This window comes from Sparus aurata, chromosome 11, assembly GCF_900880675.1.
Source record: "Sparus aurata chromosome 11, fSpaAur1.1, whole genome shotgun sequence".
In the NCBI taxonomy this organism is placed as follows: domain Eukaryota; kingdom Metazoa; phylum Chordata; class Actinopteri; order Spariformes; family Sparidae; genus Sparus; species Sparus aurata.
In genome coordinates this window covers 8,209,293-8,324,572 of record NC_044197.1, presented here as the reverse complement: position 1 = coordinate 8,324,572, position 115,280 = coordinate 8,209,293, and the positions used below count along the sequence as shown (strand labels likewise).

At 43.6% G+C, this 115,280-nt stretch overlaps 10 protein-coding genes across 18 annotated transcripts; 5 read left to right on the top strand and 5 right to left on the bottom strand.

Annotated features, from left to right (window-relative positions):
• The first annotated feature begins 15,659 nt into the window (after window positions 1–15,659).
• nrl (neural retina leucine zipper) lies at window positions 15,660–22,726 on the top strand. Its single transcript, XM_030432450.1, has 5 exons — window positions 15,660–15,869; window positions 17,924–18,754; window positions 18,876–19,163; window positions 20,490–20,705; window positions 20,970–22,726. Exons 2-5 carry the CDS (start codon window positions 18,137–18,139, stop codon window positions 21,129–21,131), a joined length of 1,284 nt encoding a protein of 427 aa, XP_030288310.1. The 5' UTR covers window positions 15,660–15,869; window positions 17,924–18,136; the 3' UTR covers window positions 21,132–22,726.
• A 1,199-nt stretch (window positions 22,727–23,925) lies between these two features.
• Window positions 23,926–32,363, top strand: LOC115590857 (GTP-binding protein REM 2-like). 2 transcript variants are annotated; one of them, XM_030432327.1, is made up of 6 exons: window positions 23,926–24,066; window positions 24,228–24,288; window positions 26,267–26,576; window positions 26,703–26,776; window positions 28,641–28,818; window positions 31,702–32,363. In XM_030432327.1, exons 2-6 carry the CDS (start codon window positions 24,235–24,237, stop codon window positions 31,992–31,994), a joined length of 909 nt encoding a protein of 302 aa, XP_030288187.1. In that variant the 5' UTR covers window positions 23,926–24,066; window positions 24,228–24,234; the 3' UTR covers window positions 31,995–32,363. The 2 variants fall into 2 exon arrangements, with proteins under 2 accessions (XP_030288187.1, XP_030288188.1); XM_030432328.1 differs by having other exon boundaries at window positions 23,932–24,106.
• Window positions 32,364–34,560: 2,197 nt separating this feature from the next.
• On the bottom strand, window positions 34,561–43,969 carry paics (phosphoribosylaminoimidazole carboxylase, phosphoribosylaminoimidazole succinocarboxamide synthetase). 5 transcript variants are annotated; one of them, XM_030433151.1, is made up of 16 exons: window positions 43,501–43,969; window positions 42,776–43,258; window positions 42,630–42,689; window positions 41,746–42,366; window positions 41,160–41,237; window positions 40,710–40,858; window positions 40,358–40,453; window positions 38,706–38,745; window positions 38,401–38,598; window positions 36,404–36,582; window positions 36,095–36,274; window positions 35,893–36,006; window positions 35,717–35,800; window positions 35,239–35,419; window positions 34,991–35,149; window positions 34,561–34,889 (listed from the first exon to the last, which is right to left on the bottom strand). In XM_030433151.1, the coding sequence occupies exons 1-16, from the start codon at window positions 43,880–43,882 to the stop codon at window positions 34,723–34,725; spliced, it is 3,171 nt and encodes a 1,056-aa protein (XP_030289011.1). In that variant the 5' UTR covers window positions 43,883–43,969; the 3' UTR covers window positions 34,561–34,722. The 5 variants fall into 5 exon arrangements, with proteins under 5 accessions (XP_030289011.1, XP_030289012.1, XP_030289013.1 ...); XM_030433152.1 differs by having other exon boundaries at window positions 43,552–43,966; XM_030433153.1 differs by lacking the exon at window positions 40,358–40,453 and having other exon boundaries at window positions 43,501–43,963.
• Window positions 39,434–49,008, top strand: ppat (phosphoribosyl pyrophosphate amidotransferase). 2 transcript variants are annotated; one of them, XM_030433157.1, is made up of 11 exons: window positions 39,434–39,602; window positions 44,366–44,432; window positions 44,722–44,928; window positions 45,129–45,241; window positions 45,597–45,742; window positions 45,919–45,991; window positions 46,088–46,239; window positions 46,371–46,498; window positions 46,600–46,821; window positions 47,981–48,101; window positions 48,216–49,008. In XM_030433157.1, the coding sequence occupies exons 1-11, from the start codon at window positions 39,475–39,477 to the stop codon at window positions 48,386–48,388; spliced, it is 1,530 nt and encodes a 509-aa protein (XP_030289017.1). In that variant the 5' UTR covers window positions 39,434–39,474; the 3' UTR covers window positions 48,389–49,008. The 2 variants fall into 2 exon arrangements, with proteins under 2 accessions (XP_030289017.1, XP_030289018.1); XM_030433158.1 differs by lacking the exon at window positions 44,366–44,432.
• Window positions 48,853–53,078, bottom strand: LOC115591291 (uncharacterized). Its single transcript, XM_030433156.1, has 9 exons — window positions 52,924–53,078; window positions 52,730–52,793; window positions 52,196–52,251; window positions 52,066–52,099; window positions 51,943–51,968; window positions 51,780–51,861; window positions 50,201–51,685; window positions 50,069–50,111; window positions 48,853–49,981 (listed from the first exon to the last, which is right to left on the bottom strand). The coding sequence occupies exons 1-9, from the start codon at window positions 52,999–53,001 to the stop codon at window positions 49,975–49,977; spliced, it is 1,875 nt and encodes a 624-aa protein (XP_030289016.1). The 5' UTR covers window positions 53,002–53,078; the 3' UTR covers window positions 48,853–49,974.
• Window positions 53,079–53,558: 480 nt separating this feature from the next.
• aasdh (aminoadipate-semialdehyde dehydrogenase) lies at window positions 53,559–61,003 on the top strand. The gene is made up of 14 exons (XM_030434215.1): window positions 53,559–53,901; window positions 54,033–54,153; window positions 55,208–55,485; window positions 55,573–55,765; window positions 55,841–56,082; window positions 56,163–56,269; window positions 56,352–56,524; window positions 56,761–57,085; window positions 57,167–57,285; window positions 57,373–58,069; window positions 58,154–58,317; window positions 59,658–59,783; window positions 59,880–60,011; window positions 60,494–61,003. Exons 1-14 carry the CDS (start codon window positions 53,660–53,662, stop codon window positions 60,893–60,895), a joined length of 3,321 nt encoding a protein of 1,106 aa, XP_030290075.1. The 5' UTR covers window positions 53,559–53,659; the 3' UTR covers window positions 60,896–61,003.
• Window positions 61,004–61,013: 10 nt separating this feature from the next.
• Window positions 61,014–83,862, bottom strand: cracd (capping protein inhibiting regulator of actin dynamics). Of its 3 annotated transcripts, none has more exons than XM_030434218.1 (9): window positions 83,641–83,862; window positions 69,207–69,375; window positions 68,647–68,779; window positions 68,401–68,556; window positions 66,887–67,102; window positions 64,503–66,807; window positions 63,877–64,067; window positions 63,626–63,788; window positions 61,014–62,688 (listed from the first exon to the last, which is right to left on the bottom strand). In XM_030434218.1, exons 3-9 carry the CDS (start codon window positions 68,686–68,688, stop codon window positions 62,531–62,533), a joined length of 3,231 nt encoding a protein of 1,076 aa, XP_030290078.1. In that variant the 5' UTR covers window positions 68,689–68,779; window positions 69,207–69,375; window positions 83,641–83,862; the 3' UTR covers window positions 61,014–62,530. The 3 variants fall into 3 exon arrangements, with proteins under 3 accessions (XP_030290078.1, XP_030290077.1, XP_030290079.1); XM_030434217.1 differs by having other exon boundaries at window positions 83,672–83,862; XM_030434219.1 differs by having other exon boundaries at window positions 66,887–67,099; window positions 83,672–83,862.
• Window positions 83,863–84,011: 149 nt separating this feature from the next.
• Window positions 84,012–89,563, top strand: chst14 (carbohydrate (N-acetylgalactosamine 4-0) sulfotransferase 14). The gene is made up of 2 exons (XM_030434221.1): window positions 84,012–87,066; window positions 88,226–89,563. The coding sequence occupies exons 1-2, from the start codon at window positions 86,773–86,775 to the stop codon at window positions 89,051–89,053; spliced, it is 1,122 nt and encodes a 373-aa protein (XP_030290081.1). The 5' UTR covers window positions 84,012–86,772; the 3' UTR covers window positions 89,054–89,563.
• cep135 (centrosomal protein 135) lies at window positions 89,547–97,291 on the bottom strand. The gene is made up of 26 exons (XM_030434214.1): window positions 97,030–97,291; window positions 96,587–96,714; window positions 96,299–96,489; window positions 96,047–96,214; window positions 95,790–95,931; window positions 95,564–95,648; window positions 95,352–95,480; window positions 95,046–95,261; window positions 94,881–94,946; window positions 94,645–94,795; window positions 94,328–94,557; window positions 94,086–94,241; window positions 93,865–94,002; window positions 93,665–93,742; window positions 93,430–93,581; window positions 93,084–93,199; window positions 92,855–93,009; window positions 92,482–92,537; window positions 92,200–92,368; window positions 91,976–92,086; window positions 91,707–91,892; window positions 91,359–91,568; window positions 91,069–91,271; window positions 90,860–90,964; window positions 90,185–90,340; window positions 89,547–90,042 (listed from the first exon to the last, which is right to left on the bottom strand). Exons 2-26 carry the CDS (start codon window positions 96,697–96,699, stop codon window positions 90,021–90,023), a joined length of 3,504 nt encoding a protein of 1,167 aa, XP_030290074.1. The 5' UTR covers window positions 96,700–96,714; window positions 97,030–97,291; the 3' UTR covers window positions 89,547–90,020.
• Window positions 97,292–97,683: 392 nt separating this feature from the next.
• exoc1 (exocyst complex component 1) lies at window positions 97,684–107,412 on the bottom strand. The gene is given in 20 exon segments (XM_030434220.1): window positions 97,684–97,752; window positions 97,754–97,837; window positions 97,926–98,120; window positions 98,221–98,420; window positions 98,527–98,710; window positions 98,817–99,045; window positions 99,193–99,272; window positions 99,447–99,560; window positions 99,943–100,106; window positions 100,444–100,488; window positions 101,156–101,264; window positions 101,397–101,546; window positions 103,284–103,393; window positions 103,509–103,641; window positions 103,853–104,080; window positions 104,184–104,371; window positions 105,239–105,398; window positions 105,517–105,647; window positions 105,738–105,869; window positions 107,265–107,412. Coding segments are annotated over 19 exon segments (2,697 nt in total). The 5' UTR covers window positions 105,862–105,869; window positions 107,265–107,412.
• Between the last annotated feature and the right edge of the window lie 7,868 nt (window positions 107,413–115,280).

Below are 115,280 nucleotides of genomic sequence, written 5' to 3'. Positions count from 1 at the left end.
CCACTGGAAATTGCTCGACACCCTATTCAAATTTACCAGGGTTTGGGGTTTTTGGAGGTTTGGGGGTTTTTTTGCCACAAACGTCGTGGAGATGGGCCGACTTCATCAAAAAGTGTCCAGAGGTTTCCTTAAAAATATCCAGTGGTGTCACACTTTAAACGCTTGGCAGTCTTGTCGCTTCAAACTCCACCACCCTCCCCTCCGCCTCCTGACATGAAAGTCCGGTTATTACCCTGTAATGTGAGCGTGACATGACGCGTTTTGTAGACATGTCAGTCTGGTTCATGGCCTGTGACACGTACCAGTGCAGGCAGACTGCTGACTTTTCATCCAAGACTGGGTTGATGTTAACAGGCAGATCAATATTAAAGGTGATTTTATGTCAGTTCCACTGTTTTGAGCTTGTTTGAGCCGCCCCTCAGTGGCTAAAAAGGTTATGGTTATAAAAGACATCACAATTAATGACACTGTATCCCTGAAAAGGAAAATAATTGCCAGCTAATGACTCACACAAACCACATAGTGTCACAGTGACAAGCTGACTGGTTTGATTTCTGTGATCACAGGTGGATGCTAAATTTACTTCCTGACTTCACAAATGCCCCTCGCCGGTTGGCATGGCAACCTCATATATTCATAGAAGTCAAAGAATGTGAGGAAACAGCAGGGGGCGACTGATCCCTACAAATGAAGCACACACACACACACACACACACACACACACAGAGGATCTGAGCGGAGCGGCAGTCTGGCATGTTGTCATTAGCAACCATGCCGTGACCTTTTTTCTAAACACGCTGTAATGAGTCAGAGTTAGAATACCACCATCCAATGTGGAAATCTTTGCAGTTTGCTGAAATGGAGATAAAAGAGTTTATTTTTTTCACCAAGTCAGTGATTTTTAATGAGTAAACAGCCTCTGGGGAGATGCTAAAGAGCTTTTTCTGGCTGACTGAGACTAATTGCTGCGTTCACTGACTGTTACAAAAGCATATTTTGTTATGAACGCGTCTGAAAAAACAGTTTTCTCTTTCCTCCAGGTGCATGTGTGAACTTTAAATGATCTATTTAATCACTCAGCCACGTTCTTCTTTATTTAATCGCTGCAGTTTTTTTTTTCTCAGACAGTGGATGATTTAACGACCCGTCCCCGCATCCAACGAGCAAGTCTCTCCTGAAGCGATTTAACATCACACATTTTGATTTATGGCGAGATTACAGGCAGCGTATTGGCAGTGTTGGCAACGATGACTTCATAACACAGTGAAATATAACCCATGTGTTGAACTTCTACTCCCGCTCCACCTCGGATTTAATGTGGAATCCACCGTGGTGACTCCTCTAGTGTAGTAATGGCCCCTAAATGAATGTGCCCACCGTTATTGATCAGGTGTCAAGGCAGCAGCTGCAGAAAGTGGAGCGAGAACACATTTAGCCGTGAGAGTTCACGTTTAACCACATTTTCTGTCACATAAGGATGCAAATATTAAAAAGAATGTGCTGGATTTTTGCTCAGATTTCTTTGCCAAAAATGTACGCTCTTGTTTTGCATGATTAAAGAAGCACTATGTCGGGGGGGGATTTTGATTTTTACAATATTAATGATGTCAATATACATTTTATAATTTTTTGCCGTAAGCGAATAAACGAGCTGCTCTCAGAGGAAAATGAAGAAAACATTGAAGCTGCAGAGGTGGCAGGGTCCGCCACATATAAATAAAGTGTTGTCCTTTAAGGTCAGTTTGTTTATTCAGATTATTCAGTCATAAAAACAAAAACAGTCTGTTGATTCAGTTTCTTTTGGCATTAAGATGAAGATCTTTCTCTTCGGATTTAAATTTCTTCCCCAAAACTACATATTGCACCTTTAATCTTCACAGATGGGGGCATGCCTGTGCAACAAGTGTCATTTCCTCAACAGATGTTTTTTAAAGGAGGAGGATTTTATTATTTTCATTCTTTATTTCTTTATCAGAAGCACACATTTCTTCTCTAATGACACAAAAGCAAAATGTGATGAGATTGTAAGTTTAAGAATCACCCACAGGAGAGTTTCTCCCGCGTCCTCCTCACACCTAAAATCTGAACTGAAATCCGTTACGGTGAATGTGTGTGTGTGTGTCATCCGGCTGCGTTACACACTGCGCCGTATTTCTTACAGCTGATGTGAAGACACATCACATCACGCGGGAGGCACCCGAAACACATCCTACACTTCTCATCATTCTTCTGCAGTTACCAAGCAACATGATCGCATAAAAGGCCGAGGGAAGAGAGGAGCCGGAGAGAGAACATGTGTGGGTAGAGGAGAAGGATGCGCGAAAATAAAAGGATGCAGGCAGTCCGAAGCAATGTGCCTGATTGTGCTCACACAATACCCCCCCCACCCCCCCGATATCTGAGTCCTCTCCTCTTCCTTCCGGGTCGACGGAGGATCCGACGTGTGCCGCTGAAACGACTTGTTGGGAAAAGTTCAGCTCATGTTGGAGAGACTCGGCTGTTCTGCTCACAGTAAATCTACAAAAATAAACAAAAAATGGCCCTCTATTATTATTTGATCCTGAGTGAGGTTGTTTTAACATCTCCCCTCATGCTGTCGGAGCGTGAACAAGCTGTGAAAGTCTGTTTGCATGTGGCTCCTCGCAGCGGGGGCCCTGCTGGATGATATTCGTGCCACAGCAGTTTCATGGGAAATGACTCATGAAAGCAGACAATGATAAGATGCAGTGTAATTTAACGTAATTACAGCCTTGTCTACAAAAGGTCATAAGTGAGCTGTTCGCCGAGGTCGTCATGGGAACCGTCTCCCTGACGGGTGACTGCTGCCGTAAGGAGTCACCTTATGGCCGGGCAGCCTGTTTGTGAGACAGAGCCAGTCACAGGTGATCAACATGTACCTGCACAGTGACGGGCCACACAAGTCACACACCCTTAGACTTGGTTGGACCCCATTCAGCATCGTTCTGATAAGCACAAGCAACGCCACAACATTTATCTCCATCTAGGGTTGTACTGATGATGATCAGAGAGTCGGGCCGCTGCGTAAAAGTCCTCTGATGGGTCTTTCTCATGTCCAAAGAAAATCTGATTCTCTCCGAGCTTTTCCGAGTCAGTCACACACTGACAGGGGCTCCGGCTTTTTTTCTTTACTGTTTTACAGCCAGGAGCGATAAAAGTCTTTGAGGCAACCCCTAATGTGTTCAGTGTCTCTGTTGTGCCGAGGACGACCAGCTTGAGGTCAGGATAAAACGTCAAAACAACCAATTTGAAGAAGTTGTCCTGCCGATATTTGGTCAACTTCGAACAGCGTGACACTTACCTCACACTGACGACACCTCTGGATAAATGTCGTGTGCATCATGTAACGTGTTCTCCCCGACGTCCCCAGATATCTCCTCACCCAGTTCGTCTCCCATGCTGGGTCAGTGTCAGCATCTGTATAAAGTAGCGGTCATCTCTGAGGCGAGGACTGTTGTTTGGACCCCCTGCTTCTTCTATAAGTTGAGTTCAGGTCGGAGGTTTAGTCTCCCCCTGCGGGCAGAACAGATACAGACTATCTTTGCTTTTTTAAACAAACTACAACCTCCATGATCTGATGGTGTCGGTGATGCGGATCTTGTCTTGTGATTGTCGTTGATGTATTATGCATTTGTGTTTGACTACTGTCTTTAAAGCAAATTGCCCCGTGGGGACATTAAAGTTTTACTCTTTTATGTCTGTAAAGGCAGAGTTCAGGCTTTGTAGTGAATATGAGAAATCCAGCGTCTCTTCAGAGCTGGAAATAGACTTTAGACATGATACAGTTCTGAAGTCGGCCAGGTGTTGTTTGATATCGGTTTGTAGCTCGGTTGTATTTTTGTTCAGTTTTTCCAGGAGCTGCTCGAAACTGCCAGAAGCATTAAAATCCCCTGCGGCAGCGCATGAACTGCATGGTAAAATGTGGTTCAAATCACAGACAGGCAGACAAAGGAAACAGTAATGACAGTGTTGTCAAATTAAGAGATCTCTTCACCTGTTTCCATGAGCAGATAGATGCTATGAATACTGGAGTTGTGCTTGTATATAGATTAAAACCTCTCTCTCCCCAGTCTTAACCAGTGAACCTCTTCAGTTTCATCCCACCAGCACTTAAAGGTCCTTGGGCTGGTTGTCTATACAGTAAAATAAACAATTAACAGAGCCAGAATACCTTCTGACTTGCACATAATTGGATGGCTTTATAATCATTAAATAACCTGACATCAGTTATAGATATTTTGGGTATGAACGGGAGCTTTTAGACATTCAGCATTTGATTTTTTTTAATACATGTGCATCTCATTTTGATGAGCATATTCACAGATAACAACTAGGACCTTTGATGCAATATACGTATATCATAATGACTAATAAACTAACAGCTGAGTGATATATATATGCTTAACTAGACTTTTATTTAGTCATTCCTAATCCAATAGCAAACCTGTTAGTCCCGTATCACTCTCAATTTTAAAATACAACTGTTTAAGCACAATTTATTTTATTTTTTTTCATCAAGATTCATGAAATATTCCCTGAGAAATGTGTAAAAACACCATATCTTACAGTGTTGAAGGGAGTTGTTCCCACCAAAAGTTAATGGGGTCTATATCAGGCTGAGACTCATCCTCCATCCAAGTTTTGTAGAAATCTGTTCTGAAGTTTTTGTGTAATCTTGCTGACAAACATACAAACAAACAAATGGACACAGATGCAAACAGACGCTGTGTGGTATCAAAATGGCTTAAAGACAAATACAACAGATATCCAGTGATGTGCGGGCCCAATTGTTGAAAAACGCGCACTAAAGTGCCCTCCTGAGAGCCAAAACGCGCGCTAAAGTGCCCTCCTGAGAGCCAAAACGCACGCTAAAGTGCCATCCTGAGAGCCAAAAAAGTGTGCCAAAGTGCCCTCTTGGTTGGCAAAACACACTAAACTGCCCCCTTGGCTGGTTAGAACATGATAAACTGCCCTCTTGGGAGCCAAAACACGCGCTAAAGTGCCCTCTTGGGAGCCAAAACGCGCGCTAAAGTGCCCTTCTTTTCGCCCCTGCCCTTCAAAAAGTCTGCGCACGCCACTGCAGATATCTATAGGGTTTTATTTAAATACTAATGATTCATAAAGTGTTCATTAAAAAAACACACACACACATCACCTCCTACAAAAAATCACATTTCTTGATATTTGCATTAACACTGTGGAAGGAAATCAACAGATCTAGTTTTTCCAAGAGCAGCTTAAACGTGCACATTTAATTATGAAAACAGCAGAAACGCCACTAATTATACAAATTAACTCATTAGAATTATACAACCTAATGACAACTACCCGCTGATGATAATTGCTCAAAGGGATGATGCATTTGAACTGTTTTATTATTCCCTTCATCAAATGTTTCGCTGCTATGAAATATTAGAAATACAAACAGTTTCTGACACCTGAGCACAAACAGAGACACAAAAAGTACACAAGCACAGATAAGAACTGATCTTAAACGCCTCCTCTAACTAATTTCTCTAAAGTTAATCTCAACTGTGAATATATGGATTCAAATGTTAGAAACGTTTTAAAAAGAGCGTTCTGCGTCTGTTTTATCGTTATCGGTATATGAGGCATTAAAGGTGCAATGTCTAGATTTTGGGAAGAAATTCTAAATCAGAAGAGAAAGATCTTAATTGAGTAATTGATTTATTTATTTTTTTTATATCCAAACAAACGAACTCTCTGTGTTTTCACGACTGAATAAACCAAATAAACAAACTGACCTTAAAGAACAACACAGTTTCATACTGTTTCACTTTGTTTATATGTGGCGGACCCTGCCACCTTCCTAGCTTCTAACAGTGTTCTGGGGACCTTATTTTCCTCTTGTGAACAGATTGTTTATTCACTTATGGAAAAAAAAATCTGAGTTTGAATTATGACCTCATTAATATCTAAGTTTGACTTTCTTCTCTCAGACGACATACTGGCCCTTTAATAACTTTGATCGGTTATTGTCTCAAACCACAACCTTTGCACCGGCCTTCCGGTGTTTGTTGCCGTAGAAGTTAAAGTAAACTATCATAATCTTCCAAAGAGGATGATGACGGAGGGGGGGAGAAGAATCAGAGCAGCTATGCGATGAGAGGAGGAAGGAGGGGTGGAGAGAAGGGGAGTGAATTAACAGCTTTAGTGTCATCTCTCAGTCTGGGAGAGGAGCCAAAGTATCGACCACCTTAATCCCTTCATCCTCCTCATCCTCCCTAACCTCCGCCTCTGTCTCCCTGTCTGCTGCCACCCCCTGATTTCCATCTAAGTTCATCTGTGTTGGTTTTTTTTAAGATTAAAGTTGTTTGTTTGTACGTGTCAGCGTTACTGTGAGCTCGGACTTCTTAAACTGCCTGGCTAGACTAAAGATTTGTGTTACTTATGATCATGAGCTCTTCAAAACGACCGCTGAAGAGGTTTTATCGGCAGGATTGTCTTGTTTATGACTGCAAATGAAGAGTTGTTGATCAATAGCGACGTAACACACATGTTATAGTTAGAATACCACACAATTCTCATGTGCATCAACATCAGTGAGAGCCAGCAGTAATGAAACGTGTGACTTCCCACGACATATTAAGGCCCATTATACCTCCGAATCAATGGAAGTGATATGATTGTGATTAAGTGTTTCCATTGATCTGGAGGTGGGGAGGGGACCGTTGAGGCCTGGGTGGCCAAGTTGACAGCTTATGTCTACATTACAGATGGTTTATTAAGGCACGGGTATCTGTTAATCGGACACTAGTTTCAGGGGGAGAATCAGCGCTAATCCTATGACTAGCCTGATAAGTCCACACACTGCGAGACCCCACGTGTGGACAGCATGAGTAAACACACCCAACACACACCCAGACGCAAACACAAACAACACCTCACGAGTAAGATGGTCTGGAATGAAAATCAATAAAAGACGGAACGTAGCTTAGGAGGTATGAATCGTGTAATCTTGTAGCTGCACAAGGCCAAAGTCAGACTTAAATGGGCAATTTAGAGCTTAACAGTTGAAGTGATGGATTAGAAGCCTATTACAAAAACACTGAGATTAGAGAGGAGAGGGGGAGCGGGGATGTTAAATGATAAACAATGCTCCTCGAGGCAGAGTGCTTATATGTAGAATATTAGCTTTGACTGGAGAGATGAAGATAATATAACAGTATGTGACTTCTTATGATAATGAACGCTTCACAGCGGGCCGTCTGTTTTCTGCTTGGATTATATTTGAATTCAATCAAAAAGGGAGAGAAATCACAGAGCCGCGAGGCATCCCGCTGATATTACAGTAATGTTTCAAGTCATACTGGGTCGACGAAATAATGGCCAACATGTCAGAAGAATTTCAAGGAGTAGTTTGATATGTCCGGAAATGTCCTCGCTGAGAGTTATACCACCGTCAGCATATAAAGACTGGAGACAGAGGAAACAGTTAGCCTGGCTCTGTCTGAAGGTAACAACAATACAGTTGAGGGATAACTTCGACCAAAATTAAAAATTCTGTTTTACTTCCTCACCCTCATGCTGATGGAAAATCAGGTGAAGTTTCATAGTCTACAACATTTTTGGAGCTTCACAGCAAAACTACGTTGCAGAAGTCTCTCAAACAACTTGTTTTAATACCTTTATAAGAACAGCTTTTGTTGTAGTCCAAGTCTCTGGAGATCCCTGAGATCCAAAATCGATTTGAAAAGATGTTGTTTACACTCTTTTTAAGTTAAAAATCTTCATGGTAGCTGCAAAGCTAAAAGTGTTAGCGTGCTACCCGTCTGAAGTGGAAGTAGAAACTAGACCATGACACAGGCCTGGGCTCGGGTCCAGCTATAGTCATACAGTCAGCTGAATCAAGGCCTGTGTTGTTGGCATCTGTGGTTCTGGCTACCAGATCTGGACAACGTGCGGCCCACAATCCACTGCTGTATGTGGGACAAGTGAGTAGATGATGACTGAATTAAAATTTTTGGGTGAATTTACCCTTTTCCTGGATGTAGCATCCGCTCCGTATTAACTGTAATGCCAGGCTACATTTGAGAGAGTATTATCAATCTTCTCAGCAACTGTGACTCATCAAAGGAGTGAGTAAATTAATTTGTTTCGAAAATGTTGAATCATGCCTTTAACTGATATCACGTTATCAGAATTATTAATGCTGCAACAAAATGAGACAAAATGGGTTGAATCAATCAGCAGCATTTGTTAGCGATCGAAAAAGGGCAGCGACATGTTTTAATGCTAAAGATCAGACAGAGAACAGTAATTCTGCTAAACATGTTTTCAACCTGTTTGTCCAAGATAATCTTTTTTAATATGATATGGTTTTGGACACTGCTGAGCACTCGGCCTCGAATGGATGAATGGATGGATGAATGGATGAATGGATGGATGGATGGACGTCACGCTGACCTACTGGGACACCTGAACAGAACAGAGCCGCGATTAACGTTATTAGTTTCGTGATCTTCTCATCTTTGTCGTGATGTATTTCTTTGTCCCTGTAAAGGACTTAAAACTGCTGCATGTGTCCGTGCAGTGCTGCAGCCTAAGAATAAACCTGCCTTGCTTTGCTTTGCTGTGTGCAACTCCAAACACAATCTCCATTGACTCCCACTGTTTTGGAGTAGAGGCAGAAATCCCAGAGCGACCTCAAAATCTGGACAAATAAAAGCCAAAAAAAATGTGTTTTGTGTGTGTGCAAGCTGATCTGTTAAGGTCGTTTTTTTTCTTCAATAGCTCGAGTTATTTCTCTCCAACCTTTTATACTCCAACCTCTCTGGCAGTTTGTACGAATGTTTTGACATTTGTGACTCTTCGTGTTGAGCCGGGATTAGACAGGTTGGATCAAACAATTAAAACATTGTACACTTTATACGTCTTTTCTCACTCTGTGTCATTTGTGTGTGTGTGTGTGTGTGTGTGTGTGTGTGTAGAGAGTGAAGGAGACAGATCCTCGGAGGGGGGAGGGATGGAGGGAGGGAGGGAGGGAGTGGGCTCCTCTCGAGGTGAGATGTGTAAGCCTGTTGCTTGTGGCAGAGTTAGACGGGATTAGGACATGTATCTGTGGGATAAGGCTGAGTTGGTGGGACCCTACAGGCCTCCACCTCACACCATCTGTCCCAACATCCACGGCCTTCCTCGTCCCCGTCACTCTCTCATTCCCTCTGTCTCTCAGGACTCTCTCGTTCACTTCTGCTGCACTGATTCTTTGTTCGCTTGCGCTATTTCTTGTCCTCTTTTCCACAAGAATCCTCACCTCCGCCTGCTGATCGGTCTTGTTCCAAGTTTGTCCCACTTCAGCGGGTCCTGTGTCATGACACCAGTTGGCCTTAAGACCCTCACAGAGGATAAAACCTGGATGATGTGAAACCAGGTTTACAGGGGTGATGGAGAGGTTAACTTCCCCTTGAGGGGTTTTTTGAGGTAATCATCACCAAAACATATGTTTTCACGCGCGGAAATTTAAGGTTTTATTAGCCGAGGATTTGTCTTTGAGTTTTCTGCTGATACCCCGAAACAGTGGAGGTGGCAGCTTCTTAAATCTGTCCTTGCCCCGACGCTGACCTCTAAAAGGGCAGAACTGGCACTATAAAGGGAGGAATTTATTTGTCCTTATTTGCAAGATTAAGTTGAGAACTTTGATACCCCTCCCATGTGTGGACGCTAAATATGAAGTTACAGCCAGCAGCTGGTTATGTTGTACCCTTAAACGGGGTAAATAGTGGTGAGAGAAGAATGAGGAGATCCACACGCAACTCTTGCATTCACTCATCTGTATTGTATTATTTCAAGTAACACAAATTATACTCATTTATGTTCAACTAATTTCACATTCAACACCTTCAGAATCAGGACCACAAGTACTTTTACAAACATGTATTTTTAACTTCTCATAAAATATTTAAATCATATTCTTACTAAGTTATCACATGAGCAATGACTTATGAAATATGTTCTTAACAGTCTTGTCTCTTCAACAACAAAGTAAGCATTTTATCTTACTGCACAGACGTTAACACAACAGTAGCTAGCTTAAATGACGAGGCTGAGAACAGTTCAGTTTGGCCACGCACTCTCCTGGAGCTAGAAAACGCTGCGTCAGTTAGCAAGAAACTCTTCCAACAATAAACCAGCAGAAAACGTATTTAACTCATCAAACTTCACAGTAACGTGGTGAAAATTATTCCAAACATATTTTGTCAAGTTTATCGTGCTTTGTGCACAGTAATTATCTTAAAGGGATAGTTCGGGTTTTTTGAAGTGGGGTCATATAAAGTACATATCTATAGTCAGTCTGTTTCCTACCGTAATCACCGATCAGCGCAGCCTCAGTTTGGAGAAGCAGAGAGCCGCTCCAGCCCAGATGCTCAGCTTTGTACTGCAGTGAACGGGGTTCAGCAAAAAAATTAACCACCTAAAACAAGGCTCACCTAAAAAAATCTATATCAGTCAAGTGTACGTTGTATAGGTAAAATTCACACCGCTTTACATCGCCGTCAGACCGCGCTTTCTTTTGGCACTACATTTTCTCAACCAGAGAACCTTCGTATCCCTACGCATGAGCGCTAATGCGGAAGGATACGGAGAGTTAAGTTTCATTTTATCGAAAGTAAACCTCTCGTCCAGCCGCCGCTCGCAGATCAGCTGTTGCCCAGTTACGCTAATGCGTAGGGATACGAAGGTTCTGTGATTGAGAAAATGTAGTGCCAAAAGAATGCGCGGTCTGACAGTGATGTAAAGCGGTGTGAATTTTACCTATACAACGTACACTTGAACTGGTGTAAAAGAATTTACGTGAGCCTTGTTTTCGGTGGTTAATTTCGCTTTTTTGCTGAACCCCGTTCACTGCAGTACAAAGCTGAGCCTCTGGGCTGGAGCGGCTCTCTACTTATCCAAACTGAGGCTGCGCTGATCGGTGATTACGGTAGGAAACAGATCGACTATAGCTATGTACTTTATATGACCCCACTTCAAAAAACCCGAACTATCCCTTTAAACGGGGTAAATAGTGGTGAGAGAGGAATAAGGAGATCCACACGAAACTCTTGCATTCACTCATCTGAGGAAGCAGAGCGCGGTTCCCTCTACCAGAGCCCCGAGGCATTACCAACAGATAACTGCACAATCAATCAACTTTGATTTCAGTCATTACCAACAGATCACTGCACAATCAATCCACCTGGATTTGGATTACTCTTTGATCAGTTACTCCTTCTTCCTTCCGTCACATAACAACCCGTTACAGTTAGCGTGACGTGCCGGGAAGCAGAAGCTGGCTCCGTCAAAGTAAAAACAAGTGAATGCACAAAAAATAAACTAAACTAACATTTTGTTGCACTAGCTTCAATTGAACTTTTATGTCTGTAAGGTAATGAAGCTAACACAAGCTGCCAGTTAGCTTAGCATAATTTAACTAGGACAGGCTACTTCCCAAAATCTCAAACTATTCCTTTAAAATCCAGCTCTCAACCGGTCCTAAAATCTTTGTAAATGTCTTTATGACATGCTAACTGTAACCATTTCCTCGCTCTAGGTAGCTTAGCTTAGCATGAACACTGGAAACAGGGGGAAACAGCTAGCCGGGCTCCGTCCAAAGTAACACATTTTACCTACCAGCATTTCTACATCTCACTAGTAAATGTTATATCTTGTTTAATTTGTTCATATTATGTTGTGGTCATGGACTATTTCCTGTGCAGAATGGTAACTTCCTGGAGTCTCCGCTGGTTGCCTGAGCTGACAGCACACCAAGAAGCGGTACAAGGTAAAAGACTTATTGGCCAAATCTTAAGTAATTCCTTTAAAATCCTGCTCTGAACCACTGCCTCAACTTCTGGTTAGAAAACCCCTGTCTCACTTTCTAGCTTACATACAAGTTAGTTTCCTTTTTTTTCGAGGTCTAATTTCAAAGTCTCCTACAATGCATGTTTGATGCTTTAATATCTCATTAACAGCAATAGCCTACTGTCACTAACGTAAACCTTGGAGACCTGATTTACCTTTGAGGCAACAGACTAAACAACAAAATGACAGCTTGAGTTTACCGTAAAATAGCTGAAAGTCTGAAGTAAGATATCAAAGATGCTAGTGAAACAACATAGCACCTCCTGTAGGTCAAACCACCATGAATATTTATCTTTACATGTTACAAATTAGGCTGAAGATAACAACAGAAACGAGGTTTGCCAATCAAAACAACCACCTGCTGTCTACCTGAGAGTGACTTGTTAAAAGCGCAGTGTCACAGTGATCTGGACTACAGGCCACCACTCATGGCTGTGTGCTAAATATGACGCTAAAGCTGCCAGCAGGTTAGCTTAGCTTAGCATAAAGACTGAAAACAGGAGGAAACACACAACCTGACTCTGCTCAAAGACAACAGAACACATCTAAGCTCAATAATTAGTAAGTCTTTATCTCTTTAGAGACAAAAACAACACATTATGGTTTTATTGGCGCTCGTGTGAACTGTGTCTTTGCCGGCTGCAGCTGCTTCCTGGAGTTTCTGCTGGTTGCCCGTGTCAAATATAAACGTATAAACCTATTTCCCCAAATGTCAAACTAGTCCTCTAAAATCCTGCCAACCACCGCTGAAGGCCTAAAAATGTATGCCATTGTTTCCAGTAAGAGGAAGTGTGTAGCTCAGATCATTTGTGTTAAAAAGGCTGCAAAATTAACTGCGGTAATCCACCTCACAGTCGGAGGAACCAAAACCTACAATTAGAATACAAACCAATACGGCAGCTACTATTCAACTACCACTGCCTCTATCCATTAACCACAGTGTGGGATCCTGAAGTGCCAATTACTTAAATATACCTCTGGAAATGAGGCTGCGGAGGAAACAGCCAACAGTCTCAACAGGCCCACCTGAACGTGAGCTGCACTGAGATGCATCTCGGTGGCGGCGGGGACAAATGTGTGCAGGAGGGGCTGGCGGTGCGTTTGCCATGAAGTATGAGGTAAGTTCCTCTGTGTCTCTCCCACTCTTTGTCCCTCAACCCTCATGGGGGGCCCTGTTAGTTTAGCTGCTAAGCTTTCCCCGGAAACACAAATGATGGGCAGATAGAGAGGTTAAAATAGAGGAAGAGAGGAAGAAAAAACTGAATGAGGAGGTGTAGAAACATTTATAAGTTGTTTTTTTTTACTTTAAATGGAGGCAATGTGTCCTAAATAGTTGTCATATCTGGCACCTCAGCGTGGGTTCTCTGTTTTCCTTAAATAGTTAAATCCTGTTTGTGAGTCTTTGCGTTATTTCCACGAGTCAGCGTGTCTGCTTTGCCTTAAAGATTTAGTTTACTGTCCAAATCAGATTTGCGAAGGCACTATTAACTCACTGATTCCTCAACGAGACACTATTAAGACACAGAGAGGCTCCGGATTAACAAGTTCAGCTTTTAAGGAGCATCGAGAAACGCTTGTTGTGCATTTCTCTCCTCAGCGGACTTAAATGAGTCCGGGGGAGAAAAAAAAAAAACAGAGTTAATTCACAGATTTTGAGCCTAACTGCGTGAGGCAGGCCGGTGTGGAGACACAGCGGGGGATAATTTGTGAGAGCAAAAACAAACCGTCTCGGCGATAATATGGAAATCTTTCAGACAGCAGCAGAAATTCTGCAACTTATAAACTTTCATGGCAGATAGAAGTTATTTAGATTGCTGAAACTTTTAATATTCATCTTCAGAATTACGCTGATTAACTGATTAAAAAAGCATCAGATTAATTACAGTGAATCACAGTGTGTGTTCCTGCTTATAAGGAGAGTAACGCCAGATGTTGTCAGGACGGATGAATAATGATTCTGACCACAAAAGTTCAGCTGCACTTTTTCCCAGCTGGTTTATTACTGTCGATAAAGAGCTAATTGATCAGTGATGGACACTCGTCTTAACAAACAGCCGAGGGACACAGTGATATCGTAGGTTTCTTTAATATATTTAAGACTGTAATGTAAGAAATTGTAAAAATGGGCCACAAAATCTTCCTGAGCTAACGTTAGCTACTGTTGCTCTTCATTAGCAGAGCGGAGGGGCGCCGGAGAACGTGCATAAAGTCTCATCCTGTACACCCGAGTCATTCACAAAGAGATCCACCGTCCAGCAGCATTAAGGAACTGAAACAGGCTTTTATAGGCAACTTAGAGATGATTAGTCTCATTTTTCACTTCATGTTACAATCGGCTCACATGTGGTCAATAAAAAAAGTGATGTATACATTCAAATTGCAACAAATTGTTACATAAAGCCACTTTGAATAAGTTGACGTGTGAGTTTGTCATTCCTCTCCGAACTCTAGAAGAGTATATGAAAAGTATTGTTGTCAACAAATATTGATAGATTATATTAATATATCAATTCTATATTTCTATATATTTGAAACAGTATAAATACAAATACTCAGTAACGTAACTTTTCAATTACCTATATACCAAACAAACATAATAAAGAAGATTAAAAACAAAAAAGATTCAAGAAATATTGATAAGATTACTTTTTTTAAGAACTAGTCTCTATTTTGTGTCTCTGCTCTATAATTAACAGTATATCTCTGGTGTACACAAGGTGTATTTGAATAATCAAAGTATCGTAATAAAGGGAACACCTGAAATATTTGTTCAGATGTGTAAGTATATATTCTGTGGGTCTGAGTAAATTTAGTTGGCACACAGCATAAATTAAAGATTTGTTTTCTTTAAATTACAATTTTAGAATGAATATCTCTGAGGAATAATACAGCTGCAGCTCCAAATCTAAAACAAATCATAGCAAAACATCTGAACATTATCTCTGACAACTTAGATGCTAATAAAGTGAATCAGAACAAAATGAGAGAGGTTTTTCGGTGCAGAGCACTCGGGCAGAACCTCCAAATGTTCCTTTTTGGCCATTTAAAATTTCTCAGGTGCCAAACTACCAAACTATATTTTACTTATATATGTTACCACATGTGCTCATGAAATAGCCCAACGTTTGTGGTCCGAGGTTCTACCGGATCAGTCCTCAGTAGCTGTGTGTGTCCACTGTGAGGCAGTGGAGATTCTACAGTCCAACTTGTGCCAACTCAAGCGCTCAGACTTTGTTTTACTCTCTGACATACTGACTAAACTTTAATCTTTGGTGAACAAACAGAATCCGAGCTGACACCATGACTCGTCGCTTTTGCCTGGGAGTGTGTGTGTGTGTGTGTGTGAAAGCTGTGTGTGTTACAATTAACATCTTTTAGCGTGCGTGTATGTGTGTGCGCACACATCAAACTCAACTATTTTTTTACTCATATAATTGGACAATATTATGCAGCGTGGAGGGGGGTGGATTGGAGCTATGTGTGTGTGTGTGTGTGTGTGTGTGTGTGTGTGAGAGAGAGAGAGACACACACACACACACACACACACACACACACAAGGACACAGAAAGAGACAAAAACAGCCAAAATGAATAATTAGAGTAACAGAATTAAAGAGACAGACTGAGCGAGAGATAAAAACAGAGAGGAGGGGGGACATTACCGGAGAGTGTGAACATGCCTGTGAACCATGAGGGAGAGAGAGGGGGAGAGAGAGGGGGAGAGAGAGAGAGAGAGAGAGAGAGAGAGAGGAGGGGATTGTTGCAAACAGGGATTTGCAGCAGAGGGGAAAGAAAGAAAGGGGGCAGTGGCACTCAGTGACAGAGTGCTATACACACTCACATGCGCACACACACACACTCACTGTTTCCTCTGTGTCTCTCTCCAAACGTGTCAGTCAACCAGTCAGTTGATTATTTTTGTGTGTGTGTGTGTGTGGTGGGGGGATGTTGAACAGAGCTCGGTACCATCCTTCATCTCTATGACCGACGGTAAGATCATTTCATTCACTTTGACTGTCACGTTTTCTCTCACATCGGGCCTTTATCTCTCCCCGGCTTTCATTTGGGCTTTTTTTTCCTCTCATGCTTTTAGTGTGTTAGTGTGTGTGTGAGTGAGTGAGTGTGTTGCTCTTTTCTTTCTTTCTTTTTTTTTTTTTTGGGACTGGCTTTTTGCCGTGACTCTGGTCCACAGCCAGATTGAGGCCTCCATGGAGCCCGTTCACTGTTTGCTTTCTTTTACAATCCATTTTGACCCATTGGGGGGGCAAAACTAATGAGCTGTGCAGCAGAGGCACCAGTCAAAGGTGGATTTTTTTTTTTAATTAGATGTTCATTTTAACTCTAATAACGGTTTTATGTGAAGGCCTGTAATTAGTGTTGGTGGAGGAAACAGCTTTGGTCCTCGACAGCTTTCTTTGATGCAGTCTCTCCTGTGTTATGTCGGGAATATTGAACCTTTTCATTGATACTCTGAGCAAAAACTCTGTCTTTTTTAGTTTGGCCAACTTTGTATGAATGTTGTACGAACTGTCGGATGAATCTTTAACTTCTTTGTCTCGCTGAAAACAGAATAACCTGTAAGGTATTAGACCTTATCCTCATCAAACTTTAAAGTGCCAGCTTTTGATCTTGAACTAAACAAGACAGAAAAAGAACATTTTTGAAACATTTAAGGACGACATGAGCACCGGCTAAAAAATGTAAAACTTCACAACTTTTTTTCCACACCTCTGGCTGTATAGAAGTATGTTTTGATTCATTTTAGAAAGTCTCGGCCTCTGGATTAAAGTCTGAACCTGTGGGTAATTGGATTTGGTCTCTGAGACTTGTGGACCTTTCTGTCAAAAATGATTAAGCCCTCTGAATTCTTATGCTTCGGTCGGTTATGTGTTCAGTCGGCAGATCTTTCTAGAAATATTACATGTTTTATCTATTGTGTGTGTGTGTGTGTGTGTGTGTGTGTGTGTGTGTGTGTGTGTGTGTGTGTGTGTGTGTGTGCGTGTGTGTGTGTGAGTGTGATTACATTATAGCAATAACCTGCGATCATTCCTACACTGAGATGAATACAAGACGTGGCAGACATAAGATGAGGCGTTGAGGCAATATTTAAACAAACAAACACGTTTTTTAATATATTAGTTTCTCGTACTTTCACAGAAGATGAGATTTGGCATTGCTGGCTCGAACGGAGGCAATTTGATGATAATGTTATTAAAAAGAAACAACTAAAAAGTTATTGAACATGCACAGGGCATAAAGGAAAGGCACGTTTGAGGCGCATTGTAAAAACTCGAGAAGTTCTGGTTTGTCTTTGCGCCTCTTAAACTTTTACACGTGCGAGTGACACGTGTCGGTGAGTGTGCATGCGTTTAAAGGTGTTGGGCCGGTGGGATATGCCACAGATTAGTGTCTTAATATAACACACAAACAGGCCTGACACACGGACTCGCACAGTCTAACTTCGCGTTGCAAACAACAAAGTCAGAAGGAGCTTTTTGTCGAGGCGTTTATGATACGATCATCTTTTTGTGGGTCATCTGAGCCGAAACGCTTCCAACATCTACAAACTGGAGACGAGTTTTGATTTAAAGACAAATGTTTATGTTATAGTCCACACAATGACATGAAGTTAAGCTCTTATTCATATTGTGGTGTTTATTCGTGTCATTAACGCTTTTTAAAGGTGTATAAATCATTTATAGATCAGTTACAAGCCACTCATAAGATCAACGTTCGGGTTGCCCGGTTAATGAAAATCCTCCTACAGCATTTTTGCCAACCTGTAAAAAATGTTTTGTCTGTTTAGCACTTATTCCAGAACAAGTTTTATTAATGGCTGATCTATAAAGCAGTAATGAATTATTAAAGAGGAATTCCACCACAAAGTCTGTGCAAAGTCTTACAATCTGCCTCCTGTGGTGTCACTTGAGTGCTATACCAAAAATGCTTTATAACTCTAGTCCTAGTACCGTATCGCCAAAGCATCGAGGTCTTATTGATTATTGAGGACATATTTTAAACTCTTTATTCCATCTTTCCTCCAGGACAAGAGGCTCAGAGACAAGGACACAGGGACATTCAGTTTCTTACAGCGGAAACTCACCAACCAGTTGAACCAGTTGCATCGCCCCTGCTGCTGTCTATGAGCTGCACTGAGGCAGAGGAGTGGACTGTCCAACAATCCTGACATACGGAAAAACCCTGTTGAAGCTCCACCAGCAGCAGCAGCAGCAGCAGCAGCAGCAGCAGCAGACAGCATGTCGTCTCCTTCCCTCCCCATGCCCTCTCTCCCCCCCAGCCCTCTGGCTATGGAGTACCTAAACGACTTTGACCTCCTCAAGTTTGAGGTGAAACCTGACACTCCTCCGCTCCCTCCTCCATGTTCGTACCCCAAATCTGGCCTCCCCCAGGACCCCTCCAGCTCTCCATACACCAGCCACCCTCCGCAGGACTCCAGTTTGAGTTCCAGCCCTTACAACTCGCTGCCACCCTCGCCCACACTCAGCGACGCCCACCCGCCGCCTTCGGGCTCTTCCTCCCTCTCTTCGTCATCCTCCTCCATCTCCTTCCCCCTTTCCATCTCCAACAGCTTTACTTCGGGCATCAGCTCCGGCTCTCAGGGGAACGTGGAAGGCAGTCCGGCCCACAGCGGGCCTCAGGGTCCCACCCCGGCCTCCCTGGAGGACTTGATCTGGCTGGCGGCGCTGCAGCAGCAGTTTGGAGGTGAGGTGACGGGGCCCGCCACTTTGCTGGGAGCCTTGGGAGGGGTGCCAGAGCGAGGGGACAGAGAGAGGGGGCCGGTCAACGGATTTCTGGGCTGTGAGGATGCTGTGGAGGCTTTACTGAACTCAGCTGCTGCAGCTGTCAGCTCACAGGTAACAACCACTTATTTCTCTTATATACTTAATTTCTCTTAATACTTCTCTGTTGTCATGAAGGAGTTGACCTTTAACTTCTCCTCCTCTTCCTCTCCTCCTTCCTCTCCTCCATCATTAGTTTCCGGGTCTTTCCCAAAGTTCCAGCAGCAACCTGGGAGACTCCAGCAGCGACAGCGGAGGTGACATCTCCTGCGCCAAAGGGACAGACATGTGCCATCGCCCGCTCGTCTTCCTCTCATCTGCCCCTAACTCCCTCCCCAACGCCGCACCCGCCTCGGCTCCTTACCCACAACCCCTCAGCCCCCAGGGCCGCCTTCATCACCACCAGCATCACCATCATCAGCACCACCCACACCACCCCATGCATGGCAGCCATCACCATCATCACCACCCACAGCTCAGCCAGGTACACAGGCTTCACTCATCATTTGAGACTGGCTGAGATAGGTTGATAATGATAGGGATGCTCAACAGGAAGTGCTCATCAGTGAAGCAGGGCAGGAGGTTTTTTGGAGGTGGGTGGACAGCGACACTTGTTGCATTAGAGGGCTGAGCGGATGGAGAGAGGGATCGTGTAGTGGAGGATTAGGATTAGGACATTAGAACATGGTTATTAATGTCCGTGTGTGTCTGAGGTATCACTCTGAGGATCGCTCTCTACACGGCAACAACAAGTGAAGCTCGAGCTTTGTTTCTGAGGGGGCAAAGTCTGGATTTGCCTCTATAAGCACTACATAAACATCTAATACACAGTTTATGACACACCATAATATTGTGTTTTTAAACTTTTTAGGTATATTTATTATTACTTACATGCATTTGTCATCAATAATCACATATCTCTACACGGTATACATAGTGTAGATGAATACATCTTGCTTACAGCTTTGTTATAGAGTGTAATAAACCATGTCTTAAAGGGGCAGTATGTAGTTTTGAAAAAGGAATTCAAACTAAGAAATTTTATATTTACAATATTAATGAGGTACTAAAACAAGTACATTTAAAATACTTTTTTTCCATAAGTGAATAAACAAGCTGTTCTCAGAGAAGGTAGAAAGGTGGCAGGGTCCGCCACATATAAACAAAGTAAGCCAGTATAAAGTTATGTTGTTCTTTAAGGTCAATTTGTTTATTCGGTCATGAAAACAAACACAGTTTGTTTATTCAGTTTGTTTTGGCCTAGAAAAAAATCTGTCAATCAGGATCTTTAAACATCTTCCCAAAAAACTTCACAGTGCACCTTTGAAAGTCCACATGCTGCTTATAAATGCTCCTTGTGGGACTTTAAATGACCACGTGTGCTTGGAAGAGAACTCCATATCTGTGTCTGGGTGTGATTTTAATAGGCAAATAAACTTTGGTTATCCGTGTTCTGGTCGATCAAGATGTCTGGGTGGATCTCTATATGGAGCACGGCGTGAGCTTATGATAATATCTGCTATTATTGCTGTGCGTAATCCTGATAACTGTCACCCACACTTAGTCAGATTACATGACAGATTATGGGACATGTGGTGCCGAAATGTGCCCCCTGACCGACAGACTCCCAGCATAACACGTCACATGTCCATCACCATATCGCATGTTTCACACATTATATATTTCAGTCTCGTTCTTGGGACAAATCCACATCACACATTTTTCTTTCCAGCATGTGTCTCGTTTCCAATTAACACTGAGCCTCAACATATTCTCTCTGTGCGTGTGTTTTCTCCGTCTGCTTCCACAGTGCGGGTTGAACGATCGCTTCTCTGACGAGCAGCTGGTGAGCCTGTCGGTGCGGGAGCTGAACCGGCACCTGCGCGGAGTGAGCAAGGACGAGGTGGTGCGCTTGAAGCAGAAACGCCGCACGCTAAAGAACCGCGGCTATGCACAGTCCTGCCGCTATAAGCGCTTACAGCACCGCCACGCTCTGGAGTCGGAGAAACATGTGCTCACGCAACAGGTACATACACATTCTCGGAGGGCTATAGCCCCCTTTGCCCCCCCATAGCTACGCCCCTGACTCTCGCTGACAAGCTTGATGTTTCCTTGTGTTATCTGTCCTAATATCAGATTTAACCTAGAAAATCTGACATTCCTGACGGTTTACTGCATGAATAATAACAGTAATTAAATAAAATGATAAACACAAATGGAAATAAAGTAATAAAAACATTTTTGCACTGTGGCACAAAATAAATGTGAACTTTTTTTTCCCCCTCCTCAGTTGGAACAGCTACAGTGCGAGCTGACTCGAGTGCTGAGGGAGAGGGACGCCTACAAGGCTCGCTACGAGAAGCTCCTCAGCACAAACCACAGCATCGGCGGCGACGCCCCACCGACCCGCACCAGCAACCCACCTTCCCCGCCCCCCGATTACTTCCTCTGAGTTGCACCCACAGGGAGAGGAAGAAGGGATGAGTAACAAGACCAGCCAGCGTGGAACTATCAATGATGAGTAATCAGACTTGGGGAGGAAAAAACAAGGACGTGTGTGTGTATGTGCGTGTGTGTGTGTGCTTGTGTGTGTGTGTGCTTGTGTGTGTGTGTGTTTGTGCGTGAGAGAGAAAGTGAAAGTGAGAGACATTGGCAGGCAGTTTTGGGGGCTATACAACTGTGAAATCCACCCTTGGATGTTTAAAGGGGAACTGACTGTTAATTCATAGTGTTAGACTCGAGGACTCGGCTCTAGGCTGCTTCACGGACTTCAGTTTTCACCTCACTGTGAATGGTAGTTGCACAAACACCAGCGGGGAGCTCTCTGAGGTCTCTTGCTTTGTGATATCAAACCAAACAAGACGATGAAGACAGGTGGGGGAAAAAAAAAAAAGCTTTAAAAACGTATCAATAGTCCCTTACACTGCTTAGAATATTATCTTTGCAATACTATTTAGCTGCAATGTGCTCTCTAAAGGAGTGGCTGGGGCGCGAACTGTAGTTGTGTTTTTTTTATAATAAGCTGCTAAAGCTGCAGAGGTCTGAGTAGTGCAGTGGTGCTGGATGTGGAGTGGTATGGGCTTGGATAAAGTATCCACGGCATGCAGTTGTATTTGCCAGCTAATATTTCACAGTTGCCTACCAAAGTGTTGAAGCTCACCAAGACTTGTTATTCTTTGTAAGATGAATAATCATAGATTCAAGAATGTACAAGGATACCTTTCATGGGAATCTTCCAGTGATTGTGCTAAATGAGTAGCGGGGGGGTATTGCTCTTGTGTTTTACAAGCAAAGATATCTACCTTTTTTTTTTTTTTTTTTGCTAAAATGGTAAATTGGCAGGAGAGGACTTGCTGTTTGCTCTTAAATAATACATTTTAAAAAAAAGGGTTTTTACATACAGAGGAGCGGTGCTGGTAGTGTGCTTAACTAAAGCGGCTGAGAGATAGAAACCCAAATCGCAGCAGCAGGCGAACAAAAAGAGTGTGGCATGATTTGTGTGGTTGTGTCCAGTTCTCCAGGCTAGAGAAGCTATTTTTGGGCGGATTCGAACACCTCTGTAACAGCGACGATCACCAAATTAATGCAACGTGCGGCACCACAGAGCTGGTCACTGTGGGCTCGGGTACTGTGGGCTACAGACAAATTAAACGGTGCAGGGATTTCAAACACGCAGAAAGAAAGAAATGCAAAAAACAACACATTTCTTCGTGGAGACACCCCTCTTAACTGTCCCATGAGATCATTGCCAGGGTTCATGCATTAGAGCTATTAATTTTGTTTGGGTGTAGGTAAAATAAATTGTTCTTTTATTTATTCACTTATTTATTCAGTATTTATTGTTTATTTATGTACTGATTCTAATTATTTTACTTTACTGGTTTTATTCCATTAGCGTGTATTTTTACTTTCCTACAGTTTATTATTTGATCCAATCGTGTTTAGAATTAACATTATTACACCAACGACGGCCATCATCATGGCCTCCTGCTCCTGTTGTAGTGTGGTTTCATATGCATATGAAATAAAACAAAGTACTTTACCATCCCTGCCGTGCTGTGGTGTGTGTTTTTTTGTTTTTTTGTGCAGCTTTCCACACAGGTTTCACCTCTTTTTCTTTCCATTCACCTATCTGAGCATCTACCAACACGGCGTTCAGTCTTCCACAGGCCTTTTCTCTGTGCAGCCCCCGTGCCCGGCTCCATCGCTCTCTTTATCTCTGTCCCTCTATAGTGAGGCAGTGACCCTGGGTGTGCACTGTTTGGGATGACCTCATCTTCAGCTCTACCTCCCTCTCTGTGTCTCTCGCTCTCTCTCTGGCCTGTATAATAGGAGCAGGATTAGGGCTATAATAGCGCCCTGGCTGCTCACTGCCGGAGTCTATTGTGGCTTTGTGTGGGAGGGACGCACCACCGCTCGTGGCCACACTCACATTTTGACAGAAAACATGTCCAAACACACTCCTTGGATTCGGGGACCAGAAAAGACTCAATTAAATAAATGCAATTACGCTGTGCGTGTGTGTGTGTTTTTGTGTGTGTTTGTGTCGTCGGGGGCATGAGGGGAAACGTGGAGGCACTGATAGACCCTCAGGCAGGTGTAGGTTGTCATGCCTCTTTCTAACAAAGGGAATACCCACATGATTTTTAACATATATCCCCCAAGGACACACACACGTTGACTCACACACCAGCAAAGCCAATTAGTGAGGGGAAGACTGGTCGTCTGCTGCCCCCTAGCGGCCGCTCTGCGCATCGCCTCCGATCTTCCAGGGGTCAATGAGCGCTTCGTGACACTGAGCATCTTCTCCACAGTGCTGCTGCCTCCCTGCATCCCTGCAGCACCACGGCTCCACGCTCAGGCGGGTGGAGGGAGAAAAAAAGAAAAAAAAACGCATCTCCCAGTGCGACTGAGTGAGTGAGTGAGTGAGTCCTCGGGGTTGTCCATCATCATCATCATCATCAGCATCAGCAGCAGCAGCATCTATAGAAGGCACAGTGAAGCGTGGAGAGCTGTGATGAATGGCGGTGCTGACTGCAGGACTGGACCTGGGCCCTAACCTGAGGAGACAGTAGAGAGAGGAGGGGGGAGAGAGGGAGAGAGAGAGAGAAAAAGAGAGAGAGAGAGAGAGAGAGAGAGAGAGAGAGAGGGAAGAAAGAGGAAGCGACATAAACTAAAAACGAGAGAGAGACAGAGAGAGAGAGAGAGAAGGAAAAAATAGGGAGAGAGCGAGAGAGACAGGGGGAGGGAGGGAGAGAGAGAGGGAGGAAAGAGGGAGAGACATAAACTAAAAACGAGAGAGAGACAGAGAGAGAGAGAGAGAGACAGAGAGGGAGGGAGAGAGAGAGACCGAGCTTATTTTGTAGTTGCCGGGAGCCGCGTGACAGGTGAGACATCATACTGCTGCTCGAGCTCGGGGTTCACAAAGTGAGTGAAGTAGAGGTGGAGGTGTGGGGGAGGGGAGGGGGGGTAGAGGTGGAGATGTGTGGGGGGGTGTTCTGTGTCTTGTCTTGTCGGAAGTCCCTCATTCCCGGCCGCTTGATTTCAGTTTGCAGATGCCGACAGATGTGCCCGAAGACAGGCTCAACACCGGGGAGAGAGAGACGAAGGTAGGACGCAGCCCTGATGATATCCTGCGTGTTTCTTCTGTTTGGTTGTTTTTTTTGTTTTTTTTTTAATCAGCCAATCAGCTTCGGATCAGAAGTGGTGGGATGGTTGATATTCTGCAGGGGTTTACTGAGCTGTGAGTGTGTGTGGGCCTGTATATGTGTGTGTGTGGGTGTGTTTTAGGTAGGTGGTGGTGCAGGGAGGCGGTGTCCAGCATTGTAATCACTTTCTTTCTTTATTCACAAAATCATTGGATCCAACTTTTGTCTAACTGGGGGGATTATTTTTGCTTGTTGAGCCCCTGATAATGGCTTTAGTCTGTATTTTATTTAGCATTACACACTACTACAGACTTGGTAAGGGGATATCGGGATAATAGTGTTTCACTTGATTGTTGATTCTGTGACATATCTGAATTTTTATTTTGTGTTTTGGGAATATTTTGGTACCATTTCATTTGATTTGTATCCATGCACACCCATATCCCAATGGTCAAGCTAATTTTGAGTAGTGTGTCAAACTACAATGTGGACAAAATCCACAGATGACGTGACTCTGTTGTTCCCCTCAGCTCAATCATATCTATTTTAACTGTTTTGTATTTTAGACCCTGCTGCAGTATTCTATTGTTTTTAGTATAGAGGTTTTAAAAACCCACTGTATGCTAGCTACCCTGCAAAAAAAGGCAGACAAAGTTAGCGATTAGCATGAGCTGGTGAACACAATGGGAGAGAGTTCACAATTCAATATCAGATATTTCCCTCAGGAGTTGGTGGAGACCAAAACAAAGCTAAAAGTAGAGTGAATATTTGACTTATTTGACTTTGCTCCAAATTGATGCTAATGACACTCTGTGTACATGTAGCAAACTGTTTGCTGAAAAGCTCGGCAGGCGTTGTGTTTACATGTTGCCCCTAAATGGCCAAAATTTTATAGAAAACCTCTAGTGTAAAACAAATGGTATGCTAGACAGCCGAGCACCAATAGATGGACAAATGTATTGTTAATGTATTATTTTGTACATATTTCCCTTAGATGGTGACCAAAACAAAGCTATAAGGAGAGTGAATATTGGACTTATGTTCATCAAAGACACAAAGATGACACCAAATCAATGCTAATGTTGCTGCGTATTTCTGTTAACTGTTTGCCAGCAAGTTCGCTAGCAAGCTTCAAAAGTAGAAATATGTCAGTGTTGCTCTCACAGCTTGTTTCTGCTGCCCCCAGGTGGCCAAAAATTAATTGGCTGGAATACACCATCAGCCTGTGGGGAAAAATAATGAGCTGTATTATCTCTTCTCTGTCTGTTGAAGAGCTTTGTCGATTTAATTTTAAAATAACCCTAATGATGCCGACAAGAGTTATTTTGGATTTAAGAGGTAGGCAAAGTTAGCTATTAGCATTATTGGTAAACATAGACCACAGCAAGTTGATGATCTATGTATCTATGAAACCAGTTATTTCCCCTCGGAGTTGGTGAAGACCAGTTAAAATGAAAAAGCTAAAAGAGAGTAAATATTGCACATCAACCAGGAGAACACAAACACGGCTCCAAATGAATGTTGATACATGTTTTTGTGCAGCCAGCCGTCTCGCCAGAGCCCTTAAATGGTAATAATATGTCAGCGTTGTTTACAGCTTGTTTTCCACTGCCCCCAAACTGATTAAAGGTCAGTTTACTCACTCTGTGTCTGTGGAGGAGCTTTGTCAATTTGTTTTGAAATTCATACTCATGTTGTCATCTGAGTTATTTTGGATTGAGACCTCAAATAATTGACAAAAAAAACCTGTTCTGTAGCCTAAACTAAGCATTTAAGAGGCAGGGAAAGCCTAATGAATCAGAACTAATAGTACGTGATTGATCACGAGGAGGAAATTGGGTTACATAATTTATATATAATAAAATAAATGGTACACATAATTAAATACAGACTAGCTCTTGATATTATAAAACAAAGAGCGTGTCCCTCTCTCCTCCAGTGTGACAGCATGACTCTGTCCAGCACCCCGACTGTCCGCAGAGGAAGCACTCCTCTTCCGATTAAGCACCAGCTCAGACGGGAAGAAGCCGTCCATGATGAGTGCGACTGGGCATCCGGTGCAGCTGGACCTTCTGTCTCACCGATCAGCTTCAGCCCGGCCTTGGATGACACTCTGACTGTGACAGTGGAGGGCAGACCCGATGGGCCTTTACGAATCGCCCTGCTGGGGCAGAACGGCGTGGGGAAGTCTTCTCTGGCCCTCGCCCTCGCCGGGGACATGGACAGGACTGCGTCTGTGGATTCTGAAGGTACAAAGGACTGACACAGAGCAGTGTAATGAAGTGGAGAGGCAGTGTTCATAGTGAGCAGCAGGTAAATACATCACAGCACCCATCTCCCATGTGAGACCTAACTGCTGCTCTCCCTGTCCTCAGGAGAGGGTTATGTGCGCACAGTCACCGTGGATGACGAGGACAGCACCATCATTATCTATGACAACTGGAGACAGGTGAGCCAAACAACACTTCCCACCCTCCCTGCGCCCTCATTAGGCCACTCAGCCCTCTCTGCAGCCACATACAGCATGCTCAGCTTCTTCCTGGCATTTCACTGTGGTGCAAAAGCTCAAAATGTACCTTTTTACTCTATGTCTGACATGCTTTTTCCTGATGCCAAAGTTTATTTTCTTTATTTTAAGATTTTTACTGTGATGCACATGAAAATAAAGTCCTTTTCCAGAGATAAATTGTAAAAATAGTTCCTAGATTGCGACTGCATGGAAAATAATTTGATAAAAAACCGACTCTGCAGCTGCACCAATGCATTCATATAGCATATCCCAGCATGCATTGGGCAGACAGTTGAGTTGTAGAAATTCTATGTTGTGCTTGTTTATGTAAGCAGACTCCATTACTACAGTATCATTAGCTACTGTTGCGAGAGCATGCTTAAAGTCATGTTCTTTAGTTTGTCGTGATTGCCAAGTTCTTAAAAAAACAGTCTAGCAGCCTTAAACAACTTAAAGGCGCAATATGTAAGACTTGGCCACCTCAAAACAAACAGGGTATCACCAGAGTATCCGCTCACTGCTGCTAACTGTAGCTGCTGTTAGTGAATAAGCAGTAAGCAGTCCGGACTGGGAGCTCGGAGCACCAGGGGAGGGTTTGTGTCTACACCGCTAGCACAGGGGCTTGTGTACAGTGAAGCGCCAGGGCTAGCTGGGTTAGCATGCTAAACACGATTTTAGTTTTGAATGGTTGCGACCAGAATTCTTACATATTGCACCTTTAATCAAATCGTCCACAGGCTTGTGATTACTGCATGTAGATTGCTACAAATTGTTACATAGAGGTAAAGAAAAAAGAATAATGAAAAGAAACAGATGCTCTCTGAGAATGTTAGATGTTATAAAGATGTGCTCATATTGTATATCTTGACTCATGGCGTTGTGTATCGGACTTGACGGCGAACGCAGACTGATGCCAAGCTCAGGGAAACATTGTGACGATAAATCTGCTGCATCTGCTCGACTGAGGAAAGCTCATTATCAGGTTGTTTTGCACACTTTTTACTCTTTTCCCCGGAGTGCTGCACAGACGCATCTGTGTGTGGATGTGTGTGAATCAGTGAGAAAACGAGACAGAGTCAGATAGAGAGAGAGAGAGAGAGCTGCCCACAGAGCAGATGTGCCAAACGACTGCATTGATGTTTTTGATTTAGGTGGACGTGTGAGAAAATACGAATACACAAACTCGCGACACAATCTGTCTTCTTTTGATGTGTGGCTTCTTACGTGTTACTCTTTGTGCGATGAGTCATATTGATTGCGAGAGACGCTGTAATGGTCGCCTTGAAAGGAGTTTTCTTATGTAATTGTTGCATTACGCCTGCGAGCGCAAGCGTTGCCTTCAATCTGGTTGCTCTATTCTGGACTTAATCAGAAATAAATGAAAAGTCAATGGACCTTGGCTGCTCCAACTAAAGACGGGCCGAGGTTTAGTCTGTTTTCTATGTGATGGATTTACTTCAGGAAATTGGATTTGAAGGATTTTGTCTCTTTATTCCCTGAAGATACTGAGTGTGTGTGTGTGTGTGTGTGTGTGTGTGTGTGTGTGTGTGTGTGTGTGTGTGTGTCAGCTAGAATTCAAGGTGTGCTGCATTTTTGAATTTTTCTACAGGAGTAATTTCTCACTTAACCACAGGGGATTTCAGATAGAGCTGTTATTTTCTGCAGGCAGCACTTCCACTGTTATTCTGCACAAAAAGCTTTGACAACAGTATTTATGAGAGCAATTTATCGAGTCTGTCCTGGCACCTCACCCGCAGTATATATTTAAATACCAACCACTGTATGGTCTCTGTGTGTCCCTCAGGACCTGTCGGCTCTGCTGTGTGAGGTGTGTGTCCTGGTGTTTTCAGTGACCGACAGGCGTAGTTTCCACCGCACCGCTCAACTCCGGCTTCTCCTGAGGGAGACTCAGCCCCAAACCCCCATCATCCTCGTCGGGAATAAGAGCGACCTCGTTCGCACGCGCGAGGTCACCTCCCAAGGTGAGACGAGCGTCCTTTTGTTTGTCATCTTTGCATACTGGCCTTTTCCTCACCTGTCTCATTGTTTATTGTTACGTGGCTTTTGTCGTCATGGTTTGGCGTTGACATTTTCAGCTCCGTATATCTCTGTCGGTAAACACAAACGTAGGGTGAAATCTGTGAAAATGTAAATGTCAGTGTCTCAGCTTCATCGCAGTGTGGGAGTATGAAGGAAGCCACAATCACAGTTAAAGCAGGAGAGCCTACACAGTGAGTACAATCGTGTGCTATTACACAGCCTGCGTACGGCTCACCTCCAAACATAAAGCCTCTCTAAAATACACACAGCTTTATGAGCAACAACCAAAGGTAAAGTTTGGGAAAAACATCTCTAGTTATTCTTTATTAAGAGTGTTGAGTTGTGACGTTATTTTGGGTGGTTCACGTGGTCAAAGGTTCAACCCTTTGGACATAAAACTGGAGGTAGATTTCTGCAGGACACATTCAGTCACAGAGCTTAAAGTATGTCGTGTGCTGTCAAGGGTCTGTGGAAACTAAATATTTCAGTGTTGAGATAACTGGAAACACAATATGCAAGCTTGGTTAAGTTGTGTACTTACATTATCCCAAATGTTTCCAACAATGTTCAAACTCAGAGAAATCCACAAGCACACTGATGGTAACGGTGGGTTTCATTTGGTCGTCTGTTGCTACTTCAGGAAAAGGGAAGTCTGAAACCGAGACTAAGCTCAAGGTAAATAAAACTTGAAGACATTTATATCATCTTTGAACATTTGACCAGGTGTTTATTCCTCCAGAAGCACATCCAGGGCACTGTATTGAATTTGCTTCAGCTCTGACCGGCTTCTTTTCTGTGGCAATGGTGACTGAGGCTCATGGGTACTGTAGTATTTGGAAAAAACGTTTTTTTTGCAAAAACCGTGAACCATGAACCAAAGTGAAAAAAATTTAAACAGGTGACCATAACATAAACCCAACTCTAACATGACTCTCCTATGTTGTGTAACGTTTAAGGTCCAAAGAATCTTTTTGGATTAGAATACAAAATCGGGAAAAATCATCTCTGGATCCAGCAGCAAAATCTACGTCAAAATGCATCGCCCTGTTAATCCACCATCCCTCTACTCCATCCAACAGAAGCAGAGCAAGTGTGCGAGTCAGAATCTGTGGCACTGACAGTGGCTCTGAAATGTCAGTGGCCTTTCTTTGATCACTCCGTTGTGTATGCGCTGCTAAAAATACACTCCCAGACCGAGCCACCTCCGTGACAGAATACTTTAGAGATGACCACAGTGTGTTGGTTGGTGGTGTAGAGGAAAGGGGTGCTGACATCGGGCCAGCCTCTGTTAAAAAACAACAACAAATTACAGACTGGTAACAAGCATGACGGTCCAAACAAACGTTATACCAGTGAGAACACAGACGTCCAGAAATCTCTCATGTAAATACACCCAACTCCGTTCCACCTATGGCTGACAGCAGTGTGTTGTTCCCAGACTCCATCACTACATCACAAGAGGCTGATAAAGAAAAGACGTTTTCATGGCCTTTAAATTAGTTGACAGTGTTTTCAGTCTTTGCCTAGAGACTCATTAAAGGGAAACTGCTGCTGCAGCTTGTCGTGGTGTTGTTGGAGATAAAACCGATGTAGCATCCTCTCCACTGAACTGCCTCAGGGTTCTGTCGGCAAACAACCCCCCACATCTCTTGTTTTCATGTTTGCTCTGTTTTCATCTGTCTCTTCCTCTGACATGTTTACGCTGACTGACAGTAACTTGTCTTGATTCTTGTGATAGGCACCAAGTATAAATACACCTGGACGTCTAAAACATAAAAACAACCATCTGTGCTCATCACACCATAAACTTCATGATAAAAGCTTCCTGTAATTGCTTGCAAGTGTGTTTTTTATGAAACTCGGTAGATGATATTTCACCTAGCGTCTGGTACAAAGGGATGCTCAGTTCCCTCCCTGATTAATGAATACGGGTTGTTTTTAAACTGCACATCCATGGTCTGGTATGCAATATGCCTCTCTCTTTCTCTCTCTCTCTCTCTCTCTCTCTCTCTCTATCACTATCTTCACTATCAGCTATCCAACAAAGGGGAAAATGGCAAGAAATCCTATAAAAAAATGAATTTTACACTATTCTACATGTTGTTTTTTGTTTAAATGCTGTGGAATTAACTGTAAAACACCCCAAAAATATGCCTACTACATTATAATAAAAGGTATTGCTGTTATTTTGTTCAAATTTTAAGGGGACACATTACGCTTTTTTTTGTTTGTTTTGTAGTTTTGTAGCCACAAAAAAAGATTTTGAAAGTCTGCACCAACAAAAGCTCCTCTCTCCCACAGAAAACACTGCTCCTGAAACGCCTCATCAGTAGTCTCGCCTTTAATTCTGTGACTTTGTGACATCACACTATGTAACAGAGTCACACATTTGCATTTTTTTTATGTCTAGCAGATAGTTTGATTTTGCACAGCTGCTATACAGTTGTTAGCGATGCTGGCTCAGGTGTGTGTGAGCTGACCAATCAGAGCAGACTGTGTATCCAGGATGATGACCCTTAAAGAGACAGGAGCTAAAACAGAGAGAGAGGGAGCGTATGAGAAAACAGATGTGTTTTTTGAGCCTTAGAGCACACAAACCTATTCTACTAGTAGCCAAAATCAAAATGATCAACCTAAAAATGTTTTCAAAATGTGTCTCCTTTAAGATTATGTATCTCTCGCTGTATTCAACCCTTTTTGGCTTATTAAGTTTTCATTATTAGAGTCATTTAGCGCTGGTCACTGTCACCCTGAATTTAAACTTCAAAGCAGTGAAAGCTGACATTCTCCTTATTCTCCCCTCTCCTCCCCTCCTCTTCCCTCAGAGGCCATGTCCAGTGCCGCCCTTTACAACTGCCTCTATCTGGAGATCTCCGCCTCTCTGGACCACCGTACTCCGGAGCTCCTAGAGTGCGCCGTGAGGCTAGCCAGGGGCCTCCCCCCCTGGCCCCCGGGGTCCAGCGCGGAGGACATGATCGACGGAGGTGGACGCGAGAGCATCACCTCCCGCGCCAAACGTTTCCTGTCCAGCCTGGTGCCTCGGTACCCGCGAGAGCGAGAGGTGGGCAAGTTCATGAGGCAGAAGTCCCGCTCGTGCCACGACCTGGGGGCCCTGTGATGGGGCTCCGCGGGGAGTTTCATGGTCAGATTGTTAACAGAGGTAGCTGGAAGTGATGTAGTATACCAACAGAGAAGAGGAAGAGGGAGTGATGCAGCAAAGATGTGTGAGAAACAGAGGAGGTGTGAAGGTGCCAGAGTGATGGCAGGACAATGTGAGGGATCATCATGTGCATCCAGCGGAGGTAAACAGAGAGGATGTCGATATATTAGTGATGTTTATCCGTAGGACGATATAGAAATTTTGTACACAAGACTTAACACAGAGGAAGATGAAATACTGTTGTAGAATCCATGTAAATAAACTATCATAGTGATACGTAATTGAGCTGAATAAATCTTTTTTTTTTTTGAGGTCTTGAGAAAGTCACCGAATGTTTGCGTTGTTATTAATGGAGTTGCCACATTCTGCTTTACAGCCGTCTCGAGCCGGGGATAAAGTCATGACCACACACATTCAGAGCTCATTAGTGGGTCAGACTTTGCTGATGATTCCTGTTGTGTTCAATTACTCTCAGCTCTCGTGGTATCCATGGGGACAGATGGCAGTAAACCGGTGAAATGCCATCAAGGAGAGAAGGGAATTAAAGCGATAAAAACTGGACTTACAGAGCTCAGCGTGACAATTAGAGCATGGAAGCCAGATTATTGTATATAAAGTGTTTGTTGCCATGTTACGGTCGTCAAGGAGACCTGAATCACTGAGACGTACACAATATGTCCATTTCAGCTCTCTCTTTACCTTTGTACTCTCCGTGTAGATGCAAAGATAGGAAGGATCAGTCCAATGCAGCAAAAATCTTATTTTTAAACAAAAAAAAAAATTCAACTCCAATTTAACATGCAGAGGATCGTGTCAGATATCAGCTTCTCTCTGCACTCATCTGTATCACTCTCTACCCTCAGCACTTCCATCCTCCCACTTGCCTCCCACACGTGCACCAAGATTTAGCACATCACAGGTCGTTAAACCCATCATTTGTTATCAAAGGCAGAGCTGAAGTAAAAAATAAAATGGTGGCATGATATTCTGACTCATTCCCTTGGCTGCAAACTGCTGGAACCGATTGGAAAGGTTAAGGTTTGGGAATTGCCAAAGTGGGACACGGGCTCCCTCTTGTGGCTGAGCTGGGCGCCAATAACTAAGCAAGGAGGGAAAATATGGCTGAAATGGCAAATGTAAGCAAAATATTCATGCATTTGCATCAGAGCAGATCAGTGCATCTGTCTTGTTTGATAAGGGAAAAGATTGTGAGTCATGCTGGAGTCCTTCTGGTTGTCATAATAGAAGCAGGAGCGGACAGAGATGCATGCAAACTAGCAGCAGCCCAGACGCCGTTGTAAAGGCTGTGTCATCGCTATCAAAGAGCTCCAACTGCCATCTGAATTTCTAAAACAGTGCAGTTTGAGTAGGCATGAATAAAATGTAAGTGAAATATGACACTATGAATGATATCCCAGCTGTAAAAATGGAGGCATCAGCCCTGTGTGTACCTGAGACACTGTCAGGGTCATCAGGGGCATTGTTCATCCTCAACCTTCATCAACATTTAACACTGGCCATGAAATGAACTCCATATTCATATTACACACTGATCATCTGATCATCTTTATTCCTTCACAATTATTAAATCACAGGCTGACTTCTGGGTAAGAACACTTCATTTTTGCTCAAATTAGGGTTTCATAAAGACTTTCATAAAGACTGAAGTCCAAATTCCACAAACTTTATGACATGCAAATGAGATTTTCAGATTTTCCTCCTTTTTATTTATGTAACTTTTCACTTATATTGCTTTGTATGTCTTTAATCGAGTATTTCACAATGACCTGATGCCATTTTAAGCCCTCTCCACATTCACACAGATAATATTCTGCCAGAGAAATTCAATTTGTTCGTTTTTCAAAAGCATCAGAGTTCTTTGCAATTTGTAAAGTGTAATCTCTGTTCACACTGATCGACTGGCGACCCGAATATCTCCGACAATTCTATACAACAGGTGGCGTCAGGAGAGTTAAATGAAAAGTTCACTCAAAAATGAAATTACACGCATCATCTTCCCGGCCTCATCCTGATAGAAAGTCAGGTGAAGTAACATTTCTGGTGGTTCTCAGCAGAGCAGCTTTGCATAACTATCCTCAAAAATAGAAGTAGACAAGATTTACTGCATGTCGAGAGTGTAAATAGAATCTTTTGAAACCTATTTTAGGTCTCAGGGCTTATGGAGCCATTTCATTTTCATGACATTTTAAAACAAGTCCTCATTTAATCTGGTGTTCTGGAGAATTCTGCAAAGCTGTTCTGCTCCAAAAATATTTAGTGGAATGAAACTTTCCATCTGCCTGGTGGTGAGTTCATAACGAGTGAAATTTCATCTGTGTGAACTTCTCTTGTAAATGAAAAGAGTCAAGAGCTGCCTTCTATTTTAAGTCTCGATAAAAAGTGAACACACTGCTATTCCAAAATATCAAACTATTGCTTGAACTGAAACTTTTATCATTCTAATGTCGGCATCAAAGGGACATTTTAACTTGTCATATCAGGAAAAAAAGGCAACCACAGCAGCTTTTAATTAAGAAGCTTTTATTCGTTTTCTTTTTTTAATGGAATGGTTTATCTGAGAGAAAGTACATTGTTAGTGGCATTTCATGGGAAGCACAGACATGACATTGACAGACAGTTGAGCTGTAAAAGAGCATGAGAGGCTCAAAGAAGGTCTCGGGTCACTTCAGAGGCTGCAGGCCTGTAGCTTCTTGTCAGCCAGCTTGAGTGACACCCAGGTGTTGAGCATGGAGGCCCTCAGTTTGCACCACACCAGGTGATCGGTCAGCCCGAAGATCTGCGCCGCAAACTGAGCAGAGGCCTCAGGGGAGAGGATTGTGGAGCAGCCAAGACCTGCAGCGGGGGAAAAAACAAAGGAAGGCTCGATTACTGATTAATGAACTCACATGTGAGTAACATTTAAAAAGACATAAATCAGGAAGTGCTGCGCTTACCGCTCGGCATACGGAGGGAGGACCAGACATCTTGTGCACCCCAGTCCGGAGTGAGAGGTGGGCAGTTGATGACGGGATACGCCGTGTTTCCAGACATCACCGGGCCGAGGCCGTTACTCCTGCCGGCTACCGCCACAAACACAGTGGGTACGCCATCACCTGAGGAGAAGCAGATGCACATCATGAAATGACAGATAAAGAAATCCTCACCTCAGAAAATTAAACGTTTGCTAAAAATGAATACACACCTTCATATTCTGCTTTGATGCGGAGTGTCTCATCTGGACCTTTGTGTGCCGAGGTGACTCTCAGGATGCAGGGAATCCCATAGGAGGTACAGGCCTTCCTGATCTTTTCACAGTGAGCCAAGTCTGAGGTGGAGCCCATCAGAACCACCACCCTGCCGCTGGCCTGGTGCTCCAACAGCAGCTAGAGACACAATAAGGCAATCAGTGGGGTCACAACTAAGGATATGTAAATCATCAATGGATTAGTTGTTTGGTCTACAAAATATCAGCGCTGCTTTTTCGCTCAATGCAAGTCCCAGTTTGCAAACACACAAGTGTAACATGAGTTAGTATATGTGCATAGTCACTTGTACATACATGTTTGTTAAAAAAAACTATTAGGTTTTTAAATAAATTTGTAATGGGTCTGAGTCTTAATGGGTTAAAATGCAAGCAAAAGCATGATAAGAATAGATCAAGAAAATAGTTTTCTGTGTACCTTGACTCTTTCAGAGACCCACTCAAAGTTCCTCTTCACCATCTGCATGGCCTCAGGGGTGACTTCTTTAAGGTCACGGTACACCTAGAAAGAGGGGGAAGAAAGTTACGTCAGCTCTGATCTTAATTCTTAACGAGCTTCAAATTGAAATGGCAGAACTGAAGACAAGTCCTGACCTGCTTATCTTTCTGCTGGCTTCGGTCTCCAGCTGGCCACAGCCTCCAGGAATCGTTGTCGATCACATCGGCGAGGACGATCTCCTGGGTCTTCACATTGACGCCAAACTCGATCTAGAAGCGAGAAAGACAAACAGTGTTCAGTAATCACACTAGTGTATCAGCTTCACCAGCAGAGGGCAGCGTTGCGCGGTCTGCATACCTTCATGTCCACCAGCGTGCAGTTCTGAGTGGCCCAGGCCTTCTCCAGAATCTCAAAGATGGCCACAGTGCTGCGATTCATGATGTCCACCTCACACTGACCGATGCTGAGCCCGGCCAGGTTGAACTTGGCCTCCAGCAGCTGCTCCTCCGACCACTGGGGGTCGTTGTTGGCATCATCCTATGTAAGAAAGCAACCAATTACATTAGGGTGGGTGTGACTTGACATTTTGGCTACTAAGTTAAGTGACAGAGCTTTTAAAATAAAAAAAAATAAAAAGTTGAAGTCGAGGTGAGGCGTCAGACGTACTTTAAAGAACATCTCCATCTTGACGGGGGTGAAGCGGTAGCCTTCTTTCACTCCTGGATTCCTCTTGAGGAACGATCCAGTAGCCACTCGCCGACAAACCCACTCAATGGGAATCATCTCACAATGGGCTGCGATGAACGCCGTGTCCGAGTGCTGCTTCACAAAGGCCGTCTTAATGCCTAGAAGAGAGAGAGGAGATGGTAAAAATCAGCCTCCTTTAAAAAGCTCATAAAAACACAAACACCTTGATTGCATTGAGAGCTGTGAACCAAGTGGAGCCACATCTGAAATTCATTATGATAATTTCATTTATCCTTCATCCTACACACCAGAAACCAAACAAGATTAATCTTCTGAAAATAAAAGGTTAAGTGAGGGGGATGTGCTCGGTCACGTTTTGGTTAATTACGTGCGTAAAACTTTCGAGTCACAAGACGGCCATTACCACAGCTCGGCTGACACGCACCACAGTCATGAGTGGCATGTGGGTTACATCTGCCCAATTAAATTTTAAATTAAAGCAAGAAGGGGAGCAATTTTAGAATCCGGGTTTTTATGGACCGAACGAGAAACATGCAGCCACCATGCTCCTACACGCGCCAACATCATCGCATGAATCAGTACAGTTGGCTGTTTATTGCAAAACAAACGTACAGTTTAAGTTCCCATGAAGTAAAAACTGTTTCAAAATAATATTTCTGAGTTTGTATCTTCCACGAGAATCACAAAACTGTTGAGTGATTCTGCACTTGTTGATGTGTGTTTATGTTTCATCCATTGATAAATCTATGATATTATAATCCACTGAAAAATGACCATTTCAAGTTCCAGTTGTTACTTTTTCATGAAGGCCGAGGGAGTCAATTGACGGAAGATTGATTATCGGCAACTAGAACTTCAATTATCCATTAACTGATTAGATGTCAACTATTCAATGAATTGCCTTTAATTACCATCAGTATCATCTATTAATCACCTTATTTTTTTCTTTGAGGGAGAAAAAAAACAAAACAATCATAAATCTAAGATACATTCATCTTAAATATGAATATATCTGTGGATTGTGGACATTTGAGGAGCTTTGGTAAACACTGATCAACATTTTCTCCCCCACTTCCTGACATTTCATAGACCAAACTACTAATCAACAGATTAATAAACAATTAAATAATCATTAAGATGCAGAACCAAAGCTACTGAATATTTAAAAAAAATAAAAGTGCATACATTTTTAGATCCAGCTCAAACGCGTGAGTATTTGCCGGTTATTTTAAACTATATTTGACTAAATATCAGTGGGTTTTGACCGTTTGACAGACAAAACATGCAATGTGTCAACTTGGGCTTCAAAAATTGTATTTTTACCATTGATGAATAATGTAAATAACCCAACTTATTGATGAGGACAGAGGCTGCTACAACAAAGATCTTTAAAAAAAAATTAAACAAAAAAACTTAAACTTATAACGGTCTGTTTCTAAACACCTAACAGAAAAGGTAAATGGGCCAAAGTTTGTCTCTCTGTCTGAATACAGTCACCTCATTGACCTCTTATCTCAGTAACTGAGAGCCCACAAGAAGATCTAAGTCAGTGGGATTCATGGGACATTTATTTATAAATCAAAATTAGTTGGGCATTGGTATGGGTGCATATGTGCACGTGCATGGATATGCTATAAAAGTCAAATGAAAGGTTTTGGGGGACCAAAAATATTAATTTTTAAAAATGCATTTGATATGTCACAAATTGAACAATCCAGTGAAGCACTAAATATCCCAAACTAATCTTGAGTGGTGGGTTATGTGTAAAAGAAATACTGAGATTCTACAGTAAATACTAATTAAAAAAATAAATGAATAAATAACTTCTCTGGCTTCATTCCACCAACAAAATAAGTAATGACTGTTTCGCAACCTGTGGCCTGAGGGCGAGTGTGACATAGAACCAGACAGGCCCAGTATGGTTTGAATGGATCCTGACTGTACCGACTCCTCACCAGATTCCTGCAGGAGCTTGAACACGCAGCTCGTCGTCCTGTTGGCGATGGCAGCCTTTCCCTCCATCTGGTCCTTCCTCACCGCATTCCCAGCGGTGATTTGGTCTTTGGACTGGACCAGAACCAGTCCGGGCTGGTCCAAAAGCTCGAAAATCTGCTTTGTCTTCCCTTCATTCAGCTGTTTGCCGATCTTCAGCTCTGAAAACACGCGCGCACACACACACACAAACAGAGGGAAAAGTTCCTAATTACACGCTGCGCATTTAATTTGAGCAAAAAAATATTCTTTAACTCGTATACTGTACCTGGTGTGGAGGCCATGGTGCTGCTCAACAACCTGCAGTCCTGCAAAACAAAACACAAAATGGATCGAGCTGCCAGTCAACTTTGGGCAAGTTTCGAGATGAAGAGGCAGCAGGAGGCGTGCAGGGAGCAGAAGAGGGAAGTGGAGTCCGTCTTACGTGCACTGACAACCAATCACGCCCCTTCCACTCCTTCAGACAACCAATCACAGCAGCGCATTCCTCACCACGTGAGGGGGAAGATGCTCCACCACCAAACATTTACAATAACTTTTTTTTTCTCTTCTGGAGTTTATCCTCAAACTACCCCCATTTTCTCTCTGACAGGGAGATTGATTTTCTTAAAATCTCACCAAGAAGAAACAATCCACCGCGTGACTGAGTTTGATTAGTTGTTTGGCTCCTAATCGCAAAAAAAACACCACGTGTTTGTTTCGTCAGTTGGAGTTGTTTGATTAGTTTATTTTGTGTGATAACAGTGATGGCGGCCTGTTTGTTCAGTCTGCGCTGTGCTCATTGATTAATTCCTATCACCACGTCGCCTCTGTTGGTGATTTCTCAAGCCCGCCTCAACAATGTCAGCTGAAGTTATTTGGTTTTAACGAGCCACGTTGTGCCGAACACTCAGCCCCTAACCGCACGTGTTCACCCGTTGACGCGCGTTCAGGTAACGTTACGCACGCGCTGATTGCTTTGGCAACCAGGCACGAGACTTCTCCCTACTGGGGTGAAGCGGAGGAGCAAACCGTCCGGGACCGACCGGCAGCGACTGATGGAGTTCGAGGAGTCCGGTATCGGGGAGGAATGCGGGGTTTTCGGGTGTGTGGCTGCGGGAGAGTGGCCCACACAGCTGGAGGTGGCTCAGATATTAAGCCTGGGACTGGTGGCGTTACAGCACAGGTAAGAAACGGGAAGTGTAACGTGAGCACTTTTTTAATTAGACGAACGGTTAATGAACGGTTGGCCCGTTAAGACGCCATTTTTTATAGTCAACTATTGTCAACATAGATGAGTTTTTAGGAACAATTTAGCAACCAAACTTACTTTTTTGGGTGCTAAAATATCTCAAGTTTAACTCCTGAGTCAAGCTAAAGAAAATAAAAACATTAGTAAGTCATCTTAGGGCAAAACAAAAAAACAAGTAAAATGGTTGCAGTTGTGTAGAAAACAACGCTTATGTCACAAGTAGTTGTTTGCGTGAGTCGAAAAAAATGCGTGTTGTTAAACGCGTGACTCGAGGCAACACAGCACTTAAGTGCAACAACATGTGATTTAAAGCTAGGAAGTTTTTAGCTACACTAATACCGAAAATCAGTGATGCTTTAGTTCCCCCAAATTAAGTATGATAAAAGTAACCCTAATCAATGTTGTGTAAAACATTTACTCTGTATATTAAAAGGTGAAACGGTACAAATAAGTTTTCATTATGGATCAATCTGCTGATTATTTGCTGAGTTAATTGTATAATAATACAAAAAAATAATGGGAGAAAAATGCCTCTTTAAACTTCCCAGGGCCCATAAAGTTATACTCAGATTACTCCTTGAACGTGCACTAAGTAGTTTAATCAAAGGAGAAATATCTTTATAGACTTGTCTTTTTGGGTGCCTAAACAAACTTTGCATTTTCATGATAAACTGAACAAACACACTGACCTTAAAGGACGACACACTCTGATAATGTTTTACTGTCTTTATCTCTGGCGGACCCTGCCACCTCTCTAGCTTCAAACAATGTATCGGGGACCTTATCTGTGCAGTCAAAAATGGGATAGAGAAAGGTTTCTGATTTAGTATTCGTGTTGGAATTCTTCTATTTAACAATATTAGTAAGAGACTGAGTTAGAACTTTTAGTAGCTATAGTGGCCCTTTAAATGGATAAATCATAAAAACGACTCTCCTAAAATAGCAGCATCATGTCTTATCTGGTCTCCATCACCTTATTCTTCAGTTTACATTGCTTGCATAACATTGTTCTATCTGTCAGGTGGGATTAGTAGATATTACCTCTCTTTCTGGGGATTGATCAGAGGCCATTGATCGGACTGAGTTGATCTTTATTATGGGGATGTGATCCTGCTCTTCTTTAAACCAGGCCTTGTCAGCAAAGTCAGAATCAGTGCCCATTTTTTTTGCGGGTGTCTGGAGTGTGGGTTCTGAAAAAGGGAACAAATGCAGGTTTAAATTCAGATGATTATTCTTGCATTATTAGATTTGCAATGAAGTGCTAATACTATATATATTAGGCTACATAATATTTTTGGAGAAGCAACATTTTTTTTTCTTGGTCTGATGGTTATCATGAGATGTACCTTTTGTCAGCAGTTACAGCACTACCCTTATCCATAATTTAATTGAATTATCAGGCTCCATCATGGGACTGACTGAGAAATTACACAGGCTGTAGTCAATTCATGTGACATACAAAGTGATTACAGGAGGAGGCACATTTCAGACCTTGATCCACAGCTTTCCTCTTCATCCCTCTGTTTGCTGAATAGGTGCTCTGTTTTTCAGGCCTCGTTTCAGAGGAGCCTGCAGACAAAATAAAACGGCTACCATCAGTGATTTCAAATGAAAATGCTATTCAATATTCACTGAAAACGATTGTTAGGATATCTTGAGCTATCATCAAACTTACTGCTGGTGATAAAGCTAGCTATTGATTGTTGATCTGTGAATGGTGGACAACTTTGTAATAAGGAGGATAACCTACGAATTGTGTTTGCCATCTGCTAAAAGTATATTTATACATAAATGTTGATACTGTAAACATTTATATTTAAGTCCCCTGTTAATAAAATGGTCTGAGTGATGTAAGTGCCTCCTGATAAGCAGTAAGACAATGTATACAGTCTAGGCCTTTTTTTGTGAAAGGTTCAGAAACAGACAACAGAAATTGAGGATGTAAAGTCAAAACAAAGTGTTTTTTGCTGCCATGCATTTCTGCTTCTGTCGGTTTCCTTAATGGATTTTGGTATTCATTGTAGACAGAGGAAAACATGTGCTCACTGTACATGAATTAATAATGATATTGGCTCACTCAATCTGTGATGTTGGTCCAAGCGAAGCTCCTTGGCAATGTTCAGCCTCAGGTCTTCATTGTTTGGCATAACATCGAGACTTATAGATGACACAGAACCAGAACTGGAAGATCTTTCCTCCATTGCTCCCACCAGTGAGGTCACTGAGTTCATCTTTGTCAAATACACATCTACGTGATCACTGTCCTCACAGTCCTCCAACATCGAAAGTCTGCCTGAATCTGCCTGGTTGTCTGCAGCTCCTGGGACATGTGGTGAGCCATTGGTTGTGCGATTCATTATGGCATCCACCTCATCGTAGAACCTCATAACGCGTCTCCGGTCAGCTTCATCAGTCTTCCCTCTTTGGAGGGAACGGTAAAGGTACTTGAGGTTTTTGTACTTGGTGTGGCACTGCTTCCAGTCGCGTTCAATGCCCTGCTGCATCAACCTGTTGGAGATCTGGACGAAGATGTCTCTCTTTCTAGTCGAGCTCTCCAGCTGCCTGCACACGCGCTCGTCTGACCAGACCTGGATCAGCGCTCGCACTTCCAGGTCGCTCCAGTTTCGACCTGTGTCTGATACGGTGACCACGTGGAATTGATCAGAGCTGGATGGGTCTGTGATTGTTAGATGGGCATCTGAAGTGAATAAAGATCGATCGAGGAAAGAAAAGATAACAAATAAAGTAGTGTTGTCACAGTAATGGAATTACTAACTTCGATATAATTACTTAAAAAATACTCGAAACCATGTTTCCAAAATTGACTCAACAGAGGGCATAAGATTTATGATTTTCATGAAAAGATAATTAAGATGATTTACTTAGAATTGATATTGATATTTTATATTTTTGAAAAACACTGATATACTGCAAACTACACTGGTTGTGAATTTGATATACCTGATCCTCTCCATTTTGCGTCCATGTCTCCATCCATATCGTAATCGTCACTGTTGTCGTCTGAAAATAAAAAACACAAGATGAAAAATGTATTGTTCTGTTGGCTTTGAATGCAAAACTGTTTTCACCTCAGGCTGAATACATACCATCATCGATTTCAATCACAACTTCACTTTCTGAGGTTGTTGTTTGGGATGATGTTTGTAGCCTCCCTGCTCCCACCTCTCCCTCGTACAACTTCTTCTTCATCTCTGTGGCCCCGTTTTCCAGTCCGCGGTCCAGCAGTATGGCTTCCACCTCATCGAAGAACTTCATGTACTTCCCGGGGCCTCCTGCGCTGCTGCCTCCAGCAGCGTGAGCGCTTTTCGCCGTCTTGTAGTCGTACTTCAAGTTCTTGTATTTTGTTCGACATTGTTTCCAGTTGCGTACCACCCCAAAGTTTCTTTGCATCTGGCGGGCCATCTCCTGGAAGATGGATTTGTTGCGCAGCGTGCACTTCAAGCTCTCTCGAATGTGCCGGTCGGCCCAAACGCACAGCAGCGCTCGCACCTCGTCGTCGGTCCAGTGGCGGCCCCCTTCTTCCACACTGGGGGTAAAAGGAAGAGCCCGATGGATTCGATTCACCATACCTGCACACACATGCACACACTGTTATCTTTGGCTTAAGTCTGATTAAAAAAATAACATGGAGCTTGTATCGAAATGCTTTAATCTAATCTGACTTTAAATGTTTAAAGCAGGCAAAAGCTTTCTGCTAAAACTAGTTCAACATGCTTGTTTATCTACTGATCTCTCTCTGGATTAAATCCTAAAATGTGTTGAGCATTGTTGTGATCATCAGCGTTACAGTTGGTGTTGAACCTATGTTTACCTTCCTGTCTTGGGATAGTGATTGAGGAAGGGTAGACTGCTCTTTGTTTACCTTCCACCTCTTCCTCCCAGCCCTCCTCTGGCCTGCCATCCATTCCTGCGCTGTAGTTTGCTGCTGCTGCGTCAGGCTTCCTGCTCTGAAGTCCCAGGCTTCTGCACTTGGCCTGACACTCCCACCAGCTGCGCACAACACTGAGCCTCCTCAGACGCTCTGAGATCAACTCAAATGTGGCTCTACTCTCAGCTACGTGCTGAGCTCCCACCTCGTCCCACACTGACACGAGAGCCAGCACCTCTGCGTCCCCCCATTGCTTCTCCACCGAGCCTTTCTCCTCCACCACCTCCCTATCACCTCCTCTTTGTCTCTCTGCTCCTCTCTCCATGTTTGAGCTGACCTGGAAACGCTTTCTTTTCCCCAATCCGTCTGTCTCTGCTGCCCGGTTCCCTAGGCAACCAGGCGGTTAAGCCTGAAAGCAACGCCTCCATGCAGAAAAGCAGCCTCACCACTGGCTTAAGCTGTGTGCTGAGGAGGCGGGACCAACTGTAATCTGAGAAGCAGCTTGGTAAATAGACTGAAACTGCAGCAAGGCGACTCTCCCTATATGGCAGCTCCTCAGCCGAGAAGCAGACGTTTCTTTGTTTTTTTTTTTCTTTTTTCTCCTGCTCCTCATTCCTGCTTCACTGTGCCTGATTTAAACCAGTTTGTTTTGCCTCAAGGCGCATACGAGGCTATAAGAAGTGAACAAGTGAATTCACGTTGAGTCTTGTAGAAAGAGACTGAGAGATGGTTCATTATAAAACTCATTTCTCGCTGATGTATTTACTGATGTGTTAGACTTCACATGTGATTGTTTGTGTCTACTCAGGGGTCAGGAAAGTGCCGGGTTTGTCACATGTAATGGAGCCAGTCCACCCACATACACAACCCACAAGGTAACATTGTACACAGACGCATATTTTAACTCGCACTCTTCAAAGAAAGGTAACAGAGTTAAGCTGCTTTTTTAAATGGGCGCCATAAATACATGATCATCCTTACAGACACACACAGTTTTACAAATTACGCTTTAATACACTCAGATTGTGTCCTAGTTTCCCTCTCTACCACACAATAGCTGCATAGTACTGCATATTTCCTGTGATGTTATTTGTGCAGACTGTGTCACTGAAAACATCTCTCACTCAATCCGCTTGCCATTTATTTATTTATATTTTTTTTCAGGGGATGGGATTAGTGAGCACTGCTTTCCCACCCGAGGCTCTTCAGAAGCTGCGCTATGGTAACCTTGGTATTTGTCACACACGCTATTCAACCACTGGGATCTCTGAGCTGCAAAACTGCCAGCCCTTTGTGGTGGATACACTGCATGGCAAGATTGCAGTGGCACACAATGGAGAGCTAGTTAATGCCCACGCGCTGCGGAAAAAGGTGAGGATGGTCTCAATAAACTTGATGCATATCAGTGGCCCATAGTGGGCGATTAACACGAATACATAAAGCTAAATGATGAATCAGTATGCATGACATGTGTTTTAATCATTCAATGTTATGCTTGTGTGTGTTATAACAGGAAATAAAACTTCCCTTTATGCAGTATGCTGAGTCAGTTATGTAAATGTGCTGTGCAGGTAATGCGCCATGGCGTCGGCCTCTCCACCAGCTCGGACAGTGAGCTCATCACACAGCTGCTGGCGCTGACTCCACCCATGGAGGAGCTGGACGCACCAGACTGGGTTGCCAGGTCAGTGTAATGATGCGATGCTGGATGAATATTTCGTTTTCTCCACTGGAACTGCAGGGATTCATTGACAGATCAATTAGTTGTCTGTTTTGTTAATCAATACATTGGTTTGACTTATTTTTTAAGGGAAGAAAAGTTATTTCCTTTGAGTTCAGGACAAAACAAATCATCTTGTGCTTTGGGAAACACTGGCATTTTATAATAATTCTGACATTTAATTGACAAAACAAATAATCAGTTAATCGAGATAATAAACAGATTCATCGACAATGACAACGCGTCCTTAGTCCTTAGTTGCAGCTCTTTGCTCTATACTGTTCAAATAGTGTTTTTTTGTTTTGTTTTTCTGTTGTAGGATTAAAAACCTGATGATGGAGACCCCCACGTCGTACTCACTGTTGGTGATGTTCAAAGATGTTATCTACGCCGTACGCGACCCTTATGGAAACCGGCCGCTCTGCATTGGACGGCTTGTTCCCGTCTCTAAACTGCACAGTTCAGGTATTGTCAACATGTTTGTCCTTGAACAAACCTAATTTCTACTACTGATAAATGGAGGCCTCATGAGTGGTTAATCAGTGCTCAGGCCAGACTATTTTATGTCACAACCTGGCGTGAGGTTGGTCAGATGTGTAAGCTGGTTGATTATTAACGTCATCATTTGACCTTTTGCTCAGGTGATGGAGAGGAGGACACAGAGGGGTGGGTTGTGTCATCAGAGTCCTGCAGCTTCCAGTCCATTGGTGCCAGGTCAGTTTTTTTTACCATCATTGTAATAACTTCTGCATTAAAATGGAAGGAAGTGTTGTGGGTGATGACCATTTTCATGTCCTTCCTGGTTCTCAGGTATTACAGAGAGGTGTTGCCAGGAGAGATAGTCCAGATATCCAGGCATGGAATCAAGACTCTGAGTGTTGTCCCTCGTCCTGAGGGGGACCTTCCTGCCTTCTGCATCTTTGAATATGTATACTTTGCCAGACCAGACTCAATTTTTGAAGGTTTGAATAATAAGTATTGATCAACCTTTGGAATACTGTTTTTTTTTATTTATTTTGTTTTTATGAATAATTGACATGCCTTTCTAGGTGGCTGTATTGCATGTTCAATATTGTGTCCCTGTGTGCTGCAGGGCAGATGGTCTATACTGTCAGGCAACGCTGCGGTCGGCAGTTAGCCATCGAGGCGCCAACAGACGCAGACGTGGTCAGCACCGTGCCAGAGTCTGCAACTCCTGCTGCGCTGGGCTACGCTCAGCAGGTCAGTCTACAAGCTGTCTGCTCCAACTCTGTGAAGAAATGCTGTAATATACTCACCTCCCGATGGGTCTCACTGGTTCTCCTCATCTTGTCCATTCACAGTCTGGGCTGCCTTATATCGAAGTTCTGTGTAAGAACCGCTATGTTGGGAGAACGTTCATCCAACCGAATACTCGCTTAAGGCAGCTGGGAGTTGCCAAGAAATTTGGAGCTTTGACAGACAACTTTGCTGGAAAACGAGTGGTGCTAATTGATGACTCCATCGTCAGGGGCAACACCATCTCCCCCATTATAAAACTGCTGAAGGAAGCTGGTGCGACTGAGGTTTGTTGACTATGGATGTTACACACTCCTGCCTAAGAAGGGTTGCGAGATAATTTTGAGGGGAGATGATAAAAAGGACATGAAGGTAGAAAGAAAACATTCACGCTACACAAAATAACACTTTGATATTCCTCTAATCTTGCTTTTGTCTTGTGATTGACTGAATATTTTTACCTCCTGAGGGCTCATAAATGATTCAAAAATAAACCTGTGTTCCCTGCTGCGTTTTATAATAGAGGCACCCCAGTTTGCCTGCAGTAGAAAGCATCTGCACTGCATCTGAGTGAGCACACTAAATTGTACAATAAAGGAAACGTATTTAATGAGTGAACCAACCGTTTAAACTGTGTGATTCAGTCCAGCAGGCGATTGATTGATTGATCACAGTGAAGGTTCACTAGTAATAAATCAGAGCAGCATGTTGACAGCAATGTCAGAGGGACAAGGAAGACCCTGTTCACACGTACACATGTATCTCTTAAACAGTTTTTCTAGGCATTTTGGCCCTTTTTATACACGTAAACAGCGTTTTAGGTTACTGAAAAAAGGACATATTTGAAAACCCCTTCAAGGGTGAACTTGTTAAGAAATTCAGTGTTTGAATGACACAAACAGATATTTTTGGAAATTATGACACACATTTATTATTGGCTAATATGAATCCTGGAGTATGTCTTATGATAGTGTCGAGTATTTTAGATTGTATATTTGTGCAGAATGGATGTAATATCTATATTTAGAGAGATACAGACACTGAAAGGACAGTGATGGAAGGGAGATGAAAAACTGGCTCTTGACATAAAAAAGAAAGAAAATAACATTATCCGTAAGGGTTCTGTGAAGTGCAGTCACGTTTCCATGCCTCATCATTAAAGCAACATTTTGTAGAAAATTACATTTTGTGCTATTTTGCACACCCCAAACATTAGAATGACTTTTAAGCTGCTATTTTGATGTAAAAACAATAATTCTACATCAGTATTTTCTACAACTAAGCAATCAAAAAGTATACGTTCTCATACCAAGTGTGCGTAAACAGCCATGTGTTTCACATTGTTTAAGTATGTTTGTATAGTTGGAGATTATTTCTGAAAAGGGGTTAAGAAGATTATATCTGTCATTTTTGTAAACGCAACATAAAATATTTTCTCCTCCACAGGTCCACATCAGGGTGGCTTCTCCTCCCATCAGGTACCCCTGCTACATGGGCATCAATATTCCAACCAAGGAGGAGCTCATCGCCAACAAGCCCGAGTTTCAGGACATTGCTGGATACATTGGTAAGGACTAATGTGGCAGTACATCTCAATGTTCAGTCGGTGTCTCATCCTCTCCCTCGATCTCACGTCCTCATTGTGGCTTAATAGTCGGTAATAACACGACCTGTCCTGCAGGTGCCGACAGTGTTGAGTATCTGTCTGTGGAGGGCCTGGTATCAGCGGTCCAGGAGGGAGTCAACTCCATCCTGAACGACAAGGTGATCAGCTCCAGTAACAAGTCCAGCAAGAGAGTGGGCCACTGCACTGCCTGCCTGACTGGGAAATATCCAGTGGAGCTGGAGTGGTAACTGGTGCTCCAACGCCAAGACCGCTCATAGTTACAGGAGCCGCATCGTGGATTCACTGCAAGCTCCAAAAGTTGATACAATTGAATGATATGTTCTCTGTAAACTGGAAACAATGTGGTCCAACATCTCAGTACTGTTATCAGGGACACAAGAGATGTATTTAATAAGCAACCACTACTTTATACTTTCTCTTTAGATTGTCTTTATCATGTTTAGATCCACTCGATCTCACTTGAGTTGAAAATGTTGCTCTGGATGACCTCCAGTGGTTGCCGTCTCACCTAGCTGCAGTGACGTAGCAGTCTAGTGTATGTTTACTACGTCCTAATTACTGCTGCATGTCTGACCACACAACACAGATGCTTTTTATGTTTTTGAAGATTGTAAATGTATTTTCATAAAAGCTTAAAACATAGTTTCACATTCCAAGCCTGAACTAATGTCAGAAAAACGCACAAGGCTGGTGACCAAAACATGAAATTCTTTATTTTCCTTAACAAGCATACTTTTCTACCTTTAGCTTGACCTCTTCTGAGTGTGGCTGTTTGAATATTTTTTGTTTTCTTAACTTTGAGCATTACATGAATATATTTGAAAAGTTAAATAAACACAAACTGCATTAAGAATTCATTTTTCTTCATAAAGTTCATTTTCACATCACACAATTATTACATTTTAATAATGAACAAGTGGTAAAAATAAACATTAAACTGTTAACATTTAGTTATTAAACATCCAAGGGTGCAACCCACAGTCCTGCACACTTCACAGATTGCATCAAATGTACTTATAAAAAATAACATTCAAAAGAGAAACACAAGCAATTTAGATCTTTAAAGGGAAAGTTCATTCATTCATTCATTCATTAAAGTTTATACATTTACTCATCCCCATGCCATGAAAGCCAGGTGAAGTTTCTTACTCATCAGAACATTTCTGCTTCCCAGTAAAGCAGCGTTCTCTTAAACAAGTCGATGGGGACTGAAAAAACAACATGAAATTGCTCTACACAGCTTGTCTGGCATGGTTGAAGGTCTTCAGATCTGAAACTGATTTAAAAAGACATTTACTCCATTTCCAAGCCAAAACTTTACAGCAGCTACTTAGCTAAAGCATCTGTCTGAAGTGGCTGCAAGAGCTCCGCTGCACGTTTATGGCGTAAATAACATCAATTCAATTTGGGTTCTCAGGGCTTCCAGAAATTTTGATTTTGCCGAACAAGCTGTAATGAGCCAATACAGACCCCATCTACTCCACTTGATTAGAAGAATCCAGTTTTGTAGACTACGAAACTTCACCTGATATTCCATTTCCACGAAGGTGAGTCGATGACTGATTTTTCATTTTTGGGTGAACATGTCATAAAAGTTGCAGTTTAAAACAATTTCCTGAGCTAATGCTGCTCACACCAGCTGAGAGAAGCAATTGCTTCCACTTCCACCTTTTTTTTATCGTGTGTAATTTACACCATTGTATCAGAAACCTCCCGCTGCTACACACTGATATTTGCTACATGACAGTAGTTGCCCACAGCGATACTTATTTGAGGACCTCGATGGACAGGCTGTTGTTCTCCCTGTTCACCACTATTTTCTGCACAAGTTTGGGAGGAAAAGAGTTATTACAAGAACACAGGTAATGCTGGAGGACCAATACTGTACTGAATGTATCATAAATTACCGTGGGGATCGGCTGTAGGTCATGTTGCTTTCAAATGTACGTCCTGTTGAATGAATAATAATGATTAAAAAGGAACCTGATAAAGTATTCAGCATTTTAAACAGCAGGACATCATTTATAGAAGAAGCTCACCCAGGCTGGAATAGTCAGCTGCAGATAAGTCGCGTCCCCGACTCGTCCAGGTCTCCTGATGTGGGTCTGCTGAGCGCTGCTGGCTGCTGTATCTTTGAAACAGGCTGTGTTTACTCGGGCTGAAGGAGAAGCGATCTCGAGGCAGCTCATTTTCAGACGCAGAGAGATGGCACCTCAGCATCTGATGGCGTTTGGACCCTGGCGAGGAATTCTCGTCCCTGGGGCGTTTCGACTGGGGATGGCAGTCCCAGCTCATCACCCTGTGGCGTTTCCTAAGGAGGGAGCGGTGCGGCGACAAGGCAAGGGCGGCCAGAGCTGAGGAAGAGTGGACTCTGCTGGCTTCGGAGCTTCTAGCGCAGTAACGGCACAGAGCCCCCTTAAAGGGAGATGATTTGTCCTGGCAGACAAACTTGTGGTAGAGTTTTATGAAGTTCTCGTCAACTTTCTTCGGCAAGTAAGAGACATGGGTCGATTGTAGGATGGAGGAGTCGAAGGAAAGATGCCGACGAAGCCTGTGGCGTTCTCCTGCTGACTGAGGTGAAGGCAGCTGTGGCTGGAGGGGATGATGGGAGTCTTGAGCATAAAGCATCCTCGGTTGCACAGTTGGCTTGTGTGGGGAGGAGAGGGATGTAGACAAGGATCTGCGCCTCGTGGGCCCTCTGGAAACACTTTCCACAGACTGTGCACTGGGGCTTCTGGAGAAAGGTGATCTAATGAGGCCGGCTAAAATTCTTGCTTTTAAGGGACTCTGCCTGACCGGGGAACTATAGATGTCTTGTCTCTCTTGTGATGCACACATGGACCAAACATCAGTCTGCGGTGAGGGTGCAGCGAGAGACAGCCTTTTCGACCTGAGAGACAGGTCTAAGGATGCTTTTTCTGTGGGATAGAAAGGTCGTGAAGGGCTGACAGCGTAAGCGGGTGGCTGTTCTGACACATCAAAAGTCTCATTCAGCGAGAGATCTTTTGGTTTATAGGTCTCAGAGGATCCAGAGAAGTCCATGACGAGGACAGGCTGGTGCTGCGAGCCTCTCATCCTCCTGGGAGACTGGTGATGTGTCTGCCAATCCTTCTCACTGATCATTTTCTTCAAGGGAGACCGAGGGGTAGCATCAGCCTCCAGGTACTGGATTTTCATAGGGCTGTTCAAAGTCTCCTTGAGCAGCGTCTTGCTGATTGTCTTGTTTGGATTGCCTTGTCTCCGCGTTACAACGAAGGTGTTATTGACGCTTCTGTTCGGCTTCTGTCGCCACCTGCGGTACCTCTTCAGCACCGAGCCAGCGGCATCGGAGACCTGCTGTCGATGCCAGGCCTTCCCTATTCGACTGATCATGCTAGGGTAGAGGTCCACCAGAGAGCTGCCGTGACTTCTCAGAGACATTTCGAGGTCTTCGTCGAGGTCCTCGGGCAGGAGCTCAGAAAGGCTTCTCTGACTCTCATCCAACGAGCTCACGGTCAGCTGAGTCATGTGAGTTGAAGCCATCCCTGTAGGACACAAAGGGTAGAAAAAGTTACAAGACAGGTGCTTTTCCTGACATTTTGCAGTTTAAAAGATGAACTATTGCTTTCATGGTCTTACCAGGATCCTCCAAGAACTGAGTAGAGGAAAGACTAGACACACAACTCTCTGCTGCGTCACCACCTTCAAGTGTGAAGTCCAACTGTTGTAAATAAACCTCGATTAACTTGATATATACTAGAATGTCAGGACAGAAATGGTGAAATAAATACAGCACATTTACCTGAGAGTCTCCTGTAATGTCCTGGGCTGCGGTGGAAGAAATATCAGTATTCCGATTAATATACACACAACCCTTAAAGATCCCTGTAAGTCTCTGCTCTTGTTTAAAGTTCTAGATACTTACATCTCAATGAGTCGTCTCTCACATCTGTCAGGCTCTGAGGAAGGGAGAAGTGTTCCATTAGAACAGCTTTACATAAACTTATCCTCTGAATTCAGACACTCCTGTGGTGTATTGTTTTGTTGTCACAAACCTGTGACTCCAGCTTGTTCATCTCTGTTCTAGATTGCTGCATGTAGCCTTGAAGGGCTTCATCAGGCAAAAAGTCAGGAGAAATAACACACAATGAGACCACATTATAAGTACTGAACTGCAGAGACAAACACATCACTGACTGGCTGTTTAAATTCAGTTGACGAAAAAAATATATGCAACATAAAGATATTTCCAGAATGTATTAAAAGGTGCACTACGTAGTTATGGGGAAGACATTTTATTCAGAAGAGAGACCTCCACCTAATCAAACCAACTCTGTTTGTTTTCACGACTAAATAAACAAACTGACCTTAAAGGACAACACCAATTCATGTTGTTTATGTGGCGGACCCTGCCACCTTTCTAGCTTCAGACAGTGTTCCGTGTTATTACCTCATTTATATTGTAACACTAGCGCTATATTTCCACATGCCATTAACGTGAATTGTTAGCTAACGTTAATTTCATGTTACAAGTGTTCTTGTATTGTAAGTGGCAGAAACAGTGTTCAGATCGCTTTGTAGTCACCTACCTCGGAAATTTATGTTGCTGATGTCCACCTCCATCCCCCCGTGTTGGTACTGAGGCTTTGAGTACTGTTGGAGTGCAGAAGTACGTTAAGCAAACTCAGTTTATCACTTATTTACAGTTTATCCTATCGTAAGCTAAGTTAACGCTAGCTACTTCGCTTCATGCTAACAGTACCGATAGTTTTTATTAACACACCTTTTCTGCGATTCGGTCCAGTGACATTTTGAAGGTAAGGCTATTGCGTTGCAGCTGGTCTTTTAAAAACAGGTCCATATTTGACACAAAACACGTTTTCCCTTGTTGTTGATAGATGATGGAAGTAGCAGGCTAACGGATCCAAAACACACGGCGCTTAAAGTTCAAACTTCTTTCGTCACAAAATAAAGACAGATGATTGGACAGGAAGCGTAAGGTGCATTCAAGGCTGCTGGGAAATCATCCTTTCAAAGATGAAATATTTTAGTCGATTAAAAGTCAAAACGTCGCAAATAAACTATAAATACCAATGTTTTATAATCCAATACGGAGTTACACATGTGTGTAAATCATATAAAGAGGGGAATATGCCCTATGTCAGCATAATGGTGTGTAACAACATTAAGCCGACAGCAATTAGCTGACACATAAAACATCAAACACGTGCCCGAAACATGCAATGGTGTCCTGATAATCTGTTTCGACAAATTACAAAAATAATTACCCCCAACATGGTATGTTTTTGGTCAGTAATCGTTGTTATGCCTGATAATAATACGAAAGATTTGACGACACCGGGGTGAACGAGTATTACAGAAGCAAGTGAAATACTCATGGTTGTCTTTAACGTCATCTCCACGCGACAAACAGTATGTCCAACGTGAGTCTCCCTCATACATCCACGGGTCTGCCTGGATGTAAACAAACCATCATTCATGTGAATTAAAACATCAGCATGGCCGCTCGGACGCTGCAGCAGCTCGTAGCCGCCGCCGCCTCTCTGCACCCTGACCGGGCAGCAGTGACATATGACGGCGGGGCAGCCTCGGGGAGCCCGGCGGTGTCCCTGCTGTACAGAGAACTGGTTCAACTGGCAGGTGAACTTTCTCTTATTCTGAAGAAGAACTGCTCTCCTAATAACGGCGTGATTGGCCTGTGCTGTGGTGATGATGTGTTCATACCTGTCTGGATTCTGGGGTGAGTTCACTGTAGTCACAAACAAATAAATACAGCATGTGTATGTGGCATAAGTAACTTCCAGTGCCATATCAAATGAGTCATGTTGATTGTCTGTGTAGTATGAAGATCAGTACCATGTTGCCTTCCAGGATCCTGCAGTCACCTGCTGCTTATGTCCCACTGGACCCAGAAGCTCCAGGACTCCTCTCAGCCAGAGTCATGACCCGGTGTCACCTCCAGTACTGTGCTGTGAAGACTGACATCCTGCAGGTAGAATATTTTAGGCTTTACTACTATGTTAATGTTAAAGACTAACTGTGTAAATGCAATATTTGATTAAAAAAAAAATCTTAAAACTTGGAGAAAAAAGACACACACCTCCTCCTGCTCCTGATTTTCTGGACTATGTGTTTGTGATTAAACACAGTGTTTGCACGATGTGAGCACAATATGAAATACAATAATATATATTAATACCACTACAGATGTTATTGTACTTCAGTGGGGCAAATTCCCTCACAAATATTCACTTAACCTTGAATAAATCATATTAACAAGGTATGGATTAGAGCTGCAAAAAGTAGTCGGATAAATGATTATTTGATCGAAGGAAAGTTATAAAAAATCGCACTGGATTACATGAAAGCATCGTTTCCTGAGAACCCCTCATTCGTGCGAAGGCAAGACTGACAGTGGCTACTGCTGGAAAAAAGCCAACCATAAAAGTAGAGCTGCAAAGATTAGTTAGTTAGTTAATTTTTCAGTCGATTGAAACAAAAGAATCGCCTCTTATTTTGACAATCAATTCATCATTTCAGTCATTTTTCAAGCAAAAATGTTGAACTTTTGTTTGTAAAGGCTACTTAAATGTGAGAATTTGTGGCTTTTTTTTTGGTCATTTATGGTGATAGATAAAGAATCTTTAAGTTTTGGACTGGTGGTTGGACAGAGATGCAAGTTGGAGATGACTTTGGCCTCCAGGAATTAAATCAATAATCAGTGAGTCATAAAGAATAATCTGCAGAATAATCGCTAATGAACATAATCATCAGTTACAGCATGTCTGTGAGTGCACCAGAAGCCTGAGTGCAATCAAAAATCTATAATTCAACAAAAATGTTGAATTATAGTCCATACAGCAGAGTTATAAAGTTAAACCACTTTATCTTTTTATTCTACAATATCAACTGTTTTTATCCACTAAGGCAGATTTATCGTCACCTGACAGATAAGTGGTTCTTAAAGCCTAAACATCGTCTCTCATGAATGTTCGTTGTTTTTACTCAGTATGAATATTCACACGGACCTTCTCTCTCCCATCAAGAGATTCCAGGCTGCCCTGGTCGAACACACATCTGTGGAGGTTTGTGTGGTTTTGCCCAAGTTCAAACTAACCGTGGTAAAAGTCCAGCACAAAGGAGGAGCAGAACAAGCCGGAGTTCAGACAGCAGGTGGCGCTGCTCTCCGTAAAGCAGCTGCCGTGTTAAAGGAGGCCGAGCACAGAGACTTGGCGTATGTGCTGCACACATCTGGAACGACTGGCCTTCCGAAGATCGTGAGGGTGCCACACAAGTGCATACTCCCCAATATCCTGCATCTGAGGTGAGTTTTTGGACATTTTCGTCTTATTTGTCTCTATGATGTTATTTTAAATTGTGATATTTGACACATTTGATTCGCTCGGCTCAGATCTTTGTTTCAGATGAGCGCAGACGATCTGGTTTTTCTCGCCTCGCCTCTAACCTTTGACCCCTCTGTGGTGGATATATTCCTGGCCTTGTCGTCCGGGGCTCAGCTCCTCATCGTCCCCACTGTGGTCAAGAAGATGCCCAGTCGACTGGCTCAGCTCCTGTTCACGGACCACAAGACGACTGTCCTGCAGGCAAGTGGAAGGAAACTCTGCTTTTCTTGGAAGATTTTCCGTTCACTAAAACGTGGTGTTTTCTTTATTCCAAAGGTCACGCCAACGCTGCTCGTCCGCTTCGGCCACCGTATCCTAAAACAGGAAGTGTTGTCATCGGGCTCCTCGCTGCGGCTGTTGGCTCTGGGCGGAGAGGCCTGTCCCTCACCAGCTCTGCTGAGGAGCTGGAGGCACGAGGACAATAAAACTCAGATTTTTAACATCTACGGTATCACTGAGGTGTCCTGCTGGGCCTGCTTCTACGAAATACCCGAGTCTGTTCTGAAGTCTAGCGGCAAGTGAGTGTTTCCTCCCTAAAATGATTTATTAAATGTTCTTGGTAATCAAGCTGCGGTCAAGTAAACATTAAGTCTTTCAGCTCGGCGTCCTCTGTGCCTCTTGGGACTCCCCTGATGGGCACAGCGGTGGAAGTAAGAGACGAACATGGCCGTGTTGTCACAGAGGGCGAGGGACAGGTGTTCATAGGTGAGGACGATCAAACGACATGCATACAAATCAGATTTTCAGCCGACAAAATTCACATAAATCCCTCTGATGCTCGGTGCAGGAGGGGAGGACAGAGTGTGTCTCCTGGATGACGAGGAGACGGTCAGCGCCGGGATGATGAGAGCTACCGGAGACTGGGTGAACATTAGAGACGCACAGCTGCACTACCTCGGACGGAAGGACCGGCTGATCAAACGCCACGGGAAACGGGTCAACTTGGAGAGCCTGCAGCAAGTAAGATGCTTTTATTATAACCCGAACCCTGGACCTTGTATGTCCAACACCAGATGCATGAAACACAAGAAAATAAAAATGTGAATTGCGCAAATACAATGAGATGAGACAAGAAGGAATATAAAAGGAAAAGGGAAGAATCAAACAAGAAAGTAAGATTGGTTGTGAAGTTAAAAGGTTTACACTAAATGTAAAAATAACAAGCTGTACATATTATTGTGTCCCTGCTCCTCCAGCTCATACTGAGCCTGCCTCAGGTGGAGGCCTGCGCCGTCGGGCTGCACGAAGGCTCTCGACTGCTCGCCTTTGTCGTGACGTCCACATCTGGAGACCAGAAAGCAGATTCTCCTCTCACATCTGTGCAGCAGCATGCGGAACAAACACCCGCGGCCGAGCATCGCGAAGACCTCCCCTCCTCTGCTAGGCGCCGCCAGGAGGAGACGGACGGCGCAGATGGAGATCTGAGCAGACTCGTCCTGAGCCAGCTGTCCCTGCTGCTGCCGCCGCACAGCGTTCCAGACACGCTGGTGCCGGTGCCGGCCTTATGTCTGACTCCTCACGGTGAGCATCACGCACAGTCGTCCCTGCGGAGAGACTGGTTCGAGGACTGGTTCAGTTATCCCTATGTTTGTTTTATGGCAGGAAAAGTAGACATGGAGGCGCTGATGAACATTTACCAGAGGCAGAGACGGTGTTTGGAGAGTGATTCTTCACGGAGAGACGTCACCAAACTAAAGCAAACGCTTCTGTCAATGTGGCAGGTATTCCGCTACATAATCACAATCTAACTTCTGACACTGATTCAATTTGTTCCTTGAATACGTCTTTACTCAACCATCTATCAACAGGAAACTCTCGGTCTTCCCAAAGATGCGACCGTCGATGAGGAATCCAACTTCCTGTTGAGCGGAGGAGACTCTCTGAAGGCACTGCACCTCTGTGAGGACATCCTCACAGCTGTGGGAGTAAAGTCACCGGAGCTCTTGGAGGTTTTACTGGATGGGACCTTCTCTGATGTTCTGCGCCATGTTGCGAGGGTCGGACTGATTCTGCCGCCGGATAACAGCCGGTCAGCGCTGCCCGAGGCCCAGAAACGTCCGAATGATGCTCCTGTTGTGGCACCAGCAAAGAGAGAGCGCACAGAGTCCACAGCTGCAGAGGAGACGTGGGCCGTTAAAGTTATAAGACGAGCAGGTGAGCGGACGGACCTGAAGGTCAGAAATCCGGAGACACATACGAGCTTCCAGGCCGATGCACTCGGAGAGGAGGATTCTCGTAAGAGACGCTGTGTTGGTGCTCTGGGCCTCAGTCTGAGCTGGTCCTCGGACACAGGCAGATGCGTGGATGCGTCGCCGGTTCTTCTAGTGCAAAGCAGAACAGGTCAGAGGTCAGACGAGGGTAAAACGACGGTGTTCATCGGCTCCCACTCTCACAGGATCCAGGCTTTAGACCTGATCACCGGGAGTCTTCTGTGGGAGCGAGTTCTGGGAGACAGAATCGAGGCGTCGGCTGCTGTGTCTCACTGCGGGAGCCTCGTGGTCGTAGGTCAGTGTCGGCGCTCTCGAGTGCTCTGCGAACATATTTGACTGTATGTTATCGGCCTTTGTGAATTATTTTTTGTTTTTCCAGGTTGCTACGACGGCTGCGTGTATTTCTTGTGCGCTGCGTCCGGTAAGACTCGGTGGGTGTTTAAGACGGGGGACGCTGTGAAGAGCTGTCCTGCTGTGGATCCCCTCACAGGTCTGGTGATAGTGGGCTCACATGATGGGCGCGTTTACGCCACGAATCCAGAGGTGAGTGCGCTCAGTATAAAAAGATGCAAAGGCTCGGATGACTCAAGAGACTTGTACATTATGGTTGTGTCACGTTCAACACTGTCAAAACAAGGAGAATATGACTTTAATTTCAATTTGAAAAGAGACCTATTGTGTTTTTTCTTTACTCCTTTTTCCTCCAGTGTGTTTTATAGATTCTTGCAAAGGTGAAAGATCTTTAGCTCGATCAGAAGCTCCTCTCTCCCACAGAAAACACCGCTCCCCACGGCACACTGTCACACATTTTTGCATAATTTATGCCTCGCAGCCAGTTTGTCACGTAAGAATAGATTTATCACAGCTGCTCTGTTGTTTGCAGCTGTGCTGGCTCAGGCGGGTGTGAGCTGACCAATCAGAGGAGAGACTGGGTATTCAGGAGGGGGGCACTAAACAGAGTACAGTATGAGAACACTGATGTGTTTTTTGAGAATTAAAGCATGTAAACATATTCTAGTGGTTACCCAAAATAACATTATGAACCTTAAAATTAGCTTAAGATGTCTCCTTCAAAACTTTTATTTTGGAATCAAACAACAGAGGCCTGTCTCTGGTTTCTCAGCTCTTCACATGAGGGAACTGTTCACTCGCCACAGCCAACAAATCAATTTGATTATTCTTTTTTTAACAACCCTTAGTAGACCAGATAAAAGAAAAACCAAAACACATAAAAACGAAAAACACACATTGCTCACAAAATACTCCAGACTATAAACATGTGCTTTGCTCTGTAGTTCAGCTGTCATAGTACCGACACACTGATGTCGTCCGTCAGCACACTGTAAAACAGTGAGAATGGCTGTGTATTGTTTCGTGTGTCAAAGGTCAGAAAGTGTTGATTCTTTTTCTGGAAAAACACAATCCATGTTGTTTTTTTCTCAGGAGAATCCTCCTCGAGGGTTCGCAGGAAGCTTTTAAAGTTTTGGTTTGAAGCTGTTTTATGTTTGAGGAAACAGCTGTATTGTTAAACAGGAACAGAACAAGATGCCCCGCAGAACAATTTACAAGTTCTTTTATGACCACAACTGCGGTCCTGGAGGACACATGCTATTTGTTCTCTGAAACATGAGCTGTGATTTTCACCTTGTTTATAAGGTTTCATTTCATTTTTATTACCCGTTTTTTTCATCGTGTTTTCTGGTCCGTCAGTCACGGCCAGACTTTTACATATAAGATAGAAATTAATTGTCTTGAATAGATTTGCAGGCTCCTGAGCTACACTCATGTACTCCTAAAAAAATATTAGCTATCGAACCCTAACCCTTCTGTTTCAGGTATCCAAACCAGTAAATCAATGCATACTGTGTGCTCTGTGTTTTTAGGCGGAGCGGTGTGTCTGGAGGCGTCACTGTGGGGGTGGAGCTGTGTTTTCCTCCCCGTACCTCCACGCCTCCCTCAGGCAGCTGTATGTGGCCTCACTGGGGGGTCACCTGCTGTGTCTCAACCCCGTGAGTACACAACATATCAAACTTCAAATATTTTGTCAGTTTTGTTCGCTCATTTTGTTGCACTTCGCTGTGTGATGAGTGTGTCTCTGGTCTCAGGACAGCGGAGAGGTCCTGTGGTCGCACCGCAGAGACGTCCCGTTCTTCTCGTCACCAAACGGCTCCGCTGGTCACGTGATCATCGGCTCGGTGGACGGGAACATCTGCTGCCTCAGCAACACGGGGAAGCTGGTGAGAAACATCCACCGTGCACCGTGTTGTAGCATTTTATCAAGTAATTTGCACAACAGTGTCACAAACAGTTAAAGTGAAGCTATGATTCAAATCTCACCTTACATGGGACTCACAGGAAACGATGCACCTCCTCACCACATTTATCAGACGCTTTTTTCCAAAGCGACTTTCAATAATTCATACATACATTCATACACTGATGGTGGCGGCTGTCACGCAACGTGCCGGACCAGCACATCAGGAGCAGTTTGAGGTTCAGTATCTTGCCCAAGGACACTTCGACGTGCAGGGGAATCGAACCAGCGACCTACCTATAACAAGACGCTGGCTCCACCTCTGAGCCACAGCCATTGTATTTCTGACAACAGTAGTATTTTGGTACTCCAAACACTGCAGCTTCTGTTGCCACCAGTAAGTACAGCCAAAGCTATTTTAAAGAACTGTCATATTTCAGCGCATGCCTCTTTTCTTCTCTGCAGGTTTGGCAGTTTTTAACAAAAGGACCCATCTTCTCCTCTCCGTGCGTCACGCCGGACCGGCAGAGAGTTCTTTGTGGATCGCACGACGGCTGCCTGTACTGTCTGAACTGTGCCGACGGCTCTTTAGTCTGGACTTTCCAGACCACGGGGAAGGTGTACTCCAGTCCGTGTGTGTTCGACGGCTCCGTGGTGGGCAGGACGGGGACCCTGGTGGCCGCGGCGTCCACAGACGGCGCGGTGTGGATCCTGGATGGACGAGACGGGCAGAAGCTGGCCTCCTTCGCCCTGCCAGGGGAGCTGTTTTCATCCCCGGTGGTGTGGGGGCGCTCCCTCGTCGTCGGGTGCCGCAATGACTACGTGTACTGTTTAAAGCTGACTCTCAAAGAAGAAACGGAAGGATAAAAATGCATTTTGTACCGATTTTTATAATAAACACTGATGACTTTTGTATCTGTGTCAGAGCAGAGCTTTGGGAAACGACCGTTAATTAAAGTTCAGCGGAAATAATGAGACCACGCTCTCAGTTCAGACATCAGTATTTAATTTACATTATTCATAACATTTTGTGTCTCTTTAAGAATTGTTCTCATGAATATCTCTAAGTGGGACAAAAAAAAGTGCAAATAATACCAAACATTTTCCTTGTTACATATAACACTGCGCACACTACACTATTGTGCACGACCGACGTTAGAAACAAAATGACGAGGTGACTCTCTCTGATCGAAGCTCGCGTTGTCGCCTTTGACCTCCGTACAGTACATACTTACATACATACAGACCGTTAAGAAATGAGTGGCAGGAAATGAGAATGCTGACTTTTTTTTTTAATTTTCTTTTCTTTTCATAGAGGAAGTGCTTTCATCTAAGAGCGTATCACATTTTACGAGGGAAGTGAGGGCGTAAAGCCTACAAACACAAGTGTGTTAACGGGACGACAGCCACAAAAAAAAAAAAAAAATCTTATGTTACAGCAAGCAGATGTTGTGTCTGTCTCCATTACCAAAGCAAAAAACCAAAAAAAAAAAAGTTACCACATGACGTCATCGCTCGGCTGTGAGGATAATGTGCAGCTCACTGTAAAATGCCCCAGTAACACTCCAGTGGTCGTCAGTGCTGTGTTTAGGTGCACCCACCGTGTGATCATGACGGATTCTGTTTACTTTATAATGGCGCGGTAGCACAATAGCCTCTTTGACAGTGATCACAGTCGTCACGGACACAGTGAGAATTGTTATGCAAAGAGTATGAGTAAAAAAAAAAAAGAGAGAAAGAGAAAGAAAAGGCTTCTTTTGTACATGACAAACGAGGCTCAGAGAGGAGATACAGTATCGTTTTCAACGGAATCCGCTGCTTCACATAAATAATACCGAGGAGACGCCTGTAACACTTCCATCAGCCGTCCAGGAGCAGATTCGACAGTTTGTTTTTTGTACTAGTAGCCCTTAAAACACGATTCAGACAGTTACCCTCTGTTGATTAAACACTGTGGTATGTCAGGGCGTCAGCTCTCCTACACAGAAGTGTTTCACCTTTCGTTGTGTTGAGCGGATGAGTTATTTACAACCATGGTGACACAGTTGGCTACAAAAAATGAAACAAAAATAAATTGGGGGGGGTTGGCTATTGCAATGGCCAGCCATGGTTTGTGATTGGCTGCTGAGGACTCCCCCCGGGCGGGCGGCGGGCGGGCGGACTGCAACGTGTTCCTTCTATCTGCGTCTTTTTTTGGGACATATAAGTGTGTGTTTGTATACAGTATGTGCATGCGCGCAACAATTGTTTACATATATCTGTGCGACAGTATTGTAATATTTGAATGTGAAGCGCACTTTAACATGATAATAGTACCAGCCAGTGTGTGTGGGGGTCACGAGGTGATGGAGGGCTTTACTTGGTTCACAGTCAGGTTGAGTTTTGGGAGGGGCGAGGGGGGGGCGGGGAGGTGGACGGTGACTCTCCAGGTGCCTCAGAGTCCGTGGGGCAGTGTGCAGTCTCAGTGCAGGCCAGAGCCCGGTGTCACGCCGTGGTGGGGGGTTATTTGATGATCTGCGGACAGTCGCTCCAGGCTTTGGCCTTCCGCTTGGCCAGGGCCAGCCAGGCCGGCTCCGTGGACTGCGGAGAGTCACTGGAGGGGAAGCGCTTTGACACCTCCTTGACAGCAGGTGGCGACGGTGTAGAGTCTGCGATCTCCACTGAAACATGGACAGAAAAAATGAGTTAGACATGTGTGGTTACAGCCCCTTAAGGCTCATCTTATGTAAAGGATGCAATGCAAGTGATTTAGATGCACTATGAGTTGAGGCTTTTATACTGTATGAACTTTTTAACCTCAAAAACAGTGAAAAATGACCTTAACATTTTTATTAGAGCCCCAGAGGACGTCATTGTTTGTCTTATTTGAACCTCAAAACAAGGAAAAGTATCAAGTCTTCACATTAAAGAATATGGAAGCAGCAAATATTTGGTATTTCTGGTTGAAAAAGATTTTTGATTATATTTATGGTCAGCAACAGTCATTCAATGATGTTGGGGTTTTTTTTACATTCTGTTATGACCTCATTCTACAGTAGTTTTCATTGTTTCATTGCCACCACACGGTCGAGGGATTCACAGGGAATGATGCAGCGTGTAATCCAGCCTTACTGTTTGCAATTTCATCTGATCGATTACTGATCGCAGTCACACAGCTGTATCAGCTGAATACAGTCGCTGCTGATGGTAACTGAACATGTCCTACTCCTCATTCATCAAAACAGTAAATGATAATTGATTAGTTTTGGAGTAGAAATCAAAACTCAGAGGTTTAATATTTACGATATTAATGATATTATATCGTAAAAACACAAACTCAGAGATATTTATTTTTTCCATAACTGAATAAACAAGCTGTTCTTAGAGGAAAATAAGATCCCCAGAACACTGTTTGAAGCTAGACAGGTGGCAGGGTCCGCCACATATAAACAAAGTAAAACAGAATGAAGCTGTGTCGTCCTCTAAGGTCAGTTAGTTTATTCAGTCATGAAAACAAAGAGAGCTCGTTGAGGCATAAAACATTTTTCTCCTCTGATTAAAATTTCTTCCCCCAAAACTACATATTGCACCTTTAATCCCCAGCGTGCAGCCTCTTACCAGTGACAGAGCTTGGTAAGGTGTTGGCTTTTTTCAGGTGTTCTCGGCGCTCAAACCGTCCCAGCAGGCTGTCGGGTCTCTTGGGCTCCTCGGGGGTCTGAGGTTTAGAGGAAGGACTGGTGCTCCCGCTGCCTCTGCTCTCTGTGGGGCTCACCAGCGTAACCTGCAGGACGGATTAAGGATCGTGTGAGAGGAAATGATGTGAGGAAATCTCATGTGAAGTGTGTGAAGAAGCGATCTTTGTCACATACACTGTCTCTATCTTTCGCATGTTTCTCAGCCAGTTTGGCCTCTCTGATGCTGCGGCGCTCGTCTCGGTTCTGCTGCTGCTCCCTGAAGCCTTTCTGCTTCTGCAGAGCCAGCGTGATCCACAAGGGCCCGGCCTCCTTCTCCTGGACCCTCGAACTGTCCAGCGAGTGCCTGCTCTGTAGTGAAGGTTTTTCTGAAGGGGAACACATGCAGATTGGCACATTACTGGGGCAAGATGCAGAATTTCTTCTTTTAGACTAGTTTTGCTCCCAATACTACAATTATAATGTTTGTTAAATTAGCATCTTTTCTACAAAATGGTATTTTTCATTTAACAAAAGCCGACAATCTCAAATATTAAATGTTGTGTATTTAGACGCAGCTGTGCAAAAACTTGTTATGTTGCATGTTACGCAGGATTTGTTGTTTGCGGTTTGGAAACACGCGATTCAAAGACGACTCTGGAGGAAAACAGTCGTCAAATATCAGTTCATTGGTCGCCAAACCAAAGCGCAGATATTTTGACCATGTGGGAGTAAGACTCAACAATCAACCATCTTTCTCCCGAGTATGTGTTGCCCAGAAAACACAGCAAAATCCTTTGTGTTACACTCAAAGTTACACTGACCTTTCCTGATGAGCTCTGTCTTTCGGTCCACCTTCTCCCTCCAGGGGATGTTGATGGAGGGGAAGAAGGACCTCTTCTCCTTCTGCTCCTCCTCCACGATGACCTGTCCTTGGCCGCTCCGGTGCGACGCCTCCTCGCTCTTGCTCGGCTGCTCCTGGCTGGATGACTCCGCAGCCGCTGTCCTCTGCATCACGACATCACTGGGAGGCCCGTGGGCCACCTTAGGCAGTGGCGACGGGGGAGGTGTTGGGACTGCTCCGACGGGTTTGGGTGACGTGGTCGGTCTGCGGTAGATCGGTGGCTTGGAAAGCACTTTCTCACCTTCGCTGGTAGACTTGCACGGTTTGGCCCGAGGGACGGCGGGGGAGGCACACGCATGTAAGTACTTGCCCACCGCGCCTTCTCTCTGAGGCGACGCGGGACTTGATCTATCAGAAAAGACAGAGGAAGCGTCAGAGTCTGGCTCAATGGGGGTGAGAGGTGATGGGACGCCGTCAAAGCTGTCCCCGGCACTGTAGCGTTTCTTCCTCTTCTCAGTGGACTGTTCGCTGTGGAAGCGGAGGGAGTAGTTGGTCCTCCTCAGCTTTATGCCAAAAGGTGAGGGCTTGTCCTCACCGCCGTGGCCTTGGTCCTCGCCCTCCTCTGTACTTTCAGACACCTCCGTCTCACTCGGAGCTCTGCTCTTCACCTCTGGCCCCTCAGATTTGGCTCCGGGGCTGGGAACCAGGAAAGAGGGGAGGTCTTTGGCAAACATAAACTCCTCTGACCCTCTTTCTGAGATGCGGACACTTTTACTCGTCCTGCTCTGAGGTTTACTGGTTGGAGCTGGGGAAGCAGCAGTGGGGCTTTCGGACGGAGTGGCTTCCTCTCCCACCTCCCTCTCATCTGCACCAAACACCTCGGAGTTCCTGTTTGAATCTCCAAACTTCTTCTTCGCAGGCGTGATGGAGAACTTGGCATTTGCAGACATGGTCTTCCTGAGGTTGGTGTGGGAGAAGGCGGGCGGGTCTTCACTGCTGGGCGATGGCTGGGTCTTGCTCGGCTCGGGGTACTCATCGTATTTCCCCTCCTCCACCCCTTTGAATATCTTTGATCTGATGCTCGCCCATTCTGCCAGGACGGCTGCACCGGACTGGTCCGTAGACAATGTGGTCTCATTGAGTGATTTGGTTTTGGCAGACTTGCGGTCTGGTGAAGTCTTGCTCTTGGTCGGCGGCGTGCCCTGGGCCTTTCTGTCCTCTCCCAGACCCAGCAGAGACTTGCAGGCAGTGTCTTTGATCTGGTCTAGATTGACGGCCGTCCCGCAGAGCTGGGCGCCGGTCACTAAGATGGCTGTGTGGGGGACATAGGGAGACGTTGGCAGGTTGGGGGAGTCTGGTCCTTCAGCCGAGGAAGCCTTGGCGCTCTCCCTTTGTTCAGCTACAGCGCCGCTCTGGTGGCTGGAGGCCGGCGTGACAGGTGTCAGGTTAACCTTCTGGAACAGAATCTGTTTCTCTCCCGAGGAAACTTTGAAAGAGAAAGGCCTCTGTCTCTCCTCCATCTCCCTCCAGCGCAGCTCCTCGGCCCTCCTCTTCCTCTCCTGTGGATCTGAGCAGCCGTCAGCCTCCTCCAATGACAGCCTCCTCTGCTCCTCCTCCTCCTCCCTTCTCTTCCTCTCCTCTGCTTCCATTTTTTTCTTCTCTTCCATCTCCTGCAACCTCAGCCTCTCTGCTTCCTCCTTTTTCTTTCTTTCCTCTTCTTCCTCTCTGAGCTTCCTCTTCTTCGCCGCCTCAAGCTCCTGCTTCCGCCTTGCTTCTTCCTCCTCCTCTCGCCTCCTCCTTTCCTCCTCCTCTTTCCTCCTCTGCTCTTCCAGTCTTTTCCTCTCCTCTTCCCGCTGTCGGCGCTCCTCCTCCTCCTCTCGCATCCTCCTTTCCTCCTCCTCCCTCCGAACCCGTTCTTCCTCCTCCCGCTGCCTCCTTTCTTCCTCCTCTCTGATCCTTCTCTCCTCCTTCCTCCTTCTTTCCGCCTCCTCTCTAAGCCTTCGTTCCTCCTCCTCCTCCCGCTGTCTACGACACCTCTCCTCTTCTAGCTCGCGCTGCCTCAGCTCCTCCGCTGCTCTCTTCCTGTTCTCCTCTTCCTCCTGTTTGAGTCTTTGTTCCTGCAGCTCCCTCCTCCTCCTCACCTCCTGTCTTTCTTCCTCATGGAGCCTCTGCTTCTTGTAGCTTTCCAGGGACTCAGCAGATGCTCTGCGCTGGTCGACTGTTGAGACGCCTGCGGCTTCGAAGTCCTCTTGCACCACACCAGGGATAGATATCTCCTGGAGGTCCTGAGAATTAGGAAATATGATTAGTTTCAACAACAGCGAGTGAGAAATCAACAGAGTCACAGCTTGACCTCCAGCTCACCTGCGTAAACCTCCGGTGCTTGCGGGAAATCCTCTGGTTTTTAGGCTTGACGGACAGTTTATGCTTGGCAGCGGTGTTGTCTAAGCGAGGAACAGACTGTGGAACGGCATCCAGATTGATGGACTCGATGGTACCAGTGGGTGGAAGAACTCGCCTGGACCTCGGGGACTTCACCGGGGTGCTGTGTGGTTCAGCTTGTTGAGCACCCTGCACCTGCTTGTGTCACATTGATAGAGCGTCCATGAGGGACTGAAACACGCACAATCTTAACTATATTTTAAAAGAGTACTCGATTTAGCATTGTGCCTCTAAAACATTGTTGGACTCAAAATACACATGTTTCTTTTTTCTAAAAAAGGATCAAAATCCATGTGGAACCAGATATTTTATTCCATGCATTCTTCTTCCTTGTCAAAACCTGGTGCCTACATTACCCACAATGCAAATGGGCCTCTCAAAGGTCAGCTCATAGTACGTTCATGTGCTTTCGGAATATTTGCAAAAACATATTTTGCGACTGAGGTAATTCACATGAACGCCATCCCTCAAGTTCGAGAAACAACTCAGAAAGTAGGAGAATATGCCGCTGAAACATGGGTTGATGGTAACGTGCATATTTAAAAAAATATATTTCATGGCTTAAATGGTCCGTTTCCTTTACTCTTACTTGTCATTCAAGTATTGGGCCCAGCTTCCAATGTGTTGCTTAATCGCTCTGATCGAATGAAAAACAACTGACTTGAACAGCTGTTACCTGAACGCATCAAAGTCGTAAGAATGATTTCCGATCTCAGGAAGTGGGATCATCCGAGGAGCACAAGAATGCATAGTCGGTGTTAAGTCTGACTCACTGGTGTAGGCTGTGGGTATAAGTCTGGGAATTGGCACCTTTTTCAGGCAGCCTTCATCCTCCATCCTCGCGCTACCTGCGTGTTACTGTTTTCAGAATCCCTCCAGAGTTCAGGTAAGCTCACTGCTTTCTAACTCACACAGTTTTGTTTTTATTTCATTTTTCATTTTCAAATTTCCATAGCCCAGGTTGACACAGAATGAAAGCTTTTTGGAAATCTATGTTCAAAGTATTTTCTGACATACCAGGAATACCCATTAAACCTGCACCTGTGGTGCAGAAACACGGGATCTCGTTCTCCACCCATGTGGCAGAAACATGCTAGCATGTGCTACACTCCTGGTAAGAAGGGTTGCTACATATATGTTACTCAAATGGAAAGAAAGATATCCTCCAACTTTCAATTCATGGATAAGAGATCTCATTCCACATCTGACCTTGTTATGCTACAAGAAACTGTTCCCTCGACCTTTACACCACGTGGTGACGAGCTCTGACGCCAACTCAAGTGAAGTCACTCATGGAAACGTGTCTGACATCACACTTCTCCTTCTGGAGCCGCAAAAGGCTTCATACAACTTTTGCCGTACATGCAGTAGGACGATACAACACCTGTACAACAGACTCTGATGTGTAAAATCAGTAGGAAAGAATAATTCATTACCTTTGGCTCTGTGTTTGCTGGCTCAGCTTCTACCTGAGCCAAAACCTTCAGAGGACTCCGGGGAACCTCTTCTTCATCCGAACTCCCCTCATCTCCCTCACTTTTCCTCAGAGATGGAGGCCGCTGGCCAAACTTTATACCTTGAGCAATCTGCTTCTGTTGGATCAACGACAAAAGCACCACGTTATGTATGCAGACAGAAGATCGCTGTTCAGCAACGGAGCGCACCATCTCCACAAGGCCCACCTGCAGATTCCTGACTTTGTCCGAGACGTTTTCCTGGGACATGCTGTGATCTAGACCGGGCTCAGCCGCCGGCTCCTCTGGGATAAAGATGCTGTCGTGTGAGAGAGCTCGGGATCCGATGGGATTCAACTCCCTGCAGACAAATGAAAGTGTTGCAGTGTGCCATTACTGTCAGTCACTCATTCATTTATCATGCGCGGGCTGCAGCGTCACTCTGTAAATCATTTTACACAAACAAATGAATGAATGACCGCTTTACAGCAGCAGTCGCAGCACATCAATTAAAGGCTCAAATTGTGCCCTTTCACAAGGAGTGTTTGAGCCGAGCCCTTTCCTTTACAGACAACTCGCGGCTTTTATGAGAGTTTGATCTGACACTTTAATTTTTGCGTGGAGAAGCCAAGCTGTCTGTCCAACCCCTCACTGTCTGGGAGATATTTGCATTTCTCTACACGGGCACATATAATTGAGAAGACCTTGATTCAGCAATAATCAAACGATGAAGCAGAAAAGCTCAGTTTCATTATGTGTGAGTGTAAAAAATGAATCCTCGTAGTTACCTCAGATTTTGATTGGACTCCTCATCGTCAGACACAACTCCATTGCACACTTCCCCAGTAGAAAAACTCGCCTTTAGCTCCGCTCCATCAAAGCCCCCCTTCGCCTCCCTCTTCTTCTTCTTCCCGAAGAGTCGTCTGAAGGGCTGGAATTTGCCCTGTCGCCTTCTCTCTGTTTGGAAAAACAAAGTAGATGACATCCACGGCCGCATGCAATCAGATCATCAATCTTTGTATCTCGCCCTCGGGGCCTAAGTAACAAGCAGGACGGTAAGTATGGGCGTGTTTGTGTACACGCGTTTGTGTGTGTGTGCAGATAATGAAATGCAATCGATTGACTTAAAAGAAAATAAATCAAAGTAGCAGATGGAATGAGAAGAAAACCTCGGCTCTTCGCTTCATACTTACTCGTTATTTACAGGAAGTTGGAAAGATAAACAACAGGCACAAAGAGGGAGCACCCACGGCTTTGGAGGAATGGTGAACAAATCTCTGGGTTATTGGGTGAAAAGAGCGCAAACGCAAATCCACGATTTGGTCCGGAGAGAAATGAAAGCGGTCAAAAACCCACGACCACATCCTGGCTGTCCACACGAGCTCACATGATGTTCGATCTGCAACGATCCTCCACGAGACAGGCTGTGCGTGTTGTCAGACGCAAAAACAAATGACACAGCAAAGCGCTCGCAGATCACCAAACTAATATGGGACAATAAAAGGAGCAAGGTGCAGCCAACGCAACATGTCAACATCTGTCCTCTGTCATAAAAACAGCTGTCACTTTTGGGAAAAAAATCAGGGCCGGCTCATGAGGAAGTCGTGAACCAAAGTCAGGGAACTAAGTTCATGTCTTTATTTCCTCATCATCTTTTATGCCGGAGGGTTATAAACTCTCTCACATGGGCTAAACTTTGCCATGTGTGCAGGGAAAAAAGACATTTGCTGTGTTCTCTCCTCGGGATCCCACAGATGAGACTTCTTGATGTGATATCGCTTGAAAATGGAAACGGATATCTTTTGGCTTAATTTCAACATATAATAAACATCTCCGACTGCGTGCTTTGTTTTGTCTGTGTGTGTGTGTGTGTGTGTGTGTGTGTAGTCGTGGAGGTCCGCTGGATGAGCTCAGTGGGTGAGGTTACAGAGCTACAAAGCCACTCTACACCACTGTGCGGACAGGCGTTCTCAGGGCTGCGCGGGTATCCCTTTCAGAGCTATAAGTAGCAACTGGTGTGGGATTTCACCTCGCATGCTGTCTCACTACACCAGAGGCATCATGGGAAATGATACAGTAAACTAATTTCCCCGCCTGCTTTGGTCCTCGACTCTGGAGTGCGCCTCTTTATTTTTGCGTGGGAGTATTTATGTGCCTTATCTTGGAAGAGCGAATGAGTTGCTCGTGACTCAATAACCCAAATCACATTCAGTATCAGGATCAGTCTTAATCACATCTGTGCTATCTTGAAAATGACAAAACTGTGAACCTCCACAGGGGTAAAGTTTCAGTAATGAAGGGTCAAAAGATAAAACTTATTCTGAAACCAATTAAATGTTGTGTGTTTGACTCTCGACCACACTTTCCTCTGAAAGGTTTATGAGATAAGTTTAAACCCCAAACTTCCACCTAAAATGCACTTATATCTTCTTCACTACCTCTTTGTTTTAAAAGCACAACGCAATAGTTTGACATTTTAGAAAATATCACTCGCTTTCTTGCCACAAGTTAGATAGGAAGATCAAAACCGCTCTTGTGTCTGTAGAGTAAATATGAAGCTACAGCTAGCAGCCGGTTAGCTAAGCTTAGCATAAAGACTGGAAACGAGTGGAAACAGCTAGCCTGGCTCTGTGCAAATGTCACAAAATCTGCCTGCCAGCACCTCTGAAGCTCACTCATTAACATGTTGTACCCTGTTTGTTTAAAGGTGCAATATAAGTAGATATCACCAGAGTAACCGCTAACTGCTGCTAACAGAGCTACGGTGAGCGCGTAAGTTAACCGTACAGCTAGCGGACGATTTAGCTGACTGCGTCCTAACTGGGAGCAGGTTGGCTTTGTTTGATATCAAGATGTAAGCTCTTGATGTACAACGTGTGTTAGCTGGTTAGCATGCTAACCCCAGCAGGTATCTCTGCAACAGAATACACAGACGTCTTTGACATAAAGTCTATACTGTTTTTTCTTCCCATTCACAAGTTAAATTTCTGAATGTTTTTCAGGGTTCGTACACATTTTTCAAGGTCAAATTCAAGCACTTTTCAAGCACTTTTAAGGGTCATTTTTAAGATTTTCCAGCACCTTACTGCTGGGGTAAAATACGTATCTAAAGGAATATATATACTTGTGATTTTTTTCTTCACTTTTTATCACAATTATGTACATTGTATTATGCTGTAAACATCTAAAATATTATTCTATAATAGCAAAAACTTCAGAAATTAATTATCCAGTCTGATCCCAATTTTGTAAAAGACACAGAGTTATAATGTCAAGCACTTTCAAGCACTTAAACTAAAATCCAAGCACTTTTCAGACCTTGAAAACACAACATTGAAATTCAAGCACTTTCAAGGATTTCAAGCACCCGTACGAACCCTGTTTTTACATATTTCATCTCTAAGTTTTACAAAAAATAAAGTGTAAATACATCAAGTTGCGTTTTTTTACTAGGGGATTATGTGCCGTGGATAAATCAGCTGAGAGTTGAAGTCACTGCTCCCCGCCAAGAAATAGTCCCACAGCCAGTCCTCATAAACCACGGGTTGTTTTTACATTGTGATTTTGGTACAAGTTGTAAAGCTTGGTAGGACTTGGTGGAAACCTTCGGAGATGATGGTCTGCAGCTTTTGATACCTTTGTAGAGAGCCAGGCTGACCTTTAGTCTCGAGGAATGCCCTAAACAGCTCATTCATTACCGGAAGGGGAACTTAATCACCTCTGTTTACAAGCTTTATCTCTCAAGTTATGACTCTGGGTGATAAGTGTACAATATATCTCTGTAAATATAAAGCAATTATAAGACGCCACTAATGATTTTAACTTCCGCCTTTTTATTTCTCTTTTCCTCTCGTGCCATTGTCCCCTTCTTCTCTCTGTTTCCATGATCGTCTGTTTAAATGTGCGCCCTTGTCTCAGGACAGACATCTAAAGAGGGATTTGATCAAATTTGTCAGTTTTATGTTTCGTCTGAAAGTTTTGGCTGGGAGGGACTTGATTCTGAAAGCGACGAGAAGGAAAAGGGAACATTTCTTTATTGAATTGATAAAACTCAGGAGATTATGTGTGAGCATGGACATGATTTTAAGTAACGTTCTTTTAATAGAGAAATGTAAATTTTTACGGCGCACAGATGAAGTTCCTGGTCTTCTCTCTTCGTCTGTCTGTGAGCAGTGAGTGATATTATGGTGTGACTCTGATGTTGTGTTTCCCTGCAGCATGCTCTTCGAGCATCAGGGCCTGTCCAGCATTTTTACTCTGGTACAAAGCCTGTAATGCACTGCCATGGGCATGCTCACACACCCATGCGTGAAACGAGAAAGGACACTTTTTTTTTTCTGCAGCGTAGACGACTCAGCAGCAGCAGCACCCAGCCTAACGTCGGGGTTAGCGCCTGCTTCCTGTGTGCTTGCCGCGCAGTGTGTTTTGACCTCGATGCCCTGGACTCCTGCTGGTTTTTTTTCATTTTAGCCATCTGATCGGGGAATATTTCCCATCTGGTGACGGCAAATTACCTAGCTGGCAGCAGAAGAAACAGCAGGAGGCTGCAGAAGAACTGCTTTTGAATTCTACTTATTTCAAAACCGAAGACAGCAGCTGACGATCGTAATGATAAAACAGTCAGCAAAGACTAATAGATTTTATTAAAGGATTAGTTTGACATGATAGGAAATACACTTATTGACTTTCCGATAGAGAGTTTTAGACTAACACGACTTTTACATCAGTCCATTTAATATAGAGCTGCAGCCAGCAGCCCGTTAGCTTAGCTTAGCATAAAGACTGAAAAAAGGGGAAAATAGTTAACCCAACAAGTCAGATCCATCTGAATTGTGGACCTTGGAAACTGTTTGGAAAAGAGCAGGTGCTTCAAAAAAAACAACAAACAAACTTGACAGTAGATTGGACAAACCACCTGTCTTGTCAACGTCTAAACCAATCAGATCAACAGTAGGAGAGCGGAGATGGATGGTAAAACAAACTGTTGTGAAAGCCAGAAAAGCGAAAACACATTTTTTTATATAGAAAAGAATTCAGAACGGTTCTTTGCGCTATTTCTTTAAATGAAATATACTCTCTAGTTCTGATTTAACCCAAACCCCAAGCATATTTCCAAAAATCTCCAGCTATTGTTTTGGCACAGAATTTGGGGCTTATAATTACTTTTTCACATTTTCATAATTAATGTCTTATTTTCCCCCATTTCACACTACTTACATAATCTTGCTACAATGGTTTAGATTAAGTCTTAAAAACAGCTTGAAGGGGAGAATCAAGAGCTCGCAAAGACGTGACCGAAGGAATCAGAAACGTGGACACAGCACACATCTATTTAAAGGCTCACGTCAAACCCATCACCACACCATGCAGGTCTTAAAGAGACAGTGACACAGAAAACACTCATCCACGTGACGTGATCACTGTATCGCTGTCTCTTTAAGAAGTCGCTGAAAGCACTCATTTTTTCCTGTTTACCTGGGCCTTTGGGTTCGGTTACCTCTAAAAGCATGTCGTGCTTAGTTTCCGTGGCGTCTGTTGCCATGGCCGCTGCACACCTTGGCTGTGGTGAGAGAAGAAGGGAGTGAGCGCGGGGATGCTGTTATCAGAGGGGTGAAAGTGGGAGCCTTTTATAACATCAAGAGGAGAGACATATGAGAGATCAGGAAAAGGTGGACTGAATATTTCCCGTCGCCTCTAGCATTCTCGTCAAAAAGCTCGGCTTTTGTTAGCCCGCTCGGTGATCGGCCTGTCGGGGGGCACGATAAAGCCTCTGCTGTTTTTAAGAGCAAAATGAGCACTCTGAGGCCACTCTGTCGTGGCTCGAAATGCTGATAATAAAATGTCAGCTGTACATGTGAAATGACAAGCGGTTGGGGAATGCAGATAGCGCTGAAATTATAAAACTTAAAAAAAAAAGACGTGTTCACTTTTTCAGCAGGATGATTCGAGATCCCCCCGGCACAACAAACCACCTCATATTTGCATCAACAAACCCACAGATTGCATCCTGAACCCTGCGTCCTCGAGCAGCTGTTGGCGGCGTGTCGGGCCGAGCCAGAGGTTTTCTGATGTACTGCGGGAAAATGTGTGTTTGTGCAAAAAAACCACAACGACCCGGAGCCGCCAAATATTACAAACCAGAGCGTGTGAGAGACAGTACTGAGAGAGAGAGGAGGGAGGGGAGAGGAGCCCTGCCGCCGTCTCCAGTGGGATCAGCATGCCGTGGGCTTCCTTCCTGAGGGGAACAGAGTCGGACAGACTCTCTCAGAAATGTCTCAACCCCTAAAAGGCTCTTTGTCCTGTCTGATTACCAGCCAGCGCAGAACAAGGAGCGAACAAGCATGTTTGGTAGTAGGGGTGTGTGAACACAGACAGGGACTGTGTGTGATTGTGTCTGCTGGGTGTAAAGACAGATACTGTTGATTCTTTTTTGTTGCTTGTCTGTTTATTTACATGTTGGCTGCCAGTCCGAATGTTGAGCAAGCGTCTGACGTGTTTTTTTTTTTTTCTGTTGTGTGCTTACAGTCCTATTGCTGCAGAGGACAGACTCGGGGAGCAGCCGGAGATGGGATGAGGGAAGCACGAGGAGCGGCCATGTGCTCTACAGAAGCAGAGAAATGCCTTTGACAAGGATACAGCTGCATCATAGTATGGCGGCGGCATCTCAGCGCTCTCTCATCATCATTTGATGGTGACGCCGGCTCTGCACCAGAGCGGGCCTGACAACTACCAAAGTCCAATGGCATGGCTTAGTGTTGTAGCGGCTAAGTGCCATAACCTGACAGCGCAAGTAGCTTGCCGACAAAGCAGACACAGGCGAGCGTGGTGGAGCAGTTTACCTATTTCAGCTGCACAGCTCGAGATAGCTGCGCACCAATGCAGTAAAACCTTAGGGAACATCGATCTGCCCTTTTGCTCAAAGCTCGTTTTTACCCAGGTGAACGTCGCCGCCGCCTCCACTGTGGCTTTGGGAGAGAACGGTGGAATAAATACAGAGACAAAACAGCAGGTTTGGGTTTGTTAGCTCTGTAGGCATCAGGTGCAGTCACAGGGACAGCATGGCATGGAGGGGGACGTCGGAGAGGATGGATGAGGAAGCACTTTTGAACAGATGAACACGATCAGGATGGATGAGGTGACAATGACAAAACGTGAATCCGTATCGTCAAAAGTTCACAATCACTGTTCATCATCTCGAAGTGCTTCTCCACCAATTGCACACATTAAAGTGTGTTTACAGGTCTTGGGGAGTAATACCACACATATGAATAAGCAGCATATTGCCATTTGTGGCTCCAGAGGAAGCTGCATGTAATGTAATAGATCATATTCAACCTGTGGCCATTTTCCTCTGACATCAAGTGGTATATTAAAAAAAGATTCTCTATAAACAACATGAAACCTGGAAAAACAGCAGCATAATAATATCTTAGCATCTTCCCACTCTCAAAGTGATGTCTGAGGAAAATGGCCGCCTTGTGAGTATTGGTCTTTAAATTCCCCCCATGATGTCACTCAGTTACCACATTGCATTGTGGGTAATGTAGGTGCCAGGTTTTGAGAAACAGTCCGCTGGTCTCGCACTGCCCTCCTATGACACTGTCGGACTCATTATGGACGGTTTATAAAATGGTGCCTACATTACCCACAATGCAACGTAGCCACAGAGTGACACCACTGGAGGTCCTTTCTCATGTTTACATACAGCTTCCTCTGGAGCCACAAAAGGCTTTAAACTTCTTTTATTTTCATATCTGCAGCAGTACTCCCCCGAGACACTTTCATGTGTAAAAACGGTGGACTAAGCCTTTAAAACAACAACGTGTCATCAGCGTCTCATCGAGTCTCGTTCTCTACCATCCAGTGAAGTCTGAACAGCCTCTGGTTTCCATGGCGATGCGTTAACCAGAAGAGACAGACGCAGTCACACAACAAACAGACTGAAATAGTTCACTTGGCACACACACTGCCCGTGTTTCTCCTGCCAGGTCAGCCAGGGAGTGTACACGTGTGTCTGTTGTTCACACACCTGACTCACAAAAGGGATAATTACATATCGAAAATAAATATCAGATGTGTGTTGATTAATCACAACCTCCTCAGCCAAGTCACACTACTGCTGCAACTGCGGAGAGTAAAACAAGTCTTGACACGCTGGTGTGGACCGATAAACCCCACAGTAATCCTGTTTACATCGCAAGCAAAAGACACTGACGTACAATAATTATTATAACCGGTTCCGCTGTATCACACATCATATTGGAAATGCAAAGCTACACTCCCTGACTGGTTGGAGAGAAGACGGCCATGCCAGCAGCTGCTGCTCCTAGTGAGCCATTATTTTTGATTGAGAGTATAAAAAGAGCATCATCGTCAGGAGGAGTGGGCGGTCCTGGTGGTGTCGACTGATGTTAAATCTATGTTTCCTTTAATAATGTTCACTGGGATTTAAAGGCTTCCCCAGAATGTCTCTTTCTCTACGGGAGATTGCCTGAATGAATACAAATCAAATATAGAAAATCCTTGAATGGAAAATTTGTGTCACAACGATCAACGATTCATTCAGTTAGTGAAGCCAAAGAGCCAAATAATTTTCTTTTTAACGTGTGTTTTTATGTAATTATGACTCAGTGAAGACATGCCAAAAAAGGGAAATACATAAAGCTATATAAACTGCATTTAATTTTATGTCTGTTTGATTTTGATTTGTTAAATCTTTCACATTTCTCCGACATCTAATGGCTTGTAAACTGAGAGGAAATCAATTCATAACAGTTTGATTTAGACAGAAGCACATCAGTTTGTGTGGGGATCTTACAGCAGCTTCTTGCTGACAGCTTTTAAAGGCTATAAACTGCTTTAATGGCAGTCTGTCTATATAGTCACAATACATCTGACGTTACAGAAGCCCTGAGCAGTCACGGGTCAAATATATTATTTCTTCCATTTTTCTGTGATAATAAGTCAAATATTTTTGTTTTTTAGGGATCAGAAGTTGCTTATTTCACTATCACAGAATAACAAATGTTGTCCGGAGATAATAAGAGAAAACGATCTTTGTTAACTCGATATAACTAGAAACAAAAGGTCATTCCATCTTGTTACTTATAGCTGAACGTGTTTTAGATCAGCATTGTCATGCCAGCATCTCGTTATCTCGAGAAACAACATTTGTTATTACACAATAATGACATAAACAAAGGTCGTTACCTCTAGATCGGAGAAAACATTATTTCCTTGTCTCTGGAAAATGTAATTTGTTATTCTGTGATGATGACATGAATAACTTGTGATCTTGAGAAAACAAGTAAGATTTAACTTGTTATCGTTTGAAAACAAAGGAAACCACGTTTGACCCATGACCATTTAAAGCTTAAAATCATACATACCAACAGTGTTTATTCACACTATTTATCATTGTTAAGTTATGGTTTGCTTTTCAGTTGCAGACTGAATCACCAAATGATCAGCTGAGTTGTCAAACTGACGGCAAACTTGTTACGAGGACATTGATTTCCAGCACATCAAAGACCCAGTTTTCACCAAAACACCTACATCTCTTCATGTTCTACCTCATTTTTTTCACTGCAGCTCAACTCCTCCCACCTGTGTGGCACACGGCCTCTGCGGGGCACGAACATGCCAAACAAGTGGGCAAAGCAACAACATGTGGTGACACTGTTTGTGCAAATGTTCAGGCGGCTGTGAAAAACTACACAGCCCCGTGTGTGTGTTAGTGAACAAGTTCAGCATGTCAGACCCAAATCTATATCAACCTCGATTACAGCTTAGATAAAACGTGTTACTGAGATTAAACCTGCCAGCATGCTTCTTCAGAACTGCTTGTCGGATGCTAGAATACCGATACACACATCTGAATTAGGCAGAACAACAGTCTGACATTCACGCCCGCTTCATGCTGTGATTGGCCAGCTGTGTGGAGGTGAGAACTTCTCTTTGTCGTTTTTTCCCCCCCGTTTAATTCACGGCTATTTCTGTCACTTCTCATGTAAACAACAATACTGCGTATCTCTCTGTCTGTGATGAATGTTTCCTACGACAATTCTTAGACCAGAAGTAGCACAAATATGTTCTTTTTCTTCATTTTGTGTTACGAATGTGCCAAAAACCAGCACATACAGTAGACAAGCAGCATGGAAGCCAGTAACAATCCTACGGCGGTTTGCTTTTTAATATAATTTTTTTGACTTCTGTTTTTCCTTCAAACTCAACGCCAAATGAACAGATGGAAAACTATTCATACACCAACAACCAGATCTTCAAAGTGCGTCATAGCATGGCGCCGTAAAAATAGAGATTTATACATCGGACACAGCAGATATAATATTAACCACAATCACCATCTTAGTTTAACTTATTAGCTTGCCAACATTTGAAAGGTTGGAGAGGTTTTGATCTTGAGCTTTAGAATAAGAAAAGCTGAGTTAAATTGTTTCGAGGAATAAAAACATGATGTGTCACAGTTGACATGATGGACTGTAGGGCTGCTACACTCTTCTTCATGGGCTCTCATTGTGTTCCTCTTGGGACTGACTGAGTCTCGTGTCACGGTCGGTGTTATTGGTCCAGTATAAAGCCTCGTATCGAACCGGTTTGAAAATGTTAAAACACTGACATATATTTGACTAGGTGACCGTGCCATTAATAACCAGGTTAGAGGTGACTAACAACCACTAATGGTAGCTATCAAAACATTACTGGACAAAACACAATCCAAATAACAGGCCTGCAGTAAACACTTATTTTGTGAGTTATATAACGTTCGGCTTCTGTTACAGACATTATGCTCAAAGGTGTTCTTGGCATTTGTCTGCTCTCTTGATTTCCACGGGGTACGTGTGGAAAAACAATGGATTTCAGAGTGACATGCGACATGTATCACATGACCGTGGTTATATTTTCCACATTAGCTAACGGCAGAACCAACCAAGTGTGCGAACCGAGAGCGACAGAAAGGCCATCGTCTGCTTTCTGAGCACCTCCGACACAAACACTGTCGCTTGCGATATTCAAAGCTGTCATACATTACAAACATTTTAAGTTGCAGTGTTAGTTTTACACTTACACTAAATCCACCCTGTAAAAAAATTAGCTGCTCAGACTGGTTTTGCACACCGGAGAGTCAGAAAACACACACAGTCAAACCCGGCAAACTACGTATGTGATCAACACCTAACATTTCATCGACTTTCTGTGTAAGAATGCCTTCCTTACCGTCCTACAGCCGCTCGGTGTGCGAGGGGTATCTATGAGTGTGTGGCCGTTCCACCTGCCTGCTGTCACTGTGGATCTAGGGCATTACCTGGAGTCAGGTGTCACACATGCAGCGAGGCCTTAGATGTGTGCGGGCTTGTGCGAGTATGTGTGTGTGCGGGCGTACAAGAGCAGCATCCCTTGATATTCCCATATAGATTAAAATTTGATTGCTGTTCTAAGGCGCAGTCATGTACTGGGGAATAAGAACTGATGGGGGTTCACGAGTGCAGATGCATGTTAGAGCGGAGCACATGTACAGTGCGAGGGGAGGAGGAGGTGTGTCAGCGGGGATCGGGGTATAGTGTGAGCTCTGAGTGAGGAGAGATGGGCGTTCTCCTGTGTCTGTCTGTTGGTGCTGCCGTGCTGAGGAGGCACAAAGTGACACTTTGTTTCTCCGCCAGAAAGCCAGTGCAGAGAACAGAGTGGCATTCATCATTTGGACTGGCTGATGCACACAAAGGCCTTCATTGTGGCTTAACAGTAACCGTGGACGCACATGTTTGATTAGAACGGTTTGTAATGCGGCGCACCACAACTGCTTGATAATTTCATGGTCACTGATGTGCATTAAAGTCCTGTCTAGTGGAGCTTGTAGCCTTCAGAGCTGTTTGGCAGCCTCAACACCAAATAACTGTGCAAGATCCTCATTTTATGGTCATATCACTCTGATCTGGAATCATAATAGCTGTGCACATCAGCATATAGTGTCAGTGTGTAATAAGGCTGCTTCCCACCCCCCACCCCGCAAGTTCTGGCAGCATCACACTGCAGTCTCTCAGGGATATGGTAATGATGAGGGCTTTACCAACCTGGATGCAGCCTACATTACAGCAGCAGAGCTCTTCAAAGACAGACTGCTCTCTGACTAAAACAGAAATAGAAATTCCCCCCCCCCCCCCCCCCACACACACACACACACCAGTAAAAGCAGCACCAACATGCTCTCACACAGATATTCCGACAGGAAAACACTTCATGTGTAAGGAGGCCCGGGAGCATCCACTTCCTGCTAGTCTCGATGATACTGAGGCAGCTAGTGCACTTGACATGTGATTAAAGAGTCTTTCTGAATTTTCACAGAAATTAGAAAATGTATCTTCACTTCTTGTCATACCATAAAAATCTAAATGGCGTGTTAAAGGTGCGATGTGTAAGAATTTCACATATTGTTTTGTAGGGATATCAACTGAAGGTAACATGCTAGCCATGTAGCTCCGGCCTGTCCCGCCCCAGAGCTCCTCTGCTAGCAGTGTAAACATGAACTCCAGGCGCTAGCTGCAGGGTTAACTGAGCTAACTAGCTAACAGCGGATACAGTTAGAAGCAGTTAGCTCTTACTCTGGTGATATGCTGCCAGAGGCTATCAGATGATTAGATTAGGAAAAAGCCTTTTTATTAACTAATATAGTCGTACGTGAATCATATTTACAAAAAAAATGTTTCAATCTGTTTTTTAATGTGCTGTTTTTGTTCTGTTGTTTTGGTTTTCCATCTTTGGCCCTGTTGTTATTGCTCCTACAGCGTGTTCATTCTCTTTTCTCATTTGTCTTGGCTTTTTTTAAGCCTACTTCCCCTCTTGTACTGTAATTTGTTAAGTGACTATATTATATTTATATATTTATTTTGCCTTGACATAAACTAAACAAACTGACCTAGTCGCAGTAGCAACATATGCATCATCACTCTGATGCTGTCTTTTTGTTTTGTTTATTTCTGACCTAAATGCCTCAAACGTGTCATTAAAACAAACCTTGAAGGCAGTGGCCATTTTGATAGAATACACATCACCTATACTATATTATTAAGAGCAGAGATGTGTTACATAAATGTGTATAAGACATCTGGGGACCACATATTAGAAGGGTGGATGGTAACTTGGACCATGGTGAATAATTAGGGCAGCCATCATTGGAAATCAAGTGTTCAGCTGTGATCTGTGATTACAGCTCTGTGCCTCAGATAAAGGCAGCACTGATACTAACACGATATCTGTCATATTACATATATACGATACTGTACATAGTATTACTCTGTAATTATTACATCTTAGTTTTAAGCATGTTTATTCAAAGCGGAGAAATATTGTGCTTATTTTCAGGCTCAAAATGCTAATTTAGCTCCTGTCCCTTTAAGGCCCCTCCTCCTGAATACCTCGTTGACTCTGATTGGTCAGCTCTCACACGCCTTAGCCAGCGGCGCTTACTGTATCTACAGTCAGCTCTGTCGTCCTTTTTTAGCTTCCAGTTAGCTTCATTTATGATGTGAATGTAGCCATAAAGTATACAAATGTGTGACATGGTGACGTAGCGTGATGTCAAGAAGTCACAGAATTAAAGGCGGGACTACTGACGAGGCGTTTCAGGAGCGGTGTTTTGTATGCGAGAGAGGAAAAGGGACTTCAGCTTTTTAACTTTCAAGAGCGTTTACATGAGAACCTATAGGACACACGAAAAGGCATAATAGGTGTCCGTTAAGAGCTTCTTCTACAATAGCAGCTAGTTTCTTCACAAATATACAGTTTTAGATGCAAAACATCACATAATGATCACTTGTGCTTTTTGTCCAAAGGCATCTTTTACTGACAAGTGGATGCTGCGGTGCTTCCAGTTCTGTCTGTCAAATGTCTACAATGTGACTCCTAATCAATCGACATTTAAAACCTGCAGAAACAACAATGTGTCTCTGTTCTTTGTCTGCCTTACAGTGATTTAAACTCAAGCCCGGTCTTATCTGAGGTCAAGAGGGGTGATGAGCAGCTCAAATAAAATGGATGCTGTCTGGCACTGGCGAGACGCTCCACAGATGTCTCCGAAGAGACGCTCGCTGGTCACCATTTGGATGCCGATGATACGAGAACTTAGTCAGACGATTGTTTACTGTGCAGCTCAGCGCATGTGAGAGTCCAAACCTCCAGGCTGAACATTGCAGATCTTCATAAAACAGAGGCAGTGGTGGTGACGTAGTCTTTACTATGACAGCTCTCACATATTCCTACTGAAGCACACACACACACACACACACACACACACACACACACACACACCCCTTTCTCAACCATCAGTCCACACACACGAACCAACACATCACACACCTGCCTGTCAATCAGGAGCCAATCAAAAACCAGAAACCAGCACCATAAATCCAACATCAGCAGCCTGTGAATTCATCTCTGGCCCACTGCCATCTATCCTGTCTCAGCACACACAGTCCACTGACGGTGACAGTGAACGCAGCATTGACTTTAAAAAGCCTTTAAACGACGCGTGGATAATACATTTTTAAAATAGACCCATAATTTACATTTTCTGTCTCGCACATGCAGGCCCGCACCATATGGCCTGTGCGTGGCTCTCCAGCTGACATTTCAAAAAAAGCTTTTATTGTGTGTGTGTGTGTGTGTCGTTCGCGGAGAGACGGCTGTAAGTGAACGACCACATCAGCATGGACCTAAATGTACAATCTAGAGGATCAATACGTAACCGTTGATGGCAGATTAGCGGTTGCTGCCGCAAAGGGATTACATGTCTTAATTGCAGACTAAAAAAAAAGAAAGAAAAAAAAAGGCGCACGGAGAACAAAGAATCTGGCCTCTCGTTCTCCCACATATTGTCACACATGAAATCCTAAAAACAGCGACCTACTGATGAGCACCAGTCCGGATTAAAAACAAGGAATAACGATTAATTACAATTTGGCCTGTTGACATCGGCGTTTGCGCATTTTGAGCCGGATCAAATTGCAAGTCCCAGCCCATTTACAGCGCGCGCACACACACACGCACTGGCGAACGCACACAGACAAACACACACACACACACACACACACACACACACACACATCTGCGAAGGATGGAGCAGAAGATCTGAGCGGGTCAATGAGAAAATGAGAGGTGGGATGCGGTGACAAGGTCATCAGCGTCGTGAAAATGGAAATAATAAAAACGCACACAATGAACATGGAGGAGAAGATCCCGGCACCTGGTCGTCGGTCCGGACGCGGTCCCTCCTCGTCGATCCGCGCTGAGGTGAAGCCCGGCTGCTCCGGCTGCTCCGACCGCTTTTGTGTTGCTGATGCTGCGGGTGCCCGTCGGGGAGACGGCACGCACGGTCAGTCCCCGCACAGCTGCACGCGTGCGAGATGGAGGGAGGGAGGGTGTGGCTGCGAGAGAGAGAGAGAGAGAGAGAGAGAGAGAGAGAGAGAGAGAGAGAGAGAGAGACGAGCGGCGGCGACACTTGAGCACGATGCGGGCACGTTAACCGGGGGGACGTAAAGCGCGTGCCTCTCGGAAGTGTGAGGAAGAAAACGAGGAGCTGAATGGAAAGACAGTCACCACCCAGAGGAATTAAAACACACACACACACACACACACACACACACACACACACACACACACACACACACACACACACACACACACACAGTGAGGCCCTGAAGGTGTTAAATCCTGCTGGGATGTATTGTGTCTGTGCTGTAGTGTAGTGACCTGATGTACCGGCTCTATTTATAAACCAGCACTGTGCACATTAGTCATCCGGTTCTGTATTTATGAGCTACAGTAACCAGTGCTTCAGCTCTGACTGTATGACAGGAGAGGGATCAGGCAGTAATCTCTAATTCACACATATACAGTATATATAGGCCATGGCTGACACACATGTTGGCACCTCAAAGCCAAAGTCCAAAAGCCATCACATCAAAGTTAATTGAGGGTTCCCAGTGAAGAGATTAGTTTGGAGGCACACTTTGCAGGATTTGTGCAAATGAAATAAATAAGAACAGGCAGAGGGCAGGGTCTGACAGGTACAGATGCTACCAGTGGTTCACAAGTGATGACAACAAACACGTATCTGCATATAAATGCACAATCTGTAGGCAGAAAATGTCTAGATTTTGGTATCGGATGAGTTCTGGTTTGAGGCGTAAACAGAGGCGGAACACTGCAATGTCAGGAGCCAGTGTCGTCTGAAGATGATTTAGCTGTTTATTGGTTTTTACTCTTAAATTCATCTACATTCATGTGCACAACATGGAAAAAAAAGAGGGAAAAAACACATTGCATCACCACGTTTGTTTTCCTTAACTGTAGATGAACCGTGTCTTAAATTGCCAATCGGACCGGCAAAAAGTTGCTGCCTGCATATCTGTTTTTAGGTTTCCAGATATCTGCTGGCTACACTGGATGGTCCCCTGGCAGTGAGTTCTGAGATTGATATGAACATTGTTTTTGTTTTAATTATTATTGTTTTTTATAATCCTGCACAGTTTACCTTTAATTTATCAATTATAGGACCGTAGCTGTAGAAGAAGTCTTGGAAATGAATCTTCTTTTCAGTTCAGCCTGTCTTCATACCTAGAGAAAGATGTTAGGAATCAATTTTCATTAATTCATCAAACTTTTGAGTCATTTCTCAAGCCACAATGCCAAAAATGACCTAGTTCCATCTTATCATTTGTTTTTGTATTTGTTTTACATCACTCTTTGGGTTGTGCTGATTGTTTGTCGTAACAAGGAATTAATTCATTAATAATGAATATAATCATTAGCTGCAGCCCTATAGATTAGTATGCAGTTCACTAATAAAATATTACACGATAAAAAAACAAATATAATCATATAAAACATATAATCTAACAAATTGTCATATTTATTCAATCGCTTATTTCTGAGCATGAAAGAAAAGACACAGTCAGCCTCAAAGAAACCTGCCAGCTTGTTTTAGCCGGCAGGTCTTAAAAAATGAACTAAGAATTAAGTTTTAACAAATTCGACCTTAGAAGATGAAAGCAGAAAAATAGCTTCTATTTTTAAAACTCTGAATGTATCATTCAAACACATGCCGAGATTTAGAGCATTTTCCTGACAGATTACTGACTAATGTATAAACTAAATGCTGCAGGAAGTGTGAAAAGGATTAAAAGCAGAATCTGGCATTTTTTCCAGGTTTATGCTAATAGGATTTACAAACTAGAGGCTAAACATAGCCTCGAATGTAGCTTGCGTAACCAAACTGATATAACCTATATCTATAGACTGATCTTTTATTTTGAAGAGTTACAGGCCTAGTACTTCAATTCATTACCAGGAAACGATGCAGTGGTTCAGATATCGTATCATCTTAACGGTGCGATTGCCCTGTGATTAACTGCTGATCACATGCAGTGATTGCATCAGACTTCGGTGGTAAAATGTGATGTGAGCTCATCATTGACTGGAATTAGGTTGATGAGTCGCGCTGCTGACTCTGGTATCTGAAAAGCTATTACATAACTGCAACACAACTGGGATAGTGTCTCAAAATCCTCCAACACCTGAACACCAAATTGACCTAAACGCTTCTTTTCAACACAGTTCATCTGCAGCGAGTCTAGAACACACACTATTTGAATCTACAAAAAAAATATGTCAAACTTTGGCTGTAAGAACCAGGGGGATCTTTGAGACCCCTGAGATAACCTAAAATACATTAGCTGCACTACATCTCCCAGCTGGCATGGAGGGGGACTTCAGTATCCCTCAGGGTCAGGGAGGAGGTGCTGAAGACAAGCCGGTACACTGCACCTCCTCCTGCATGGCCTGCTGTAAACAACACACAGAGGCAGAAACCTCTCTGGCTATAAATAAGCCCACACTGAGGCAATTCTACAACATTCACTCACACGAGAGTTGATTACGCTGTATTTTGTGCATTGAATGCATCTGGAGGATTTTATTTTGAAAATTCCAACCGGACGTGTTTTTGATTTATTATATCACTTAGGTTAGTGTCATCTATTTAACTAAATTATGTAATCGGTAGTTAATCTGCATGGACAGTCCCGATAAATTATTGAATGTAATTATTTTTGGTCACTTTAACTCATTTTTAACTCGCAAAGTGTTTTTCAAAGCTGTTTTATTTTGACAGCACAAGCGGAAGTGGCTGTATCGAAGCTCGGCCGATTGACGTAGTTTTTAAAGTTAACTATGGGTACGTGGTAGGTAACCAACGGTCCCGTCTCTTACGCAGTAACGGTGGTTAGCTGTGGACTTTAAAGAAAAAAAGCTAACAGGTATCGACCAGACGACCGGGACTCGAACATGCTCCCCCGCAGGCAGGACTACGGGGTGAAGAGGAGCGGAGGAGCTCGCAGCGGCACGGTGATAAACTTTAGGTCCGCGGTGAACTCCGGCTCCGTCCGCCGCAGCTCCGCCGTGCTGCCGTCGGTGCTAACGTTCTTGGTGATTGTAGCATCCGGAGGCCTGCTGCTCATGATAGAGAAAGGAATGCTGAACAGCATGGAGACGCCTCCTCCCAGGGGCAGCGGCAGGCGGCTGGACTTCATGCGGCAGGTCGGGAAGAACAGCCCGGCTGCTGTGGACGTGGAGTCCCAGGTAGAGTCACGTCATGGAGTCAACTACTGGGGGTCTATGGGTGTTTGTACAGGTCCAGTGCAGCCAGCTGAGATTTAGGATGCAATTGGTGACTGTGTACATTTCACAATATTACATTTTTTGTCCTAACCTGAAGGACTGAAGGCTCTGCAGCTATTTCGTTGCATGTGTTGTGTAACGATGTTCTTTAAAAGTAGGTAACAAAGGGGCAGAGCACCACGCCCAACCATAATTTCTGCTAAAAAGTTCTCATTAACGACACACACACACACACACTATGCATTTTAAAGGTTCCTGTGAGTCTTAAAAATTATACTGACATTTTCCATTTTCCATTGTGAGTATTGTTTATTCACACTCTCGCCTTTTTCCAAACATCTGCTCACTTCAGCGCAGAGGCTGGGAAATCATAACATGGGCAAGTTTAACCCAAATACAACTTAAGTCCTTTAGAGGAGAAGTTCACCCAGAAATGGCATTCCTGTCATCACCTACTCACTCATGCTGACAGAAAGCTGGGTCAAGTTTCGTAGTCTGGAAAACATTTCTGGAGGCCACACAGCAAAACAGCCGTGCAGCATTCTCCGAAACAACCGATGTGGACGGGGACTTGTTTTAAAATGTAAACACAGCAGAGTAAATCACAAAAACAAACATTAAATGGCTCCATACAGCGAGTCCAGTGTAATAGAGTCCCAAAAGGTTCTGAATTGATTTGAAAATAAATTTTTCACACCCCTGATGTGTGGTCGAGTTTGTGCACCCACTTCAGATGCCCACGCTTTAAGCTCGGCAGCTACAGTGAAGATTTTGGATTTTAAAAAAGGGCGTAAATAATGTCTTTTTGGAACAATTTGGGAACTTGGACTTGTGGAGATTACATATTGACCTGTGAACTTATCCTTTAATTAGACCTTTTCTGCCTGATAAACATCCATAACATCCAAAGTCCATGTTTGTAGGCTTTCTGTCATAAAATGTGTAATCCCAAACCCAAGATGACCTCATTATGACAAACTCAGGGTTATTTTCTCTGACCTGACATGACACATCTGTTTTCACATGCCAAGTCGTGCAAAACATGACTGGTAAGTCAATGTTTATGTGTAAAATTGGTGGAATGCACTTTTAAAAATCATTCATTTGCGTTCACATTTAGATCCTCCAGGAGATTCGTAACCGGACCATCAGGACCATGTGCGGTCAGAAGAACATGCCCCGCAGCATCTGGTCCCTGAGCCCCCTGCAGAGGAAGACGCTGCTGCAGCACGTCCTGGTGAACGACCAGTACCACTTCCTCTACTGCTACGTCCCCAAGGTGGCCTGCTCCAACTGGAAGAGGGTGCTGAAGGTTCTGAGCGGAGCTCTGGAAAACGTGGACGTCAACGTCAAGATGAACCATCAAAGCGACCTTCTGTTTTTGTCTTCGCTTAAACCCGAGGAGATCCGCTACCGCCTCAAGCACTACTTCAAGTTCATGTTTGTGCGGGAGCCCATGGAGCGCCTGCTGTCTGCGTACAGGAACAAGTTTGGAGAGATTCAGTCCTACCAGAAAAAGTACGGCGTGGAGATCATAAAGCGGTACAGAAAAGGTCGGGCTAAGGATGCGGCTGTTACAGGAGATGACGTGACCTTCGCAGAGTTCGTCCATTACCTGTTGGATGAGGACGCGGAGCGCATGAATGAGCACTGGATGCCGATGTACAACTTATGCCAACCCTGTGCTGTGAATTATGACTTCATCGGCTCCCACGAGCAGCTCGAGAGCGATGCAGAGTATGTGCTGCAGCGCATTGGAGCCCCTCCTTACGTTCACTTCCCGGAGAGGCAAACGTGGTACAAGCCGGTCACCACGGAGACGTTACACTATTACCTGTGCAGCTTACCTCAGAAGCTGCTGAGGGAACTGCTGCCCAAATACATTTTAGACTTTTCCCTCTTCACGTATCCTCTCCCCAACACAACCACTGAACACTGCCGGCATTAAATGTGCAATGTTTTATAGCTCTGAGATTATTTTTGATAGAGAATCATTTGTACTATTTTTTATTCCTAGGGAACAAACAGTATTTTGATAGCTGTTACACATTTGTACTTGAGCTGTTCGATTATCATTGCAACATGCTGATTATTGGAAGAGACAGAGACTTCAAAACCACTAAAGCTTGAAATCAGCTGCAGACAAAAGAAAAAAAAATCACTGTGTCCAATGTTCCTGTCATGCACTGTTACAGTAACGCAACCAATTCAGTATACATTGATGGAAATGTAGCAAACATTGGATATAGCTTGTTCCTTCATTTACTTATAGAGGGGGTAAAGGGTTAATGTCTTCAGAGGGCATTTGGTGGTTTAGCAGGCTAAAACACATGTACTCACAGGGTTGTTGGGTTTAAATCAAGCTTGTGTTCCTTTTGTTTTATGTCACAGCCTCTCCTTCACTTTGGACTGCTCACTTTGTAATAAAACACAAGTTCAAGTTTTGTCATATACATCACAGCATGTTCTGCAATGCGTGTTGCTTTATTTTGTGAATAATTTAATAATTTAAACATCATTAAAAAACATGAATATTAAGTATAATACACATAACCACGGGGCTGAACACTTGCTACATGTGTGCGGTTATTTTTGCTGAGAACTCAATTCATTCTGGAAGCTGAATCCTAATTTCTTCAAATACTGTAACGTACCAACAGAGAGGACACTTTGCCTCCAGTTGTGTGAGTCAATGAGAAACTGAAAAAAGAAACCTTCAATTGTTAGCACTGTCATTGAAGAGCTGGCATGATTCAACCCTGAGTGCCTCAGGCTGGACGTACGCTACAGGCTAGATAATGCCAAGGCTTATGGAGGGTATAACAATTCATGTCCAGACTCAAGACTTCAAGCATGAGCTTCTAGTGGTTTCTGACTCACTCATCAATGCCTTCATTTGTCTGTCTCTCCAGTAGTTAATCCTTGAAGCTCACACTTCTAAAAAGAGAAAGAAAAGATTTTGGTAAATTTTGAAAAAATTGTTCTGACTCCAAAAGCTATTTACAGACTTTCAGAAGAAGTATTCATGAATCTAAAATATAAATAATCAGTTTAATAGTTTTCACATCCAAATCCACACCTGTCTGCTGACTTGTCGGTGGAGCGGTTAAGAGTTCGGAGTATGGAGCGTTCTGGGGAGACGTGATGAGAACTGCCGGAGGAGCTGAGGGGCAGCGAAGTCTGCAGGGGTGAGAATGACATGCCCTGTCTGCGCATCTCCTGAACGGCCCTCTCTCTGAGGACACAGAGACAATCCACAAGGTCAAATGCCACTATGTGAGGCCTCACTACGCTGTTAAAACTGCATAAATACAACATGTACTAAAGCTGCACATATTTGGGTAATTACTGTAAAAGTTTACATAACCAATTGTGTAATTTTTAAAGCTAACAATCAATGCTTCCAGCTCCAATAATGTGAATAGTTGTGCTCTGTTTTGCTATTTAAAATCCTATGATAATTTTGTTGGAAACTCACATTTTCAGTAATGTTGCTGCCCTGATGAAACACTTATTCAGAGATCACATTCAGAAAGGTTTTTTTTCAGCCTAGTGAGAAACTAGACACATCTAGTTTGCAACCACTTGTAGTGACAAAGCTAAAATGAATATGTATACTGATACAAGTTGAGGCACATTACAAATCTAATTTGCATCAGACTTGCAGTTTTGTTCCACGCCATTAAATAATTTGTTTCCTCAGAAGAATTGAAAAGTCTGCGTCAGTGTTGATACCAACAGCCGTGTAGCTCACCGTTCAAAGCGCTCAGTGGTCAACTGTCTTTTCAGGACGTCCATCTCTGTCTGCAGCTGAGAGACTCGGCTGCGGAGCTGGGACGCCTCCCTGGAATGCTCCGCACTGAGTGCATCCACACACACGCAAACAAATCAACCATTTGAAAAGAAAAACATTTCATTCAAGTTGAAAACTTAAAGCCAAAGAATTGAACTGTTTTTGTTTACGTTTTGCTGTCGGCCAGGGTCAGCCTATCACGGAGGACCTTCAGCTCTGACTCTCTCTCACTGGCTGTCAGGTGGGTTTGAAACTCCTTCTGCCGATTGGTGGAGAGCAGCGTCTCCAGGTTGCGGACAGTCAGCCTCTCACTGGCCAGCTGTTTTTTCAGCAGCTCTGCTTCAGACCGAACATCCTCCAGTTCTCCTGTGACCTAGAAAACACACAATTATACAAAAAAAGAATTAATAGCTGCTTCTGCTCATGTGAACCCTACAGCAAAACTGTGTTCAGGCCTGACCCTCTCTAGATCCATCCTCCTGGAGGTGAGCTGACGGGCTGTGAGCTCCTTGCCAGAGTCGAGTTTTACACAGAGCTCCCTGACAGATGCCAGATCAGAGAGGAGAGCGGCCTTCTCCTCCTGGGCTTTATGTAGCTCCTCCTCCAGTCGGGACATTCCACGCACCAGAGAGGATACTTGGGCCTCGTAAGCCTGCAGGGCCTGTGTATGCTTGGGAAACAACAGGGTGAGAGGTACATTAGTCACACACTAAAGACAAACTCCTCAGTGTTTCAGTAAACTGTATACTCTCACATCATCGGTTTGTTTGCTGGTCCTTTTTAAGTGTTAATTTCTGTTTTATCTCACCTGTTGGAGCTCTCTCTCCTGCCGGCCAACAGTGTCCCTGAGGTGTCTGCGCTCTGTGTCTGAAGACAGCAGCTCCAGGCGGATGGAGCTATTGAGGCCTTCAGCCTGCTGCAGCTTCTGCTCCCGCTCCTCCACCTCAGAGTGGGCCATCCTGAAACGATCCAGCAGGTCTCTGTTCTCCTGCTCCTGTGGGTCAACACGTAGCAGTCAGCTATATCAGAGTATCAACCGCTCAGAGCCTGAAACAGATATAGGGGTTAAACTCTTGCCTTTGTGGCCATCAGCTTCTCTATCCTGGACACTTCAGAAATGTACGAGTGGACCCTCAACTTCAGTTCATCCTTCTCATGCAAAGCCTCCTCCATCTCCACATGTACAGCCTGCACAGACAGACAATGAAAAGAAGCTGCTGTTATTCCTTTATCGTTTCCTTCATAATCTTAATATGTGACACAGAAGAAACTGATAAATTAAAGTTTTATGTTTTACATACTTGGTTCTCTCTGGTCATTGTGGCCAGGTCATCCTGCAGCCTCCTGTTCTCTCTGATTGTGATTTCTTTGTCTCTCCTCAGTGCAGCCAGCTCCTCCTGACAGGCATCCAGCTGTCTCCTCAGGCTGGCGATCTCCCTCTCACGGCTGTTCAACGCCCCCTGCAGCTGACTGTGAGGATCACAGGCAATGACATCACAACAAGAAATCAGCAACCTCAGCTCATTAAGAGGAAGTCTTGATATCTGAATATCTATGTTGAACTGTGGGAGCACAATACTCACGCTAATGAGTTGTCCATGTTTGTGACTGTGAGTCTCACTTCTTTAAGGGTTTGTTCCTGCGTACAAGTCAAAGAATCATAGTTCATTAATTCTCTTTTAGTCATCTTTCAGTTACATTTTAAAAGGACAGGTTTACATTTTTTTTAAAATCTATCTTTACAGTTTACACATGTCTATATGTACAGTGAAGGAGTAACTGGTACTTGTAGTCAGTTGTAGTTTTCCCCCCCCCTCATCACTTACAGTACATTAGGTGACCTTTTCATAACCAGTATAAAAAGACGGAATAGTGCAGGGACTAATAACGTTTGAGTATTGTTATAAGAGACTTGTAGCGATGGTTATCTTGATGAAATGTGCTGGTTGTGACTACCTTTTTAGCATTGTCCTCCTCGAGAACAACCAGTTTTTCGGTCTTCTGATCCACCTCATCCTGCAGAGCGTCTTTCTCTCTATCCAGGGCAGAGACAGACTTTTGAAGAACAGCCACTTCCTCTCTGTGCTTGGAGCCGTGCTGACTCAGCTCTCCTGTCAGACGGAACAAAAATCAAGCGAGCAGCCGAGCAGCCACAGAAGAAAACACAACACTACCAGATATTCACCTATTCTCTCCTCCAGTTTCTCAATCTGCTCATGAGCAGCATGCAGCTCGCTCATCTTCACAGACAGCCTGTGTTGTGTATCAGACAGTGACTGCTCCATCTGCTCCTGTAGCAGCCTGAAGAGGGACAGAATCCACACCGCACCATCTTACACACCATCTTACACACTGTTAACAACCTCAACAACAGCTGATTTGTGTGTTTAACACACCTTTTGGCAGCAGAATAATGGGGGAAATCCTTAAGAAAACGTCACCAGTGTAAGTGTAAACTGAGGATGCGTATTACACATCAATGTTTCATAGTCATATCATTCATTTTTATTCGCCATCTTATCAACACAAACCTCAGAGCATTAGACTCCGCCCTCTGCTGTGCGACCTCCTCTGCGTTCTGGACCAGAGCAGCAGATCGGGTCTTCAGCTCCTCCTCTGCAGCCTCCCGGTTCTCCTTCAGCAGACACACCTGTGACCGCAGCTCCAGCCTCTCTCGCTCTAACTACACACCAAGAACACACAACGTGCCAGGTAAATAAAGGACCAGTTACAGTAGTGACTATTACACAATAACTGTGTCCTTACACTCTTAACAGCATTCTCCAGGTCGAGAATCCTCCTGTCCTCAACGTGTCTGTCCGTCAGAGCTGAAGTCTGGGCAACCTGCAAAAAGTTTGGATAGTCAACATGCTACAAAATAAATCAACTGACTATTAGTTAGATTATAATGTGTACTGCAAAACTTCTATTTTACTGTCAACAAGCATATTTTTCTCTTGACTCACCTTTAATCTCTCCATCAGTGTCTCTCTTTCAACACTCATGTGCTCAATTTTAATTTCTGCCTCTTTAATTTCCTCCTTCAGTTTGAAGAGGTCAGCCGACACATCAGTGCTTCGGGCCAGCTTCAGGTCATCTTGAGCCTAAGCAGACAAAAACCGTTTGTTCCTCAAAAGTGTGACGTAAGTTGTTTCTGGCTGGTGTGACGCTTTTTCAAAAAACTCACCTGTTTAAACAGCGTTTTGAAGCGGTCTCTCTCAGCACTGAGGGCCTTCACATTGTCCTGGATGTCCTCCATTTGGGTCTCAAAGTCCAACAGCACAGCCTTCAGCTCATCTCTTTCCTTTACTAAACGAAGCAGTTCTGTCTCTGCCACGCCTCCCTGAAAATTCCAAATTAAAAATAAAATTATATAATTCTTGCATCACTTTTATGAGCTGAGATATATGTTAAATGATCGTCTCTTACCCTTGTTGCTTTGGACCGAGGACTCCTGCCCCGGCCTGGACTACGACTGGGGCTTAAATCCTGCCCAGCAGCCCCTCTGGTTCTTTTGTAGCGCTCTGCCTCCTGGCGATAATAATCCCTCTCCTCCTCAAGACTCTTGACAAACGCATCCAGCCGCGATGGGGAGCGTTCCCTTCCACAAACACCATGTTTAGCCCGCATCGTCTCCAACTCCAGCACCAGGTCTTTGTCTAGAGAAAAGTAATAGGTCAGTAATATTTAAATGTCAACAATGTAAAGCTGCTGCGTGAAATGGGTTCAGCCAAACTGCTGCTTACCAGCTGCCATCATTTTCTCCATTTTGTCCTGCAGCCTGATTTTCTCCTCCTCCAGGAAATTCACCAGTCCCTCCATTTTCTCATTCTGCTCTTTGAGCTCCACCAGCTGGTCTCTAAGTCGGTCTTTTTCAAAGTCACCCTCAGACTGCTCCTAAATTCAACCATTTCCAACAGATTATGTAACAACGCAACATAGAACAGAACAAAGAAATAGAATACGTGATTACTGTGCATACCCTTCTTGTTTTGGTGATAATATCCTCCAGGTCTTCAATGATTTTATGCTGCCTTTGAATTTCTTTCTGTTGAGAAAAGAGGTTTGTTTTCATTGTCCCTAGTCACACTTTGCTACCCAACACACAGCCTGTGAAGTCTGTCTTTCCATTTTCTCATATTCTTACTTTAGCTTCTTGCAGTTCCATGTCAGCAGTTTCCAACACAAACTCCTTGTCCATCTCCATCCGCTTGGCGAGGTCGTCTATATGCGTCAGCTCTTCGCACAGCTCCAGGTTCTTTAAAGACAGATTGGCCACTTCGGTGGAGGCGTCCTTCTTCTTCTGCTGCAGTCCCTCCACCTTCTGTTCCAGTGTCCTGTTGGTCTCCTGCAGGTACTCAATCTGTATAACAGAGCAGAAGTTTGCAGTCAACACGCAAGTTAGGCCCTCTGTAATATTTAAGCATTTACAAGTCAGGGTAAATATGCTTGCCTGAAGGTTAAGATGGGCGATCAGTTTCTCGTTGCTGATGTTCTGAGCCTCGAGGGAAATTACATCATGAGGTCGTCCTCCGTGAAGAGCACGATTCAGACGGTCAATCTCTTTGTCTCTCTCCTCAACCTTAAAGAAATACCATCATTTCACCTCTATAACAACATTTAACAAGTCATAGTTTAAATGCTTCCAGTTCATTTACTTCTCACCTGTGTGTTTAAGTGTTTGATATAGTCTTGAGCGTTTTCCAGGTCTAGTTTGACCTTTATGATGTCTTCCTGTAGCTCATGAATCCTACAAATAAAAATAAACAGTTGTTCATACAGCTGCTTAGGCAAGAAAAGAAGTGCAGGCATCTACAGTCGAATCGACATCTATTAAGTAGTTGCCGGTTCTGACAATAATATGGTTTTGCAGTCACAAAAGAAAACAAACCTTCCATCAGCCAGCTGCAGCAGGTCAGCTACATACGGATCATCAGGCTGCGACACGGGATAAGCTGATGTAGAGGACGGAGGTATGAGCTCATCAATCTGCATCCTCTGCCGTCTGAAAGGGATGCTGCGCTTCTTTCCACCTGTGTGAGAGAGGAGGGAAGGGTCTCTTTAGTGTTTTTCTTTTTTATATGAAGTTAGAAAAATAAAATGGCTCAATGTGTTGCAAAAGGGCTTAGGTCAAAACTGTGGCATTACCTGGCGTCTGCACCACAGCCTGCATGTTCTTCTCCTGCAGCTGCTGGATGCGCTCAGCTTTGGCCTTGCTGTCCTTCTCCAAGCAGCGAACTTTGTGCACATACTGATTATTCAAAAACTTCAAATCAGATGACTCGTGGTCCAGCTTTCTGACGTGGGTCTTGAGCTCTGAAACAAGACAAGACTATGAAGTTAGCAAGCACCATGTTGGTTGGAGGAGGGTGAGGGCAACACGTTTTTTGTTTTTTTTACCCCTGGTGACACGATCCTTCTCCTCCTTCAGCTTGAGGAGCTCCTGGTGCAGCTCGTTGTTCTCCCGGATAGCCCGGGCATTCTCTGCCCTGTACGGCTCCAGGAGAGCATCGAAGTTCCGACTCTCCTTCTCAGTCTTCCCTGCTGACAGCTTGGCATTGCGCAGGCTCTCAGTTGTGTGAACCAGGTCACTGTGACAGAGGGGAAGATGTGCCTGAAGTCACTACATCACATCAACAGTAGGTGAGTTATGAAGGACAGCAGGTGCAGGAGGGCTCAAGGCTTCACCTGAACAGTTTCTCCACTAGTGGCAGTGACTCTATCCCCAGTGTCTGTCGGTAGCCCAGCTGGTCCAGACGCTTCCTCAAATTGATGAATTTCCTCTCTGCGCTGCTGTTCATGGCTGTGATATGCCTCTGACACAACACAGCGACGGTCACGTTAGATACAAGCTTGATTAACCAACGTCATGTTTTCGCTAACTTAGTGGCTAACTGTAAGCGTGCTAACCTACAGTTAAGGTTAACTTAGTGCTGTATTTGATTGTAGCTAACGTTACGTTGCTAGCTTACAGGCTAATAAGTCATTATTAACTCCATGCGTCGTTAACCACTGAGCTAGCATTACCTGCTATATGATAACAAGTGACATTAGCCGGCTAGTTAGCACTGTTTGGCTACAGTTAACCAGTTAGCTAGCTAGCGTTAAATCTCAAGTTTGACTGAACTTACCGCAGAGACAGCTAGCCTGACTAACGACAACTTGGTGCTACATAACCGACATATGCGGCTCGCTCTGACCAATAACTTGCATTACAAGTTCATAGGTGGCATTTCATGATGTTTTTCGTTAAAGTTAAATGATTAACAACTCGTAAGTTAATATGTTTCCGCGGTAAAGAGGTTTGAAAAGAGCGCCGATGATCTCCGGTTTGGATTCGTCACCATGGAACTCAAGACACTGGAACAGCAGTGGAGGCGTGTTTTGTGACCCGGCGTAGCCCGCACAGAAGGCGGTGGGCGGAGTTAGCACAGGAAAGATTCATCTGCCTTGTGTCCAACAATAAAATACATACACATATTCCATGTAGCACTGAATAGAGCGGCAATTGCGAATTTATTATGTACATATGGCATAAAGAAATAACAAAAATAAGACAAACAATAAAGTATTTAGAGCAGGGTTGTTGAATCTCAGAGGATCGGGCAAACATACGCAATGCAGTCTAATGTACAAATCCCTTTCATTAAAATACAGACACACACACACACACACACACACACAGAGGAAATGTTCAAAGCAGAATAGTTTGTGAGAAGCTAGTGTATCATCAGTCAGTGTGAGGCAGTAGTGAATTCCTATTGAAATTGTGCATAGCAGCTAGACTAATGAGACTGAGCGATGCTGGAGAAGTACTCCAACATGTCCTGGATGGTAAACTCCATGGTGATTCCCTGATCCGGGGTAGCATCTGCCGATCAAATCCTCAAAGTGCTTGTACTGACGGATGAACTCGTCTTGCATGGAGTGCCACACCACCTGGTGGAGCAAAACAGGACGTGCAGCGGTTAAGAGATGAGACGAGGAACGTGGTGCCATGACTTATTGAGCGATGACGCTCTCTCACCTGGAGCAGACTTTCTTCTTCACACAGATGTTTGTCGACCTTCTTGTAAAGGTTGTCCAGCCCCTTTTTCACCTCTTTGCCCGGATACTCTTTGATAACTTTGCGTAGCTCTTGTTTGTTGAAGGCCAGCTGGTAGCTCACCTCCTCCTCACGGACACCCTGAGCTACGCGGGCCTCAACTCCTTCAAAGAAATGCTGCAGGAGAGATAGAACAGTTTACCTATGATGCAGATCCTGCACATCTCGCAAATCACTGCTCATGTCCAGGAACATGACAACAAATTCTCTGACTTACGTTGAGTTTTTCTAGCGGCTGGCCCAGAGAGTTGATTACATAGGACTGCAGATGTTCTGTGTATTTGTGTTTGGCCTCTCTCCTCTCTGCATCCAGGCAGGAGATCTTTAGACGAGACAACGTGGAGAAGATGTGGTGGAAGTTTTCCATCATCACAACGTCTCGTGGCGTCTTCTGGCTTTCATTGGCTACCTTTTCAACTGAAATCAATAAAACAATTTTCAGAATTCTGCTTCCAATCATCAAACAAATACCACACCATCTCCAGTCGATTTGAAGTGCTTTTTGTTTGGCCACTGGTCTCACCGTTCATGAAGACGGCCCTGATGAGTTTGACATAAGCTTTATCCAGGTCCCCTCGCCGCTCTGCGTTACGGAAGATCGTTTCAGCCAGCTCAGCAAACTCCTCGAAATTTGTTACAAAAGGCAGGATACCAACTTTGCTTTTCTTAGAAATCTTCACTTCTTCCATCTGTCGGATCTGACCGGACTGTGAGAACAAGACAGGTCAAAAAATACGTAAAAACCTAGGAATGTCATCACAAAAAGAGTGAGAAACAAGCAGGAATTCTCCTCGTCACTTCGACTCCACTCACAATGCATTTGTCAAAGTTCCTCTTGACGGTGACCAGCACATTCCCCAAAGTCGTGCTGAGGTACGAGGCCGGGTCAACGTTCTCAGCTGTCCACACATGGTGACTCATCTTCACCAGCATGTAGAGAGAGTTGAAGCTGTCGATCTTGTCGCCCAGAGCGATGAGACTGTTGAGCTCCGTCTCGATGCTCTGGAAGATTTTATTCATCATAAGCCGCACCATGTCTTTCCTTGAGTCACAAGATGAAGCGAACGAGACAGAGAGTTGAGGGGGAAAAAAAGGCAGCGACAAATGTCACAAGGAGGAGAGAGCGTTTCATAGGAAATATGTATAATCTTTCTGGCAGTGGAGATGGGTTAGATTTGCAGCAACTCACTCGGATGACATGGAGTGTCTGTGTTCAGCCTGGGGAGGTATTCTCGACGGAGTGCCTCCATCTAATTCCTCTGTTTCGGGCTGACGAGAGAAGAGACATAAAACATGACAAATCCAAACAAACATCTGCTGACATGTATATGAATGATGCTAGACAAATGTTCCAGTTTCAGATGCCACCACTGATGTAAAGTGAGCTAACCTTATTCTTTTTTTTATATCACAGCTGTTTCAAATAGCTGATCACAGACTTACCTGAGCCAGAGGTGGTATAACTGCTGGGTGCTGCTGCAGCTTAAAGAACTTGCTGATGAAGTCTTGCTCTGCGAGACACAGAGGCTCCAGCTCACTGAGGACCTGCTCAAATATCTGCAGAAAGAGATAGAGATCAATACGCTGGCGCCAAATATCAATATTCTTACATGCAGCACATTGGAGCGATGGCACACAAGAACATGGACAAGTTGGATTCTGTGTTTGTGTGATGACGAAGCACAAAGCTGAGAATCTGTGCACTTTTTGTACAGTGTTTCAGCACTCTCACTTTTCACTCTCCATCAGTTTTTTGCCCCTTTTTCCAATGCAGCAGACACAACTCCTTCCAAATACTGATTCGACATTGATAACCACGGTAAGAGTGGAAGTAGAAGCTTTGACTCATTTGGGTCAGCCCTAAAATGTACATGAATAGCTTTATTTCCATTTCACATTTAATGGTTTGATTCTATTAATGTATCTCCTGGAGTGTCACCTTGTCAAACTTGGTCCTGTCGGCCACGTCCAGGTCGGAGGCGGACATGTTGCCCATGTCCAGCAGTGAGGAAGACTGGGAACGCCGGCTGTTGGAGCCCTGCACGGTCAGCTTGTTCAGGCTCGAGGTCGAGCCCGTCAGCTTCCCAGAGCTGCCGTGAAGGCCTAACACAGCACAACATAAACAGCCAGGTTTAATCTCATGTGTTTAGTGAGAATCAAATCATCAAAAATGACACGGCTATCAATGGTTAGCTTTTTTTTTAGGCATTTCTCATAGAATCAGAACGTCATGATGCAGCTGTATTGTGAACATTAAGCATTAACCAACGAGGTACATGGCGAGGTAATGGTTGGCAGAGCTTAAAGTGGTTATGTGTTCGGGGTAGCGAAGGGCTTTTGAGTAAAAGGTTCCTTTTTAGTGCAGCTATGTAAGGCACAGTGGTAAGAAGCAGGGTGGGTAATTGATAGTGGAATAGCTCTATCCAAATGTCATACTTACTTTCGGTGTCCTGTTTCAGTGCACTCTCTTTCCGCGGAAGCGTGGCTGCAGCCAGTTAAAAAAGGCAGGCATCAAAGACAGAGACAGGTTAGGCTTACAACATGCAGCATGGGAGGGGTTGAAGCTAGATGTTAGATGTACGAAGTAACACATATGCTGACGTGCACTGCAGCGGTTTTAGGTATGCTGGTAGCTCGGACAAACCTTTGGAAAACAAATTCTTTTGTTGTTTGTTTTCAGCAGGACAAGCTAATACAGAGTGCAGAAAGCAGAGTTCTATAATTCTGCCAAAACCAAAAGCTCAACCAGGAGTCCCTCTCAGCTTTTAAATATTCAAAAGAGTAAAAGAGTTGAACATGTGAGGTCCTTGCACAGTGGGGGGAAAAAAGAGACGCCATCAAAATGTAAGACAAGAGGCGGGACTTCTGCACGATCAAGAACACATTAGTTGGGAAAATCTGGTTTTAGCAACAGAAGTGATGCAGAAAACAAGTCCTTGTTTCCTCATTTATACATTAATATTCCATCAAGTTCTGTAGGATGGTAGATTATGAATACTAGACAAATTTATTCAGACACATTCTCATTGCTTTTGAGTGAGCTACATGTTACAAAAGAAGGGAGGAAAATACTCTAATCACACATAATAACTGCAGAAGACAAACACGCTTCACGTCGACGCTCCAACAGGCCCGCGAGTCACGGCTCTTACCAAACTTGCCCTTGGCCTCTTTGGTTGTACCCGCCATCTTTATCTTGGCCACCTCAAAGAAGTCTTTGATTTCTCGCTCATATAATCTGCTCATATAGTCGACATAGGTCTAAGAGAAAGGAGATGAGATTTGCTTAGTCTCAAAACACCACAAATCTTTGGTCGTCAGTATTAAAAAACATGTTTTAACTACGCCAGTTTGCTCTCTTGCTAAGAGTTAAATTACTATGAAGTTACTGACCCTGGACAGGCCCTCGTACTTCTCCCTGTGGGTGTTCTTCAGCCACTCCATGAGCTTGGCGTAGCGCAGCAGGTCCCTGTGGAGCGGGCTGTGTTTGGGCAGAGTCAGCTCAGCTGTGTGCTGCGACAGGGTGGAGCTCTGGTCGTGACCCTGCATGACAGAGTGAGGCAGGACGGGTCATAATACATTCGATTAAAGAGTTAGGATAGACACATCAAGTAGTCCCATTCCATGTTTCTGAATACACTTAAACACACAATATCCATCTTTGTTTCCTGACACAAACATCTGTGAATAGGATACTTTACCTTAGATTACCAGGAAACCAGATGTTTTCAAAGTAAACAGCACATTACTCATTCCACAATTCCAGCACTTCTTCAGCTTAATTCACTGACAAGCTTAGTGAAAAGTGCATCTTACTGCCACACTGATCTTCCTCTCACTTCCGCTCATTGTTATCTTGTTCAGTATCCACTGCTTGTTGATACAAGACATGCACGCAGAGCAGACAGGCACAGGATTTTATGACATGAGACCTTTTTGCAACAAAGCCGAGTTAGCAACCAAGCCCTTAGCCGAGTGCAGACATTTGGTGAAGGAGGAGAATGATGAGGGGTGTCTCTTCAGCTTTGAGATCGAATGAGAGATGTTTAGGAGTCAGAAACATATCCCATGCAATTCATTAATAAATTACAGGCTGTGTTAGGCCTGAGCTCTCTGATGTAATGACATGTGAGTTGGAGTGAGGGGTCATACATTAGCAAAGAGGGGGAAAGTGGGGGTTGCTGTGAGGGTACTCACTGGAAGTGACAGACAGGAGGACCTATAGAACTGAGGGATGGTCATTTTGAAGTGACTGAAGTGGTTGAACTGACACAGAGACAGAGAGCAGAGTGGGATGATTCAAAGTGAACAACACAGAGCGTCAAGAATAGGAGGGAAACGACACAAGGAAGCCCAGGAAGAGAGTCACAGGAAGTAAACAGGAAGTAAACGGGAAGTCCGTGAGGGAGTAGGGGGAGGAGCGACAGAGTGCCTGGACGAGAAGAGGAGAGAGTGCAGCCCTGCCTGGTGCAGCAGACTCACAATGGCCAGGAGTGAGAACGACCACACACAAGTGTTACTAGCAAAATGTACCTCAAGTATTAACAGTTAAAGTACTCACTCTGCAGTAAAATGTCCCCTGTAACTGACATATTATTATATTGGATGTGTCAGCAGCATTTTAATGTTGTAGTTGTTCATGTTGGAACTAGTTTAAACTATTACATTTGCAGTTTGTAGTTTAGACCGAAGGTTTCCAACATAGTGGGCGGGGCTCCCAACAAAGGGCCACCAGATAAATACAGCTGTAGGGCTGAGAGAGTAAGGGAGAACAAAACAAAGCCCTGATACACAGATGCGTTTTAATTGTTTGGACTTTTCTGTAATCTTTGCTTATTTTGTGAAACAGTAGATGATTTGACCTTTTTACTTTGGGCCTCGAACAGTTATGGATATGAGAAGTTTAGAGAGAACCCGGTCAGAGACGTCTGATATGTGAATAAGGGCTCCAAGAAGCCGCAGCTGTTTTTGCAAGGTGTCACAAGCTTAACGTCAGGGAACCACTGACCTAATTTTAACACTATATTGTATTTTAGGAGATCATCATATGTTATTTAAATGTAAAATCTGACTCTAGCACATGTTGAGGAAGAAATCGACTTAGTTACATTCACCACTGTTTACAGATGTTTGTGTGGATATTTAATGCAATAGTTTGGAGACTCATTTGGTCATCTGACAGGAAATCAGTAAAATACAGCCGCTTCTATGTAACTTAACATCGAAAAAGCTACATATAAAGTAAGTAAATAATAGTGCCAATAATAGTGGGCCTGTTACCTGATGAACAAACACATTGTTGAGGTGATTGGTAAGGCGGCGAGCGAAGGTGTCTCTCAGTTCAGCAAACAGGAGCTGCTGCTGCGTCACAGCCATCAGCTTCTCGTGGCCTACGGAAGGAAAATGACGGCAGTTATAACCACGCCAAAGAGAAAGTATTTCCCTAAAATTTGTTTCCTGAGTTTTCCCAAATTTGCATCATTTGAAGAACACGTGAAAACTAACCTGGTCGGAGAGCCACGTTCATGCACTGCAGGAGAGCTTCAGAGGCATTGATGCACGCCTCGATACCTTTAGGGGAGGTCAGGTCTCCCTCCTGCAGGGCTCTGATGTGTCCCTTTGACAGGTCCATGTAGTTCTATATTTGGAAAGACACATCAAAACATCATCAAACAAATACCAACAACCTAACAGGTAAATTAGTATAGTTTTAAGACTTAACATCTGGCAAACAGAAGGCTAGGATTTTTAACATCTATGTTTTTATGGTGTCTCAAATCCTGAGGTTTCACCGCCATCGTAATCGAAAGCTTTCATCTAATCATCACAGACTAATTAAAATTCCTCACCACTAAAAACTGGATCTCATCCAGCAGTTTGCCATTGTTGGTGTTGCTGATCTGGATGAGGCGGTTGCTCTGTGAGATCTGGTCCATCTGCTCCTTAACGCTCTGCAGCATCTCCTCGTAGCTGCTCAGCTTTCCCTCAATGGTGTCCACTTCGCCCAGCGCCTCGTCCAGCAGCTGCATCAGGATGTTGACCTGCTTCTCCGACGCCATGATGGACTGGATGTTGGCCTTAACGCGGGGAAAAATTCAGAGGTGTTATTATAAATTTTTTTGTCAGTACAGCACTTGTTTTTAATACTTTTCATTCTAGTTTTAATTCCGCTCCACTCACCCCATCCAGAACCTGCAGCTCCCTGGAGAGCTGCTCGGCGAAAGCCTCGGCGTTGGAGATGGCGTACTCGCACATCTCCATCATGCTCTCGATGTCCTGCTCTTCACGGGTGCTCAGCTCCTGGTAGTCGTCCAGAGCGTCCTCATCGCCGCCGGCAACGCTCTGACTCTCACCACTCGGCACCGACTCTGATCCGACAGAAAAAGAGACGGAAAATGTGTGTTGAGGACATGAGCACAGATTGTTGAAGACACATTCTAGTAGCTTGGAACACAACACATGTAATATAAACTGTAGATTTGTACTTGTATTTACCTTCAGTTACTCATTCTCTACACTGTTACATAGCTAGTATAGACTAAATGTACTTCTTCTTCTTCTGGCTGATGAAACTTCTGATATATTTAAGTACAACAACCGGACTTAGCTCTGAAACAACAGTGGCAAAAACTTCCAGTCTAATTAAGATGCAGAGTACATCAATGAACGCTGGTCAGTAAATAATCCTATGAATTAAGGTGGAATGGATACATAAAAAATACTAAACGTGAGGTAAAAACATGAGCTAAATGTGTGTTATGATGAAAAATAAAAACAGGAGTCATGCCGATCCGCATTTAGTGTCACATAATTCAAACAGAAGGAGCTCAAAAGGAGGTGAGAGTCTCTAATGAGAATGGCAGATTGAGGTCATGAGACAACAATGGAGAGGAGTGAGGAGGGGAGAGTTAAGTCCTACCAACCTTCCGCTTTAGGAAGTTCTGGCCAGAGAAAGTTTAAGAGAGAAAAGTGAGAATAAAGAAGAATTTAACACAGGAAGCCATACCACAAAGCAAGATACAAAGAGCAGGCTGAATACGTTTTGTTTTTTTTGGTTTTTTAGACATGCTATTAATAATTAAAACAAACAAAAATCCAGCAGAGAATCGCACTTCTGGGCTAAATCATAATACCAATGCACAGGAGACAGGCCTCTAAACAAATATAATCAAATCATGAGAAGAGGCATGCGCTCACAGGGGTGCTCTACGGTAAGAATAAGAGCGTTTCCACACCTTCCAGCAGCTGAGAACTGACATTCACAAACTCCACCTTCTTCCTCAGGTATCGCTGGTTCAGCTTCCAGATGCAAGAGATGAAGGAGTTTTTTTCAGCCGTGCTGCTGGCCAACCACCGGTACACCTTCTCAAAGTGAAGGTCGAACTCAGGATTTTCCTGGAAACCGTAAGAGCGTTGAGAGTACGTGAGCACAGAATGAGGAAGAGAAAGGGCATTAGGAGCGATTAAACAAGGTTGTAGGAGAAAGAATGAAAGATCTTTCTAGTCGCCTGACCTTGCTCGCATCTTTGGCATCTACTTCGGTGAGATCACGCAGCTCCCACGTCTGCTGTCGTTTGTAAAAATCCCCTTTGTCAGATTTCTTCACCTTCACCACTTTAACCTGAACAGGCCTCTCTGTGGTAACTGTAAGGAAAAAAGCACATCATGTCTGTAGCAATGACTTTATATTACTGTTAACACTTATCTCAAGCTGTTTCTGTGTGATGCATTTACCTGTCGCACACAGGAAGCAGTTCTTCTTTTTCTTTCCTGCCTTGCACACATTAACAATGCCGAGGAGACGCTCGTCGTTGGGTGTGAAGATGTCCCTCTGGAGTGCATGCTTGATGGCTGTCATGGTGGATGCTGTCATACAGAGGATAGCAGGTACTTTATGTTGTTACCATGAGGGACACACATCTATTGAACATGTATATACACAAGTCACAAAGTCTGATTCGCACGCCACTTCACCCAAACAGCATTTATTCCCCAATATCAAGTAATCAAAGCGATTAAAGACCATATATATGTATATATATAATATTACAGTCATTTTAGTGCTAACTTACCGACCCACATTTGACTTAATCACATGTACAGGGTTTGTACACATTTTTCAAGGTCAAATTCAAGCACTTTACAAGCACTTTTAAGGGTCATTTACAAAATTTTCCAGCACCTTATCGCTGGGATAAAATACATATCTACAGGAATATATATACTCATGATTATTTTTTCACTTTTCATCACAATAATGTACATTGTGTTATGCTGTAAACATCTAAAGTGATGTTTCATGATAGCAAAAACTTTAAAATTAAAGGAGAACACAAAGTTTTTTATCCAAAAAAATGGAAACCACTTAGCGTTCTTCAGGTACACTTGCACCGGGACAAAGAGAGGCCTGAGAGCACCCTGTAATTTTCTTTTTTGACAAACACTTTTATAAGCTTTTCGCTTATTTATCAAAGTTTATTAATATCAAACGTGTCATCAGTCCAAATTGCATCAAATTCACCTTCTCCTCAGCCATCCTTCTCTATTGCTACCAGGCTGCATGTGTGATGATACACACACACACACTGATTTTATTTCTCCTTGTAATAAGAAAACTATCCAGTCTGATCCCAATGTTGCCAAGACACAGAGATATAATGTCAAGCACTTTCAAGCACTTAAGCTAAAATCCAAGCACTTTTCAGACCTTGAAAACACAACATTGAAATTCAAGCACTTTCAAGGAATTCAAGCACCCGTACGAACCCTGCATGTATATAAATGACAACCGGTGATCTTGTATTTTTGTCTTTGTTCCTGTCATGTTGGTTGTCTAAATCTAATGTGAATACTTCTTTGCAGTCTTTCGGCACTTCTAGCTAACATAACAGGATGTCAGAGGCTGTCAACAGTGACCAGAAGACGACACAAGAAGGTGTTAAAACACGTTTGGAAAGTCAGCGACCAGAGTTGGGCATTGTAACACTGGGCTAACAGCAATGAAGCACCCACAGGCCCTTCCTAAAATAAATGAACTGGTGTCCTCTCCCTGTGTGCTAGCTCGCTGGCTAATGACGTTGCTGCTAGCTTGAGAGAGAGCTAGCGACTGTTAGCTGCTAGCATCCGTTAGGCTAGCTGCACCAGAGTGAGGCCACTCTGTGGGTACACAACCGAAATAATCTGCGAAACCACTGAGAATGTGTCATCAAAACTGCACTCTATTTGTATTTTAACAGAGTAAGTATCATAAAAAGCTACTACCTTGTTTTATCAGCCCACCAGCCCTCTGCAAAGCACCGCCCTCCCACTTCCTGGTTCTCAGACGCAGCAGTCATGTGACAGCGACGGTGTCAACATCCACATCCACCCTGATCCTCCCACAGAGGCAACACCACCAACACCAGGCTGGTCTCTCTCTGAGATTTATACAAACAGACACACTAAACTGTATAGATATGTACACGGAGTAAAAATAAGTAAATAAAACGTGTATTTACCTTGTGCCTTGTATCTGTAGGACTCAATAATAAAGCAAAGGTTGTTCTACCTAAATTAATGTATCTTCAATCAGGTGACCAGATATGCAGCCTGTGGCCAAGTAGGTATTCTAGTATAGAAAAACATTCTTTACACTGTAATTATTCAAAAAGATCACAATCAATTGTGTTAACCCAGTGTAAATACACTGTTGTGAAAAGTACCCAAATGTCATACTTGAGGAAAAGTCAAGATATCATCCTAAATTATTGCATTTGTGAAAGTGAAAGTCACCCATTTTAATAACACCTGAGTCTTTTAAGTGTCTGATATTAAATGTGTCAAGTATCAAATGCATGAAGCAGTAAATTATACATATTTAAATGAATGTTTTGACTTTTTAATCTTTTTTATGAATTGATATTACTTTATTTTTTACAAATCATCAGAATCATTGAGTTCTTTTTAAATGATTGCAAATAAAATAAATTAATCAAAAGTTTGCTACTTTGGATTTGCTGCAGCATGTAATCTGGAAAGAAACTAGTAACTAAAGTTATCAAACTGATATAGTTAGTAAAAAGTACAATATTTGCCTTAAAAATGTAATTTAAATGTGTTCAAACAGTGCCCTTGATGTTTTTTTTTAAGCTGAATACTTATTATTGAATAAGGTTTAAGATAAACGAGAACATTTTCTTTGAAAAATCATTATTAGGATGCAGCAAGTGAGCTTTTCTCTACTTGACTAATTAACAAATAAAGGAAAATGGACTTTTGGAAGGATTACATATTGATACAAATGCACAATTAGTCATTATTGCAGCAGAGTTCTTTATCATGTTAATGTCCTCTGACAGGTTTTACATTTTAATCCTCTGACGTGCTTGAGAGTAAACCTGCAAATGCCACACATACATGTTCTCCTCAGGACACCAGGTGGCATTGTTAATCCACTTTATAGCTACAATTTCTGTAAATACCCTGCTTCTTTGCTCATGTCTTGTGTTTTTTTTTTACATCTGTTTGCCAGTGTTTTTTCCTCAGTGTTGTAATAGAATCATGTTTTTCTTCTACCAATAAAAGTGATACACCATCTGCATCAAACCCCCATAGAGGCCGTTCAGACAAATGTCAACACTGCGAGTGTGACGTGATGGAAAAGAAAGTCACAGATTAACAAGTGATCTGCCGACGACGCCTCGAGGTGCTCCGTCTGTGCTGAAGATATTGTGCGGGGACAACGCTGGATTTCCCAGCTGGTGAATGTGGCATCTGCTGTCATCAGCAGTTAAATTCATCATTTATTGCTGCCTGTGACGTAGCCCCTCCGAACACAACACTACGACGTAGATGTTTCAAGATGTGTCTGAAACGTGTTGTGTATGTGTATGTATCAACATCTGCATCAGTCGTTATCTAACATAAACCATGTTTGATGCGTCAGGGGTTACAGCAGCTACACGTAAAATCTTCTTTACATCCAACATGTAAGTTATAGGTATTAGTAAAGGAAAGAAAACAGCATCAGCGTGTGGTGTGTAATCATATTTCAGGTCTCTGTGGCGTCTTTTATAGTGCTGCTGTCATGTTTATGTACTTGAAATTCCCCGGACATTACTATCTTTCTTCCGGTAGTGGGAACATATGCAGAGTTATCACTTCAATATGGAAACAAACACACAACAATGTCATATTTCATCTTTTATAGGGAAATAGTGAAGGAGTTGACGTTAAGTTGACGTCCGGTCAGTACAGGTGAGACTACAGGTGCTCCAGGCAGAGAGCAGAAAACCAGTTAAAAGTTCCTCCCTGAAACATTACCCAGTTTACGTTCAGTTTTTGTTCCAAGTTATAAAGCTGTGTTTTTTTGCGAATTGGACGAACAATCAATGTAATGCCCCCGATTGCAGGATGAGTCATCAACAATCAAAATTTCTAATGGTTTTCCAGGAAGTTACAAACTCTAAACTACCTTTAAAAATACCTACAAACCAACTTTTTTTTTTTGCCCCTCTTTGGCCTGAAACTGGCGTATAGGCGAGATATGGAGCAGGACATATGTGAAAAACACCTCAATTGATTTAGACTTCATAGGAATGTTAAATGATCACAGGCCTACACCTCATGAGGGCACCTTCACCAGTCAACAATTCTTTTAATATCTTGTATTTGTGCTGTTAAGTCTGTAAAAATATATATAGTTTTCAGCCCAACATGCGTAATACACATTTAAATTCAAACAGGCACAGACTACCATTAACATTTCTGTTTTGCTCTCCTGTAGTCATGATTCACTGTTTCTGCTCTTCTTGCACTTAATCTCTCTATATTTTGTTAATGTCAAAGGTCTGTGGACGGTGCTGAGTTTCCTACAACGCACCGACGCTGGCACAAAAACAATAAACTCAAGCATGCTACACGTTGGACAAACGAGAACAACACATTTTCTGCTTTTGACACATTAAGATGCGTTCACTTTCAGTCAGTTCGGATTAGGAACATAAGCTCTACAGGTGAGAGGTCCTCCCTCTAAATGAACTTGTTGTGTAAGGAGGCCACTGCAGCGTCGAGGGAGCCCCGGTGACACGCAGATGTGACTTACAAACAAAAGGGCTTTTCACACAGTGTCAGGGGAAGGTGATTACATCTGTGTAATCTACATTTGACATTCACGCTGCTGATTAAAGGCTAATAGCATTTTACGATATCTGCCGGTATCAGAAGCGCTGGAGTTGCTATCTGGATGGCATTTAGCGCAGCCCTTTAATGTGTTTGAAGGAGGCAAACATCTGTGTTGTTTTAGATCCATATTTGTTGTATTGTCAAAACATAAAATCTGAATAAATTTGCACATGTACGGCCTGACTTTAACTTCTTTGAATGACTTTACTTGTTGAGGTCATATCTCTTACAGCTTGGAGCCTTTTCTGACTTCAAACCGGAATGAACATGCATGGACTCAGGTGTCCTTCTGCCGCTGTAGTGGTTTTGAAGAGAGCACATAATCGTGACACCTGAACGCATCAGTGCAAACATTCTGTAGGAGCAGCACAGCGGCGGGCAGTTATATGAAAACTGTGTCCTCACTTTGGTAACCCCATCCCAAGGTGAGGTCTTCGCTCGTCACGGCCAAATTACGCACAGAGAAGTACACGCCGGCCTTCCAAACTGAAGTAAGCATGAGAGCCGCTATTACATGAGCAGCACTCCGTGTAAAGCTCTCTGCTTGTTAGGAGGGTCATGTGTGCGATTTTGTTTTAAAGTAATCATGTAATTTACAGTGTGCGTGCGCGCGTGTGTGCGTAGGTGCTCTTGCGAAGGCGCTCTCTGGTTTGTTTGCGTGGGGTTAGGGTTGGTCAGGGTTTAGAGAGACAGAGCATGTGTAAGAGAGAGGAAAGAAAGAGGCAGGATTATAATGAATGAACGTGATGACAAGAGCAAATTCAAAATGTTGCTGGAGAAGTGCAAAAGAAAAGATGTCAGTAATTTAGCTCAGAATAAAATCAGATCTGGCAATGAATAACTGAGACAGTATTGTGGCGCTGCTCATGGATGCAGGTGGTGATTTGGAGGAAATGCTGGTTAATTATACAACAAAATGCGGGAAATCTTCTTTTACCAGCTTCATTACTTCAATACATGTTTTAGCTGTGACCACGTTGCTCTGGTTGGTCAGTCAGCTGGTAGAAAGTATAACAGCAGTTGGCAGCCGAAGTTCTCAGTTCAGTTCAGTTCAGTTCAGAAAACTTTATTTATCCCATACGGGCAATTCAGTTTACAGCTCCCAGTTCAGACTGTGCACTGGCTCTGCATGGCACCTTCCTCAGACCCCTGCTTAGCTGAAACGGTCGGGTTTATCTTTGCCAGCATTAGGGCTGAATATCGAACCTCGATACTTTTATGGCACCTACCTAATTGCCTTGATGCCACTGAGTTTTCATTTCCAAAACCTAAGGAGTTAATCTCATCAGCGTCAGTGAACCAATTAGCATGCAGCATGCCTTTTTGTGCCAAGACCCAACAGTGGTGGTGATTTGCTGTCTCGACGCATGCAGGAAATAACATCATGTTATGGCTCACAAGGTGATGTAGTCAATCATCTAATGTTTTGTTTTGAACAGATTTTAGGGACTGTAACATCGAAATTCAATAATACCCAGCCCGAGCCAACATAGCTCCACGCAAATTTAACAAGAAGCTGATCTAACAGACTATGGTAATGATCCTATTTTGCCCTTGAATATCTTATTTTTTTTAATCCTAAAAAGGAAAAAAATAAGATTTTGCTTCTTCAGGGGAAATCATGTGTCCAACAGCTTCATGTCAAACTCGCAGCAAGAAAGAGAAAACGCGCATTTTCTTCAAATGTTGAAGTTTTGCATTAATGCAGGATGTAGATGGAGCCTATTCCATGGATGTGAAATGTTCTGGATTCCAGCTAATTTTAGTGAGATACACATTGTGTGAAGTGACTGTTAGTTAATGCCATGTTGAGTATCGCTGATGCATCCAGCAACAGAATCTGGTGGTACATATTCCGTTAATTTATGTATTAATAATCATGAGCTCTGCATTAGTTGTGCATAACTCAGGTTTACTATTTTCCAAATCCTGAATGCATTTTGAGATAAATGTTATATCTATTTGCCTATTTAAACTGTTAAATGTAATTCCAAAAATGACGTTATGGAGGATTTCTGCGGAAGCGTGTTTAACTTGATTGAACTGCAAACATGGAGAACAAGGATGGGATGAAAGGATCTTTCTGTCCATGTCACATTTATCATAGTGAGGGTAACAGGATTGCTTATTGCATGCTCACATTCATTTAGCATGGCTACGCCTGAACAGGAAATTGTGAATGTGCTGGGATAGAATGTGATACTCAGAGTAATGACGAGAATATAATGACAGGGAAACATTATATGTCTAAATAGCGGGACAACACAAGTCATAGTGGATTTGTGTTACGTGATGCAGTCTGCATAAATTGCATGTTATGAGTTAGACGATTAAAGCAGATTGTAAAGTTAAATAACCAGATTTATGAGGAGGATCTCCTTCATAGTCAGGTTCAATATATATCAATATACAAATGACTGAAGTTAATATTCCTTTATTATTAAGACATGATATTAAACCACCAGCACCTGGTTTAGTTTGCAGCCTGATCTAAATGGGACCCTATTAACACAGAATATCCTGAAATGAGAATATTTGCATATTTATATCACCAGCATTTTTAAACTCATTAAGTCATATATTCAGTGAGATCATTCAATAAACACAGAAGCACTTCAGTCTTTGGCCAAGGCAGCAACTTTCTTTCCATGAACAAGATGTTTCACTGAAGGCAGCTGTTTCAAATGATGAGTTTTTATGATTTCTACCATTTGGAAATATAATAAACTCAGAAGCTTGTCATATATCATAAGGTTAACTAATGGTGTTTGGAGGAGGATGTAACTTGTTAATAGGTCACTTTCCCTGCTCAGTTTCCTCTTGTTTCAAATGATGAACATCAGTCAGAACATGCAGACAAACTCTTTATGTGACTCCTGGCCAAGTGCTTAAAGCAACTATAGCAAGTAGACTACCAGAACCGCAAGAGAGACATACACACCCACACTACAATTTAAGTTAAGTATGAGTCAAGCATAGAAAAAATGCAACCAACGAATAAAAACAATCACAGGTGGAGTCGGACGGTTCTAACAAAAATAAACGGTGGGATTAATTATAATGTGGGTGAACCAGCTGACCTGATTATGCTGAATGATACAACCACCCTGTTAAATGATGAAATGTTATTTTTACTCCTATGACTTTGTACATAAACAGCTAAAGAGATACAACAATGAATAACCTGAGAGGTGCCGGTACATCTTGTTATCTTCAGACTGAGCCACCCTCTGTTTCCTTTCTTGATACTAAGCTCAGCTTGCCAGCTGCGATCTGTAGCTTCATAACTAATTAATGGCAACTGTATTACTATCGACTAGAGTGCAAATTTGACTTCTGAGTCCTTGGTGGTGTGTTACTATAGGTGGTGCAATATGTAGTCCTAAAAGCTGGAAATTGTGCAGCATTTTTGCACATCAGGGTTCACTCGTCTCGAAGTCTATTGGTTGTTTGAATTGGTTTTCAGTTTATTGCCTGAAATAAGATATTTACACACTCTGTTTTATGACATAAAACTGAGACTCATCTTCTGACCATTCTGTCTTTAATACAAACTATCCTGACTCTAACTTTACAACTCATAGATCGATCAATTTACAGTAAATGTGCATAGTAATTGTGTGGAAAGACACTTTGTGGTGGTGTCTTTAAGTCATACAATGACGGCAATGTAGTCTGTTTATAGCCTAACATTAGCTTTATACTTCTAGCGGTTTAATTAATGGTTCGAAAATGACAAAAGGAGCGTGCATCTGTGAAGATTATCTTGCTGAACATTTCGTGTAACTATCACGACCTTGTGTTTTGCCACAGAGCAAACAGAGGTGATATTCCAAAATCCAATTTCAAAAATCCCAGAGGCTTTTGTCGAGGGAACCAGGGCGATGCTAACTTCCGGGTTAACCTACAAAAACACGTCAACGCAGCACCACTCTATTAGAGCACAATCGAGACTGTAATCTGTGTGGTGGCTTCCAGGTGTGACTGTGGGTGAATCACAGACATTAACCTTCCCTCAACACCTTTGGGGTTTCCCCTCAGATAAACCAATTAGATATGCAAATGCCAGTCAACTTCATAATAAAGGAAAAGTCTAAAAAGGTCACAACATTTCAGGGCTTCTCCAGAGCTTCCAGGAGACAGGAAACAAAGTTTAGTGGCTGATGCATTAGTGATGTTAGCCTTAAGAAACAACGCACTATAAAAAAGCTGCGGAAAATAATCTCTATTCGTCCTGTTTCTGTGCTCGCTTATTGACCTTAATATACTAAAAGAGGCTAGATATTACTGTAAGAGGATGACTAGGGTGGGGGTGAGTGTGATTATTCTTTGGAATTGCTCAATTAGCAGTGAACTCCAGTTGACACTACTCGCGCTTTCAAAAGACAAAGCTGTGGAGAGGTCATGATTGTTGTTTGTTTTAGTCGTCGGTCAAGTCCGTTTCATGTTTACCCAGAAATCTGCCTTTTGAATTATTTGCCATTTGCGATAAAATAAACAGACTTTGCTTTTGTGATGAGTAATGAAAGAGATTAATCAAGATGTTACTATGTTTTCTAAAAGATAATATAGGATTGCAATGCAAATGCTTTATACATTCTCTGTACAAAACCCGTGAGGAACAGAATCCAGTAAATCTTTAAAAATGATCTTCGTCTCTCCTCCTGCCTGCCTCAAGTTGTCCCACATCTCCTCTTCATCACACTGTCAGAAAAAAAAACTTCCTGTAACAAAAAAAGCCAATTACATCCAAAATAAACCCACCTTCCTATTTTATATTCATTGTGGAAAACAGGACAGTGGTTGTATTTTAATAACTTCATCTAGTTTATTGTAACAGATCTAAATGAGTCATGGTGCCAGAGAGTATTTGTGCCTTCACACAAAGACCAACACATTACCTGAGTTTTTATAGGACAAGGTAATTTAGCCGTAATGACTCTCAAATAATGAAGATGATTTTAATTCATAGAACAGTCTGAATGCATGAAAAGTTTAAATATTTCACAAAATGATGCTTATTATTTAATGCGCAGAACTTACAGTTGCAGTTTAGGCTGGGCTGGAGCTGATTTGTTGGATTGCTATTATGAAGCATTATAATGGCAGCTTGTG

Coding starts and splice junctions, on each gene's coding strand:
- aasdh (XM_030434215.1), top strand. CDS start 53,660: ATGGCCGCTCGGACGCTGCAGCAGCTCGTAGCCGCCGCCGCCTCTCTG. Junction 55,486..55,572: donor CCCAATATCCTGCATCTGAG/GTGAGTTTTTGG, acceptor CGCTCGGCTCAG/ATCTTTGTTTCAGATGAGCG. Junction 56,270..56,351: donor CGAGGGACAGGTGTTCATAG/GTGAGGACGATC, acceptor TGCTCGGTGCAG/GAGGGGAGGACAGAGTGTGT.
- cep135 (XM_030434214.1), bottom strand. CDS start 96,699: ATGAACAGCAGCGCAGAGAGGAAATTCATCAATTTGAGGAAGCGTCTG. Junction 95,649..95,789: donor CTGCAGCTGGCTGATGGAAG/GTTTGTTTTCTT, acceptor TTTTATTTGTAG/GATTCATGAGCTACAGGAAG. Junction 91,569..91,706: donor AGGAGAGAGAGCTCCAACAG/GTGAGATAAAAC, acceptor TTGTTTCCCAAG/CATACACAGGCCCTGCAGGC.
- paics (XM_030433151.1), bottom strand. CDS start 43,882: ATGGAGAGAGGAGCAGAGAGACAAAGAGGAGGTGATAGGGAGGTGGTG. Junction 43,259..43,500: donor CACTATCCCAAGACAGGAAG/GTAAACATAGGT, acceptor ATGTGTGTGCAG/GTATGGTGAATCGAATCCAT. Junction 38,599..38,705: donor CACCATGGCCTCCACACCAG/GTACAGTATACG, acceptor GCGTGTTTTCAG/AGCTGAAGATCGGCAAACAG.
- ppat (XM_030433157.1), top strand. CDS start 39,475: ATGGAGTTCGAGGAGTCCGGTATCGGGGAGGAATGCGGGGTTTTCGGG. Junction 45,242..45,596: donor GCACCAGACTGGGTTGCCAG/GTCAGTGTAATG, acceptor TTTCTGTTGTAG/GATTAAAAACCTGATGATGG. Junction 48,102..48,215: donor GGACATTGCTGGATACATTG/GTAAGGACTAAT, acceptor CCTGTCCTGCAG/GTGCCGACAGTGTTGAGTAT.
- cracd (XM_030434218.1), bottom strand. CDS start 68,688: ATGTCCCAGGAAAACGTCTCGGACAAAGTCAGGAATCTGCAG. Junction 67,103..68,400: donor CAGCAAACACAGAGCCAAAG/GTAATGAATTAT, acceptor ATGTGACACAAG/CAGGTGCAGGGTGCTCAACA. Junction 66,808..66,886: donor AGCACCGGAGGTTTACGCAG/GTGAGCTGGAGG, acceptor CCTAATTCTCAG/GACCTCCAGGAGATATCTAT.
- LOC115591291 (XM_030433156.1), bottom strand. CDS start 53,001: ATGGACCTGTTTTTAAAAGACCAGCTGCAACGCAATAGCCTTACCTTC. Junction 51,969..52,065: donor GAGAGACGACTCATTGAGAT/GTAAGTATCTAG, acceptor CTTCCACCGCAG/CCCAGGACATTACAGGAGAC. Junction 50,112..50,200: donor AGCTGACTATTCCAGCCTGG/GTGAGCTTCTTC, acceptor TTCATTCAACAG/GACGTACATTTGAAAGCAAC.
- nrl (XM_030432450.1), top strand. CDS start 18,137: ATGTCGTCTCCTTCCCTCCCCATGCCCTCTCTCCCCCCCAGCCCTCTG. Junction 18,755..18,875: donor CTGCAGCTGTCAGCTCACAG/GTAACAACCACT, acceptor CTCCATCATTAG/TTTCCGGGTCTTTCCCAAAG. Junction 19,164..20,489: donor ACCACCCACAGCTCAGCCAG/GTACACAGGCTT, acceptor CTGCTTCCACAG/TGCGGGTTGAACGATCGCTT.
- LOC115590857 (XM_030432327.1), top strand. CDS start 24,235: ATGCCGACAGATGTGCCCGAAGACAGGCTCAACACCGGGGAGAGAGAG. Junction 26,577..26,702: donor TGCGTCTGTGGATTCTGAAG/GTACAAAGGACT, acceptor CCCTGTCCTCAG/GAGAGGGTTATGTGCGCACA. Junction 26,777..28,640: donor TCTATGACAACTGGAGACAG/GTGAGCCAAACA, acceptor TGTGTCCCTCAG/GACCTGTCGGCTCTGCTGTG.
- chst14 (XM_030434221.1), top strand. CDS start 86,773: ATGCTCCCCCGCAGGCAGGACTACGGGGTGAAGAGGAGCGGAGGAGCT. Junction 87,067..88,225: donor CTGTGGACGTGGAGTCCCAG/GTAGAGTCACGT, acceptor GTTCACATTTAG/ATCCTCCAGGAGATTCGTAA.